Raw genomic sequence first — 138,045 nt, forward strand, 5'->3', positions numbered from 1 at the left:
TTTTTCTAATATCTAATCTGTATCTTCTCCCTTTCAGTTTCATCCCATTGCTTTCCGTGTGCAAATGAGAATAAGGCTGTGTGCCCATGATGCGTTTTTTAAGCGTTTCCACAGCGGCAAAAACGCTGCAGAAATGCTTAAACGCATGGTAGAAGGCCTGCCACGTTCCCCAATGATATCCGCATGTGCACATGCGGAAATTTCCACTGCGGATTATCATTGCGGAGAAATCCGCAGCACTACCAATTATTTTGCGGAAGCGCTGCTTTTTTGCCGCCATTGACTTGCATTGGAACGCATCTGTACATGCGGATTCCATGTGTTTCAATGTGCGGATGGTACCCGGGTCTGGAGGACAGGAGACTCTCCTCCAGACCCGGGTACCATAGAACCTGTAAAAAATAAATAAATAAAATAAAAAATAAATATTATACTTACAGTACAGACCAAAAGTTTGGACACACCTTCTCATTTAAATATTTTTCTGTATTTTCATGACTTTGAAAATTGTACATTCACACTGAAGGCATCAAAACTATGAATTAACACATGTAGAATTATATACTTAGCAAAAAAGTGTGAAACAACTGAAAATATGTCTTATATTCTAGGTTCTTCAAAGTAGCCACCTTTTGCTTTGATGACTGCTTTGCACACTCTTGGCATTCTCTTGATGAGCTTCAAGAGGTAGTCACCGGAAATGGTTTTCACTTCACAGGTGTGCCCTGTCAGGTTTAATAAGTGGGATTTCTTGCCTTATAAATGGGGTTGGGACCATCAGTTGTGTTGTGCAGAAGTCTGGTGGATACACAGCTGATAGTCCTACTGAATAGACTGTTAGAATTTGTATTATGGCAAGAAAAAGGCAGCTAAGTAAAGAAAAACGAGTGGCCATCATTACTTTAAGAAATTAAGGTCAGTCAGAAAAATTGGGCAAACTTTGAAAGTGTCCCCAAGTGCAGTTGCAAAAACCATCAAGCGCTACAAAGAAACTGGCTCACATGAGGACCACCCCAGGAAAGGAAGACCAAGAGTCAGCTCTGCTTCTGAGGATAAGTTTATCCGAATCACCAGCCTCAGAACTCGCAGGTTAACAGCAGCTCAGATTAGAGACCAGGTCAATGCCACACAGAGTTATAGCAGCAGACACATCTCTACAACAACTGTTAAGAGGAGACTTTGTGCAGCAGGCCTTCATGGTAAAATAGCTGCTAGGAAACCACTGCTAAGGACAGGCAACAAGCAGAAGAGACTTGTTTGGGCTAAAGAACACAAGAAATGGACATTAGACCAGTGGAAATCTGTGCTTTGGTCTGATGAGTCCAAATTTGAGATCTTTGGTTCCCACCACCGTGTCTTTGTGCAACGCAGAAAAGGTGAACGGATGGACTCTACATGCCTGGTTCCCACCGTGAAGCATGGAGGAGGAGGTGTGATGGTGTGGGGGTGCTTTGCTGGTGACACTGTTGGGGATTTATTCAAAATTGAAGGCATACTGAACCAGCATGGCTACCACAGCATCTTGCAGCGGCATGCTATTCCATCCGGTTTGCGTTTTGTTGGACCATCATTTATTTTTCAACAGGACAATGACCCCAAACACACCTCCAGGCTGTGTAAGGGCTATTTGACCAAGAACGAGAGTGATGGGGTGCTCTGCCAGATGACCTGGCCTCCACAGTCACCAGACCTGAACCCAATCGAGATGGTTTGGGGTGAGCTGGACCGCAGAGTGAAGGCAAAAGGGCCAACAAGTGCTAAGCATCTCTGGGAACTCCTTCAAGATTGTTGGAAGACCATTTCCGGTGACTACCTCTTGAAGCTCATCAAGAGAATGCCAAGAGTGTGCAAAGCAGTCATCAAAGCAAAAGGTTGCTACTTTGAAGAACCTAGAATATAAGACATATTTTCAGTTGTTTCACACTTTTTTTGTTAAGTATATAATTCCACATGTGTTAATTCATAGTTTTGATGCCTTCAGTGTGAATGTACAATTTTCAAAGTCATGAAAATACAGAAAAATCTTTAAATGAGAAGGTGTGTCCAAACTTTTGGTCTGTACTGTACCTTCTGATGGCCCCCGCTGCGCTTGTCCTCACTTGCCGGCAGCTCGTGGTGGACTGAAGGACCTGCGCTGACGTCATTTAGTCATGTGACGGCAGGTCCTTCAGTGTACCGCGAGCTGCCGGCAAGCCAGGACGGAGCGAATAAAGACTCCGGGGGCCATCAGAAGGTAAGTATAGATTTATTTTTTACCGTTCTTTACGGTCACACTATATAAATCCATGCCGTTTGCATGGATTTATATAGTGTGACCAAGTTGTCAAGCACTTTCTAAGTGATGCTAAAATCGCCTGGAAAGCGCTTGTCAACCCAAATGCGGAAATGCAAGTGAAGAACGCTTCACATCCGCATGTCCCTGGCAGGAAAAACACATGTACAATCCGCATGTACAATCCGCATGCGGTTTTTCTGCCAGGGAGATGCAGAAATGCTCAGGAAAAATTCCGGAGCATTTCTGCATCGTGGGCACATAGCCTAAGGATGATCACTCTACACTGTGACAGCTAGTGATAAGCGAGTATGTTCTGTTAACCCTTTCGGCGAGTATGCTCGGGCCGAGCACCGAGTAGTTACAGCTGCTTGGTGATGTGTTTGAATTGCTCCCGTGTGCATGATTTGTGACTGTTTGACAGCTTTATTACATGGGAGGAATGTCTATTTCTTACACATTCCTCACATGTATTAAAGTTGTCAAACAGTCGCAAATCATGCACACAGGAGCGATTCAAACACATCACCAAGCAGCTGTAACTACTCCGCTGCTCGGTCCGAGCATACTCTCCGAAAGGGTTAACAGAACATACTCGCTCATCACTAGTGACAGCCCTTCAGATATTTATAGACCGCTATTAAGTCTCCTCTCAGTCTTCTCTTTTGCAAGATAAACAATCCTCTAACCATTCCTCGTAGGACAAAATTTGCAGACCTGTCACCATCCTGGTAGCTCTTGTCTGAACTTCCTCCAGTTTTTTTATGTCTTTTTTTAAAATGTGGCGCCCAGAACTGGACACAGTATTCCAGATGAGGTCTGACCAAGGAGGAGTAGAGGGGGATAATGACTTCACGTGATCTAGACTGTATGCTTCTGTTAATACATCCCAGAACTGTGTTTGCCTTTTTTGCTGCTGCATCACACTGTTGACTCAGGTGCAGTCTGTGATCTATTAGTATACCCAAGTCTTTTTCAAACGTGCTGTTGCTTAGTTCTATTCCTCCCATTCTGTAGATGTCATTTTTCTTGCCCAGATGTACAATCTTGATGTACAATCTTGCATTTTTCCCTGTTAAATACCATTCTATTAGTCGCTGCCCATTGTTTAAGCTTATCTAGATCCTTCTGAATCCTTTCCGTCTTTTCTAGTGTTAGCTATCCCTTCTAGCTTTGCATAGTCTGCAAATTTGCTTAGTTTACCTTCAGTTCCCTTATTAGATAATTTATAAAAATTTTGAACAACACTGGGGCCAGGACAACCTTGTGGTACCCCACTTGAAACAATCTTCCAACGGAATGTCAAACCATTTATTGCCACTCTTTGAGAATGATCACTGAGCCAGTTATGAATCCACTTTACTGTAGCCTTGTCAATCACATACTTGGTCATTTTTTCAATAAGGATGGTGTGAGATACTTTATCAAATGCTTTGCTGAAGTCGAGATGTACTTTATCTATCGCATTTCCCTGATCCACCCAGTCAGTGATTCCATCATAAAAGGAAATTAGATTAGTCTGGCATGACTTGTTTGCTGCAAACCCGTGCTGGCTCTGGTTAATTTCTATATTCTTATTCAAGTACTTACATACATGTTGTTTAATAATTTGTTCAAAGATCTTTTCTGGTATAGAAGTAAGGCTCACTGGCCTGTAATTTCCTTGATCCATCTTCTTTCCTTTTTTGAAGATAGGGACAACATCTGCCCTTCTCCAATCTTCTGGTACTTCTCCTGTTCACCAGAATGAAGACGTATCGTCATGTCTGCTGCAGACAAGTTTTTACCCCATGTCAAGTTTTTACTTATCCCTGCAACTGAGCAGATGATATTCGGGGCTATGACCTGTACCACCCCTTGATTCTAAGAAGGATACATAATTAGATTCCCCATAGATAATTTGTTATGGAGTTCCCCTTTTAACGCTTTAATGTTAGGGATGCAATTGATACGGTCTTGATACACTTTCCGTTACATAATGAAATGATCTCATCACTCAACGTGTGACACCCCCCCCCCCCCACCGAGGGGCGGATGTCTGACTTCTGTGGCCTAGGAACTTGGTAAACATTGTGCACAGGGAATGCGGCAAGATAGGTTTTTGGGTGGGATTCTTGCATTTCTTGTGTTTTGGTACGTGACAATGTATCTTTTCTCCTATCGGGTGTCAGCAGATGCAGGGGAAGTTGCAGACAATATTAGGGTCTTATTAGGACAACGATAACCAGTGGCCCCCTGCATGGGACTAAAGGGGTGCAAGGTATTGATAGGCCACAATTACAATCGTTACGCTACCAGTCTTGCGCTATATCAGCGGAATGGGAGATGCAACCCTGCAAAAATTGACCACTGCGGATCTTTGTAAAGTTGGGTGGGATTTATTATGGTGGCCATATTGGTAGTCTATAAAAGATGATGCACAGTCAAACTCTGCAGCCTGATTGGTTGCCAGGAAGAACTGACAGAAGGAAGGTAAGAGAAGAGTAATTACAGGGAGAAATAGACTTGACTGGAGGTCATGGGTTAATTCTAGGGGGAAATGGTAAAAACCTCAGCTTCAGGCTCCTGTACATTCCTTGTAGACGGCTTTTTAGGCCATTTCCATACTGGACTATTTCTAGAAAGTTGCACAGGCTTCTTCAGACGGTCGGGGGCTGTTGGCAAAAATAGTGAACACTTCCCCTTTAAGACCAATGGTTTGTATCTGGCGTACATATTAATTAATTAATATTAGTACATTTCTGAAAACGTTGGCTCGTGTTGGCATTTTCTGAACCCCGTAATATTTTTTTTTCTTCACACTATTTACAGTAAGGGGTGAAATAATTTTATATTTCGATAGATTGGATGCAGCGTTAAGAATTTTTTTTTCTTTATTTGGGGGTTGGAAAAAAAAAGTGGGATGCAAAACTTTTTGATTTATTTACTTTTTTTAGATTAATTTTCACTTTTTTTTTTTAAAGACCCTTTAGGGATCTTGAACCTGCGACCGTTTCCAACTTTAGTTTTGGAGCAAGTAATACAAATCGCAGACTCGAATGTAGCCAGACCTGTCGCTGGGATTCATAGGAGTATCAAGATGGTGTCGATTGGGGTCTTCAATAGGGCATGTATAGGGTGGGCTCGACTCCTGATCCCGCTCCCTAGTACGTGCTGCTTTTCTAGGATATCAAAGTGTACGTGGCAAATACAATTTTGGAAGAAAGCAGCCATGTTGTTTTTTTCTTGTTTCCAAACCCCTTTAACACTTACATTTCATCCCTACAGAAAAAAAAGTGAAATGTCACAGACATCTCACACTAATACTCATCCCTCTGGAGTGCCAGTAATTTTTACAGTATTTTATAGCCTTGATTAGTCCCAGTATATCTGTTTAGATCCATTCGTCGGTGACAGAACGTCAAATCCGCTGCTTCTCTTCCATACAAAAAAAAAAAGTTATACATTCAGTCTGCCACCAGAGGGAGCTCACTGCACATGAAGTTTCTATTGAACTCAATACAGTACACAGAGCTCCCTCTAGTGGCCGCTGGACTTTAACAACATTTTATCATTACGGAAAGCAAAAGATTTAGAAGCTCTGACCCTATTAGACGAGGAATCCTTCACTGTATGAACCAAAAAAGAGCCGAGCTGATAACGTCAAAGGTGTTCGTGTATTTTTTTTCCACAAACGATAACATATAATCTGCTCAGAGAATTAATTTTGCTCAAGAGAAATACGACATTTCCTGCATCAACAGAACTGAAAGAGAAAAGAAATATTAATTATAACTAAATACTTAAGAAAGCAGGGGGGAATAATTCATCCCAAAGCCTCGATGTCTGGAAATGTACAACAGAAAACTTATGATGTCTGCCCAGAGTCTTCCTCCTCCTCGTCTTCGTACATGGTGAGATCCAGAGTCAGCACATGGCTGGATAATTCTTCATGCTGGGAAAAAAAAAATGCTAAAGGAAAATCTACAGTATATTGTGAGCTTCTGCAGCAGCTGGGACAAAGCCTCAAAAAAAGAAGCAAAATATTCAGAATAAATATTCCCTTCCCGGCCTTTTCTTACCACGGTGCACACTCCGATCAATGCTTCCGCCTTGGAATAAAACTCCTCTTTTAGGGAAATCACCACCATCTGGAACTGCTCCCTGGACTGCTCCCTGATGTAGTGTGTAACCTGCAGCCAGATATAGCAGAGTCAACGTTTATTCTCACAGGTACAATAAATGTCGGGAGGATTCCCCCCGTTGATGAAACTTATCTGGAATTGCAGATCAGTGACATTCACTCAGCTGCAGTACAAGGCACAACCACTACTAAAGGGATGGCGCTGTGTCCGATAAAGAATAAGGGGGTGCAGCTCATGGCCGGCCTGACCGATGTGTGCAGATGCAGACTGACCATGCCTCTGATGTCCGGTCACGCACCTTCCCGATGTTGGTGTTGTCCAAAGCCGCATCCACCTCATCCAAAACGAAGAATGGTGCAGGGCGGAAGCTGAAGGAGGAAAGGAGAATATCAGCGTTTTTTTGGATCCAGTTTTGTTTTAAAAGAGAAACTCTGAGGTTTAATGTCTCATGTGTTGTCACGCAAGGTGTAGGAAAGACTAAGTACAACATGAAGGGAAGGGGGAAAAGGGGGCCCAGACTCTAGGGAAAGGGGGTAGTGAAGACCTCCTAGGCTGTCCTTATATCACACTGTCTCCCCTAATATCCCTGTATTGGTTCTGCACCAATCGCCGCACAGGAACATCGCCCTGTCTTTCCCTGGCGTTTGGAGGGGATGAGCGCTAGTCGATCCCCACTGACAACTAAAGACAACAAGGGGGGAACAAACAAGGGAAGATAGCTTAGCTTTAGTCGAGTTCAGAGAGATGAACACAAGTCCTCTTAGCTCCAAAGAGAAAGAAGTAATGTTCTTGCTCAAGCCTTCACAAAGGGTCATGAGAATATTGCCAGCACCTCCCTCTAGCAAACAGCAGGTATTTATACACCCAGGCCAGGTGTTAGAACTCTCCTGTTTGTTTTTTCCATCTTGTGTTTTGCGGTCACGTGACCATCTGCCTTTATATTCCAGCTCCCCCCTTTTGGCTGTGCTGGACTTCAGTGTTTGACTGTTTCTCTAGCCAGGTGCTTCTGTGCCTTTCTCTGTCAGTTCACTTGGTCCTTCTGAGACCTCTAGTACTTTTTTGTCAGTTTGTCTTTTTGTGTTCTGCAACTACCTTTCTGTTTAGGAAGTGTCCCATTTTTGTCCCAGTCCTTAGTTCTTTTAGGGACCCCTTCCGTTATGCTATAGGTCTTCGTTCAGACTAGCCGAGGACTAAGGTGGGTCTGTTCGCTAGGAACAGGCAGCCCGTTACATCGTAGGGATTCAGCTTAGTCTTACTATAGGGACAGCTTTCCCCTATCTTTCCTTAGTTCATGTTGCAGATCATAACACCAGGGTGTTAATTAGCAAGAGGGTGGTAGCCGCTGGGTCCTAGAGACAGCCTCTAAGAAGGTCTCTGTAATGGCAAACGTAGAGATCTCCTGCAACCAACTGCAGGGCGACTGTCTGTCACTTCTGACACGCTCATGACATGTGTTTGTTTTTTTCCAAAAATATGTAGAGCAGTCTCATACAGGGTTCCAAATCCTCTGCATTTAAAAAAGATGTAATACACAGCACAACCCCCAGGGCGGTGCCATCACACTGGGGGATTGAGGTCCTAATCTGGGGTCAGAATAATTTTAGGGGTCTAGTTTGGGATTTGATTCATTGTAAAAGGTCTGGTTGGGGTCTGATTAGTTTATGTGGTCTGGTGTGTGATTCATTTTAGAGGGCCTGGTTTGGGGATATGATTCATTTAAGGGGCTTTTGTTTGGGAGGTCTGATTCATTTTAGGGGTCTAGTTTGGGATTCAGATTAATTTTAGAGTACAGCTATTTGGATGGAAAAATTAAAAAAAAAAGTTATGGCTCTGGGAAGAAAGGGATCAAAAAACAGATCTCTGCTGATGGGTTCCTTACATCCCCTGCCCGTTACTGGGCCGATTCATCTGCCCATATTACCTGTGAATAGCGAACACCAGGGCGAGAGCGGCCACCGCTTTCTCCCCTCCGGACAAGTTGTCCATCGGCATGAAGCGCTTTCCTGGGGCCACACAGTTGTACCCAATGCCGTCCAGGTACGGTTCTTCTGGATTTTCAGGACTCAGAAAGGCCTAAATGTATAAAAGGGAGAACGTTAAGACTCAGCAATCAGTAGCACTCGGGGGGCGTCCGTCCCACGTGCCGTACGATTCCCATCACTATTAGCTCCGCCATACTAGTAACCCACAGCTACGTCACGTATGATTTACAAAGGTGTAATGATATCAGATCAGTGGGGGTCCGACTCTCGGGACCCCTACAGATCAGTTGTTGAACGGATCACATCTTAGGAGATACAGCGCCATATATTTCCTAGTGGCCGTGCCTGGTATTACACAGCCACAGGGGTCCGATCCGCACTGATTTGATATCGACGGCCTGTCGTAAGGATGCGACAAAGTCTTCAATGCCTTCAATGCCAAAGTCCTGGAAAGCCCCTTTAACAGCTAACATGGCTTCACGTGTATAAGGGCCATGATTCTAACCAGATATGAAAGATGGATGCGGGGGTCACTTTGGTCAGGTCATATCAACGCTTTATGACTGGTGGGACCCCCAGAAATGCAAAGGGACACAGCGCTGGCCCCTTTCTTGGTTTTCCCCTTTCTAAGAGATGCAGCCAGCCCCATTCACTTTATAGGTGGTTGACCTATATCATCAATATCAGCTCGGTGGGGGTCCAACATCCAGACCAAGGACCCCTACTAACCAGCTGTTTTCAGATGTACAGAGCTCCATATACCGCCTAGTGGTTGCTCTCGGTACTGCAGATCAGCTCCTATTGAAGTGAATGTTATAGTAGATGCAGCACCAGGAACGGCCACTATATAGTACGGCGCTGTGCTACATCCTGTGAGCCTGACACCTGCAGACAGCTGATCGGCGGAGGTGCTGCTGGGCGTCGGACCCCCGCCAGTCTGATATCCTAGGAATAGATCATCAATATTTAAGTGCTGAAAAAACCCATTAATGTACCCAAAAACTACATTATTGATGCACCTGCTAATTCTCAGGGTCCTAAAAGTCAGACCCCCAACAGTAAGAGTACCCCTTTAATGGAAAGCATATATCTATAATACATGTAAATGATCAGATTTGATGGGGGTTTACTCTTAGCATTGAATACAACGTCATTCTATTCTGAAAATATAATATAACGTCATCACAGTTCTTACTGTCAGCAGGACGCAGATGGATGTTATCGTTATACAGTGGCTTGCGAAAGTATTCACACCCTTGGCTTTTTACCTATTTTGCTACATTACAAGCTGTGTATAAATATTTTTGTTATCCGATTTGTGTGTGATGCATCAGCACTAAATAGTTTAAGTTGGTGAAGTGAGAATAATATAGGCAGAAATTAAATTTATGGGATAAAATAACTAAATATTGTCATGTGCATATGTATTCACCCCATTTTGCTATGAAGCCCCTAAAAATTTATGGTGCAAGTAATTACCTTCATAAGTCAAATGCTTAGTGACAGGACATCCCCCTGTGTGCAATCTAAGTGTCACATGTCTGTCACTATATACACTTTACCTCTTCTGAAAGGCCACAGAGGCTGCAACACCATTAACAAGAGGCACCACTAACCAAACACCACCATGAAGACCAAGGAGATCTCCAAACAACACCATGAAGACCAAGGAGATCTCCAGACAACACCATGAAGACCAAGGAGATCTCCAAACAACACCATGAAGACCAAGGAGATCTCCAAACAACACCATGAAGACCAAGGAGATCTTCAAACAACACCATGAAGACCAAGGAGATCTCCAAACAACAACAGGAAGACAAAGGAGATCTCCAAACAACACCACGAAGACCAAGGAGATCTCCAAACAACACCATGAAGACCAAGGAGATCTCCAAACAACACCATGAAGACCAAGGAGATCTTCAAACAACACCATGAAGACCAAGGAGATCTCCAAACAACAACAGGAAGACAAAGGAGATCTCCAAACAACAACAGGAAGACAAAGGAGATCTCCAAACACCACCATGAAGACCAAGGAGATCTCCAAACAACACCATGAAGACCAAGGAGATCTCCAGACAACACCATGAAGACCAAGGAGATCTCCAAACAACACCATGAAGACCAAGGAGATCTCCAAACAACACCATGAAGACCAAGGAGATCTTCAAACAACACCATGAAGACCAAGGAGATCTCCAAACAACAACAGGAAGACAAAGGAGATCTCCAAACAACACCACGAAGACCAAGGAGATCTCCAAACAACACCATTGAAGACCAAGGAGATCTCCAAACAACACCACAAAGACCAAGGAGATCTCCAAAAAACACCACGAAGACCAAGGAAATCTCCAAACAACACCACGAAGACCAAGGAGATCTCCAAACAACACCATGAAGACCAAGGAGATCTCCAAACAACACCATGAAGACCAAGGAGATCTCCAAACAACACCATTGAAGACCAAGGAGATCTCCAAACACCACCACAAAGACCAAGGAGATCTCCAAACAACACCATGAAGACCAAGGAGATCTCCAAACAACACCAAGAAGACCAAGGAGATCTTCAAACAACACCATGAAGAGCAAGGAGATCTCCAAACAACAACAGGAAGACAAAGGAGATCTCCAAACAACACCACGAAGACCAAGGAGATCTCCAAACAACACCATGAAGACCAAGAAGATCTCCAAACAACACCATAAAGACCAAGGAGATCTCCAAACAACACCATGAAGACCAAGGAGATCTCCAAACAAGTCAGGGACAAAGTTGTTGAGAAGTACAAGTCAGGGTTGGGTTATAAAAAAAATATTCCAATCTCTGATGATTCCCCGGAGCACCATCAAATACATTATCACCAAATGGAAAAAACATGGTACCACAACAAACCTACCAAGAGAGGGCGCCCACCAAAACTCTCAGCCCAGGCAAGGAGGGCATTAATCAGAGAGGCAGCACAGAGACCAAAGGTAACACTGAAGGAGCTGCAGAGTTCCCAAGCAGTGACTGCAGTATCTGTCCATACAACCACAATAACCTGTACACTCCATAGAGGTGGCCTTTATGGAAGAGTGGGCAGAAAAAAACCTTTACTTACACACAAAAATTGTAAGGATCGTTTTGAGTTTGGCAAAAGACATGTGGGAGACTCCCCAAATTTTTGAAGGAAAGTGTTGTGGCCAGAGGAGACCAAAATTGAACTTTTTGGCCGCCAAGGTAAACGCTATGTCTGGCGCCAAACTACCACAGCTCATCAACCCAAGAATGCCAACCCCACAGTGAAACATGGTGGTGGCAGCATCATGCTGTGGGGATGTTTTTCGGCAGCAAAGACAGGGAAAATGGTCAGGGTCGAGGGGAAGATGGATGGTGTGAAATACAGGGATATTCTTGAGCAAAACCTGTTTCAGTCTGTGAGTGAATTGAGACTGGAAGGAAGGTTCACCTTCCAACAAGGCAATGACTCAAAGCATACTGTGAAAGCAACACTCGAGTGGTTTTAGGGGAAATGTTTTGGAGTGGCCTAGTCAAAGCCCAGACCTTAATCCAATTGAGAATCTGTGGTCAGACTTGAAGATTGCTGTTCACAAGAGGAAACCATCTAACTTGAAGGAACTGGAGTAGTTTTGCCTTGAGGAATGGGCAAAAATCCCAGTGGCAAGATAAGAGACTTACAGTTGAAACCTGAAGTTTACATACACTATATAAAAAGACACAAATGAATGTTTTTTTCGATATCTGACATGAAATCAGAATAAACCTTTCCCGTTTTAGGTCAATTAGGATTACCATCATTTTTAATATTTACCAAAATGCCAGAATAATGAGAGAGAGAGAGAGAATGTTTTAAGGCATTTTTTTTACTTACTGCAAAGTCAAAAGTTTCCATACATTTCATTAGTATTTGGTACCATTGCCCTTAAACTGAATGACTTGGGTGAAACGTTTGAGATCTCCTTCCACAAGCTTCTCACAATAGTTGGTTGGAATTTGGGCCGATTTCTCCTGACAAAACTGGTGTAACTGATCCAGGTTTGTAGGTCGTCTTGCTCGCAGCCTTTTCAGCTTTGCTCATAAATTTTCAATAGGGTTGAGATCACGGCTTTGTGATGGCCACTCCAAAACATTGACTTTGTTATCCTTAAGCCACTTTGTTACCATTTTGGCAGTATGCTTCGGGTCATTGTCTATTTGGTATTTTTAGGCTTTCAAGCTTCTCCCTTTTTCCTCCAAACGTAACGATGATCATTATGTCCAAAGTTCAATTTTAGTTTTATCAGACTACAGGACATGTCTCCAAAAATTAAGGTCTTTGTTCCTGTGTGCATTTGTAAACATTAATCTGGCTTTTTTATGTTTCTTTTGGAGTAATGGCTTCTTCCTGGCAGAGTGGCCTTTCAGCCCATGTTGATACAGTACTCGTGGATATTGAAACAATCACTGTGGATATTGACACAATCTTACCAGCTTCCGCCATCATCTTCACAAGGTCTTTTGCTTTAGTCCTTGGGTTGATATGCACATGTCGGAGCAAAGCACGTTCATCTCTGGGACACAGAATCCGTCTCCTTCCTGAGCGGTATGATGGCTCGAAATTCCCATCTTGTTTGTACTTGCGTATAATTGTTTATACAGATGAACGAGGCACTTTCAGGTATCTTGAAATTGTACCCAAGGATGAGCCAGACTTGTGCAAGTCCACAATTCTCTTCCTGATATCTTGGCTGATTTCTTTAGACTTCCCCTTGATGCTACACAAAGAAGTGTGTTTCAGGGGTGCATTAAAATACATCCACAGGTGTGTCTCTAATTAACTCAGATGTCGCCAAAAAACAGAAGCTTTCAAACACATGAAATCATCATATTGGCAGTCCAGAATTGTTTAAAGGCATAGTAATCTTAGTGTATGTAAACTTTTGACTTTGCAGTAAGTAATAAAATGCCGTAAAATATTCTCTCTCTCTCATTATTCTGCCATTTGGAAAATAATAAAAATGATGGTAATCCTAATTGACCTAAAACGGGAAAAGTTTATTCTGATTTCATGTCAGATATTGAAAAAAACATGCAGATGTGTATTTTTATATAATGTATGTAAACTTCTGGTTTCAACTGTATCCAAAGTGACTTGCAGCTGTAATTGCAGCAAAAGGAGGCTCTACAAAGTATTGACTTTAGGGGAGTGAATAGTTTTGCACACTGAAGTTTTCAGTTATTTTGTCCTATTTGTTGTTTGCTTCACAATAAAAAGAAAACCAAAAGCTCACAGTTGTAGGCATGTTCTTTACATGCAAACCCTCAAAAAAACTGTGAAATTCCAGGTTGTGAGGCAGCATAATATGAAAAATGAATACTTTCGCAAGCCACTGTGTCACCGCCATTGGGTGCAGTACGTGGCGTCCGTGCGTCCTGCTGACCACGCCAGCACTCATGTCCCCCGAGGCCTCCCTCCGTGGCTGGCTGTGGGGTACAGCAGTCTGCACTCTGCCAGATGTTGGGATCCTCGGGGGAATGTGAGCGCTCAGTGAGGCAGATTTTACGCTTAGTTATTATACTCTATGAGAAACTGAATGCGGTAAATGACGCAAACCTGAGCGCTGGCATTTCTGCAGAGCTTCTTGTAGATCTCATCGATAGCTACAGAAACATGCTCAAAACACTGGCTAAATAGCTCATATCTCCTCTGCTTCACCTGCTCATACTGCTTCCTACACAGAATGGCTTTCCTCCTGCTGGCCTCAAAAGCTACGGGAGAGATAAACAGACGGAGGGTCACACCACGAGAGGAAGCGTCTGACCGCCACCAGGACCACATCGCACAATCAACACTGTTCTGCTCTTTATTTAACACGTTTCTAGCTTAAAAGGGATGGAGGGGTCCCATACTTTAATTACTGGACCCCCAGCAATCACTAGAACAAGAGCACCTTCCCACCCACGTTACTCCTTTCTCAGGTCAGGTTTGTCTCCATCTGTCCCATAGATAACAGGGACCCCTGTTCTAGTGATCAGTGAGACTCCCAGCTATACTGTAGATAGGAGATAAGTGAGGTTCCAGAAAAAGAAAAAAAAAAACTTAAAAAGACAAATTATATATGTACACATACACAATATAATATACCATAGATGTCATAAATTAGTTATGTGTAATAATGAGAAATGACACAGGGAAAAAGTATTGAACACGCTTACAGAAATTTAATTAATACTTTGTACAAAAGCCTTTATTGGTGATGAAGCCCCAATACTCCTCCTCTATGGAGAAACTAGTCGCAGGCATTGCTCCGGTGTGATTTTGGCCCATTCTTCCACACACTCTTCACATCCTGAAGGTCCCGTGGTCTCCTTCTATGATCTCTGAGCTTTAGCTCCTTCCATACATTTTCTATTAGATTCAGGTCCGGTGATCGGCTCGGCCATTCTAGCAGCTTTATTTTCTTTCTCTGAAACCAATTGAGAGTTTCCTTGGCCGTGTGTTTGGGATCATTGTCTTGCTCAAATGTCCACCCTCGTTTCATCTTCATCATCTTGGTAGATGACAGCAGATCATATGAAGTTTGCCGATGCCGTATGCTGAAAAACAGCCCCACGCCGTGATGATCCCACCTCCAAACTTCACTGTTGGTATGGTGTTTTTTGGTGATATGCAGTGCCTTTAGGCCTCCAAAACATGGTGAATATTATGACATCCAAAGAGTTCATCTGACCAGACTATATTCTCCCAGTATTTCACAGGCTTGTCTAAATGTTGTAGAACAAACTTTAAACTCACTTGAACATGCTTTTTGTTCAGCAGAAGAAACTTGCATGGTGAGAGTGCAGTCAGGCCAAACTTATTTTTCTTTGAAACAATTGTACCAGGTCTTTCTGTAGCTCCCCACAAGTGGTCCTTGGCTCTTGGAAATCTCTTCTGATAATTCTTTTCACTCCTATGACTAAAATCTTGTGGGGACCATCTGATCGAGGCCAGTTTATGAAGAAATGATGTTCTTTCGAGTTTCCACCTCCTTATTATGGCCCCATCAGAGCTCACTGAAACCTTCAGTGGTTTAGAAATCCTTCTGCAACTAATACCATCTGTATGTTTTGCAACAATAAGGTTGCGAAGGTCTTGAGACAGCTCACTGGTTTAACCCATCATGAGAGATTTCTTGTGTGGCACCTTAGTAATGAGACACCTTTTTATAGGCCATCAGGTGAACCAGCTGATATTATTTATCACTCAGTGGCAGGATTACTTTTTAATTACTGATGAATTTCAGCTGATGTCATGGCTTTCCATGGCTTTTTGCCCCTTTCTTTCTTCATGTGTTCAATACTTTTTCTCTGTATCATTTCTCATTATTACACAAAACTTAATTTATGGATGTCTATGGTGATTTCTTTGCCTGTGTGGATTGGATGGGTTGTTACTGACATCTGATGAGAATTCCATGTCAATAGCACCTTTAGAAATATATTTACTTAGAAAATTGGTCATGTGTTCAATACTTCTTTCACTTGCTGTATATACAGTATATATATATATATTTTTTTTAAGACACCATAACTATTTGATGGGATTTTTTTTTCGTTTTTTTTTTTAATAAGACAAGCCTTTTTATTGTTTTTTTTAATTCAGTCCCATAAGGGGACTTTTAACTTTTTTTTTGTCAAACCACAGACTACATTACTGTCAGTGAGCGGTGCATGACATCCTTGAAATATGGGGGCTTTATTAGACCCAGGAAAGTCAAAATCTCCTCCGAAACGTTACCAGGGCTGCCAGAAGAAGCCCCCCATTTCTTTGCCTGTGCAGCAATCAGTGCTTAAATGGGTTAGAAAAGATTCCCAAAAGTTAGTAATGGGAAATCATGCTGATAAACAAATATGAGAGGTCATACTTTGCTGGACAGGAAAGAATGACGTTCCGACCACTACCAGTCATCTGACCCTGCAGCCAATCAGTGGTTGCAGCGGTCGGCCTGCCGTAGGTCCAGACGTCATTACTTCAAAACAGGTGAAGACCACTGGAGCAAAGTAATGCTTCTTTTATTTTTTTTTTTGCCTTAACTTTTCAATAAGGAACAGAAAATCCCTTTAAATGTCCGGGATCAGAGTTTTCTCCAATCCTGACCGTTAAAGGGTTTGTCAGCTATAACCCCTACCCTTCTTAATAGCTCCAGTCTAGAACTGAAAATAAAAACTCCCGGATCGGCATCGCTCCCAAACTGTAATGCCAAGTGACCACTGCTGCCAATCAGCAGCCGGTGATTGGCTGACGCTTCTTTATTCCGTTGTGACAGAATAGAGAAGGTTTGTTGGCCGCCGATTGGAGTCAGTGGTCACGTGACAATGTCGTGTGATTGCCTGGCGGCATCACAGTGAGATCGGAGGATTATTTTGCGCAGCAGACGCACTGCAAGTTTTTACCATCTGAGGTTTCTTGAAACTTGCTGCTGACGCTCTGAAGTTTTTCTATGGCCTTGAAGTTTGGGGCGGATGTTTTCAGGAATCTGTTCTCTTGGGCGATATATTCCTGACGCAACTTCATTAGTTCAGCGGAGATTGCGTTTTCTGTCGTTAGTTCCTGAATCGTGAAAAATCAGAAAGATACCAGCACAGACAGGTGAAATTACAGGTGAAAATACCATGAATTTTGGGCTAAAAATGTTTGCAATTGGGTTTCATTAAAAATTTTGCACATTTTGGCTTTTTTTTTCCATGCCAATTGAGGGCTGCAGAATGAGTTAACTGAGAGTTAACAGTGAGTTTGTAGCTCTCATCAAATTTCAGCTTAACAAGCTCACTGACAGGTTCTCAGTTCACTTGTTCTGCAGCCAAAATGCATTCATTTTTGTAAAAAAAATAAAGTCCCCGAATATGGTCAAACCATGTAAAAGAAGTTGTCCACTACTAAAAAATCCAAAACCAAGAGTGGGTGATAAATGCAGAATTGGTGACTTGTTTCTATTATACCTTTTCTCTGATTGTTCCTTTTACTATTTATGTCTTTAAAAAAAAATTAAAATTAATTAAAAAAAAAAAACGCGAACATGCAATAAAAGCTGTTCATTACCAATATAGATAATAAGTAAAAAAAATATACTATACAAAAGGGTTATGAAAAAATAAAAGAAATAAAAAAAAAATACAAGTTATTAAACATAAATAAAATGAAAGCAAATAGGGGTTATAAAAAAAAATGAAAAAATACAGGTTATTAAAAAAATAAATCAATAAATAAAATAAGAAAAAAAACCAACATTTTAATAATTTAAAAAATAAATAAAATTAGAACATACAGACTTTTATAAAAAATGCAAACAAAAATCCGGGTAACTAGAAAAAATAAAATCCAAACAGCACCAGCAAACACACAACCCTCAAGCGGGTGCACATCCTCCTGGCATAGACCAAACCAATAGATAGACATCAAAAAAATTGAAGACCGCACTCCCATGGCAATTCAAGTGATTTATTAGCTCAAAGGCGACGTTTCGGCTCTGCGTTTGAGCCTTTCTCAAGCAATGTGACATGTGCACAAGAGGAATATTTAACCATATACAATTATCTATTATACCAATAAAGTGCAATAGTGCCGTGAAAAATGCATAAAAGTGATATCAATAGACATAATTCAATACAGTAATCAATGTGATTTACAATACACCTCATAGGAGTTACATACATAATCCATATCGTAGCAATAGCATATATCTCAGTTAATTGCAATCTGCACACGAATCATCTTTCCATGAAGCGTTACAAGTGGACATCACTTTGATCACATGGCTGTAAAGCTTTCCCGATTGTTCCTTGGTCTCCTGCTCATGGTTTCTCCTCTGGTGTCTGGTTGTTCCTCCTATGTTGGATTTACCTACCTCAGCAAATGGGGGGTGTTATCCTACTTTTTGCTACTATTCCCCCAATGTATGCCTCAAATACTAAATTTGTTTAAACTCTCCACATTCTAATAGTTAGAGTTGATTATTGGCTGATCCTCATTTCTCTAATATAATTGCTGGCCTGAGGTGTGGGCATTATGCCCTTAAGGAAAAGGGCGCCGCTGGGTGTGACGTCCCCGGAGCGAGCGCATTGGAGAAATGATTTTTTTACATACAAGATGGCGATGTGGATGTGACGTCGGCGGCGCATGCACAATAGTTTGCAAAAGATTTCTATATTTCTGTTTTTTTCCGTCAAGATGGGGTGCAGAGTGGACTTTAATGAGAAAAAACATGAACTTTTTAGAATTTACCAAATGGCTGCAATGAAACAAAGAGTGAAAAATGTAAAGGGGTCTGAGTACTATCCGTATCCACTGTATGTAATACACATATTATAAGATGGCGGCCGTTAGCGGCTCATCTGCCAGACGGAGGTCAACGGCAATGCAGCGGGGAGATGAGCGGCGTTAGCAGCACAACTACCCCGACTGGCGCCGCTGACCTCCATGCGGCTAACGTCGGAAGATCAGCGGCTTGGCCCGCTGATCTCCCGACAGCGAGTGTGAACGGAAGACTGGGGAGCGGCGCCACCGGTCGGGATGCTTCTGCTGCGAGCAGCCGCTCATCTCCCGGCTTCTCGCAGCAGAAGGAGCCGCACAGGCAGCGCCGCTCCCCGGTCCTCGCTAATATGGAGCCGCACAAGCAGCGCCGCTCCCGGGCCCACACTAATACGACACTGATTGGTCGCGGTGGCCGGCCACGACCAATCAGCGAGATGGACAGCAAATTTAAACGCCGCTCTGCTGATTGGTCGCAGCCGGCCACCGCGACCAATCAGCGAGATGGGCGGCAAATTTAAATAGTGTCCGCGACCAATCACCGATCTTGGCTCCACATTTAAACACCGCTGTGCTGATTGGTCGCCGACGCTGGGCGCGACCAATCATCGATTTTGGCGCCACATTTAAATAGCGTCCGCGACCAATCAGTACAGCGGTGTTTAAATGTGGAGCCAAGATCGGTGATTGGTCGAGGCCGATATTTAAATTGGCGCCCAAATCGGTGATTGGTCGTGGGCAGCGTCCGCGACCAATCAGCACAGTCACAGTAGTGTTTAACTTTTGCGGCAAGATCAGTGATTGGTCGCGGGCCAAGACCGCGACCAATCACCGATTTGTGCGGCACATTTAAATAGCGGCCGCGACCAATTGGATGTCAGCGCCGCTCCCCAGTCCTCCCTTCACATTCTTGCCACATGGATGTCAGCGGCGCTGCCTGTGCGTATACTTCCGCTGCGAGAACCCGGGACATGAGCGGGCGCTGGCAGCAGAAGTATCCCGACCCGCAGCGCCGCTCCCCGGTCCTCCCTTCACACCCTAGCCGCTGATGTCCCCACAGTATCCGCATGGTATTTCAAAGTGCGGACATTTGTGTTAAAAATGGCTGATTGGTCGCCGACGCTATTTAAATGTGGCGCCAAAATCGATGATTGGTCGCGCCCAGCGTCGGCGACCAATCAGCACAGTGGTGTTTAAATGTGGAGCCAAGATCGGTGATTGGTCGCGGCCGATATTTAAATTTGGCGCCCAAATCGGTGATTGGTCGCGGGCAGCGCCAGTGACCAATCAGCGATTTTTAACACAAATGTCCGGACCTTAGTAACACCATGCGGATACTGTGGGGACATCAGCGGCTAGGGTGTCGAGGGAGGACCGGGGAGCGGCGCTGCAGGTCGGGATACTTCTGCTGCGAGCAGTCGCTCATCTCCCGGCTTCTCGCAGCGGAAGTAGCCGCACAGACAGCGGCGCTCCCCGGTCCTCACTAATACGATTCCGCTCCCCTGTCCTCACCAATACGATTCGCTGATCGGCCGCGCTCTCCGCACGCGACCAATCAGTGATCTTGGCGCTAAAGTTAAACACCGCCCTGCTGATGGGTCGCGTTCGCTGGCTGTGACCAATCAGCATTATTGGCGCCAAACTGAAACCCCGCTCTGCTGATTAGTCGCGGTTACCAGTCGCAAATAATCAGCATTATTGGCGCCAAATTTAAACACCGCTCTGCTGATTGGTCCCGGCCGTGACCAATCACCATTATTGGCGCCAAATTTAAATAACGCTCTGCTGATTGGTCGCGACCGCCGGCCGTGACCAATCTGCGATATAGCTGCCAAATTTTAACACCGCTTTGGTGATTGGTCACTTTTGCCGGCCTCGACCAATCAGCGATTTTGGCGCCAAATTTAAACCCCGCTCTGCTGATGGGTCGCGTTCGCTGGCTGTGACCAATCAGCATTATTGGCGCCAAACTGAAACCCCGCTCTGCTGATTAGTCGCAGTTACCAGTCGCAAATAATCAGCATTATTGGCGCCAAATTTAAACACCGCTCTGCTGATTGGTCCCGGCCGTGACCAATCACCATTATTGGCGCCAAATTTAAATAACGCTCTGCTGATTGGTCGCGACCGCCGGCCGTGACCAATCTGCGATATAGCCGCCAAATTTTAACACCGCTTTGGTGATTGGTCACTTTTGCCGGCCTCGACCAATCAGCGATTTTGGCGCCAAATTTAAACACCGCTCTGCTGATTGCGCCCTGTCGGCCGCATACATATTCTAGAATACCCGATGCATTAGAATCGGGCCACCATCTAGTGTATATATATATATATATATATATATATATATATATATATATATATATATATATATATATATATATACATACATATAAATGGAGATTTTCGTGTACTCACCGTAAAATCTCTTTCTCTTAGCCTCTAATTGGGGGACACAGGACCATGGGTGTTATGCTGCTGTCCACTAGAAGGCGACACTATGCATAATCTGAAAGATTAACCGTGGCTCCTCCCCTGCAGTATACACCCCTGGCTGGCGTCAGCCTTCTCCAGTTTTGTGCAAAAGCAATAGGAGGAACATAACATGGATAACATACCATGTCTATAAGAAGGCAACTATGTACGAGCTCAAGAAAAAAACAATATGAGAACTCAACATAACGGCCCAGAACGGGCAACTGGGTGGGAGCTGTGTCCCCCAATTAGAGGCTAAGAGAAAGAGATTTTACGGTGAGTACAGAAAAATCTCCTTTACTCTGTCACCTCATTGGGGGACACAGGACCATGGGACGTCCCAAAGCAGTCCCTGGGTGGGAAGCAATGGACGAATATTGTGTAGATAGGCCCCTATAATTGGGGCACCGCCACCTGCAGAACACGTCTGCCCAGGCTCGCGTCTGCTGAGGACTGGGTATGAACGTTGTAGTGTTTTGTAAACGTGTGTAGGCTAGTCCAGGTGGCTGCCTTACACACTTGTTGTGCCGAGGCCTGTTGCCGAATGGCCCAGGAGGCCCCTACCGCACGTGTAGAGTGTGAAGTAATACCTATTGGAAGAGGAGAATTTTTGAGGCGGTAGGCCTCTTGTATGGTGGATATGATCCACCTGGCAAGGGTAGCTTTGGAAGCCGGAAGACCCTTGCGGCCTCCTTCCAGAAGAAGGAAAAGAGAATCAGACTTCTGGAAGGGCGCAGTCCTAGACACATAGATACGCAATGCCCTGACAAGGTCAAGCGTATGCAAAGCCTTCTCCACTCTATGAACCGGGACCGGACAGAGGGATAGAGGGATGGCAGTGAAATTTCCTCATTGAGGTGGAAGTTGGACACAACCTTTGGAAGGAAGGATGGGACCGTACGGAGAACTACCTTGTCCTGGTAAAAAGCCAGGAAGGGTTGTCTGCAGGAGAGTGCTGTGAGTTCAGACACCCTGCGTAGCGAGGTGATTGCCACTAGGAAAACCACTTTCTGGGATAGAAGACGAGTGGGAATTCCCTAAGGGGTTCAAAAAGTGTTTCTTGCAATGCTGTCAGCACCAGGTTGAGATTCCACGTTTCTAGTGGTCGTCTGTAGAGGGGAACCAATCGGGAAACCCCCTGAAGAAATGTCCTTACTTACGGCTTGTTAGCAATGCACCTCTGAAAAAGCACTGAGAGAGCTGACACCGGGCTCTTAAGGGAGGCCAGGGACAGCCTGGCCTCCAGACCCGATTGGAGAAACCCAAGCACCCCGGGGAGGGAATAAGGGAATGGGGTCTGGTGACGAGATTCGCACCAGGTAAAGAAGGCTTTCCAGGTATGGTAATAAATTTTTGCAGAAGTTGGCTTCCGTGCCCTGATCATGGTTCCAATGACGTCAGGCAAGAACCCTGACTGGGTTAAAACCCAGGTCTCAATGGCCACGCCGTCAAATTGAGGGCCCCTGAGTTCTGGTGGTAGAAAGGGCCTTGTGACAGAAGATCCGGGCGGTCGGGGAGACGCCAGGGGACGTCTGCTGTGAGCTGTACGATGTCGGCATACCATGTACGTCTGGGCCAGTCTGGTGCGATTAGGATGGTTGGAACTCCCTCTTGCTTGATCATCCTCACTACTCTGGATATCAGGGGGAGAGGTGGAAAAATGTACAGGTGCTGGAACTGGGTCCAATCCTGAACCAGGGCGTCCGCTCCTAGCGCCCGCGGGTCGTGTGTTCTGGCCATGAAGTGGGATGCCATTAGGTCCACGTCCGGAGTCCCTCAGCGATGGCAGATCTGGCGAAAAACTTCGGGATGGAGAGACCACTCTCCAGAGTCCATTCCTTGCCGGCTGAGGAAGTCTGCTTCCCAGTTGTCCTCACCCGGAATGTGGACCGCAGAGAGAACCGAACCTGTGTCTTCCGCCCAGTGGAGAATGTGTGTCATTTCTCGCATCGCCTGGGCACTGCGGGTCCCCCCTTGGTGATTCACATATGCCACAGCCGTGGCATTTTCCGACTGTATTCTGATGTGAGAGGCTGCCAGTAAGTGATGGAAGGCTCTCAACGCCAGGAGGATGGCACGAATTTCCAAGATGTTGATGGGCATGGTCGCTTCTGCTGGGGAGCACTTGCCCTGTGCTCTGTGGTGTAGGTGTACTGCACCCCAACCCGTCAGGCTCACGTCGGTGGTCAGAACCTTCCATTAACCCATGAGAAAGGATTTTCCCTTTGTTAGTGAGGTTGGCTTGAGCCACCAGTGCAGGGACATCCTGGTTGACGACGTCAGCTGGAACTACCTGTCGAGAGAAAAAGGGTTCCTGTCCCATGACTTGAGGGTGGCTAGTTGGAGAGGCCTGAAGTGAAGCTGGGCAAATGGGACCGCTTCTATTGCCGCCACCATCCTGCCAAGGACTCTCATGGCAAACCGGAGAGATCGAGGGGGTTTGCTTAGGAGGGTGCGAACTCTTTAACAGAGAGGCAGTGCCTTGTCCTTGGGAAGGAGCACTAGACCCCTGAAGGTGTTGAATAACATTCCCAGGAAGATCAGAGACTGGCTCGGGGTTGGTGATGACTTTTGTAGGTTGACTAACCAGCCCAGGCGACTCAGAATGTCGATTGTGATTGAGACGCTGAGCTCGCAGTCCTTGAAAATGTTAGCCTTGATAAGGAGATCGTCCAGGTATGGAACGACTACTATGCCTCTGGAGTGCAGGACGTCCATGGTGGCTGCCATGACTTTGCTAAACACTCTGGGAGCCGTGGCGAGTCCGAAAGGGAGAGCCACGAACTGATAGTGGTCCTGGTCGATTGCAAACCTGAGAAATTTCTGATGGGTGGGCGCAATTGGTATATGCAGGTATGCGTCTTGTATGTCTATGGAGGCGAGAAATTCTCCCTTCTCCATGGACGCAATGATGGACCGAAGGGACTCCATGCGGAAGTGACATACCAGTACATATTTGTTGAGCTGTTTTAGGTCCAGTTTGGGCCGTACGCCGCCTCCTTTCTTGGGGACTACGAATAAATTTGAGTAGAACCCTTGGAAGCGCTCGGCCACGGGGACCGGTACTATGACTCCTGCTTGAAGAAGCGAGGAGACGGCTTGGTGCAAGGCACGAGCCTTGGCTGGCGGTTTTGGGGGAACAGACAGAAAGAGTCTGTTTGGTAGGTTGGAAGTGAACTCTATCTTGTATCCCGAAGACACTAATTCCCTGACCCACCTGTCTTTTGTAATAGGCAGCCAAACTTGATGAAAGAGCGAAAGACGGCCGCCTACAGGTGGGGTGTCTTCCGGAGTCCGTGAGTCATTATGAGGAGGAAATCTGAGATTTTCCTCATTTGAACTTTGACTGGCCTGCTCTTGACTGCCAGGTCTTGTCCAACTTTTGTGTCAACCGCGAGTTGTCCCTGCGTGGGGCGCAGTTGCTATTTTGTGCTGGTCGCGAGACGGACCAACCCGAGTTCGGTTACGCTTCTTGTAAGTGTGTTTGGGCTTCAGTTGGGGGAGAGAGGTACTCTTACCCCCGGTGGCGTTGCATATCATCGTATCCAACTGTTCACCGAAAAGTCGACCACTGAGGTACGGGAGGTGCGTGAGGGACTACTTTGAGGCTGCATCTGCTTTCCATTCCCGCAGCCAGAGGATATGCCGAATCGTGATGGCGTTTGATGCTATCCCCGCTGCACCCCTTGCAGAATCCAGTGCTGCATGAAGCATGTAATCTGCTACAACTGCTATTTGGGCCGCTTGGTCAGACAGCTCAGGAGCAGATACTTGTAGGCTAGCTTGTAAATTTTGGGCCCAAGCCAGGATGGCCTTGGCAGCCCAAGCTGAGGCGAACGCGGGAGCCAGGGAGGCCCCTGCGGCCTCGAAAATTGAACGAGCCATGCGTTCTACCTGCCGGTCTGCTGTGTCCCTGAGGGTTGAGCTATCTGGCAGTGAAAGGAGTGACTGTGCTGCTAGCCTAGAGACTGGGGGATCCACTTCAGGTGGATCTGTCCATTGTTTGGTGACCTCCTGTGGGAAGGGGTACCGCGCCTCCAGATATTTGCGATTGGTAAACTTCTTCTCGGGCTGTGAGAACTGCTTTTTAAGGATCGCCATAAACTCTGGGTGGTCAAAGAAGACCTTAGGCGGTTTCAGAACTCCTTCAAAGGAAATCTTATGTCCTCGTGCCTCCGGGGGCGGATCAGAGATGTCCAGCACCTGATGGATGGATGGATGGATGAGAATAGATCATCAACTAGCGCTGTATTGCTAGGGGGGATTGAGATTAGGGACCGTTCGGTTTCCTTGTCTGAGTCGGAATCACAGATGTCTTCCGAATCCTGTGTATCGCTAAGGCGTCTCCTGCTGGATGAACCGGAGCGGAGGCCTTCTCTGGTCAAGGATGGCTATGGAGATCTGCATTGTCTGTCCCTGGTAGGGGACGGTCTAGACGAGCTGGGACTACGGTGTCTTTCCCTAGAAGGGGATGACCGTGTGGTATGGGATGACGCAGATGAACGTGACCTGTGGGTCCGCTTGCGTCCTGACCTAGACGTGGATGTGCCCGTGCCGTCATGTCCCTGAGTGGAACTCTCCCTTTGCTGAGTAGTGTTCATAGCCGAGGCATGACGCATGACTCTGCAGAGCCTGAAGCAATGTGCACATTTACCAACTGCGCTTACACCCTTCTCAGCTACATTTACCAAGAAGCCGTGGTAAATGTGCACATTTACCAACTGGGCTTGGTTAAAGTCAGATGTTCCATCTTCACACCTGATATTTCTGACTTCTACCACGCTCGACGGTTAACATTTACCAAGACTTCACAGGTAAAAGTCCAATTTTACTTTTCATTTTTTCATTTTGAGCTTTTACCGACGGCCTCAGTAAATGTCCAGATTGACCGGTAAATCCTAGGTTTTACCGGCCTTCTGACTTTTACAGCAACACACATATATATATATATATATATATATATATATATATATATATATATATATATATATATATATATATATATATATATATATACACAGTACAGACCAAAAGTTTGGACACACCTTCTCATTTAAAGATTTTTCTGTATTTTCATGACTTTGAAAATTGTACATTCACACTGAAGGCATCAAAGCTATGAATTAACACATGTGGAATTATATACTTAACAAAAAAGTGTGAAACAACTGAAAATATGTCTTATATTCTAGGTTCTTCAAAGTAGCCACCTTTTGCTTTGATGACTGCTTTGCACACTCTTGGCATTCTCTTGATGAGCTTCAAGAGGTAGTCACTGGAAATGGTCTTCCAACAATCTTGAAGGAGTTCCCAGAGATGCTTAGCACTTGTTGGCCCTTTTGCCTTCACTCTGCGGTCCAGCTCACCCCAAACCATCTCGATTGGGTTCAGGTCTGGTGACTGTGGAGACAAGGTCATCTGGCGTAGCACCCCATCACTCTACGTCTTGATCAAATAGCCCTTACACAGCCTGGAGGTGTGTTTGGGGTCATTGTCCTGTTGAAAAATAAATGATGCTCCAACTAAACGCAAACCGGATGGAATCAATCCCCAACAGTGTCACCAGCAAAGCACCCCCACACTATCACACCTCCTCCTCCATGCTTCACGGTGGGAACCAGGCATGTAGAGTCCATCCGTTCACCTTTTCTGCGTCGCACAAAGACACGGTGGTTGGAACCAAAGATCTCAAATTTGGGCTCATCAGACCAAAGCACAGATTTCCACTGGTCTAATGTCCATTCCTTGTTTTCTTTAGCCCAAACAAGTCTCTTCTGCTTGTTGCCTGTCCTTAGCAGTGGTTTCCTAGCAGCTATTTTACCATGAAGGCCTGCTGCACAAAGTCTCCTCTTAACAGTTGTTGTAGAAATGTGTCTGCTGCTAGAACTCTGTTTGGCATTGACCTGGTCTCTAATCTGAGCTGCTGTTAACCTGTGATTTCTGAGGCTGGTGACTCAGATAAACTTATCCTCAGAAGCAGAGGTGACTCTTGGTCTTCCTTTCCTGGGGTGGTCCTCATGTGAGCCAGTTTCTTTGTAGCGCTTGATGGTTTTTGCAACTGCACTTAGGGACACTTTCAAAGTTTGCCCAATTTTTCGGACTGACTGACCTTCACTCGTTTTTCTTTACTTAGCTGCTTTTTTCTTGCCGTAATACAAATTCTAACAGTCTAATCAGTAGGACTATCAACTGTGTAACCACCTGACTTCTGCACAACACAACTAATGGTCCTAACCCCATTTATAAGGCAAGAAATCCCACTTAGAAAGCTGGGTCTCCCTCAGAGGTCATGGGTCTTCCAGCAGGACAATGACCCAAAACACACTTCCAAAAGCACTATAAAATGGTTTGAGAGAAAGCACTGGAGACTTGTAAGGTGACCAGCAATGAGTCCAGACCTGAATCCCATAGAACACCTGTGGAGAGATCTCAAAATGGCAGTTTGGAGAAGGCACCCTTCAAATATCAGGAACCTGGAGCAGTTTGCCAAAGAAGAATGGTCTACAATTCCAGCAGAGCATTGTAAGAAACTCATTGATGGTTACCCGAAGCGGTTGTTCGCAGTTATTTTGGCTAAAGGTTGTGCAACCAAGTATTAGGCTGAGGGTGCCAATACTTTTGTCCAGCCCTTTTTTGGAGTTTTGTGTGAAATGATCAATGATTTGATTTTTGCTTCATTCTCTTTTGTGTTTTTTCCTTGCAAGCAAATTAAATGAAGATAATACCAAAGAATTTGTGATTGCAATCATTTTCAGGAAGAAACAGAGTATTATCTGACAGAATTGCAGGGGTGCCAGTACTTTTGGCCAGCACTGTATATATATATATATATATATATATATATATATATATATATATATATATATATATATATATATATATATATATATATATATATATATATATATATATATATATATATATATATATATATATACATATACACACACATACATATACACACTGCTCAAAAACATAAAGGGAACACTTATATAACTCCAAGTGAATCAAACTTCTGTGAAATCAAACTGTCCACTTAGGAAGCAACACTGATTGACAATCACTTTCACATGCTGTTGTGCAAATGGAATAGACAATAGATGGAAATTATTGGCAATTATCAAGACACCCTCAATAAAGGAGTGGTTCTGCAGGTGGGGACCACAGACCACATCTCAGTACCAATGCTTTCTGGCTGATGTTTTGGTCTCTTTTGAATGTTGGTTGTGCTTTCACACTCGTGGTAGCATGAGACGGACTCTACAACCCACAGAAGTTGCTCAGGTAATGCAGCTCATCCAGGATGGCACATCAATGCGAGCTGTGGCAAGAAGGTTTGCTGTGTCTGTCAGCGTAGTGTCCAGAGGCTGGAGACGCTACCAGGAGACAGGCCAGTACACCAGGAGACGTGGAGGGGGCCGTAGGAGGGCAACAACCCAGCAGCAGGACCACTACCTCCGCCTTTGTGCAAGGAGGAACAGGAGGAGCGCTGCCAGAGCCCTGCAAAATTACCTCCAGCAAGCCACAAATGGGCATGTGTCTGCACAAACGGTTAGAAACCGACTCCATGAGGGTGGTATGAGGGCCCGATGTCCACAGATTAGGGTTGTGCTCACAGCCCAACACCGTGCAGGACGCTTGGCATTTGCCACAGAACACCAGGATTGGCAAAGTTGCCACTTTCGCCCTGTGCTCTTCACAGAGTAAAGCAGGTTCACACTGAGCACATGTGACAAACGTGACAGAGTCTGGAGACTCCGTGGAGAGCGATCTGCTGCCTGCAACATCCTTCAGCATGACCGGTTTGGCAGTGGGTCAGAAATGGTGTGGGGTGGCATTTCTTTGGAGGGCCGCACAGCCCTCCATGTGCTCGCCAGAGGTAGCCTGACTGCCATTAGGTACCGAGATGAGATCCTCAGACCCCTTGTGAGACCATATGCTGGTGCGGTTGGCCCTGGGTTCCTCCTAATGCAGGACAATGCCAGACCTCATGTGGCTGGAGTGTGTCAGCAGTTCCTGCAAGATGAAGGCATTGAAGCTATGGACTTTTCCACTTTAATTTTGGGGGTGACTCCAAATCCTGGCCTCCATTGGTTAATAAATGTGATTTCCATTGATGATTTTTGTGTGATTTTGTTGTCAGCACATTCAACTTTGTACAGAACAAAGTATTCAATGAGAATATTTCATTCATTCAGATCTAGGATGTGTTATTTGAGTGTTCCCTTTAATTTTTTGAGCAGTGTACATATATATATATTTTAAAGAGAGAGATAATGAACAGAGAAAAATAAATGAATAAAAAAAAATCATTTTTTAATAAAAAAAAATTAATTACAATAAAATAAAAACAAATACAGGTAATTATAAAATAAATAAATAAGATGAACAAATAAAATTACAGGTTATAAAAAAAATAATAAAATGAGAAAAAAAAACATTTTTATAATAATGTAACATTATTTAATATATCAGTTATTATAATAAATAATAATAAAAAAGACGCTTATACCCTTAACTCGTCAGGCAGGTCACTATAGTCGATGTGAATATTCCTCTCTCTTTCAAAGATGTCCGCGGTGGCCGGTGTGCTGCCACTCTCCGTCTCCAGCTATAAGACACGGACGCGTCCATTTCATTTTTAACAGATTAAAAAATGACAATACAAATAAGTTAGAAAGAGAAGTGAACTTTTCAGCTGCGCACAATAATGGTCAAATCCGTTATTACATTTTATTACCTCCACTTCTGTGATATCGTCAAAGGAGCCGGCCAGGAGATTAATTTGCAAATCCTGCACCTTGCAATCCAGGAGTAAGTTGTGTCTTTCTAATTTCCTCAGTTCCATCTGACTTTCTACCGCCACTGTTTCTTTCTGTTTCTTGCCCAATTCCCTACAAGATAAACCCACATACACAGCCCCGATTATAAAGCTGTGGTCAGATGAGCACTGCGGTCAGAGGGGTGCCAGCTCAGAGACCCCCCAGTAATAATGCAGACATCTGCGGGGTGCAGTACACATCATCACTACCTGTTCACACTCAACAGCTTCTTTCGTACTTCTTCAACCAACTTCTGGGCGTCCCCAGCTTCTGACTTTTTTAGTAGCAGTTGGTTCTTCAGCTGCTGTTGCTGAGATAAAACGTCTTCCACTGCGAGGCGGATTCTCTGCTCCTCCTAAAATGAGAAGAAGACATTTAATGTAGGGGTGAAATGGTTAAAAAAAAAAAAAATGCAGTTCCTCCATTTTTCTATATGGCGGGGAAAGAAGAGATTATTATTTTTACATTTATTGTACAAAAATAATGACCTGGTGCCATCATTCTCCAGGTCACTACCGTTACTGCGATACAGAACTTTGTATTAAAAAAAATATATATTAACTTGTGGCGCCATTTTCAGAGACTTTTTGTATTATTTTTCTGTTATTTTTCTTATTTAATTTTTTTTTAAAGGAGGTTTTAGTTAGGGTATCTGAGAGCAGCATGATGTATGGGCAGAGAGCCTGATTCCAGTGATATATCACTTACTAGGGTGCAGTATTGATAAAATCTCTGTTTTCTCTGCTGTAGATGTAGCAGCGCTCAGAATGCTGGGCCTTGTATAACCCCGCCCACACACCTGATTGGCTGCATCATGTATATATTGTAGTGTTGGTGGGGGCGGAGTTACACAGATTAGCTGGACTGTCTGGCACAAGACACCTAGTCCTACAGAAATAATCTCCTGCTGATAAAACCCTGATTGTACTGAAACTACAGCAAGCTCCTGAGCAAGTGACACATCCCTGGAATCAGGCTCTCGGCCCCTACATTATGCTGCTCTCAGATTCCCTTTAAAATTACTTTTTTTAGTTTTTAGTTCCCCTAGTGGTCTTGAACCGGTGACGGTATGAACAATTGTAATATATAAAGATGGTGGCAGTGGGGACCTTTAATAGACCCCAGCTGCCAGTGGTACCCCACAATTGTGTCTTGGGGTAGGGATTGATGGGGGACATTAATGTCTGTCACTGATAGTGGCATTTTAGTGGTTAAACAGCTCTGATCGCTACTGTTAAAAAAAAAATGTATAATACAGCCGGCACTTTTTGATTGGTGTGGGACCCCATACCAACCCTAAGAATGAAAATGGAAATATCCCTTTAACTTGCACGTTTGGCTTTTCAGTATTTCTGTATAGCAGATGTCTTACGCGTCAGTGAACAGAGGCTTCTTTCAGACATTTTCTTTTTTTTTAATATATTGACAAAGCGCCTGCTAAGTCCAGGCTGACGGAAACGGGAATTTATATTTCCATTCCCTTTTTCAGTGCCGTTTATGTGATTTCCAGAGCAAGAAGGGCGAGTCAGATGCTATAAATGTGGCAAAAACTAATATTAAAATAGCTTAAAAAGGGGAGTTGTCCACCTAAGGGGGACAATTTTTATTTTTTTCATTGTCTGTATGTAATAATTATTTTTGCAATTGTTTTTTATTAAAAAATTGTGCACTTTTTGCTTTCTGAAACCTCTGCCGTAATGTCTATTGTTGGCTGCAGAATGGGTGGACTGAGAATCCGACAGGGAGCTCGTTTTGACGGTCCAATGGGACTTCTTCAGTGTTTCATCCCTTCCCAAAATGGAGGTGGGAGAACCAGACAACCCCTTTTAGGCTAGGGCTAAATGGAGACACTGAAATCGCAGCGTTGAATGTAATGATTTTTTATGGTGTTGTGACCAATTTTACTCTAAAATAGACTTTTCGGAGATTGCTGTCACGCGTTTAGCCCCGGCCGAAAGCAAGAACTATAATGTCATGTATTGTAAGAGGTTTCCTCACGCGGACACTTGTTCTACCTTCTTCATCTTCTTTATTTCTTCTTCTTCCTGATGTAAAGTTTCCTGAAGCTTCGTCACCTTCTCCGTCTCTTTCCTCACTTGTCCTCGATTGTATTCCAGTTGAATCTCTAATCGTGTTTTTTGATTTTCAAATTCCAGCCTTAAAAAAAAAAAAAAATAGGAATATTAGAAAGTAGAATTAGTCTTTTTTTTGTTTTTAGGAACCCTCCACTACAGTACCACAGGAGATTGGCTCCACGTCTTAACAGGGGCAGGAAACACAAAGCATAAATATCCTCTCCCAACCTCTAACCCAAAATATCCTGACCTGCGTGGATGTTCACAATTTTTTTTTATCTATATCAATCATACAAAAATAAGGAGGAAAAGTCATGCTGTTGATAGAAGCTGAATTACCAGTAAAACGAATTCTAATTTTCCACTCAACCTCCATGACCGCACCCACAGAAGAAACGTCAGATAATGACAAAATTCAATAGGGACAATATCCTGGAGGACTTTCCTCCCAAACTACAGATCTTTAGAAGATATGGACTGAAGACCATATGGCAGCTCTGCAGATCTCCTTGATGGAAGAACTCATCTTCTCGGCTCCAGAGAAAGACACAGTTCTGTTGGGATAAGTTTCTTGGAAGAACATAGTCTTTGCATCTGAAATGTTTCAGAGGTGGTCTTTTTTTTTCCAGCGATCCAAGTGTCTCGGGAGACTTTTGAAATCTTTTCCCCCTTTTTTGTTTTTTAAAATTGCAAATGGAAGAGATATTGGTCTTCTAAATATTGGAGACTTGTTCTGAGGACATCAAAAGGAATTCCTCTTCTTTCTTGTTGGATGGATTCAGCCAAAAAGGTAAAATGACTTCGGGTGACGTGGACTTCTGAAATTATTTTTTTGTAGTAAAGTAGGATCTATGCATAAGATGATTCTGTCATCTTGAACTCGTACGCAATGTTCTCCAGATGAGCGCCTGATTTTCTCCCACTCTTCTTCCAGTGGTTATGGCTAAAAGAAAAGCAGTTTTCTGGGACAATCAAGGTGTCACGAACTGGATGGTGGAACTACTGCATCGTGATCCAAGGAGAGCCCGGAGGGGCATGACTAGGGACCTCATCAAGATCGATCTCGGATGCATGGCAGCTTGACGATACCATGATCCGTGGAGGGACGAAGGAGGCGGGACCAGGTGCTACTCCAGACCTGACCTCGGAAGGATGGCAGCTGTCCCCCAAGGGACAAGAGTCGAGAATGGCCAGGAATGGTAGTTGGGCTGACACCACTTGTAAAGCGACAGGTACACCAGCCACACGGACGGCAGGTACAGAAAAGGCACAACTGGAGTATAGGCAGGCTTCTGCAGGTGGACACTGCGGATGGACAGGCAGATGGGCACGGCTGATGGGACAGGCAGGCATACAGGATAAGAGCACTGGGACCTGAGAACTAGCAAGCATGTTAATAACAAACAAAAGACCTCCATTTTGGAAGAGGTGCCTTAAATACTAAGTGTCCTCCAGCAATTGGCTGGGGACACTTTAGGGTGGCGTGCGCGGCCAATTAAAGAGAAGGGCAGCGTGTGCCCTAAGCTCAGTGCCCAGGGATCTGCACGCCGTGCACATACCCCGGGCGACATCATAGCCAGAAGAGGGAGGAGCGGGACACTCCGAGGTCCGCGGCGGTGAGAGAGTCGGCGTCTGTGCCGCAGAAGGGAGGGGGGGGGGGGAGGCAGAAGGCAGAGATGCTGGCGTTACACAAGGTAAGTAGCGGAAAGAGATTCAATTGTGCTAGAAGGTCTATCCTTACAACCCAACATTTAGCGGAAAAGTTTTAAGACACATAACGATTGGCAAAAAGATGGCCAGATCTTGATTGAAGTATGAATACAAGGCTGAAACCTGAACTTTTCATTGATAAAGCTAAAATCCTTTTTCAAGGACCTCTTGAAGGAAATCCAAGACCTTCAAGATGTTAGGATGAAAGAGATGTAGAGGTATGCTCCACACAAAGCAGAGAAGGTCTTCCAAATGTTCTTGAAATGGAGTTGGTACCTTTCTTTTTGTTTTTCTGAAAGGTTAGGGGCCCATACTTAATAAACAGCTGTCCTATCCAACATCTATCTCTCCCTACTCCTCCATAAACAGGAACACTCACTCTGCCAAGAGGTTAAGTGTTCTCTACAAAAGTGTGGCTGTTAGGCTCCTAGTCTGGTGGATCATCTTGCAGAGAAAAAAAATTACCCTTATCCGACAGATGATGTTGGTGGAGAGTCATACAAAGTGGAATGTTGGCGGAGGCAGCCAATATCGACGTTAGTCTAATTAATTTAATCCTACAGATGTCACACTGCCAGGGATGATGAATAATGCAACCTGGAAAGAGGAGATTCTTGTAGATTGGAAGTATGAAGGACTCCTCCACCTTTAGGCTGTTCAGAAGACTGAACCATCCCCTCTTCGGCCAAAGAGAAGCAATGAGAATCACCTTGACACCCTCCAACTCTTACCCTGTGTAGTATCTTTGGAAGAAGCCAAAAAGGAGAAAAGGTATAAGCCAGATTGAAAGCCCATTTGTGAAGCTAGGGTGTCTAACCCAAAATGAAGGTGTCTCTTTAATTTAGGGAGTAGAAGAACGTAAACTTGGTATTTCCTTCTGTTTCAAAGACACCACCCCTGGGATATTAACTGGAATTCAATGTCTAAGCTCCATTCAACTAGATCGAAATCTTTTCGCCTAAATCCACTTGAACGTTGTCTGAGCCCGATTGATAAAGGGCCGATAAAGGACAGATGTGTTTTGCCCAGGAAAATATTATGGATGGCAGCACGAGAATCCTTTTCTGTTTTGTGCCTTCTAGATGAATTAAAAAGACAACAGTCCTCATGTTATCTGAACATATTGGGAATCAAAGCTCCTGCAGCTCTGAAAGTTTCCCAAACTACTCTCAATAGTTTGAAGAAAACACTTATTTGAGGCCGGGTCCCCTAGAAGGATCTGTGAGCCACCACAGTGCCCAATCTGTAGATCGTGATGTTACAGAAAACGGATGCCAACTTACTTCTTTCTTTAGGTTCTGTGATTTTAGTCGCGAAAGAAAGGATATTCTTGTGTGGCTGGTCAAAGAAATTTTCTTCTCTAGAGAATGGGAGATTTGTCTCTTTCGGAGAGAATAGGTGATTGGGAAAGGCCTTGTGTGAAGCTGTCAATGATCCTGGAATAGGCACGGCGGTCCTCGAAAAGACGTGTTGCTGTTTCTGAAATTAAGATATTTTTGAAAAAGAAGTACATTCTTCTTTCCCTGAGAATAAAGGACTTGTGGGTGGTGGAAAACTTTCGGGTTGAGATTTTTGAAACTTGATGATCCAGCCGAGATTTTTAATTATTAATCATGTTATTTCTCGATGATCTTTAAGAACTGTGGTTGACAAGAGCCATAGCAAGAAAGATAAGTGAGGTAAGGGACGGTGCTTATGTTTTGTTTCCTGAGGAAAGCAACCACCTGTGTCTTGATCTTTGTGAATATTCGAGGAGCTGAGGGAATTTCTAATCCACTCTGAAAATGATGGACTTGTTGATCTTGAGTTAGGGCAAATCTTAGAAATTTTCAGATGGGGTAATACACCTTGTTGCCATAAAAAACTCCTGTCCTATTCATAGAATAGTTGTTTTTATTGATTCCTCATCGGCAAACCAAAAACGAATTCTTCTCTTTTTTGGGTAGAGGCCCTGGAGATGGCAACGTGGATATCTGAGAGACTGAGGCTAAAGAGGATTGAATCTCATGTATTAAAACTTTGATTTCTTCTATTAACGAGGGTTGTTCTTCTCCAAACATGCAGCAGTTTTTCTTTTTGTTACATATGACATAATTGCACAGGGGTTTTATCCCTAATTTTAGGGGTCCTTATGACGGTGAAGGATAAAATGAATAAGAGAGTTGCACTTACTGAGCTGAGGGTTTGAGCTGAAGTCTGCAGATCAGACTTCAGGGATGACGTACCCTCAAGGTTTAGGCGCAATGAAGCTCAGTCCTACCTTTGAAGGGTTTCTTCAGTTAAGGAGGCTCTATAGACAGCCTCCGGGACTTAGCGTGCATGCATCCAATCAGTGATTATGAGTCTCCTCCTTCTCAAACCAGACGTCCAGGTAATAAGCAGGTCAGAAAAAATAAACAAGAGCCGGGTAGGAGCGCTGTTACTGTCAACAGAGCTCAAACACTAGAAACGCAACCCTCCCTCCTCACAATCAAAAACTGCATCATCCTGCCGCGCTCCAACGCGATTTTGACCCAGGGAGTCACTTGACCGCAGCGTCTCAAGTGATTCAGAAGTGCGGAACAGTCTTGAGTCCAGGTTGCGCCACACCAATCGCTCAGGGAAAAGGAGGTGGCTCTGACTGGGCGATCTTGGTGGTCCGAAGCCGAAAGATAAATACTAATGGAAAGATGGCAGGTCGTAAATCCAGAGGAGACAGGGGCAGCATGATGAGGAGGAAGGCTGGGAGATCTGCTGCCTCGTGAGCATAAGAGATCAATACTAACGCTCGGTCACCGGCCCGGAGCTTAGCTAGCTTACCTTTCCATGCCCCATAGGTACAGGCAAAACAGAGCTGGAGGTGGTGAGGGCGGACTATTTAACCTCTTCAACTTTCCAGTCCCTCAACCTCCCAAAGTGCTGTCATGGAGGGAGACTGAAGAAAAATAAAACACATTTTTGGCACAGATGGCAGAGATTTGTTTTGCCTTGCATCAATTGCAACTAAGGGTAGCCATACATCTTAGTTGTTGGCGAAATGTTCGTCTGACACCAATACTCCCCATGGACATGAACTCTGTATGTAAAAGGATCAGGCATACTGAAATCCAACATGACAAGATCCTTCTTTCCTCCTATAAAGAAAAAGGTAAGAGCAGAGACACCTTCATATATTAGATGGTCAGCTAATCGTGCCAAAATCAGTGGGGTGTGGATGACTTTCTTTCAATGTGCATGACCACTTATTTGTGACTATGATATTAATCACTTATCCTTGAGATTGGTGGGTGGTCTGACCCCCAGTATCCCACACAGTCAACAGCAGCATGTACACAATGTACAGAGTAGTGGTCATTCTTGAGTACTACAGCTCAGCTTCTATTGAAATGAACATGAGCATCAAAGACTAGAGACTGGCACCTATACAATGAACAGCGTACGTACATCCACCAGCCGCGGGGACACCTAAAACAGCTGATCGGTGGGTGTTCCAGGTGTCGAGACCTGACCTAATGTTAGGTGATCAATATCCAAGTCCTACATAAACCCTTTAAGGTTGAAACCTTTTAGAAAAAAACATACCTCTTTTTATCAGTTTCTTGATGCTGCTTCAAATATTCCTCCTCATAATCCCGAATGTTAGACACACCAATCTCTTTGCAGAAAGTTCTGAACACTTTATCCTCCACCTTTAAAAAGAAAAAGTTCAAAAAGGAACATACAACATTCACATCTATTATGAAAATGTACGATTTTCCACTTTAGCTTGTACATACACATTTGATCCAAACTGTTCCCTTCAGTGCTCCCCTCTGTATAGAGATAAAGCCAAGCGTGTCCTCATACAGATGCTTATATAAACATTGCACGCCACGACACATAGACTACCTTATTCATTTGTTCTTGAAGTTCCTCTATTTCGATTCTTCTCCTTTCGAGCTCCTCTTTTACCATTGTGATCTGAGATGCCATGTTGGAGAACTCGCTTTCTAGCTTGGATCTTTCCTGCATAGGAAGAATGTTAGTACGTGAGGAAAAATAATAATATTTCTCCTTTATTTTTTTAAAACTGGCACCACAAAGGTATGACAAGCTTCATGAAATTAAAGAGATTTTACATCTCTACATGTCTGCTGTAAGATCGACTGAGGGAGTATATCTCACCAATGGTTTTTAGACTAGGACTTCAGGGACGCCGAAGAAAAGAATATGAAGATTGTGTACAATATATATGGTGAGTATAGCACCATGCTAATTCCCTGGGTCCTCTGCCTTCACATTCCTGCCCCATCCTCTTCCTTCCTTGGGAATTCTTCTGCAGAGTTGTTTCTCTTCCAACACTATGGAGGCCTTCCACAAGTCTCTTCTCTTGACAAACTTCCTTCGCAGGTAGTCCGAGTCCTCCGTTCTGATGTTTGGATTCCCTCCATCGATTGATCACCTGAAAAATATCCTTATTTTCCTGATTGGGACCACTCCTCGTGACCCTGGATTTTGGCTTTCCTGACCCCTCTTTTCGACAGTATTTTGCAGCTTTTTCCAACTTTGGGATTGGGCCTTTCCCATCAGGATAATAATATGTGTTGATCATTTTTAAGTTTTTGTGGTATAGTAATCACTTCTGGAAAACAAAGCAACTTTCTTCCTCTCTGGAGAACAATGATGCCAGAACCCAATAAGCCAGATCCATCAGCTTCCTTGCAGTTCAATACTGCTATTATCCATTCATGGCTCTTTCCTTCAGCCTGGAGACTGCTCCTCATGTCCTCTATGTCATGACATATCGCCAAAGGGATGTTCACCCTATTGTTGTTACTATACTTGGCCAACTTGATGGTTCTTTCTCATTTTGAAAGTCTTTTCAACCTTCTAATCATCTGAAGTCTTTTACTTCTTTTCTACCCAAATAACCTTTCTGGGCATGGTATCCTCTGCCATGCCAGGCCAGGTCCTTCTTCCCAAGAACAGCATATCCCCTGCTCTAAGTTTTTCATACCTGCCCTGTTCTGCAGGTAATTCTAACCCATTGAGATCTATCTCCAGCTTCACTGTATCATCCTATCCTTTCAGCTATACATCATGCACTCCAATGAAGACTTTCTAAATCCTTGTTCCGCTCTGCTTTTATACTCTTGTAAAAAGGAGTAGGTTGTACTTCCAAACAATATTCTGGACCGATGGACAAATTCTTTGTCTCCACATATGAGAGCGACATCCTATCTGGAGCCAGTCGGCCAAGGGTGTCATGAATCATCAAAGTTGGGACCCACAGTTCAGCATTTATGTGTCAACCAGATAAGTCTCTTTCCATAGTGGTGCTCTTCCCGGGAGTCAACATCTTGATAGATCCCTCGGGAGAAACCATCAGGTTCCAAGAGAGGGTTTCCTTAATTTACCAGTCATGTGTCCGGTCGGGAAACTAGACTTTGTCTGGATTGCATTTCAATCTCAAACTTTCCCAGCTTGAGGACAAGATATGGGATCATTTGGTTCTGCAAATGGATGTTTGCTAGAATTACCTCGGTCTTCCACCAGCATTTTGAATTGCCCATTTTCAAGTAGAAAAATTCAGTCTCTTCATTGGGATCCTTAATTTCCTCATGGCATAAGGAATGACCTTTACAAGTTTTCTTTTAGTAACCTTCATTCTACAAACCTAACAAGACACCGTTTTCTCCCATGCAGAGCCACTCTACAAGGAGCCATGTATTTGCCTCTTAACAGCGGCGCATTCCTGGAAGGTTGTCATTTTAGTTGCCATCTCACAACATTCAGGGTCGCAGTTGGCTTTTTTTCCCTGCCATTCTCCATGTAGATTTTTCATTCTTTCTTCACCTCCTTCACATCCAAGGAAATGCCTTTTTCTGAATCTGGACGCATGAAACATCCTGACTCTCTTTTCGTCATGTGTCGGCGTCTAAAACATTCAACAGATCAGGATTTGTAAGGCCATCTTTGCAAAAGCAAGTCCTTGCACATTTTCTATGGACGATGATGTAGCATAAGTCTCTGCTCCTCAGGTATGAGACGCTTTAGGGGGGCATCTTTTATTCAGGACACACATTAGAGCTTTGGATGCTTCTTCTAGACTGGTTGGCTTATATGTCCCTGGACACTGCTTTAATTCATCCCTTAGTCTCCCGTGTCCCCCAAGGACACGAGAGGAAACAGGTTTTCTTCCTATTTTGTTATCTGCATCTACTTTTTTTTACTACATGGCTTCTTTTTTCCAGTTCCAACCATTAACAATTGTTCAGTTTAGTGGTTACTGTCTCTTGGCATCGCCTACTTCTTGTGAACACACTTACGAGGCTGTAGGAGGAGGGTTAAAGCCTGTAGAGAAGGAGCTAACACTTGTCCGTCGTCTCATGGTAGCAATAGGCAACCGTGGTTCTCTGCCCACCCCCCAAGAAAAAAATACTTTATCATTATTATACACAAAAGAAGATGAAACGTGTAATAGTGTTTTATTACTGCAAAGCAGTTCCCGAGTTGCTTCTTCGTAATGACTTCAAGCTCGCTTTGGGAATACTTGAGACGAGTCTGCGTTCCTTGTAACTGCGCCTGAAGCTGTTTTAACTCACTCTCCTTCCTCTTTATCTTCATGAGTTCCTAAGATAAAAAAAAACAAAAAGCAATAAATACAGAAATAATAAAAGTAAAAAGTCAGTCCCATATTGCACTTACCTTCAGCTCACTCATCAGACAATCTTTCTTCTCTTTTAACTCATTTATCTCTTTTTCGTCCCAGCATTTCGCTTTGAATCGCAAATCGCTTGAACCTCCGGAAATAACCCCGGATTTCATGAATAAAGTTCCATCCAAAGAAACGGTCTGGAAAGACAAACACCACATACACGATGCTGCGGTTAAAGCGTTCTTTACTCTTTTGATTTTTGGGCCAATGTACTGTACATACATTCACACTGAAGGCATCAAAACTATGAATTAACACATGTGGAATTATATACTTAACAAAAAAGTGTGAAACAACTGAAAATATGTCTTATATTCTAGGATCTTCAAAGTAGCCACCTTTTGCTTTGATGACTGCTTTGCACACTCTTGGCATTCTCTTGATGAGCTTCAAGAGGTAGTCACCGGAAATGGTCTTCCAACAATCTTGAAGGAGTTCCCAGAGATGCTTAACACTTGTTGGCCCTTTTGCCTTCACTCTGCGGTCCAGCTCACCCCAAACCATCTCGATTGGGTTCAGGTCTGGTGACTGTGGAGGCCAGGTCATCTGGCGTAGCACCCCATCACTCTCCTTCTTGGTCAATTAGCCCTTACACAGCCTGGAGGTGTGTTTGGGGTCATTGTCCTGTTGAAAAATAAATGATGGTCCAACTAAACGCAAACCGGATGGCATAGCATGCCGCTGCAAGATGCTGTGGTAGCCATGCTGGTTCAGTATGCCTTCAATTTTTAATAAATCCCCAACAGTGTCACCAGCAAAGCACCCCCACACCATCATACCTCCTCCTCCATGCTTCACGGTGGGAACCAGGCATGTAGAGTCCATCCGTTCACCTTTTCTGCGTCGCACAAAGACACGGTGGTTGGAACCAAAGATCTCAAATTTGGACTCATCAGACCAAAGCACAGATTTCCACTGGTCTAATGTCCATTCCTTGTGTTCTTTAGCCCAAGTCTCTTCTGCTTGTTGCCTGTCCTTAGCAGTGGTTTCCTAGCAGCTATTTTACCATGAAGGCCTGCTGCACAAAGTCTCCTCTTAACAGTTGTTGTAGAGATGTGTCTGCTGCTAGAACTCTGTGTGGCATTGACCTGGTCTCTAATCTGAGCTGCTGTTAACCTGCGATTTCTGAGGCTGGTGACTCGGATAAACTTATCCTCAGAAGCAGAGGTGACTCTTGGTCTTCCTTTCCTGGGGCGGTCCTCATGTGAGCCAGTTCCTTTGTAGCGCTTGATGGTTTTTATTACTGCACTTGGGGACACTTTCAAAGTTAGCCCAATTTTTTGCACTGACTGACCTTCATTTCTTAAAGTAATGATGGCCACTCGTTTTTCTTTACTTAGCTGCTTTTTTCTTGCCATAATACAAATTCTAACAGTCTATTCAGTAGGACTATCAGCTGTGTATCCACCAGACTTCAGCACAACACAACTGATGGTCCCAACCCCATTTATAAGTCAAGAAATCCCACTTATTAAACCTGACAGGGCACACCTGTGAAGGGAAAACCATTTCCGGTGACTACCTCTTGAAGCTCATCAAGAGAATGCCAAGAGTGTGCAAAGCAGTCATCAAAGCAAAAGGTGGCTACTTTGAAGAACCTAGAATATAAGACATATTTTCAGTTGTTTCACACTTTTTTGTTAAGTATATAATTCCACATGTGTTAATTCGTAGTTTTGATGTCTTCAGTGTGAATGTACAATATTCATAGTCATGAAAATACAGAAAAATCTTTAAATGAGAAGGTGTGTCCAAACTTTTGGTCTGTACTGTACATTGTTTCATATCAATACACGACAAAGGAAAAAACAAGCTTATTGAGAAAACAGGGCGCCTTGGTCACTAGTTCGGCAAATGAAGATGATCAAGGTACATAAAATGTCTTGAAAAGTTCTTAATAAATCTTTATTTTTTAGAGCATGGGAGTTGACGAGAAAAAAGTCTATTTTACCCTATACATATACATACATATTTTTTATGAAATTTTTTTAATGCCATTCACGATGTGGGAAATCTAAAGCAGCAATAGCCAAAACTATATTAAAAAAAAAAAAAAACATTTTTAAAATATTTCTACTTTTAAATGGTATTACAATGTGAAAGTTTACTTTTAAATATTTGGGATTTTTTTTTTAAAAGGACTTTATTTACCCTTTTTCACAATTTTTCACCCCACTACAGAACTTGGGACATGCTATTGTCCGAGCACCATATGTGTCGCATGCATTTACGGTGCATGTAATTACCTACGTAGAGCCATCTGCTGAACATTTCCGCTGCTGAAACTCAAAAGTTAAATACTTGGGATTAAAGGGATTGTCTAGGCAAAATCTCCTCTATGATATGACACTGGATGTGGAGAGACGACAGCGCGCGGTGAGCGTCCACCACCCTGCGTCTCTCCAAGCCCGGATCAGGTCAGACAGGATGGCTGGATATCCCTTTTAAATATATATTTTCACTTATCGATAACTTACTTTGAGCCTTTGAGGTCCATCAAACGCAATGTGTTTTGCCTCTTTCACCGTCTCACATACCAGTCCGTTGCCGCATACAAACTGAATCACTTTCTTTAACGAGGCGCTGGAGCACTGCACCACGTCGATCATCATTTTTGCACCTTTTATTTCTCTTAGCTTTTGATTAATCGGCTTTATCTGTAGATAAAGGACATCGGTTCTATCGCTGCTAGTATAATACCTGTTACCGGGTTATGTTATGCAAAATTAAAACTTACTTCCAGGTAGTCCAAGGAAAGGAAGGTCTCTGGCTCTGCCCTCTCCTCTTTAAGGAACCGGATGCAGTCTCTCGCCACCTTCTCGGCAGACACGACAATGGCATTCATATGTTTGCCAAACACTTTGGTAATGGCCAGTTGATATTTTTTGTGGATTGGGTGACACAGCTCGAATAATCTGCCGTACTGCAAAATAAAAATTTACAATTAAAACTGTGACACCGATACACAACTGGGTTGTTTTTGGAAAGAAGGCAGCCATGCTTTTCCTGAACCAAAGTTATAAGTGAGCGTTTTACCACGGCATCAGGATACATTCTTTTCATGCTCTCGAGGATTTCTGTTCTCCTCTTCTGACGGCTTGATTCGTGGAAATCTATTCGGGCGTTCTGCAGTTCGATGACCGTGCTGTTCAGTTCTTCGTTGACTTCAGACATTCTTTGCTTTCCGGACTCGATTTCATGCACGAGTTGCTCCTCTTGGCTCTTGTGCTCATCCAGAGCTTTGCTGTAAAACATGTTCCAGTCGTTTTACTAACCAGGATCGATAACGGTAAGAAAAAAGGATCGCGAGGACAATGATTGCAGCTTTATTGCTCTGATCGAGGTACGATACGGTGCTTAATAATGTAATACGTACATGCACGTGTTAATGTAATCTTGTAATTTCCCCCTGCGCCTGTGGTATTCTTCTACCTGATCCTCCACACACTTCACATTCCCCTGTAAGACAAGGAATGTTCACACCCTTTTAATATGACAGGAAATGGCAGATCTCAACTTGGACTGAACTTCACAAGGTATTTACTTCGATCTCCTTCTGCCTCCTCTCAGCTATCGTCAGCCTCTCTTGGTTCGCTTTTTGTTCCCAATGCAGTTTTTCCAAATTCTGCTGCAAAACGGCGCTTTTCTTCCTTGCGGCGTCCTTCAATGACTTGTACTCTTCTAGCTGCAAATGTATGAAACCCATCAACCAACGTATTCAATAAAAAAGGTAGAACGAGGCTGCAACAAACCATCTGACAAATCATCTCACTCTAAAGTCTTCTATTACCTGACTCTGCTCCAGCTCCACATCCACCTGTCGTCTCGAATGATCCTCTTCCACCTTCCTCTCGAATTCCCTCCGCGCCTCCTGGATGGTGCTGATTTCCGCCTCCAGTTGCGCCATCTCCTGCTCCAGTTTGTGGCAGCGTTTCTCATTATTCTTCACGCCAGATTTAGTGGACTCAAATTTCTTCAGAAGGTGGGCGGTATTTTCTTTCGCTTTGATGTACTGGGGTCTTAGGTTATTTAATAATATTTCTTGACTTCTAAAAAGAAGAAAAAAAAAGTAGAAAGCTTCACCATCTGCTGCGTATAAAAACAACTAAAAAAACATAAAACGTGCCACACACTTCGAAGGTCAAAAAAGACCTACGCAAGCTGTAGTTTGATATAGATTAGTACTACAACTGATAGTAAATTATGATACGTGTGTCAGGCTTTGTAAGGCCCCGCCACCTTCTGCAAAGCTCCCCCCCAGGAAGTTCCGACCGCCCCAAAAAGGTGGAAGTATGTCTTTGGTCTTATAGCCTTTCACAAATAGCCGACCTGATCCATTTGGAAACCGTTGCCTCGGAGGTTGACCAGACCTTGCGTGGTCCATCAGGAATCACAAAAAAAAGGCTTTCATTGCCAAAAAATAGCGCCTTGGCGAGATCAAGACATTGAAAAGAATGATTCCAGGGATGAATGGAGGGGAGGATGATGTCATCATTGATGTGAAGAGCTAAGAAACGATGGCACGGGATATAAGACCAACATCTTGCCCTGTTGGAGGACAAGGAAGGGAGCCCTCCAGGAAAAAGCAGTGAGATGAAGGTTACGACCACCAGAAATACCATCTTCTACAATAGGAACTCCAGGGAGATACTGGGACAAGGTCAATGTTTTCTGCTGCCAGAGTCCATCTCTGCCCCAAACAACTGGATCTCTCTCCCCTCACCTATATAACAGACAGGAGGCCTCTATACATATTACGATTCTCGCAGAAGTTGGACAACTTATCCAATGTGTACATATTGGAAAAATCTGTGGTGGGACATGCTTACAGCTACCACTCACATGACTGAAAGCCGGCGGCTTTCAGTACACCGGTCGGATTTTCTCCCGGGGAGCCACGCTTTCAGTACATGGGCTGTATTTTCTCCTGGGGAGTCACGATTTCAGTACATGGGCTGTATTTTCTCCTGGGGAGCCACGCTTTCAGTACATGGGCTGTATTTTCTCCCGGGGATCCACGCTTTCAGTACACCGGCTGTATTTTCTCCCAGGGAGCCACGCTTTCAGTACAGGGGCTGTGCTTTCTCCCGGGGAGCCACGATTTCAGTACAGGGGCTGTATTTTCTCCCGGGGAGCCACGCTTTCAGTACAGGGGCAGTATTTTCTCCCGGGGAGCCACGCTTTCAGTACAGGGGCAGTATTTTCTCCCGGGGAGCCACGCTTTCAGTACAGGGGCAGTATTTTCTCCCGGGGAGCCACGCTTTCAGTACATGGGCTGTATTTTCTCCCGGGGAGCCACGCTTTCAGTACATGGGCTGTATTTTCTCCCGGGGAGCCACGCTTTCAGTACATGGGCTGTATTTTCTCCCGGGGAGCCACGCTTTCAGTACATGGGCTGTATTTTCTCCCGGGGAGCCACGCTTTCAGTACATGGGCTGTATTTTCTCCCGGGGAGCCACGCTTTCAGTACATGGGCTGTATTTTCTCCCGGGGAGCCACGCTTTCAGTACATGGGCTGTATTTTCTCCCGGGGAGCCACGCTTTCAGTACATGGGCTGTATTTTCTCCCGGGGAGACACGCTTTCAGTACAGGGGCTGTATTTTCTCCCGGGGAGACACGCTTTCAGTACAGGGGCTGTATTTTCTCCCGGGGAGCCACGCTTTCAGTACAGGGGCAGTATTTTCTCCCGGGGAGCCACGCTTTCAGTACAGGGGCAGTATTTTCTCCCGAGGAGCCACGCTTTCAGGACATGGGCTGTACTTTCTCCCGGGGAGCCACGCTTTCAGTACATGGGCTGTATTTTCTCCCGGGGAGCCACGCTTTCAGTACATGGGCTGTATTTTCTCCCGGGGAGCCACGCTTTCAGTACATGGGCTGTATTTTCTCCCGGGGAGACACGCTTTCAGTACAGGGGAGGATTTTCTCCCGGGGAGCCACGCTTTCAGTACACCGGTCGGATTTTCTCCCGGGGAGCCGCGCTTTCAGTACAGGGGCGGATTTTCTCCCGGGGAGCCACGCTTTCAGTACAGCGGCCGTATTTTCTCCCGGGGAGCCACGCTTTCAGTACAGGGGCAGTATTTTCTCCCGGGGAGCCACGCTTTCAGTACAGGGGCTGTATTTTCTCCCGGGGAGACACGCTTTCAGTACAGGGGCGGATTTTCTCCCGGGGAGACACGCCTTCAGTACATGGGCTGTACTTTCTCCCGGGGAGCCACGCTTTCAGTATATGGGCTGTATTTTCTCCCGGGGAGTCACGCTTTCAGTACATGGGCTGTATTTTCTCCTAGGGAGCCACGCTTTCAGTACATGGGCTGTATTTTCTCCTGGGGAGTCACGCTTTCAGTACATGGGCTGTATTTTCTCCTGGGGAGCCACGCTTTCAGTACATGGGCTGTATTTTCTCCCGGGGAGCCACGCTTTCAGTACATGAGCTGTATTTTCTCCTGGGGAGCCACGCTTTCAGTACATGGGCTGTATTTTCTCCTGGGGAGTCACGCTTTCAGTACATGGGTTGTATTTTATCCCGGGGAGCCACGCTTTCAGTACATGGGCTGTATTTTCTCCTGGGGAGCCACGCTTTCAGTACAGGGGCAGTATTTTATCCCGGGGAGCCACGCTTTCAGTACATGGGCAGTATTTTCTCCCGGGGAGCCACGCTTTCAGTACATGGGCAGTATTTTCTCCCGGGGAGCCACGCTTTCAGTACATGAGCTGTATTTTCTCCCGGGGAGCCACGCTTTCAGTACATGGGCTGTATTTTCTCCCGGGGAGCCACGCTTTCAGTACATGAGCTGTATTTTCTCCCGGGGAGCCACACTTTCAGTACAGCGACCAGGCACCTTCATGACGCTATTAACCCTATTTCTACAGGCTAACAGAGTTATCCCACCTGATAGATTCCCTTTAAACAGTTCAAGACCAGACCATATTCCCCAATTCCTGATGAGGCACATATTCAGCTTTTTTTTTCCGCAAATACGGTTTAAAGAGCTGTAAAATATTTTCATAATATTTTTCATGATATGTGGGGTCTAATTTAACTGCTATTTTCATACTCTGCTTTTAAATTTTTTATCGATATCATTAGGAAAATAAAGGACAGTCGTGTATGTTTTTCACTATTTTTTTATGAACAGAAAGCACCACTAAAGTAAATTTTCTTATACATCAGACATGTTTTTTCCAAAGTGGGGGAGGGCTAGTAACCAGGGCTGTGGAGTCGGTAAGCCAAACCTCCGACTCCTCAATTTCCATGACACCGACTCCACGACTACCTCATACACGGCTCATGTTTAAGTGATATATTTACTGTAGCACAGATTCATCTCAGCTAAAAGTCTAGACCCTTAGATCAGGAATAGGACAGACATTTTTTATTCTTTATTTTTTTATTCAATTTGGACCAAAAGACCTTTGTTGGCATTTCAAAATTTACATACTTTTTTTGGCCAATTTCCTCTGTAACTATGGCTGGTATGTTACACCCCAGTTACAGAGGAAATTCAACCTCCTGGCTCCACAGCAGAAGTAATCTGGGTCTGTTATGACCCAGCAGCTCCTGTTCCCTCCATACTCCCAGCGATTACATCGTCCGGAGGAGGAAGCGCTATCTGCGCTTCCCATATTGTATGAAGTGATAGGGAAGGCAGAGAAGGTAATAAACCCTCTCTGCCTTATCTATGGGGAGTGCGGCTGTCAGACACATCTTGTGCATCTGCTCCACTATGCAGTGACGTTTTAGAACAATGCAGACCGCCCGGATCTTTGAAGTCAATGGGGGGTCCGGGAAGAAGTTATTCATTGTTGTAACCTACCTAAGGCTGTCACCTTTTGTTATCCAATTCCATCCAAATTCAAGGGGTCAGTACATAGTAAATTCAATTCCCTTACATCATATTACCAGGGTGACATCATTTCGACTCATCGGGACTTACTTAACTTCTTTCTCAATCTGTTGCAGTTCTCTGTTCATCTTCCCAGAGTCCCTCTTGGCTGTTCTCAGCTCCGTCTCGCAATGTGCGAGCAGCTCTCTCTGGATGTTCGTCTCAGCCTGTTTTTCTTCCAAGGACCTCCATAATGAGTCCAGTTTATACTCGTTGTAGAAAAGTTGGAAGAGCTGCAGCTTCGCTTTGCCGTCACGGACTTGTTGCTGTAGGTCCTTGTACAGGTCTACCTGTAGACAGCCCAAAATATTGTGTGACCCATTTAGGAAAATAAAAGTAATATACATAATGTGAGAAGCCTCATGCTTCCCTAATGTATGGCAGATGCCATCTGTCAATCCAATCCCTATGTACTACTGGTCTGACAACTGTAAAATTTAGAGAAACCCACCATTGTCAAACTTCCTGAACCTTTCCTTAAAGAGGTATTACAAAGTGATGATTTATTGCCAGGATATGCCGACCCTTCTAAGAATAAGGCTGGCAATACACAGGACTCTGGGAAAGACACATTGCGAGGTCAATGATCACGCAGCGTAATGTAAGTTCATGGGGCTCGCTGGAATGGCTACAATTACAACATGCAGAGAGACCCCATTCACATACATTATACTGCCCAATCTAAGGGGTCGGCACTGGGTCTTCTTCACTTTTGGGGCTAGAGATCTAAGGGGTCAGCACTAGGTCTTCTTCACTTTTGGGGCTGGAGAAAAGGACACATTAATAAAAACTCTCTCACCGCCCTCTAAAGACAATGTCTGACCTTTTCACATGACTGGGAGCATAAGTGAAGCCTGACACCTATCTGCCGCTCTTATCAAGCTTTTTATTAAGGGGTCAGACAATGATTTATGGAGTAGCCACCTCCAATACTTGTCACTAAGGATGATCATCTTCTTTCCATCTATGACATTCACTCTCCAGACTATATGGCGTAGTCTTCGGAAACCCACCTCATCCTTTTCTAACTTGGCTTGCTTTCTCTCCACGGCTGCGTTCTTCTTCTTGTTGTAGCTGAACTGTGTGTCTTCTTCTGCCTGCAACATCAGCTTTTTCTTCTGCTCGTACTGATCGGCAAACTCTAAGGAATTGCTGATTTGTTCGAAGAGGTGCGTCCTCTCTTTAGGCTTCTTCATCGCGATAGACTCCACTTCTCCCTGGCGTAGTTTTAAAATAAAGACTAAGAGGTGTCCGTACATGATAAATAGCTCCCTTTAAACTCAGCTCACTATATATACCTTTACCTGAAACACTAGACAATTTCTGGCCTTTACAATTATCCCAATTTTTTCCAGCTCCGAAACATACGCGGCACGTCCCACTGGTTGACTGTTCAGACAATAGTCTGATGAGTTCCCTGGAAACAAAAAATATGATCAATTCTTAAAGGGTGTCGAAAACGGAAGGAACCCAGTCTTGACTTCCTTAACCCCTTCCCCGACATATGACGTACAGTTATATATGTATAGTACAAGCGATCTGGGACTATTAAATATAGAAAAAAAAATGTCTTTAAAAATAGGAAAAAAATTATATAAAAAATCCAAACCACCCCCTTTGGCCCATTAAAAATAAAGCAGTTAAAAAAAATACACATTTAGTATCGATGCGTTCGTAAAAGTCTGAAGTATCAAATGCATTAATCTGATCGGTAAACGGCATAACGAGAAAAAAAAATTGAAACCGCCAGGATTAAAGCGATCAAAACATTGTATCTACCCCCAAAATTTTATTAGTAAAAACATCAGCTCAAAGCGCAAACAAATAAACCGTGACCCAGCCCCAGATCCCGAAAAATTTAAGTATTATGGGTCTTGGAAAATGACGACAAAAGCAAAAATATATTTATTTTTACAAATTATCGAATTTTTTGTCATTGCTTAAATAAAAAAAAAAAAAAAACGACACGTTTGGTATCTACATACTTGTACTGACCTGGGGAATCATATTGCCAGGTCAGTTTTACCGTATAGTGAACATGGTAAAGAAAAACAATTGTGGAATTGCACTTTTTTTTTTGCAATTTCACCGCACTTGGAATTTTTTTCCTGCTTTCCAGTACACGACATGGTAAAACCAAATGGGGTCATTCAAAAGTACAATTCGTCCTGCAAAAAAACAAGCCCTGATACGGCTATATTGATGGAAAACTAAAAAAGTTATGGCTCTGGGAAAAAGGCGAGCAAAAAACGAAAGCCCAAAAAAGGAAAATGACCCAGGGGTGAAAGAATTAAACATAGAAAAAAAAAAAGGTTTTAAAAATATGAATAACATATGAAAATAAAAAGGAAAAAGTTCACATCTCCCGTTTTGCCGTATTAAAAATAAAGTAGTTACACCCCCCAATTAAAACACCAGAATTATGGGATCTTTGAGCAGTAAAAAGAGATCAAAACATTGTATGTACACTAAAATTCTATAATAAAAAAGTCAGCTCGGGGCACAAAAAATAAGCTCTCAAACGGCTATGGGGATGGAAAAATAAAATACAAATATGACTCTTGTTAGAAGAGGAGGAAAAAAAAAAGAAAATCTCGCGGTCAGGGGTTAAAATAGATGCCCTGTCCTTAGAATAGGCATAAACATTAGATGAGCGGATGGATAGTTTTGCCCTAAGCGGTTGTTTTCGCTTCCGCTCTCCATGTCCCCTCCGTACCTGCAATGATCCTGGAGAAGGTCTTCTCCTTGCCATCGTCCTCGCAGTACACCAGGTGCACGCTGGCCGTGGAGGACACGGGTCGCCCCATGTTGGCCCCGTGGATCAGCTCTCGGGCGCTCCTCACCCTCAGGTTGGCCGTTCTTTCTCCAATCACAAAACTGATGGCGTCCATTAAATTGGATTTTCCTGAATTGACCAAATACAGTTTATTACTTCAGGCCAAGATTCAACATGGTGGAGGTGACAGCACGGGCGGCACAAGAAAGTTCCCGACGCGGAGTCCAAGAATATATCGTTTTCTATGGTTTCATCCAGTATCATTCACACTTACGTCTGAAAATATGGATCAATATATGAATATATATGAATATATTATATATATATATATATATATATATATATATACATACATACAGTTATATGAAAAAGTTTGGGCACCCCTATTAATCTTAAGCTTAATGTTTTCTTAAAATTGGTGTTTTTGCAACAGCTATTTCAGATTGATATATGTAATAACTGTTGGACACAGTAATGTTTCTGCCTTGAAATGAGGTTTATTGTACTAACAGAAAATGTGCAATCTGCATTCAAACAAAATTTGACAGGTGCATAAGTATGGGCACCCTTATTATTTTCTTGTTTTAAATACTCCTACCTACTTTTTACTGACTTACTAAAGCACTTTTTTTGGTTTTGTAACCTCATTGAGCTTTGAACTTCATAGCCAGGTGTATGCAATCATGAGAAAAGCTACTTAATGTAGCCACTTGCAAGTTGTTCTCCTGTTTGAATCTCCTCTGAAGAGTGGCATCATGGGCTCCTCAAAACAACTGTCAAATGATCTGAAAACAAAGATTATTCAACATAGTTGTTCAGGGGAAGGATACAAAAAGCTGTCTCAGAAATTTAACCTGTCAGTTTCCACTGTGAGGAACATAGTAAGGAAATGGAAGAACACAGGGACAGTTCTTGTTAAGGCCAGGAGTGGCAGGCAAAGAAAAACATCAGAAAGACAGAGAAGAAGAATGGTGAGATCAGTCAAGGACAATCCTCAGACCACTTCCAGAGAGCAGCAGCATCAACTTGCTGCAGATGGTGTCTCTGTGCATCGGTCAACTATACAATGCACTTTGCACAAGGAGAAGCTGTATGGGAGAGTGATGTGAAAGAAGCCGTTTCTGCAAGCATGCCACAAACAGAGTCGGCTGAGGTATGCAAAAGCACATTTGGAGAAGCCAATTTCTTTTTGGAAGAAGGTCTTGTGGACTGATGAAACCAAGATTGAGTTGTTTGGTCATACAAAAAGGCGTTATGCATGGCGTCAAAAAAAACACAGCATTCCAAGAAAAACACTTGCTACCCACAGTAAAATTTGGTGGAGGTTCCATCATGCTTTGGGGCTGTATGGCCAATGCCGGTACCGGGAATCTTGTTAAAGTTGAGGGACGCATGGATTCCACTCAGTATCAGCAGATTCTTGACAATAATGTTCAAGAGTCAGTGACAAAGTTGAAGTTACGCAGGGGATGGATCTTTCAGCAAGACAATGATCCAAAACACCGCTCCAAATCTACTCAGGCATTCATGCAGAGGAACAATTACAATGTTCTGGAATGGCCATCCCAGTCCCCAGACCTGAACATCATTGAACATCTGTGGGATCATTTGAAGAGGGCTGTCCATGCTCAGCGACCATCAAACTTAACTGAACTGGAATTGTTTTGTAAAGAGAAATGGTCAAAAATACCTTCATCCAGGATCCAGGAAATCATTAAAAGCTGCAGGAAGCGACTAGAGGCTGTTATTTTTGCAAAAGGAGGATCTACTAAATATTAATGTCACTTTTCTGGTGAGGTGCCCATACTTATGCACCGGTCAAATTTTGTTTGAATGCAGATTGCACATTTTCTGTTAGTACAAGAAACCTCATTTCAAGGCAGAAACATTACTGTGTCCAACAGTTATTACATATATCAAACTGAAATAGCTGTTGCAAAAACACCAATTTTTATAAAACATTAAGCTTAAGATTAATAGGGGTGCCCAAACTTTTTCATATAACTGTATATATATAATTATATTATATTATATTCTTTTTCATCCATAGTATCATATCCTCCCGAAAGAGATAGCGGTGGGAATCACCGACAGCAGTGCGAGGTGGCGGCGGTCCGATACAGATTTGTTCTTTCATTTAAGATCCCCATGAGCTTTTCTTTAAATATATGTAGTGGACGGCCCATAATCCCGCACCATCTGTGACAGCAGCATATAAACGGTGCTACTGCCTGACGCAATTGTTCCAGCACCTCCCCACAACGCCAATGGGCCTGATGAAGGACCCTGTCACTGCCACCTTGATCCTCCTATGAAGCCGAGTGTATGAGTAGGCTGGACTAATAGAGGGTCTCACTGAAAGTTATGGCTGGGAGACCCCCTGCCAGACCAGGTAACGTGGTCTGTATACAGACCGTGAAGTACCCATGTGCGAACCTGGTTTTATGGAGGAGTGGAAAAATAAAGTTAAGAAGAAGGCTTGAAAAAAATATTTTAAGAAAGTTTGAATTTTTTTATAATTATATACATCTTTTTAAAATATTTTTCAAAACTTTTTTTTTTATACTACGGTGTATATATATATATATATATATATATATATATGTGTTTATATGTAATTTATTTAAAAAGGTGTTTATATATATATATTTTTTTTTTTACTTTTCTAATTTTCTTATATTTTGTATCAAACCATTTCATGACTATGAAAATTGTACATTCACAATGAAGGCATCAAAACTATGAATTAACACATGTGGAATTATATACTTAACAAAAAAATCCCACTTATTAAACCTGACAGGGCACACGTGTGAAGTGAAAACCATTTCCGGTGTCTACCTCTTGAAACGCATCAAGAGAATGCCAAGAGTGTGCAAAGCAGTCATCAAAGCAAAAGGCGGCTACTTTGAAGAACCTAGAATATAAGACATATTTTCAGTTGTTTCACACTTTTTTGTTAAGTATATAATTCCACATGTGTTAATTCATAGTTTTGATGCCTTCAGTGTGAATGTACAATTTTCATAGTCATGAAAATACAGAAAAAAATTTAAGGTGTGTCCAAACTTTTGGTCTGTACTGTATTTTAGGAGCTGGAGTCGGTCCATTTTATACTGACTCCACCAAAATGGACTCTGACTCCACAGCCCTAATAGATATAAACACTGCTCAAAAAAATAAAGGGAACAACAGAGTATAACTCCAAGTAAATCAAACTTCTGTGAAATCAAACTGTCCACTTAGGAAGCAACACTGATTGACAATCAATTTCACATGCTGTTGTGCAAATGGAATAGACAAAAGATGGAAATTATTGGCAATTATCAAGACACCCTCAATAAAGGAGTGGGTCAGCAGGTGGGGACCACAGACCACATCTCAGTACCAATGCTTTCTGGCTGATGTTTTGGTCACTTTTGAATGTTGGTTGTGCTTTCACACTCGTGGTAGCATGAGACGGACTCTACAACCCACAGAAGTTGCTCAGGTAGTGCAGCTCATCCAGGATGGCACATCAATGCGAGCTATGGCAAGAAGGTTTGCTGTGTCTGTCAGCGTAGTGTCCAGAGGCTGGAGGCGCTACCAGGAGACAGGCCAGTACACCAGGAGACGTGGAGGGGGCCGTAGGAGGGCAACAACCCAGCAGCAAGACCGCTACCTCTGCCTTTGTGCAAGGGGGAACAGTAGGAGCACTGCCAGAGCCCAGCAAAATGACCTCCAGCAGGCCACAAATGTGCATGTGTCTGCACAAAAGGTTAGAAACCGACTCCATGAGGGTGGTATGAGGGCCCGACGTCCACAGATAGGGGTTGTGCTCACAGCCCAACACCGTGCAGGACACTTGGCATTTGCCACAAAATACCAGGATTGGCAAAGTCGCCACTGGCGCCCTGTGCTCTTCACAGATGAAAGCAGGTTCACACTGAGCACATGTGACAGACGTGACAGAGTCTGGAGATGCAGTGGAGAGCGATCTGCTGCCTGCAACATCCTTCAGCATGACCGGTTTGGCAGTCGGTCAGTAATGGTGTGGGGTGGCATTTCTTTGGAGGGCCGCACCGCCCTCCATGTGCTCACTAGAGGTAGCCTGACTGCCATTAGGTACCGAGATGAGATCCTCAGACCCCTTGTGAGACCATATGCTGGTGCGGTTGGCCCTGGGTTCCTCCTAATGCAGGACAATGCCAGACCTCATGTGGCTTGAGTGTGTCAGCAGTTCCTGCAAGATGAAGGCATTGAAGCTATGGACTGGCCCGCCCGTTCCCAGACCTGAATCTGATTGAGCACATCTGGGACATCATGTCTCGCTCCATCCACCAACGTCACGTTGCAGTACAGACTGTCCAGGAGTTGGCGGATGCTTTAGTCCAGGTCTGGGAGGAGATCCCACAGGAGACCATCCGCAACCTCATCAGGAGCATGCCCAGGCGTTGTAGGGAGGTCATACAGGCACGTGGAGGCCACACACAATACTGAGCCTCATCAGGAGCATGCCCAGGCGTTGTAGGGAGGTCATACAGGCACGTGGAGGCCACACACAATACTGAGACTCATTGTGACTTGTTTTAAGGACATTACATCAAAGTTGGATCAGCCTGTAGTGTGTTTTTCCACTTTAATTTTGGGGGTAACTCAAAATCCAGGCCTCCATTGGTTAATAAAATTGATTTCCATTGATGATTTTTGTGTGATTTTGTTGTCAGCACATTCAACTTTGTACAGAACAAAGTATTCAATGAGAAGATTTCATTCATTCAGATCTAGGATGTGTTATTTGAGTGTTCCCTTTATTTTTTTGAGCAGTGTATATACAGTGGGTACGGAAAGTATTCAGACCCCTTTAAATTTTTCACTCTTTGTTTCATTGCAGCCATTTGGTAAATTCTAAAAAGTTCATTTTTTTTTCTCATTAAAGTCCACTCTGTCCCCATCTTGACGGAAAAAAACAGAAATGTAGAAATTTTTGCAAATTTATTAAAAGAAAAACAAATATCACATGGTCATAAGTATTCAGACCCTTTGCTCAGTATTGAGTAGAAGCCCCCTTTTGAGCTAGTACAGCCATGAGTCTTCTTGGGAATGATGCAACAAGTTTTTCACACCTGGATTTAGGGATCCTCTGCCATTCTTCCTTGCAGATCCTCTCCAGTTCCGTCAGGTTGGATGGTGAACGTTGGTGGACAGCCATTTTCAGGTCTCTCCAGAGATGCTCAATCGGGTTTAGGTCAGGGCTCTGGCTGGGCCAGTCAAGAATGGTCACAGAGTTGTTCTGAAGCCACTCCTTTGTTATTTTAGCTGTGTGCTTAGGATCATTGTCTTGTTGGAAGGTGAACCTTCGGCCAAGTCTGAGGTCCAGAGCACTCTGGAAGAGGTTTTCATCCAGGATATCTCTGTACTAGGCCACATTCATGTTTCCTTCAATTGCAACCAGTCGCCCTGTCCCTGCAGCTGAAAAACAGCCCCACAGCATGATGCTGCCACCATGTTTCACTGTTGGGATTGTATTGGGCAGGTGATGAGCAGTGCCTGGTTTTCTCCACACATACCGCTTAGAATTATCACCAAAAAGTTCTATCTTCAACTCACCAGACCAGAGAATCTTATTTCTCATAGTCTGTGAGTCCTTCATGTCTTTTTGAGCAAACTCTATGCGGGCTTTCATATGTCTTGCACTGAGGAGAGGCTTCCGTTGGGCCACTCTGCCTTAAAGGCCCGACTGGTGGAGACCAGCAGTGATAGTTGACTTTGTGGAACTTTCTCCCATCTCCCTACTGCATCTCTGGAGCTCACCCACAGTGATCTTGGGGTTCCTTTTTACCTCTCTCACCAAGGCTCTTCTCCCACAATTGCTCAGTTTGGCTGGACGGCCAGGTCTAGGAAGACTTCTGGTGGTCCCAAACTTCTTCCATTTAAGTATTATTGGAGGCCACTGTGCTCTTAGGAACCTTGAGTAATGCAGACATTCTTTTGTAACCTTGGCCAGATCTGTGCCTTGCCACAATTCTGTCTCTGAGCTCCTTGGGCAGTTCCTTTGAGGTCATGATTCTCATTTGGTCTGACATGCACTGCGAGCTGTGAGGTCTTATATAGACAGGTGTGTGCCTTTCCAAATCAAGTCCTATTAGTTTAATTAAACACGGCTGGACTCCAATGAAGGAGTAGAACAATCTCAAGGAGGATCACAAGGAAATGGACAACATGTGACTTAAAGATGAGTGTCTGAGCAAAGGGTCTGAATACTTATGACCATGTGATATTTCAGTTTTTTCTTTTTTAATAAATTTGCAAAAATTTCTACATTTCTGTTTTTTTCCAGATACCCCAGCAGAATTTTTCCTTTCTTTGCCTTGTTTCAGAGAATATGAATGATAACAAAAAAACTTTTTCTCCACTCATGGTTATTCATTGGGTGAAGCCATTTATTGTCAAACTACTGTGTGTTCTCTTTTTAAATCTTAATGACAACCAAAAACATCCAAATGACCCTGATCAAAAGTTCACATACCCCAGTTCTTAATAACGTGTATTGCCCCCTCTAACATCAATGACAGCTTGAAGTCTTTTGTGGTAGTTGTGGATGAGGTTCTTTATTTTCTCAGATGGTAAAGCTGCCCATTCTTCTTGGCAAAAAGCCTCCAGTTCCTGTAAATTCCTGGGATGTCTAGCATGAACTGCGCGCTTGAGATCTCCCCAGAGTGGCTCAATGATATTGAGGTCAGGAGACTGAGATGGCCACTCCAGAACCTTCACTTTGTTCTACTATAGCCAATGACAGGTCCACTTGGCCTTGTCTTTTGGATCGTTGTCATGTTGGAACGTCCAAGTACGTCCCATTCGCAGCTTCCGGGCTTATGAGTGCAAATTTGCCTCCAGTATTTGCTGATAACGTGCTGCATTCATCTTTCTTTCAACTTTTACCAAGTTTCCTGTGCCTTTGTACCTCACACATCCCCAAAACATCAGCGATCCACCTCCGTGCTTTACTATAGGAATGGTGTTCCTTTCATCAAAGGCCTTGTTGACCTCTTTCCAAATGTGACGTTTATGGTTGTGGCCAAAAAGTTCAATTTTCGTCTCATCACTCCAAATTACATTGTTCTAGAAGTTTTGAGGCTTGTCTGTGCTGTTTGGCGTATTGTAGGTGAGATACTTTGTGGCATTTGCGCAGTAATTGCTTTCTTCTGGCGACTCGACCATGCAGCTCATTTTTCTTCAAGTGCCTCCTTATTGTGCATCTTGAAACAGCCACACCGCTAGTTTTCAGGATCCTGAATTTCAGCTGATGTTATTTGTGGGTTTTTCTTTGCATCCCGAACAATTTTCCTGGCAGTTGTGGCTGAAATTTTTGTTGGCCTACCTGACCGTGGTTTGGTTTTTACAGAGCCCCTGATTTTCCATTTGTTAATCAGAGTTTGAACGCTGCTGACTGGCATTATCAATTCCTTGGATATTTTTTTGCATCCCTTTCCTGTGTTATACAGTTCAACTACCTTTTCCGTAGATCCGTTGACAATTCTTTTACTTTCCTCATGACTCACAATCCAGAAACATCAGTGGCTGGATGAAAGATGCAAGAATATGTCTGGATCCCAGAAACTCACTCAGCTTTTATGCACACACACTGGTTACAAGCAAACAGGTCACAGGTGAGGATGTTACCTTTAGTAGTCATTCAAACCCATTTGTGTCAAATTCTGTGCATGTTATCAGGCCAAAATCACCAGGGCATGTGAACTTTTGATCAGGGTCATTTGGATGTTTTTAGTTGTCATTAAGATTTAAAAAGAGAAAACACAGTAGTTTGACAATAAATGGCTTCACCCAACCAATAACCATGAGTGGAGAAAAAGGGTTTTTTGTTATCATTCATATTCTCAGAAACAAGGCCAAGAAAGGAAAAATTCTGCCGGGGTATGTAAACTTTTGGGCACAACTCTATATTAGCTGTTTGAAAATGAAAATACTAAAATAAATCTATAAAATGGTTTGAAAAAAATAAGTCTTAAAAAGATGTACCGTACATATATATATTAGCAAGAAAAATATAAAAAGGTTTGAAAGGAAATCGGTCACGTCCTAACTACTATCTACACTGCCCCTATTGCGTTGTTAGTGATGCATTGTGCATCACTAACAAGCTTTTTTCATTAAAATTGGAGCAGCTATAATGAATCTATAACATTTTATTACTTATATCCTAACTGCTCGTTTTCAGTCATAGGGGTGTGATACAGACACTGCTGGCGCTGCCCACGTATCAGAATTTTGCTCCTGGTAAGCGCATGTATTAGTGGGGCGCATGAGCAATTTTACATGTCCCCGCGCAGTGAGGCTGTGTAGTTCACACGTACGGGGAGCTGCAGGTCATAGCGTATGTGTGGGGGTACGTGTAGAAATGTGCATACGCCCCACTATAAGGCTATGTGCCCACGATGCAGATTTGAAGCAAAAATTTCCTGAGCATTTCTGCATCCCCTTGGCAGAAAAAACGCATGTAAAATCCGTTTTTACATGCGCTTTTTTTCAAGCATCACTTGGAAAAGTGCTTGACAAGTTGGTCACACAATAAAAAGCCATGTAACCGGCATGGATTTATATTGTGTGACCAACTTATGAGGACATTTCTACTATCAAATGCAACATCTAAAGTAAAAAAAAAAATAATTCAAAAAGTAAAAGGAAATAAAAAAAACTCATATTCACCTCTCCGGCAGCCCCCAGTCTCCTCCGGGCCGTGTCCTCTCTCCTCGACGGCCCCCGGTGTACTGGCAGGACTTCATATAGTCATGTGATGGTCACACGACCATCACCTGACCACTGACGTCAGAAGTCGTGTGACAATCAGCTGACTAAATGAGGTCCTGCCAGTACACAGCGGGCCGTCGAGGAGAGAGGACGCGGCCGGAAGGAGACCGGGGGCCACCAGAGAGGTGTGTATGAATAATTTTTTTTTATTTTTTACTTGCAGGTACCATGGTACACAGGTCAGGAGGACAGTCTCCTCTTCTCCAGACCCGGGTACCATCCGCACATTGAATTGCATAACATCCGAATGTGTACATGCATCACTAACAACGCAATGGGGGCAGTGTAGATAGTAGATACATGACAGGTTCCCTTTAAAAAAAAAAATATTACATCTAAAAATATATATATATATATATACAGTACAGACCAAAAGTTTGGACACACCTTCTCATTTAAAGATTTTTCTGTATTTTCATGACTTTGAAAATTGTACATTCACACTGAAGGCATCAAAACTATGAATTAACACATGTGGAATTATATACTTAACAAAAAAGTGTGAAACAACTGAAAATATGTCTTATATTCTAGGTTCTTCAAAGTAGCCACCTTTTGCTTTGATGACTGCTTTGCACACTCTTGATGAGCTTCAAGAGGTAGTCACCGGAAATGGTTTTCACTTCACAGGTGTGCCCTGTCAGGTTTAATAAGTGGGATTTCTTGCCTTATAAATGGGGTTGGGACCATCAGTTGTGTTGTGCAGAAGTCTGGTGGATACACAGCTGATAGTCCTACTGAATAGACTGTTAGAATTTGTATTATGGCAAGAAAAAAACAGCTAAGTAAAGAAAAACGAGTGGCCATCATTACTTTAAGAAATGAAGGTCAGTCAGTCCGAATAATTGGACAAACTTTGAAAGTGTCCCCAAGTGCAGTTGCAAAAGCCATCAAGCGCTACAAAGAAACTGGCTCACATGAGGACCGCCCCAGGAAAGGAAGACCAAGAGTCACCTCTGCTTCTGAGGATAAGTTTATCCGAGTCACCAGCCTCAGAAATCACAGGTTAACAGCAGCTCAGATTAGAGACCAGGTCAATGCCTCACAGAGTTCTAGCAGCAGACACATCTCTACAACAACTGTTAAGAGGAGACTTTGTGCAGCAGGCCTTCATGGTAAAATAGCTGCTAGGAAACCACTGCTAAGGACAGGCAACAAGCAGAAGAGACTTTTTTGGGCTAAAGAACACAAGGAATGGACATTAGACCAGTGGAAATCTGTGCTTTGGTCTGATGAGTCCAAATTTGAGATCTTTGATTCCAACCACCGTGTTTTTGTGCGACGCAGAAAAGGTGAACGGATGGACTCTACATGCCTGGTTCCCACCGTGAAGCATGGAGGAGGAGGTGTGATGGTGTGGGGGTGCTTTGCTGGTGACACTGTTGGGGATTTATTCAAAATTGAAGGCATACTGAACCAGCATGGCTACCACAGCATCTTGCAGCGGCATGCTATTCCATCCGGTTTGCGTTTAGTTGGACCATCATTTATTTTTCAACAGGACAATGACCCCAAACACACTTCCAGGCTGTGTAAGGGCTGTTTGACCAAGAAGGAGAGTGATGGGGGGCTACGCCAGATGACCTGTCCTCCACAGTCACCAGACCTGAACCCAATCGAGATGGTTTGGGGGGAGCTGGACCGCAGAGTGAAGGCAAAAGGGCCAACAAGTGCTAAGCATCTCTGGGAACTCCTTCAAGATTGTTGGAAAACCATTTCCGGTGACTACCTCTTGAAGCTCATCAAGAGAATGCCAAGAGTGTGCAAAGCAGTCATCAAAGCAAAAGGTGGCTACTTTGAAGAACCTAGAATATAAGACATATTTTCAGTTGTCTCACACTTTTTTGTTAAGTACATAATTCCACATGTGTTAATTCATAGTTTTGATGCCTTCAGTGTGAATGTACAATTTTCAAAGTCATGAAAATACAGAAAAATCTTTAAATGAGAAGGTGTGTCCAAACTTTTGGTCTGTACTGTATATATATATTTATTATGAAAAAAATAAAAACATATATTTTCAAACTTATTTTTTTATAAACTTTATTAAAATATTTTTTCCAAACATGTACATATGGTTTGAAAAAAATATTTTACTAAAGTTGGGACCAATTTTTTTCTTTTTAAAAAAAAAAAAAAAAAAAAAAAAGCTTGAGAAAAATATAAAAAAGAAAACTTTGAAAAATATATAAAAAAAGGTTTGAAAAAAATATATAATAGGCAAAAAAAAAATATATAAATCTTTTCACAGAATAACAGTAAGTGAAAACTAAATAATAATAGACATAATTGTTATCGTCGCGTTCGATCTACGGGACAGAAAATGAATTGATCCCTTCAGAAGACGCTCCTCCTCCTCTACCCCAAAATATACAAAACGTCACGTACTCCTCATAACGGTAACACAAAGAATACACCACACCCCTCACTGGTTCCATTGATGGAAAAATAAAAAAGTCGACAAAAACTTTTTTTTCCCGCAAAATTTCAGAACTTTTTTTCCCATCAAAATAAAACTAATACTCCGAACCACTCCTCCTACTTAAAGGGGAGCTCCATCAGAAGTTACACTATGTAACTACGTCACTGACTGGAATACAAGATGGCGCCCAGAGACAGAATGTAAGGCTGCGGCGCCGCCACCAGAGGGCGCCAGAGGGGGGAGACCGTTACCTGAACCGTTAGGGCCGATTATACAATTGAACCGTTTGAAGGGCCCTATGATTCGCCGGCCCCGCCATGACTTAAAGTCCTCCAGTACGAGGAGGTGGAGGAAGCCCATAATGGCTGCGGCCGGCGGCGCTGACAGTCACAGCCAGACAGTGTCAGCTATTCTCGCCAAAGCGCCTCTGACAACGGTGACGTCACGCGTCTTCTTCACCCACAGCGCGCATGCGTCACCAGCTACCGGAAGTCCCCAACTCCTAGCAACCGAGTCCTGGTTTCCAAGGAGACGTGATGCTGCTGAGTGAGAAGGGAAGGGGCGATATGTACAAGCAGGAGCGGGCCGAAGCCGCCGTGCTGCAGAGGAGGAGGCATGCCGAGCAGCAGAGGCAGAGCCGGGTGTTTGACGCCAGAGTCAGGACCATTGGGGTGAGGAAGAGCCCCCATAATCCGTACAGCTTTATTTACTGCAGTGCTGCAAAATCAATCAGGATCCTGGGAAAGATGTGTGGCTGCGGTTATATGGACTTCAGCAGCAAAGGTCGTAGGCCCCCTCCTTCATTCAGATCCCATACAGACCCCCTCCTTCATTCAGATCCCATACCAGACCCCCTCCTTCATACAGACCCCATACCAGACCCCCTCCTTCATACAGTCCCCATACCAGACCCCCTCCTTCATACAGACCCCATACCAGACCCCCTCCTTCATACAGTCCCCATACCAGACCCCCTCCTTCATACAGTCCCCATACCAGACCCCCTCCTTCATACAGATCCCATACCAGACCCCCTCCTTCATACAGTCCCCATACCAGACCCCCTCCTTCATACAGTCCCCATACCAGACCCCCTCCTTCATACAGACCCCATACCAGACCCCCTCCTTCATACAGACCCCATACCAGACCCCCTCCTTCATACAGACCCCATACCAGACCCCCTCCTTCATACAGTCCCCATACCAGACCCCCTCCTTCATACAGATCCCATACCAGACCCCCTCCTTCATACAGTCCCCATACCAGACCCCCTCCTTCATACAGTCCCCATACCAGACCCCCTCCTTCATACAGATCCCATACCATACCCCTCCTTCATACAGACCCCATACCAGACCCCCTCCTTCATACAGTCCCCATACCAGACCCCCTCCTTCATACAGTCCCCATACCAGACCCCCTCCTTCATACAGTCCCCATACCAGACCCCCTCCTTCATACAGTCCCCATACCATACCCCTCCTTCATACAGATCCCATACCAGACCCCCTCCTTCATACAGATCCCATACCAGACCCCCTCCTTCATACAGACCCCATACCAGACCCCCTCCTTCATACAGTCCCCATACCATACCCCTCCTTCATACAGACCCCATACCAGACCCCCTCCTTCATACAGTCCCCATACCAGACCCCCTCCTTCATACAGTCCCCATACCATACCCCTCCTTCATACAGATCCCATACCATACCCCTCCTTCATACAGACCCCATACCAGACCCCCTCCTTCATACAGTCCCCATACCAGACCCCCTCCTTCATACAGATCCCATACCATACCCCTCCTTCATACAGACCCCATACCAGACCCCCTCCTTCATACAGTCCCCATACCATACCCCTCCTTCATACAGACCCCATACCAGACCCCCTCCTTCATACAGACCCCATACCAGACCCCCTCCTTCATACAGTCCCCATACCAGACCCCCTCCTTCATACAGATCCCATACCATACCCCTCCTTCATACAGATCCCATACCATACCCCTCCTTCATACAGACCCCATACCAGACCCCCTCCTTCATACAGTCCCCATACCACACCCCTCCTTCATACAGATCCCATACCATACCCCTCCTTCATACAGACCCCATACCAGACCCCCTCCTTCATACAGATCCCATACCATACCCCTCCTTCATACAGATCCCATACCATACCCCTCCTTCATACAGTCCCCATACCATACCCCTCCTTCATACAGATCCCATACCATACCCCTCCTTCATACAGACCCCATACCAGACCCCCTCCTTCATACAGATCCCATACCATACCCCTCCTTCATACAGATCCCATACCATACCCCTCCTTCATACAGATCCCATACCAGACCCCCTCCTTCATACAGATCCCATACCATACCCCTCCTTCATACAGATCCCATACCATACCCCTCCTTCATACAGACCCCATACCATACCCCCTCCTTCATACAGATCCCATACCAGACCCCCTGCTTCATACAGTCCCCATACCATACCCCTCCTTCATACAGATCCCATACCATACCCCTCCTTCATACAGACCCCCTCCTTCATACAGACCCCATACCAGACCCCCTCCTTCATACAGATCCCATACCATACCCCTCCTTCATACAGATCCCATACCATACCCCTCCTTCATACAGACCCCATACCAGACCCCCTCCTTCATACAGATCCCATACCAGACCCCCTGCTTCATACAGTCCCCATACCATACCCCTCCTTCATACAGATCCCATACCATACCCCTCCTTCATACAGACCCCCTCCTTCATACAGACCCCATACCAGACCCCCTCCTTCATACAGATCCCATACCATACCCCTCCTTCATACAGACCCCATACCAGACTCCCTCCTTCATACAGACCCCATACCAGACCCCCTCCTTCATACAGTCCCCATACCAGACCCCCTCCTTCATACAGTCCCCATACCATACCCCTCCTTCATACAGACCCCCTCCTTCATACAGTCCCCATACCATACCCCTCCTTCATACAGTCCCCATACCAGACCCCCTCCTTCATACAGTCCCCATACCATACCCCTCCTTCATACAGATCCCATACCATACCCCTCCTTCATACAGACCCCCTTCTTCATACAGACCCCATACCAGCCCCCTCCTTTATACATATCCCATACCAGCCCCCTTCTTCATACAGACCCCATACCAGATCCCCTCCTTCATACAGACCCCATACCAGCCCCCTCCTTTATACATATCCCATACCAGCCCCTCCTTCAAACAGACACCATACCAGACCCTTCATTCACACACACCCCATACCAGACCCCCACCTTCATACAGACCCCCTCCTTCATACAGACCCCATACCAGACCCCCTTCTTCATACAGACCCCATACCAGCCCCCTCCTTTATACATATCCCATACCAGCCCCCTTCTTCATGCAGACCCCATACCAGACCTCCTCCTTCATACAGACCCCATACCAGACCCCTCCTTCATGCAGACCCCGTTCGTCATACAGACTCCAGGCCATTCCCCCACCCCTACTTACAGACTTCAGACCGGGCATTCAGCTATTACTCCCCTCTCCCCATCCCTGCTCCTCTCTTCCTCCCCAGATGCGCACAGATCACATCCTGGCGTCGCTCTGGAGATTTTTGAGGGGTCTTATGTTGGCAGCTGCAGCTGAGTTTCATAGGTTCAGGCAGAGACATTATAACTGCCCCCGGAGACCCTGAGGTCCCCCGGCAGGTGGAAAGCAGCCTGGTCTAATATCACCGCTGTGGGGTCTTCTGAGTGACACTGCGACCACAATTCTCAGACGGCTGCATTACATCAGTTGTTTTTAACCCTCGGCTCTCTAGTTGCGAAACTACAATTCCCAATCCAGCTATTAGGGCATGCTGAGAGTTGTAGTTCCCTAAAAGCTTGAGAGCTGCAGGCAGCTTTATTTTGTCATGAGCAGCAGAGGGCGCCAGAAATCTGTATGTTTACTATATGATGTGGATCCACACGACGTCACATTTTTCACTTTTTGGGCTCTAAGTCTCCCACGTCTGTGCTGCCGTTATAGAAATCCTGACGTAAGGTGTCATTTTCATGATATATCTCTGCTTTTATTTTCCCAGGTGGATACGGAGGCCTTGGATTCTCAAGTGCACGACAAAAAGATCCAGAAAGAGATTGAAAATAAGCGGCTGGAGGCCTTTGGTACGTGAAACGGGGACCACCTAAATCAACACACTGATGATTCACCGGATCTGATCCCTGAGAATCCACCACCTACCTGATGGCATCTGTGGCTCTTCTTTTGATTAGCCGGCCTAGCAGTGACATCATCTCTGTGGTGGTATGCCCATGTGACAACATCTCTGTGGCGGGATGCCCATCTGACGTCATCGCTGTGGCGGGATGCCCATGTGACGTCATCGCTGTGGCGGGATGCCCATGTGACGTCATCGCTGTCGCGTGATTCCCATGTGACGTCATCACTGTCGCGTGATTCCCATGTGATGTCATCGCTGTGGCGTGATGCCCGTGTGACGTCATTGCTGCGGCTTGATGCCCATGTGACGTCATTGCTGTGGCGTGATGCCCATGTGACGTCATCGCTGTGGCGTGATGCACGTGTGATGTCATCGCTGTGGCTTGATTCCCGTGTGACGTCATCACTGCGGCGTGATACCCATGTGACGTCATCGCTGTGGCGTGATGCACGTGTGATGTCATCGCTGTGGCTTGATGCCCATGTGACGTCATTGCTGTGGCGTGATGCCCATGTGACGTCATCGCTGTGGCGTGATGCACGTGTGATGTCATCCTGTGGCTTGATTCCCGTGTGACGTCATCACTGCGGCGTGATACCCATGTGACGTCATCGCTGTGGTGTGATGCACGTGTGACGTCATCACTGCGGCGTGATACCCATGTGATGTCATCGTTGTGGCGTGATTTCATAAGGTACAATATGAGGGGGTTAATGAAAGGGAAGTGAGGGGAACAGCCATAAGTATGGGGGGATGGACAGCGATTATGGGGTGCAGTGACGACCCAGCCTCCTCAGCTCTGACCCCCGTGGCCCAGTGGTGGTAGAAGATGGGAGCACTTGGTGTTCACGTCCTTTCATTTCCAGACGCTCAGATGGTGCAAACCGACCACATTCTCTGCTCACTGGACCAGCGGCAGAAGGACGACATCAGGGACCTGAACGCGGCCGTCAACGAGTTCAGACTCCAGTACCAGAAGAAGGAGGACCGGCGAGAATACGACCTGTACGACCCGCTGGCCTTACAGAAAGATCTCCCCCCGCGAGTGTCTGATGACGACCCCCGCTGCGGTGTATCCGGGGTCCAGCGGATGATGGGAGAGGACCTAACGGAGAGGAACCGGAAAAAGGAACAACAGAAGCAGCTCCGGGAATGGTCCCTGCAGCAGCAGCACGTGTGGGCCAAAGCCCTGGAGGAGCAGAGGAGCGCAGGTGAGGAGAAGACAGGCGGGGGGCTGCAGAGCTGGGCTTGGGGTGTACAGTTTCCATGGGTGGGATGTGTTTGGATGTCCCCCTCTGCGTTGCACCCCTTCTATTCTCACCTTCCCCCATAGAAAGCCTCTACAACAAAATGAGACTCGAACTTGACAAGAAGGCGACGGAGTTACAGAAGATGGAAGAACAAGCGAAGCGAGAGACCTGTATCTTCACCAAAGAGTTCAACAGAGCTCAGGTAACACCCCGACGGGGTCACACAGGGGGCGCACAGGGGCTAGTGATTATGGGGCGGAGACTGTGACTGATACTGGGGGCGTACAGGGGCTAGTGATTATGGGGCGGAGACTGTGACTGCTACTGGGGTCGCACAGGGGCTAGTGATTATGGGGCGGAGACTGTGACTGATACTGGGGGCGTACAGGGGCTAGTGATTATAGCATGGAGGCTGTAACTGACACTGGGGGCGTACAGGGGCTAGTGATTATGGGGCGGAGACTGTGACTGATACTGGGGGCGTACAGGGGCTAGTGATTATGGGGCGGAGACTGTGACTGATACTGGGGGCGTACAGGGGCTAGTGATTATGGGGCGGAGACTGTGACTGATACTGGGGGCGTACAGGGGCTAGTGATTATGGGGCGGAGACTGTGACTAATACTGGGGGCGTACAGGGGCTAGTGATTATGGGGCGGAGACTGTGACTGCTACTGGGGGCGCACAGGGGCTAGTGATTATGGGGCGGAGAGTGTGACTGATACTGGGGGCGTACAGGGGCTAGTGATTATAGCATGGAAGCTGTGACTGATACTGGGGGCGTACAGGGGCTAATGATTATGGGGCGGAGACTGTGACTGATACTGCGGGCGTACAGGGGCTAGTGATTATGGGGCGGAGACTGTGACTGATACTGGGGGCGTACAGGGGCTAGTGATTATGGGGCGGAGACTGTGACTGATACTGGGGGCGTACAGGGGCTAGTGATTATGGGGCGGAGACTGTGACTGCTACTGGGGGCGCACAGGGGCTAGTGATTATGGGGCGGAGACTGTGACTGATACTGGGGGCGTACAGGGGCTAGTGATTATAGCATGGATGCTGTGACTGATACTGGGGGCGTACAGGGGCTAGTGATTATGGGGCGGAGACTGTGACTGATACTGGGGGCGTACAGGGGCTAGTGATTATGGGGCGGAGACTGTGACTGACACTGAGGATATACAGGGGCTAGTGATTATGGGGCGGAGACTGTGACTGATACTGGGGGCGTACAGGGACTAGTGATTATAGCATGGAGGCTGTGACTGACACTGGGGGCGTACAGGGGCTAGTGATTATGGGCCGGAGACTGTAACTGACACTGGGGGCGTACAGGGGCTAGTGATTATGGGGCAGAGACTGTGACTGATACTGGGGGCGTACAGGGGCTAGTGATTATGGGGCAGAGACTGTGACTGATACTGGGGGCGTACATGGGCTAGTGATTATGGGGCGGAGACTGTGACTGGCACTGGGGGCGTACAGGGGCTAGTGATTATGGGGCGGAGACTGACTGATACTGGGGGCGTACAGGGGCTAGTGATTATGGGGCAGAGACTGTGACTGATACTGGGGGCGTACAGGGGCTAGTGATTATGGGGCGGAGACTGTGACTGCTACTGGGGGCATACAGGGGCTAGTGATTATGGGGCGGAGACTGTGACTGATACTGGGGGCGTACAGGGGCTAGTGATTATGGGGCGGAGACTGTGACTGATACTGGGGGCATACAGGGGCTAGTGATTATGGGGCGGAGGCTGTGACTGACACTGGGGGCGTACAGGGGCTAGTGATTATGGGGCGGAGACTGTGACTGATACTGGGGGCGTACAAGGGCTAGTGATTATGGGGCGGAGACTGTGACTGATACTGGGGGCGTACAAGGGCTAGTGATTATGGGGCGGAGACTGTGACTGATACTGGGGGCATACAGGGGCTAGTGATTATGGGGTCGAGACTGTGACTGATACTGGGGGCGTACAGGGGCTAGTGATTATGGGGTGGAGACTGTGACTGCTACTGGGGGCGTACAGGGGCTAGTGATTATGGGGCGGAGACTGTAACTGCTACTGGGGGCGTACAGGGGCTAGTGATTATGGGGCGGAGACTGTGACTGATACTGGGGGCATACAGGGGCTAGTGATAGCATGGAGGCTGTGACTGACACTGGGGGCGTACAGGGGCTAGTGATTATGGGGTGGAGACTGTGACTGCTACTGGGGGCGTACAGGGGCTAGTGATTATGGGGCGGAGACTGTGACTGATACTGGGGGCGTACAGGGGCTAGCGATTATGGGACGGAGACTGTGACTGATACTGGGGGCGTACAGGGGCTAGTGATTATGAGGCGGAGACTGTGACTGATACTGGGGGCGTACAGGGGCTAGTGATTATAGGACGGAGACTGTGACTGACACTGGGGGCAAACGGGCTAGTGATTATGGGGCAGAGACTGACATTGGGGGTATACAGGGGCTAGTGATTATGGGGCGGAGACTGTGACTGGCACTGGGGGCATATAGGGGCTAGTGATTATTGGGCGGAGACTGTGACTGACACTGAGGGTATACAGGGGCTAGTGATTATGGGGCGGAGACTGTGACTGATACTGGGGGCATACAGGGGCTAGTGATTATGGGGCGGAGACTGTGACTGACACTGGGGGCATATAGGGGCTAGTGATTATGGGGCGGAGACTGTGACTGACACTGAGGGTATACAGGGGCTAGTGATTATGGGGCGGAGACTATGACTGATACTGGGGGCATACAGGGGCTAGTGATTATGGGGCGGAGACTGTGACTGGCACTGGGGGCATATAGGGGCTAGTGATTATGGGGCAGAGACTGTGACTGACACTGAGGGTATACAGGGGCTAGTGATTATGGGGCGGAGACTGTGACTGATACTGGGGGCATACAGGGGCTAGTGATTATGGGGCGGAGACTGTGACTGACACTGAGGGTATACACGGGCTAGTGATTATGGGGCAGAGACTGACATTGGGGGCATATAGGGTCTAGTGATTATGGGGCTTAGACTGTGACTGACACTGGGGGCATACAGAGGCTAGTGATTATGGGGTGGAGACTGTGACTGACACTGAGGGTATACACGGGCTAGTGATTATGGGGCAGAGACTGACTGACATTGGGGGCATACAGGGGCTAGTGATTATGGGGCAGAGACTGACTGACATTGGGGGCATAAAGGGGCTAGTGATTATGGGGCAGAGACTGACATTGGGGGCATACAGGGGCTAGTGATTATGGGGCGGAGACTGACTGACACTGAGGGTATGCAGGGGCTAGTGATTATGGGGCGGAGACTGTGACTGACACTGAGGGTATACAGGGGCTAGTGATTATGGGGCGGAGACTGTGACTGACACTGATGGTATACAGGGGCTAGTGATTATGGGGCGGAGACTGTGACTGACACTGAGGGTATACAGGGGCTAGTGATTATGGGGCGGAGACTGTGACTGACACTGAGGGTATACAGGGGCTAGTGATTATGGGGCGGAGACTGTGACTGACATTGAGGGTATAAAGGGGCTAGTGATTATGGGGCAGAGACTGTGACTGATACTGAGGGTATACAGGGGCTAGTGATTATGGGACGGAGACTGTGACTGACACTGAGGGTATACAGGGGCTAGTGATTATGGGACGGAGACTGTGACTGACACTGAGGGTATACAGGGGCTAGTGATTATGGGGTGGAGACTGTGACTGCTACTGGGGGCGTACAGGGGCTAGTGATTATGGGGCGGAGACTGTGACTGATACTGGGGGCGTACAGGGGCTAGTGATTATGGGGCAGAGACTGTGACTGATACTGGGGGCGTACAGGGGCTAGTGATTATGGGGTGGAGACTGTGACTGCTACTGGGGGCGTACAGGGGCTAGTGATTATGGGGCGGAGACTGTGACTGATACTGGGGGCGTACAGGGGCTAGTGATTATGGGGCGGAGACTGTGACTGATACTGGGGGCGTACAGGGGCTAGTGATTATGGGGCGGAGACTGTGACTGATACTGGGGGCGTACAGGGGCTAGTGATTATGGGGCGGAGACTGTGACTGATACTGGGGGCGTACAGGGGCTAGTGATTATGGGGCGGAGACTGTGACTGATACTGGGGGCATACAGGGACTAGTGATTATAGCATGGAGGCTGTGACTGACACTGGGGGCGTACAGGGGCTAGTGATTATGGGGCGGAGACTGTGACTGATACTGGGGGCGTACAGGGGCTAGTGATTATAGGACGGAGACTGATTGACACTGAGGATATACAGGGGCTAGTGATTATGGGGCGGAGACTGTGACTGACACTGGGGGCAAAGGGCTAGTGATTATGGGGCAGAGACTGACATTGGGGGCATACAGGGGCTAGTGATTATGGAGCAGAGACTGTGACTGATGCTGGGGGCATACAGGGGCTAGTGATTATGGGGCGGAGACTGTGACTGGCACTGGGGGCATATAGGGGCTAGTGATTATGGGGCGGAGACTGTGACTGATACTGAGGGTATACAGGGGCTATTGATTATGGGGCGGAGACTGTGACTGATACTGGGGGCATACAGGGGCTAGTGATTATGGGGCAGAGACTGACTGACATTGGGGGCATAAAGGGGCTAGTGATTATGGGGCAGAGACTGACATTGGGGGCATATAGGGTCTAGTGATTATGGGGCTTAGACTGTGACTGACATTGGGGGCATACAGGGGCTAGTGATTATGGGGCGGAGACTGACTGACACTGAGGGTATACAGGAGCTAGTGATTATGGGGCAGAGACTGACATTGGGGGCATACAGGGGCTAGTGATTATGGGGCAGAGACTGTGACTGACACTGATGGTATACAAGGGCTAGTGATTATGGGACGGAGACTGTGACTGACACTGAGGGTATACAGGGGCTAGTGATTATGGGTCAGAGACTGACATTGGGGGCATATAGGGTCTAGTGATTATGGGGCTTAGACTGTGACTGACACTGGGGGCATACAGAGGCTAGTGATTATGGGGTGGAGACTGTGACTGACACTGAGGGTATACACGGGCTAGTGATTATGGGGCAGAGACTGACTGACATTGTGGGCATACAGGGGCTAGTGATTATGGGGCAGAGACTGACTGACATTGGGGGCATAAAGGGGCTAGTGATTATGGGGCAGAGACTGACATTGGGGGCATACAGGGGCTAGTGATTATGGGGCGGAGACTGACTGACACTGAGGGTATACAGGGGCTAGTGATTATGGGGCAGAGACTGACATGGAGGGCATACAGGGGCTAGTGATTATGGGGCAGAGACTGTGACTGACACTGAGGGTATACAAGGGCTAGTGATTATGGGGCAGAGACTGTGACTGACACTGAGGGTATACAAGGGCTAGTGATTATGGGGCAGAGACTGTGACTGACACTGATGGTATACAGGGGCTAGTGATTATGGGGCGGAGACTGTGACTGACACTGAGGGTATACAAGGGCTAGTGATTATGGGGCAGAGACTGTGACTGACACTGAGGGTATACAAGGGCTAGTGATTATGGGGCAGAGACTGTGACTGACACTGAGGGTATACAAGGGCTAGTGATTATGGGGCAGAGACTGTGACTGACACTGATGGTATACAGGGGCTAGTGATTATGGGGCGGAGGCTGTGACTGACACTGGGGGCGTACAGGGGCTAGTGATTATAGCATGCAGGCTGTGACTGATACTGGGGGCGTACAGGGGCTAGTGATTATGGGGCGGAGACTGTGACTGATACTGGGGGCGTACAAGGGCTAGTGATTATGGGGCGGAGACTGTGACTGATACTGGGGGCATACAGGGGCTAGTGATTATGGGGTCGAGACTGTGACTGATACTGGGGGCGTACAGGGGCTAGTGATTATGGGGTGGAGACTGTGACTGCTACTGGGGGCGTACAGGGGCTAGTGATTATGGGGCGGAGACTGTGACTGCTACTGGGGGCGTACAGGGGCTAGTGATTATGGGGCGGAGACTGTGACTGATACTGGGGGCGTACAGGGGCTAGTGATTATGGGGCGGAGACTGTGACTGATACTGGGGGCATACAGGGGCTAGTGATAGCATGGAGGCTGTGACTGACACTGGGGGCGTACAGGGGCTAGTGATTATGGGGTGGAGACTGTGACTGCTACTGGGGGCGTACATTGGCTAGTGATTATGGGGCGGAGACTGTGACTGATACTGGGGGCGTACAGGGGCTAGTGATTATGGGGCGGAGACTGTGACTGATACTGGGGGCGTACAGGGGCTAGCGATTATGGGACGGAGACTGACTGATACTGGGGGCGTACAGGGGCTAGTGATTATGAGGCGGAGACTGTGACTGATACTGGGGGCGTACAGGGGCTAGTGATTATAGGACGGAGACTGTGACTGACACTGGGGGCAAACGGGCTAGTGATTATGGGGCAGAGACTGACATTGGGGGTATACAGGGGCTAGTGATTATGGGGCGGAGACTGTGACTGGCACTGGGGGCATATAGGGGCTAGTGATTATGGGGCGGAGACTGTGACTGACACTGAGGGTATACAGGGGCTAGTGATTATGGGGCGGAGACTGTGACTGATACTGGGGGCATACAGGGGCTAGTGATTATGGGGCGGAGACTGTGACTGACACTGAGGGTATACACGGGCTAGTGATTATGGGGCAGAGACTGACTGATACTGGGGGCATACAGGGGCTAGTGATTATGGGGCAGAGACTGACATTGGGGGCATATAGGGTCTAGTGATTATGGGGCTTAGACTGTGACTGACACTGGGGGCATACAGAGGCTAGTGATTATGGGGTGGAGACTGTGACTGACACTGAGGGTATACACGGGCTAGTGATTATGGGGCAGAGACTGACTGACATTGGGGGCATACAGGGGCTAGTGATTATGGGGCAGAGACTGACTGACATTGGGGGCATACAGGGGCTAGTGATTATGGGGCGGAGACTGACTGACACTGAGGGTATGCAGGGGCTAGTGATTATGGGGCGGAGACTGTGACTGACACTGAGGGTATACAGGGGCTAGTGATTATGGGGCGGAGACTGTGACTGACACTGATGGTATACAGGGGCTAGTGATTATGGGGCGGAGACTGTGACTGACACTGAGGGTATACAGGGGCTAGTGATTATGGGTCAGAGACTGACATTGGGGGCATATAGGGTCTAGTGATTATGGGGCTTAGACTGTGACTGACACTGGGGGCATACAGAGGCTAGTGATTATGGGGTGGAGACTGTGACTGACACTGAGGGTATTCACGGGCTAGTGATTATGGGGCAGAGACTGACTGACATTGTGGGCATACAGGGGCTAGTGATTATGGGGCAGAGACTGACTGACATTGGGGGCATAAAGGGGCTAGTGATTATGGGGCAGAGACTGACATTGGGGGCATACAGGGGCTAGTGATTATGGGGCGGAGACTGACTGACACTGAGGGTATACAGGGGCTAGTGATTATGGGGCAGAGACTGACATGGGGGGCATACAGGGGCTAGTGATTATGGGGCAGAGACTGTGACTGACACTGAGGGTATACAAGGGCTAGTGATTATGGGGCAGAGACTGTGACTGACACTGATGGTATACAGGGGCTAGTGATTATGGGGCGGAGGCTGTGACTGACACTGGGGGCGTACAGGGGCTAGTGATTATAGCATGCAGGCTGTGACTGATACTGGGGGCGTACAGGGGCTAGTGATTATGGGGCGGAGACTGTGACTGATACTGGGGGCGTACAAGGGCTAGTGATTATGGGGCGGAGACTGTGACTGATACTGGGGGCATACAGGGGCTAGTGATTATGGGGTCGAGACTGTGACTGATACTGGGGGCGTACAGGGGCTAGTGATTATGGGGTGGAGACTGTGACTGCTACTGGGGGCGTACAGGGGCTAGTGATTATGGGGCGGAGACTGTGACTGCTACTGGGGGCGTACAGGGGCTAGTGATTATGGGGCGGAGACTGTGACTGATACTGGGGGCGTACAGGGGCTAGTGATTATGGGGCGGAGACTGTGACTGATACTGGGGGCATACAGGGGCTAGTGATAGCATGGAGGCTGTGACTGACACTGGGGGCGTACAGGGGCTAGTGATTATGGGGTGGAGACTGTGACTGCTACTGGGGGCGTACAGGGGCTAGTGATTATGGGGCGGAGACTGTGACTGATACTGGGGGCGTACAGGGGCTAGTGATTATGGGGCGGAGACTGTGACTGATACTGGGGGCGTACAGGGGCTAGCGATTATGGGACGGAGACTGTGACTGATACTGGGGGCGTACAGGGGCTAGTGATTTTGAGGCGGAGACTGTGACTGATACTGGGGGCGTACAGGGGCTAGTGATTATAGGACGGAGACTGTGACTGACACTGGGGGCAAACGGGCTAGTGATTATGGGGCAGAGACTGACATTGGGGGTATACAGGGGCTAGTGATTATGGGGCGGAGACTGTGACTGACACTGGGGGCATATAGGGGCTAGTGATTATGGGGCGGAGACTGTGACTGACACTTAGGGTATACAGGGGCTAGTGATTATGGGGCGGAGACTGTGACTGATACTGGGGGCATACAGGGGCTAGTGATTATGGGGCGGAGACTGTGACTGACACTGAGGGTATACACGGGCTAGTGATTATGGGGCAGAGACTGACTGATACTGGGGGCATACAGGGGCTAGTGATTATGGGGCAGAGACTGACATTGGGGGCATATAGGGTCTAGTGATTATGGGGCTTAGACTGTGACTGACACTGGGGGCATACAGAGGCTAGTGTTTATGGGGTGGAGACTGTGACTGACACTGAGGGTATACACGGGCTAGTGATTATCGGGCAGAGACTGACTGACATTGGGGGCATACAGGGGCTAGTGATTATGGGGCAGAGACTGACTGACATTGGGGGCATAAAGGGGCTAGTGATTATGGGGCAGAGACTGACATTGGGGGCATACAGGGGCTAGTGATTATGGGGCGGAGACTGACTGACACTGATGGTATACAGGGGCTAGTGATTATGGGGCGGAGACTGTGACTGACACTGATGGTATACAGGGGCTAGTGATTATGGGGCGGAGACTGTGACTGACACTGAGGGTATACAGGGGCTAGTGATTATGGGGCGGAGACTGTGACTGACACTGATGGTATACAGGGGCTAGTGATTATGGGGCGGAGACTGTGACTGACACTGAGGGTATACAGGGGCTAGTGATTATGGGGCGGAGACTGTGACTGACATTGAGGGTATACAGGGGCTAGTGATTATGGGGCAGAGACTGTGCCTGATACTGAGGGTATACAGGGGCTAGTGATTATGGGATGGAGACTGTGACTGACACTGAGGGTATACAGGGGCTAGTGATTATGGGACGGAGACTGTGACTGACACTGAGGGTATACAGGGGCTAGTGATTATGGGGTGGAGACTGTGACTGCTACTGGGGGCGTACAGGGGCTAGTGATTATGGGGCGGAGACTGTGACTGATACTGGGGGCGTACAGGGGCTAGTGATTATGGGGCAGAGACTGTGACTGATACTGGGGGCGTACAGGGGCTAGTGATTATGGGGTGGAGACTGTGACTGCTACTGGGGGCGTACAGGGGCTAGTGATTATGGGGCGGAGACTGTGACTGATACTGGGGGCGTACAGGGGCTAGTGATTATGGGGCGGAGACTGTGACTGATACTGGGGGCGTACAGGGGCTAGTGATTATGGGGCGGAGACTGTGACTGATACTGGGGGCGTACAGGGGCTAGTGATTATGGGGCGGAGACTGTGACTGATACTGGGGGCATACAGGGACTAGTGATTATAGCATGGAGGCTGTGACTGACACTGGGGGCGTACAGGGGCTAGTGATTATGGGGCGGAGACTGTGACTGATACTGGGGTCGTACAGGGGCTAGTGATTATAGGACGGAGACTGATTGACACTGAGGATATACAGGGGCTAGTGATTATGGGGCGGAGACTGTGACTGACACTGGGGGCAAAGGGCTAGTGATTATGGGGCAGAGACTGACATTGGGGGCATACAGGGGCTAGTGATTATGGAGCAGAGACTGTGACTGATGCTGGGGGCATACAGGGGCTAGTGATTATGGGGCGGAGACTGTGACTGGCACTGGGGGCATATAGGGGCTAGTGATTATGGGGCGGAGACTGTGACTGATACTGAGGGTATACAGGGGCTATTGATTATGGGGCGGAGACTGTGACTGATACTGGGGGCATACAGGGGCTAGTGATTATGGGGCGGAGACTGTGACTGACACTGAGGGTATACAGGGGCTATTGATTATGGGGCAGAGACTGACTGACATTGGGGGCATAAAGGGGCTAGTGATTATGGGGCAGAGACTGACATTGGGGGCATATAGGGTCTAGTGATTATGGGGCTTAGACTGTGACTGACATTGGGGGCATACAGGGGCTAGTGATTATGGGGCGGAGACTGACTGACACTGAGGGTATACAGGAGCTAGTGATTATGGGGCAGAGACTGACATTGGGGGCATACAGGGGCTAGTGATTATGGGGCAGAGACTGTGACTGACACTGATGGTATACAAGGGCTAGTGATTATGGGACGGAGACTGTGACTGACACTGAGGGTATACAGGGGCTAGTGATTATGGGTCAGAGACTGACATTGGGGGCATATAGGGTCTAGTGATTATGGGGCTTAGACTGTGACTGACACTGGGGGCATACAGAGGCTAGTGATTATGGGGTGGAGACTGTGACTGACACTGAGGGTATTCACGGGCTAGTGATTATGGGGCAGAGACTGACTGACATTGTGGGCATACAGGGGCTAGTGATTATGGGGCAGAGACTGACTGACATTGGGGGCATAAAGGGGCTAGTGATTATGGGGCAGAGACTGACATTGGGGGCATACAGGGGCTAGTGATTATGGGGCGGAGACTGACTGACACTGAGGGTATACAGGGGCTAGTGATTATGGGGCAGAGACTGACATGGGGGGCATACAGGGGCTAGTGATTATGGGGCAGAGACTGTGACTGACACTGAGGGTATACAAGGGCTAGTGATTATGGGGCAGAGACTGTGACTGACACTGAGGGTATACAAGGGCTAGTGATTATGGGGCAGAGACTGTGACTGACACTGATGGTATACAGGGGCTAGTGATTATGGGGCGGAGACTGTGACTGACACTGAGGGTATACAGGGGCTAGTGATTATGGGGTGGAGACTGTGACTGCTACTGGGGCCGTACAGGGGCTAGTGATTATGGGGCGGAGACTGTGACTGATACTGGGGGCGTACAGGGGCTAGTGATTATGGGGCGGAGACTGTGACTGATACTGGGGGCGTACAGGGGCTAGTGATTATGGGGTGGAGACTGACTGCTACTGGGGGCATACAGGGGCTAGTGATTATGGGGCGGAGACTGTGACTGATACTGGGGGCGTACAGGGACTAGTGATTATAGCATGGAGGCGGTGACTGACACTGGGGGCGTACAGGGGCTAGTGATTATGAGGCGGAGACTGTGACTGATACTAGGGGCGTACAGGGGCTAGTGATTATAGGACGGAGACTGATTGACACTGAGGATATACAGGGGCTAGTGATTATGGGGCGGAGACTGTGACTGACACTGGGGGCAAACGGGCTAGTGATTATGGGGCAGAGACTGACATTGGGGGCATACAGGGGCTAGTGATTATGGAGCAGAGACTGTGACTGATACTGGGGGCATACAGGGGCTAGTGATTATGGGGCAGAGACTGTGACTGGCACTGGGGGCATATAGGTGCTAGTGATTATGGGGCGGAGACTGTGACTGACACTGAGGGTATACAGGGGCTAGTGATTATGGGGCGGAGACTGTGACTAATACTGGGGGCATACAGGGGCTAGTGATTATGGGGCGGAGACTGTGACTGACACTGAGGGCATATAGGGGCTAGTGATTATGGGGCGGAGACTGTGACTGACACTGAGGGTATACAGGGGCTAGTGATTATGGGGCGGAGACTGTGACTGATACTGGGGGCATACAGGGGCTAGTGATTATGGGGCGGAGACTGTGACTGACACTGAGGGTATACACGGGCTAGTGATTATGGGGCAGAGACTGTGACTGATACTGGGGGCATACAGGGGCTAGTGATTATGGGGCGGAGACTGTGACTGACACTGAGGGTATACAGGGGCTAGTGATTATGGGGCAGAGACTGACTGACATTGGGGGCATAAAGGATCTAGTGATTATGGGGCAGAGACTGTGACTGACACTGGGGGCAAACGGGCTAGTGATTATGGGGCAGAGACTGACATTGGGGGCATACAGGGGCTAGTGATTATGGAGCAGAGACTGTGACTGATACTGGGGGCATACAGGGGCTAGTGATTATGGGGCGGAGACTGTGACTGGCACTGGGGGCATATAGGGGCTAGTGATTATGGGGCGGAGACTGTGACTGACACTGAGGGTATACAGGGGCTAGTGATTATGGGGCGGAGACTGACTGATACTGGGGGCATACAGGGGCTAGTGATTATGGGGCGGAGACTGTGACTGACACTGAGGGTATACACGGGCTAGTGATTATGGGGCAGAGACTGTGACTGATACTGGGGGCATACAGGGGCTAGTGATTATGTGACGGAGACTTGTGACTGACACTGAGGGTATACAGGGGCTAGTGATTATGGGGCAGAGACTGACATTGGGGGCATAAAGGGGCTAGTGATTATGGGGCAGAGACTGACATTGGGGGCATATAGGATCTAGTGATTATGGGGCTTAGACTGTGACTGACACTGGGGGCATACAGAGGCTAGTGATTATGGGGTGGAGACTGTGACTGACACTGAGGGTATACACGGGCTAGTGATTATGGGGCAGAGACTGACTGACATTGGGGGCATAAAGGGGCTAGTGATTATGGGGCAGAGACTGACTGACATTGGGTGCATAAAGGGGCTAGTGATTATGGGGCAGAGACTGACATTGGGGGCATACAGGGGTTAGTGATTATGGGGCGGAGACTGTGACTGATACTGGGGGCGTACAGGGGCTAGTGATTATGGGGCAGAGACTGTGACTGACACTGATGGTATACAGGGGCTAGTGATTATGGGGCGGAGACTGTGACTGACATTGAGGGTATACAGGGGCTAGTGATTATGGGGCGGAGACTGTGACTGACACTGAGGGTATACAGGGGCTAGTGATTATGGGGCAGAGACTGACATTGGGGGCATACAGGGGCTAGTGATTATGGGGTGGAGACTGTGACTGCTACTGGGGGCGTACAGGGGCTAGTGATTATGGGGCGGAGACTGTGACTGATACTGGGGGCGTACAGGGGCTAGTGATTATGGGGCGGAGACTGTGACTGATACTGGGGGCGTACAGGGGCTATTGATTATGGGTTGGAGACTGTGACTGCTACTGGGGGCGTACAGGGGCTAGTGATTATGGGGCGGACTGTGACTGCTACTGGGGGCGTACAGGGGCTAGTGATTATGGGGCGGACTGTGACTGATCCTGGGGGCGTACAGGGGCTAGTGATTATGGGGCGGAGACTGTGACTGATACTGGGGGCGTACAGGGGCTAGTGATTATGGGGCGGAGACTGTGACTGACATTGAGGGTATACAGGGGCTAGTGATTATGGGGCGGAGACTGTGACTGACACTGAGGGTATACAGGGGCTAGTGATTATGGGGCGGAGACTGTGACTGACACTGAGGGTATACAGGGGCTAGTGATTATGGGGCGGAGACTGTGACTGACACTGAGGGTATACAGGGGCTAGTGATTATGGGACGGAGACTGTGACTGACACTGAGGGTATACAGGGGCTAGTGATTATGGGGTGGAGACTGTGACTGCTACTGGGGGCGTACAGGGGCTAGTGATTATGGGGCGGAGACTGTGACTGATACTGGGGGCGTACAGGGGCTAGTGATTATGGGGCGGAGTCTGTGACTGATACTGGGGGCGTACAGGGGCTATTGATTATGGGTTGGAGACTGTGACTGCTACTGGGGGCGTACAGGGGCTAGTGATTATGGGGCGGACTGTGACTGATACTGGGGGCGTACAGGGGCTAGTGATTATGGGGCGGAGACTGTGACTGATACTGGGGGCGTACAGGGGCTAGTGATTATGGGGCGGAGACTGTGACTGATACTGGGGGCGTACAGGGACTAGTGATTATAGCAAGGAGGCTGTGACTGACACTGGGGGCGTACAGGGGCTAGTGATTATGAGGCGGAGACTGTGACTGATACTGGGGGCGTACAGGGGCTAGTGATTATAGGACGGAGACTGATTGACACTGAGGATATACAGGGGCTAGTGATTATGGAGCAGAGACTGTGACTGATACTGGGGGCATACAGGGGCTAGTGATTATAGGGCGGAGACTGTGACTGGCACTGGGGGCATATAGTGGCTAGTGATTATGGGGCGGAGACTGTGACTGACACTGAGGGTATACAGGGGCTAGTGATTATGGGGCGGAGACTGTGACTAATACTGGGGGCATACAGGGGCTAGTGTTTATGGGGCGCAGACTGTGACTGACACTGAGGGTATACACGGGCTAGTGATTATGGGGCAGAGACTGTGACTGATACTGGGGGCATACAGGGGCTAGTGATTATGGGGCGGAGACTGTGACTGACACTGAGGGTATACAGGGGCTAGTGATTATGGGGCAGAGACTGACTGACATTGGGGGCATAAAGGGGCTAGTGATTATGGGGCAGAGACTGACATTGGGGGCATATAGGGTCTAGTGATTATGGGGCTTAGACTGTGACTGACACTGGGGGCATACAGAGGCTAGTGATTATGGGGTGGAGACTGTGACTGACACTGAGGGTATACACGGGCTAGTGATTATGGGGCAGAGACTGACTGACATTGGGGGCATATAGGGTCTAGTGATTATGGGGCTTAGACTGTGACTGACACTGGGGGCATACAGAGGCTAGTGATTATGGGGTGGAGACTGTGACTGACACTGAGGGTATACACGGGCTAGTGATTATGGGGCAGAGACTGACTGACATTGGGGGCATACAGGGGCTAGTGATTATGGGGCAGAGACTGACATTGGGGGCATACAGGTGCTAGTGATTATGGGGCGGAGACTGTGACTGACACTGTGGGTATACAGGGGCTAGTGATTATGGGGCAGAGACTGACATTGGGGGCATACAGGGGCTAGTGATTATGGGGCAGAGACTGTGACTGACTTTGAGAGTATACAGGGGCTAGTGATTATGGGGCGGAGACTGTGACTGACATTGAGGGTATACAGGGGCTAGTGATTATGGGGCGGAGACTGTGACTGACACTGAGGGTATACAGGGGCTAGTGATTATGGGGCGGAGGCTGTGACTGACACTGAGGGTATACAGGGGCTAGTGATTATGGGGCGGAGGCTGTGACTGACACTGAGGGTATACAGGGGCTAGTGATTATGGGACGGAGACTGTGACTGACACTGAGGGCACGGGGCTGTCATTGGTTTAGGGACGCATTGGATGGTACACATACAAGCCTCTCCATGAAGCGTCTTCTCCTGGGTCCACATTGGTTAATGTTTCCCAGCATGCAGTGCGCCCACCCTCTATAATCAGCGCCTCCAGCTCATCATAAACCCTAAGTGTTTCCGCATGCTCATTACTGACTCGCAGAGCTGGAACCCAAGATCCAAGACTTTAATGGAAACATTCCCGGCCAATTACCGGCCCTTCATCCTCCCCGCTAACGAGCGGAGAGCTCCACTTATGGCCGCAGAGGTGACTCCATTGTTGGGTCAAAAAATCGATGTCTCGTTGACAGAAGCAAATCACCTGATGACTACGAGAGAGAGACTCATCTCCAACGCATCTAAAGCACAAAAGTACTTCACAAGTAGCACAATTGCATAGATCACACCGTATAGTGTACACAGGCTCTCTGCAGGGCTATGATCAGACTACAAGTAATGCCTCGGTCATCTGATCGCGCCATCGTTACCTGTTCCGTCCATCTTTGGCTTCCTGGTGACTGGTGTCACGTTAAAAATCTCTTACCATTTTGTGTATACAGGTGATATGCAGAATTTGGTGTTTCCATTTTTACAGACAACCCTAGATAGATAGATAGCAGCTCCCTGGTCCAGCTGCCGAGTCAGTAGTCCGTGGCCGATGGAGGGAAGCCCTGATGGCCTTCTCCTACTGTATGTGTGTTTGTGTGTAAATACAGTGGCATGTAAAAGTTTGGGACAAAGTTAATGTTATTATTTCAGAGCTTAATTAGCCTGTTAGGGTTATGACTTATTCACTATCATCGTTAGGAAAGGCCAGGTGATGCACATTTCCCAGCTTTATAAAAACCCAGCCTCCTCTAACCTTGTGCCAAAAAACAGCAGCCATGGGTTCTTCTAAGCAGCTGCCTAGCACTCTGAAAATGAAAATAGTGGAGGCCCACAAAGTAGGAGAAGGCTATAAGAAGATAGCAAAGCTTTTTCAAGTTGCCCTTTCCTCAGTTCGAAATGTAATTAAGGAACAGTGGAGGTCAAGATAAGGTCTAGAAGACCAAGCAAAATTTCAGAGAGAGCTGCTCATAGGATTGCTAGAGAGGCAAATCAGAACCCCCGCTTGACTGCAAAACACCTTCAGAAAGATTCAGCAGACTCTGCAGTTCTGGTACATTGTTCTACTGTTCAGAGATACCTACACACAAATATGGCCTTCCTGGAAGAGTCATCAGAAGAAAACCTCTCCTGCGTCCTCAACATAAAATTCAGTGTCGGAAGTATGCAAAAGACCATCTAAACAAGCCTCATGCTTTTCAGAAACAAGTCCTGTGGACTGATGAGGTTAAAATGGAACTCTTTGTCCACAATGCTCAAAGGTATGTGTAGAGAAAAAAAGGCACAGAATTTCAGGAAAAGAACATCTCGCCAACCATTAAGCATGGGGGAGGATCAATTATGTTTTGGGGTTGTGTTGAAGCCAATGGCATGGGGAACATTTCACAGGTAGAGGGAAGAATTGATTCATTGAAATTTCAACAAATTCTTGATGCAAACATAACACCTTCTGTAAAAAAGCTGAAGCTGAAAAGAGGATGGTTTCTACAAATTGATAATTATCCTAAACACATAATCCACAATAGACAACCTTAAAAGGCGCAAGATGAAGATTTTACAATGGCCCTCACAGTCCCCTGATCTGAACATCTGTGGCTAGACCTCCGAAGAGCAGAGGAGGCAAGACGAACCTGGAATCTCACAGAACTGGAAGAATTCTCCAAGGAAGAATGGATGGAAATCCCTCGACAAGAATTAAAGACTCTTGTCTGGCTAAAAAAAGCATTTACAAGCTGTGATACTGCAAAAGGGGTGCTACTAGGTACTAACCATGCAGGGTGCCCAGACTTTTGCATCGACCTATTTTCCTTTTTGAAATTTTTAAAATGTAAAAGATGAAAATCTTTATTTTTTTGCCTAAAATACAAAGGAAATGTGTCATCTTTAACTGTACACCTTTACAGATCATTTCACCTTCAACTTACTTAACTGTTCACAATAGCAGTAATTTTGACCAGGGGTGCCCAAACTTTTACATGCCACTGTACTGTATATATACTTATATGTAGGCAATGTTGCGATATACATTCGTGCAGTAGATAAATCCTTATTAATAATGGATGCCAATACATTATATTCAGGCTGAAGAGTCTTTAGAAAGAAAAAGGTTACAGAAAGAACTAGAAGAAGAAGAGAACTCGGTGGAGATCTCCAACAATACTGACGGGGACCTTCTCTCAGAGAACCCAGCACAGGCCACCAGTGCCTTTGGCCCTCACCGCGTGGCTACTGATCGCTGGAAGGGAATGGGCCCCGAGCAGCTGAGGGAAGTGATCGGTGTCCAGCAGCTGCAGATACAGGAGAAGATGGTACGTAGGTGTACGGGGGGTTCGCTGGGGGAAATCAGGGGATGCGGGGGGTATGCTGGGACAATCAGGGGTACGCTGGAGGCAATCGGGGAGTACGCAGGTGTGCAATTGGGGGCTATGGAGGTGTGAAGGGGTTACGCTGGGGCAATTGGGATGTACGGGGGGTACGCTGGGGAAAATGAGGGGTACGGAGGTCTGCGAGGGGTATGTTGGGCAATCGGGGTGGTACAGAAGTGTACGGGGTTATGCTGGGGCAATCGGGGAGTATGCAAGTGTGCAATTGGGTGTGGAGGTGTGCAGGGGGTATGTTGGGGCAATTAGGATGTACGGGGTACACTAGGGAACTGGAGGGAGTATGGAGGTCTGTGGGGGGTACACTAGGTCAATCGGGGGGTATGTTGGGGCAATTAGGATGTACGGGGTACACTAGGGAACTGGAGGGAGTATGGAGGTCTGTGGGGGGTACACTAGGTCAATCGGGGGGTATGAAGGGATGCGGGGGGTACGCTGGTGCAATCAGGGTGTATGGAGGTGTGCGGGGAGTAGGCTAGGGTCAATGGGGGAAAAAAAACCTACAAAAGACAAAAAATATATCTCATACCCTACCATCATTATATATAAATGTAAAGCAAAGTTGCATATGAAATATAGGGTACTTAGTGAACTATTTTTGATCAAAAAAAGTATACAAGCCGTCCCACCAGCGACAAGGTGACCCTAAATTGGGACGGTACCTACACTGTCTATATTAAAAAATTATATATAATGATGGTAGGGTATGAGATATATTTTTTGTCTTTTGTAGGTTTTGCTTCTTTTTGCTAGTGTGAACATGCTCTTATTTCTTGCATGTGTACCATCTTAGACCTCAGTTCACATTGTTTGGTTTTTTGTCTTGTTTGCATTCTGTGCAAATTAAGGGTGTGGCATCCCCTTTGTTGAGCTGATTAGTATATATGTAGCTTACCACGGGCTTAGGTGGTCTGGAGTTGGGACCCGGTCCTATTTGTCTACCCTTTTATATGCATTACTTCAACTTTGATATACAGTAAGGTTTTTAATATAGACAGTGTAGGTACTGTCCCAATTTAGGGTCACCTTGTCACTGGTGGGACGGCTTGTATACTTTTTTTGATCAAAAATAGTTCACTAAGTACCCTATATTTAATATGCAACTTTGCTTTACATTTATATATAATGATGGTAGGGTATGAGATATATTTTTTGTCTTTTGTAGGTTTTGCTTCTTTTTCCTAGTGTGAACATGCTCCTATTTCTTGCATGTCTACCATCTTAGACCTCAGTTCACATTGTTTGGTTTTTTGTCTTGTTTGCATTCTGTGCAAATTAAGGGTGTGGCATCCCCTTTGTTGAGCTGATTAGTATATATGTAGCTTACCACGGGCTTAGGTGGTCTGGAGTTGGGACCCGGTCCTATTTGTCTACCCTTTTATATGCATTACTTCAACTTTGATATACAGTAAGGTTTTTAATATAGACAGTGTAGGTACTGTCCCAATTTAGGGTCACCTTGTCACTGGTGGGACGGCTTGTATACTTTTTTTGATCAAAAATAGTTCACTAAGTACCCTATATTTAATATGCAACTTTGCTTTACATTTATATATAATGATGGTAGGGTATGAGATATATTTTTTGTCTTTTGTAGGTTTTGCTTCTTTTTGCTAGTGTGAACATGTTCCTATTTCCTGCATGTGTACCATCTTAGACCTCAGTTCACATTGCTTGGTTTTAGGGTCAATGGGGGGTACGGAGGTCTGCTAGGAGTACGCTAGGGACAATCGGGAAGTATGGAGGTGTGCGGGGGGGTACGCTGGGGCAATCGGGGGGGTATGGAGGTGTGCGGGGGGTATGCTGGAGGCAGTTGGGGGGGTCTGAGCGGCACATCCTGATAATGGAATCCCTCCACAGAGACAAAAGGAGGAAGAGCGACAGAGAGAAGCGGAGTGGGACAGGAGGAGGGTGCAGGAGGCCCGGGCCATGGTCATCCTGGAACGGCAGCAAAAACGGCAAGAACGGGAACTTCGCAAGGAGCAGGATCACATCAACCTGCAGCTCGTCCAGGCACACAAAGCCCAGTGAGTAACACTGCTTTATTTCCCCCAGAAATAGCTCCACCCTTGTCCATAGGTTGTATCTAATATTGCAGGTTAGTCACGTGAATAGAGATGAGCTGCAGTACCAGACACAGCCCATAGAGAGACATGACACAAATGCTTTTGTTTTTTTTTTAATTATTAACAACCCCTTTAAATTTCAAGGGGAGGTTAAACCAGTCCCGCTCTTATAACCGCACTTAGTCCTATTTGGCCTAGATGAAGCATTCAAATGAAACATTCTCCTACATTTTGTGTATACAGCCCTCGTGCAGACCTATGTGTTTCCATAGTGACACATTTCAAACAAACTCTACCAGGATCTTTGGTAATTACTACAAATGGGTTGATTTGCAGTCTGTAACCATGGGGACCCAAAAATCTGCACAGGAGCTGTATTACACAAAACGGTAGAGTGAACGATGGGGTTTCCGGGACTTTAGGATATCAGATCAGTGGGGGCGTCTCCCCGATCATCAGATTGTATTTAGCACCATACAGTTTGTAGTGGTTGTGCCTAGTACTGCAGCTCTGCCCCATTCAAGTGAGCTGCAATACCAGCTACGGCCACTACAAGCTGTACGGCGCTGTGTCTGGTGAACAGCAAAGTGAACGCGACGCTCTTTGGATCGCTGTGATCAAATCGATCATTAGGTCCCCACCGCTGTACCAAATGATCAAATATTCTAAATTATCAAAAGGGGGTTAAAATATTGACTCCGTAGGTGGCCTGCTAATTATTAAATCACTGAGGGTCCAACTTGAAAAACTCCATGCGATCGGCTGCAACCACCAGAAAAGCTCTGGATTTCCTGCAGCGGCCTCTACAGGGCCAATGCGGTATTACATAATCAGAGTAAAGAGCTGGATGGGTCGCACCTCTTCTACTACTATTACTTTAGGTCAACCCCTTTAATTATTATATTTTGATCATGATCGCTTATGACCCTCATGTGTCTCTCATTTCCAGGAAGAACTACCTCGACCAAGAAGTTTTTTCCAACACTCCGACAGATGAATATTTTGATCAATTCAACACCACCAGCCGATGAAAATAGAGATTAAAAGCTGCGTAACATTGATAGTACCTCTTCCTTACGAGAACCTCGTCCTGGCCGATGCGTGTACTGCAGCTCTCCTGCAAAACTAGTGTTTTCCTCATCTTTCTCTTACAGATGTAAAAAACTGCTGACAACCTTTCTCCCCCATGTGGCTGTCACATTATTCCATCTTATGGGGCGGGGTGCGAAGTTGAAATCCGACATTTGCGTAATTTTTCATGTTCCTTTAGGGTTTATGTTGTAGTGAATGTGAATTATTAAAATACTGTTCATGATACTCTTGTTTTTCTCAATTTTTTAAGGGATTTTTGCCGAAAAAAAGTGTTGGCACCCTTGAAATTGTTCCAGAAAATGAAGTATTTCTCTTAAAACATTATTGCAATTACACATGTTTATTTCCTTTGTGTGTATTGGAACAACACAAAAAAACAAGGAGTAAGGCAAATTGGACATAATTTCACACAAAACCCCAAAATTGGGCCGCACAAAATTGTTCACTTCTTTCCAAAATTGTGGGTAAACAACTTTTGTTTCAAGCATGTGATGTTCGTTCAAACTCACCTGTGGCAAGTAATAGGTGTGGACAATATGAAAATCACACCTGAAACCAGATAAAAAAGGGAGATGTTGACTCAATCTTTGCATTGTGTGTCTGTGTGTGCCACACTAAGCATGGAGAACAGAAAGAGGCGAAGAGAACTGTCTGAGGACTTGAGAACCAAAATTGTTGAACAATCTCAAGGTTACAAGTCCATCTCCAGAGACCTTTATGTTCCTTTGTCCACAATGCGCAACATGGCACTGTAGATAATCTCCTTGGACGTGGACGGCCGAGAATTTGATGAAAGTTCGCAACGCAGGATAGTCTGGATGGTGAATAAGCTGCCCCAATCAAGTTCCAAAGAAATTCAAGCTGTCCTGCAGACTCAGGGTGCATCAGTGTCGGCACAAACTATCCATCGACGATTGAATGAAATTAAACACTATGGAAGGAGAACCCCACTGCTGACACAGACATAAAATAGCTAGACTGCAGTGTGCCAAGATGTACGTGAGTAAGCCAAAATCCTTCTGGGAAAGTATCTTGTGGACAGATGAGACCAAGATAGAGCTTTTTAATGAATCACATCATTCTACTGTTTACCAAAAACGGAATGAGGCCTACAAAGAAAAGAACATAGCACCTACAATCAAATATGGTGGAGGTTCAAAGATGTTTTGGAGTTGTTTTGCTGCCTCTGGCACTGGGTGCCTTGACTGTGTGCAAGGCGTCATGAAATCTGAAGATTACCAAAGCATTTTGGGTGACAATGTGGTGCCCACTGTCAGAAAGCTGGGTTTGCGTCCTAGGTCATGGGTCTTCCAGCAGGACAATGACCCCAAACATACTTCAAGAAGCCCCCAGAAATGGATGGAAACAAAGCGCTGGAGAATTCTGAAGTGGCAGCAACGAGTCCGGATCTAAATCCCATTGATCACCTGCGGAGAGATCTTGTAATTGCTGTTGGGAGAAGACGCCTTCACATATGAGAGACCTGGAGCAGTTTACAAAACAAGAGCCCAAGATTCCAGCTGAGAAGTGTAAGAAGTTGTTGATGGTTACAGAAAGCGATTGATGCAGTTATTTATTCCAAAGGGTGTGCAACCAAATATTAAGTTGAGGGCGCCAACAATTTTATCCGGCCCATTTTTGGGGTTTAATATTAATTCAAAATCCCACCATTTTAAACCATTTTCTAACATATATTAGTAAAAAAAAAAAAAAACATGGAGATTGATGAATGGTAATATGGCTGCAGGATCAGACTACACAGGGTTTGTTTTGTAGTCTGTTACTATGGAAACGTATAGGTCTGCCTGGGAGCTGTGGACACAAATCAATAGGAGGTTTTAATTGGGACTATGAAAAACTGTACTTTTTTTTTTTTTTTTTGTATTTTATTCTAAATAACGATACCTTGATTTGCAGTGTGTGGGGGGGGGGTCTCGTGAGGGGTCCAACTTGGCACTGCATCGTGGTTTTTGTTTGGGATTCTTAAAGGTGTTGTCTTAAAAGTATTAAATTGCAAAACATGACGCGTTACAACTATTTAATTTTTTAATTCTATAGTTGCTTGTTGCCTAGGTTACAGGCCACCTCTGCAGTCTATCTGCGGTGACTAGTCACCTAGGCAAAGAGCACACAGTTGAAGCTGGAGCACTCTGTTAGCTCCCAATTCCTTGCAGCTTCAGTCGTCCCCCTGTGCTCCTTGCAGCGCTGGAGTGCACTCGTTTCGTGCCATCGGCGTCAACCGATCAGGAGCGCCCCTCCTCCCCTGACAATGTGTTTTTACTCAGGACTCTCATTTATTTTGAGTCTTATGCCCTGGAGACCGCCTTGCACATCAATGTAATAGCCACTGATTTCATTGGCCATGTAATACTTTAAATCTCCTGCGGGAGTGCTGTAGGGAAATCAAATCCTTTTTTTTGTTCAATCTGTAAAATTGTAATAAAAGTATATAATATATAAAAATATATATTGTATGATGGAGAATATAAAAATGTGTCTTTGGTAACCGCTCCCAAGTCTAACACCCCCACTTTAAAACTGTTTGTTTCCCCCCACCGAGCTCCACGGTTTGGGTTGTTTTCTGTCTTCGGATTGCGGTTTCTCATCAGGATCCCACTGACTTTCTATAAGTCATATCCGGGTCTGTGGCCAGCTACCAGCGGGGTCTCATCGGGGCGACGTCGGAGTTCTACTAAGACAGCTTTGATCCTTTTACATGCCGAACGGGATCACAAACATATTTTTTCTGTCGGAAACTAGGTCACTCGGCTCGTAAGTAAATATCTTTATCCTGTTAAGACGTCAACAGACTTCTTTTAACTCTATCTACTAAGGTTTATTAAAGGAACACTCCGAATAAAACTGTATGGTCCTGTTATTCAGTGCAGGGCCTGAGGGGGCGGAGCATGTCACAAGGATTCTCTCATTGGTGTTCCATGCCCCGCCCCTTCAGGCCCTGCACTGATTATAGCACATTGTAATTGGTGTTCTCTGCTTTCCTGTTCTTCATTATACAGAGACACATTGGTCGGCAGGTGAGCTGTATACACAAAATGGTAGGGGATTGTTCATTATACAGAGACACATTGGTCGACAGGTGAGCTGTATACACAAAACGGTAGGGGATTGTTCATTATACAGAGACACATTGGTCGACAGGTGAGCTGTATACACAAAACGGTAGGGGATTGTTCATTATACAGAGACACATTGGTCGGCAGGTGAGCTGTACACACAAAACATTATAGGATTTTTCATTACACAGAAACTGCTTTGGAGCTGTGTACACAAAACGAGGATTTTTCATTTTACGGAGATATATAGTCTGTATCGGAGTTGTATATACAGTACAACGGGATTTTATATATTCCGAAGACACAGGTCTGCATTGGAGCTGTATATACAAAACGGTTGGGGATTTTTCATGTTGCGGAGACATATTGGTTTGTATTGGAGCTGTATACACCAAACGGTAGGGAAATTTTCACTTTGCTCAAACACATTGGTCTGCATTGGAGCTGTATACACAAAACGGTAGGGGATTTTTAATTTTATGGAGACACATTGGTCTGTATCACAGCAGTATCCACAAAATGGTAGCGGATTTTTCATTATACAGGGTCTCCTAAGTCTGCGTTGGAGCTGCATACACAAAACGGTAGGGGCTTTTTCATTTCGTGGAGACACATTGGTCTGTATTGGAGCTGTATACACAAAACAGTAGGGGATTTTTCATTTCACAGAGACATATTGCTTTTTATTGGAGCTATATACACCAAACGGTAGGGACATTTTCAATTTGCTCAAACACATTGGTCTGCATTGGAGCTGTATACATAAAACGGTGGGGAATTTATTTTCTGAGCTGCAGTGACATCTGCCATTCATTTTCCTAGATCCCCTAGTAAAACCCAAAAACTCATAAAATACCAAGACATCCACATCAGGACAAAAGTTACGATATTCCAGGAAAGATAAAATCATAGAAACGAAGCAACTAAACCTATAAACTGCTCGGTCGGAAAATTGGCTTTTTAACCTTTTTTTTTTCAAAAATTTTGGAAATTGATGATTTTTACTCCTATAAATGGAGATACCATAACTGGGGCCGTGACGTCGGTCCATCCCCGGCCCAGAAAAGTGTTCTCATTCTTGGCAAAGTGTAGAAGTTACAAGCTTTCCGAATGTCACAGACGTAGATGAAGCGCCAGATCCTCACAATGGCTCATCAATCAATCTGCTTTACAATGTGCTGGAAGAGAGCGGATGAAGAGAAGCAGAAGCACGGGATCGGGGATTACGAGCTAGAAAGAAAATATAAAGTTGCCTTTAAGCAGGTCCGGTCACTTGCCATAAATGTGTAATTGTTTAACCTGGTGTAAAAGCCCTGGTTCTCTTGAATCCGGCGATGTCTTTCTTTTCTTTCTGCGCCTCTCCGTTCCTGAGATATGGCCCCTTTTGTCACATATATAAATCGAGCCTTTTTAGTCAAGTGGGCTTTATCCCTCAAACTGTTCTTTGTGGGTGTGTTCTTTAGAACCATGCCCTGTTGGATAACAAGACAAGATTTCTATAAAGAGAAGAGAAGACGATATCTCAGGGATGGAGAGGCGCAGGAAGAAAAGAAAAACATCGCCGGATTCAGGAGAACAGCGGCATTTTCACGAGGTAAAAAAAAAATGACATTTTTATGACAAGTGACAGATCCTCTAAACTTGACTTAAAGGGAATGGATGACCTTAAAGTATATATTGACACACTTTTATTTTCTCTACATGATAAAATGACATGTCAGTAAGCAACCTCTCTTGGGAGAGTGTAAGAAGCATGCTCTGTGACAGTGTAGGTAGCATGCTCTGTGACAGTGTAGTGAGCATGCTCTGTGACAGTATAGGGAGCATGCTCTGTGACAATGAAAGGAACATGCTCTGTGACAGTGTAGTGAACATGCTCTGTGACAGTGTAGTGAGCATGCTCTGTGACAGTATAGTGAACATGCTCTGTGACAGTGTAGTGAGCATGCTCTGTGACAGTGTAGGGAGCATGCTCTGTGACAGTGTTAGGAGCATGCTCTGTGACAGTGTAGGGAGCAGGCTCTGTGACTGTAGGGAGCAGGCTCTGTGACAGTGTAGAGAGAATGCTCTGTGACAGTGTAGTGAGAATGCTCTGTGACAGTGTAGTGAACATGCTCTGTGACAGTGTAGGGAGCAGGCTCTGTGACAATGAAAGGAACATGCTCTGTGACAGTGTAGTGAACATGCTCTGTGACAGTGTAGTGAACATGCTCTGTGACAATGAAAGGAACATGCTCTGTGACAGTGTAGTGAACATGCTCTGTGACGGTGTAGTGAACATGCTCTGTGACAGTGTTAGGAGCATGCTCTGTGACAGTGTAGTGAGCATGCTCTGTGACACTGTTGTGAGCATGCTCTGTGACAGTGTAGTGAGCATGCTCTGTGACGGCGTAGGGAGCATGCTCTGTAACAGTGTTGGGAGCATGCTCTGTGATGGCGTAATGAGCATGCTCTGTGACAGTGTAGTGAGCATGCTCTATGACGGTGTAGTGAACATGCTCTGTGACAGTGTAGTGAACATGCTCTGTGACAGTGTAGTGAGCATGCTCTATGACGGTGTAGTGAACATGCTCTGTGACAGTGTAGTGAGCATGCTCTGTGACAGTGTAGGGAGCATGCTCTGTGACGGCGTAGTGAGCATGCTCTGTGACGGCGTAGTGAGCATGCTCTGTGACGGCGTAGTGAGCATGCTCTGTGACGGCGTAGTGAGCATGCTCTGTGACGGCGTAGTGAGCATGCTCTGTGACGGCGTAGTGAGCATGCTCTGTGACGGCGTAGTGAGCATGCTCTGTGACAGTGTAGTGAGCATGCTCTGTGACAGTGTAGTGAGCATGCTCTGTGACGGCGTAGGGAGCATGCTCTGTGACGGCGTAATGAGCATGCTCTGTGACGGCGTAATGAGCATGCTCTGTGACAGTGTAGGGAGCATGCTCTGTGACAGTGTAGTGAGCATGCTCTGTGAAGGCGTAGTGAGCATGCTCTATGACGGCGTAGTGAGCATGCTCTGTGACAGTGTAGTGAGCATGCTCTGTGACAGTGTAGTGAGCATGCTCTGTGACGGCGTAGGGAGCATGCTCTGTGACAGTGTTAGGAGCATGCTCTTTGACAGTGCTGTGAGCATGCTCTGTGACAGTGTAGTGAGCATGCTCTGTGACAGTGTAGTGAACGTGCTCTGTTACAGTGTAGTGAGCATGCTCTGTGACGGTGCAGTGAGCATGCTCTGTGACAGAGTAGGGAGCATGTTCTTTGACAGTGTAGTGAGCATGCTCTGTGAAGGCGTAGTGAGCATGCTCTGTGAAGGCGTAGTGAGCATGCTCTGTGACGGCGTAGTGAGCATGCTCTGTGACAGTGTAGTGAGCATGCTCTGTGACAGTGTAGTGAGCATGCTCTGTGATGGCGTAGGGAGCATGCTCTGTGACAGTGTTAGGAGCATGCTCTTTGACAGTGCTGTGAGCATGCTCTGTGACAGTGTAGTGAGCATGCTCTGTGAAGGCGTAGTGAGCATGCTCTGTGACGGCGTAGTGAGCATGCTCTGTGACAGTGTTAGGAGCATGCTCTTTGACAGTGCTGTGAGCATGCTCTGTGACAGTGTAGTGAGCGTGCTGTGTGACAGTGCAGTGAGCGTGCTCTGTGACAGTGTAGTGAGCATGCTCTGTGACGGTGTAGTGAGCATGCTCTGTGACAGAGTAGGGAGCATGGTCTGTGACAGTGTAGTGAGCATGCTCTTTGACAGTGTAGTGAACATGCTCTGTGACAATGAAAGGAACATGCTCTGTGACAGTGTAGTGAGCATGCTCTGTGACAGTATAGTGAACATGCTCTGTGACAGTGTAGTGAACATGCTCTGTGACAGTGTAGTGAGCATGCTCTGTGACAGTGTAGTGAGCATGCTCTGTGACAGTATAGTGAACATGCTCTGTGACAGTGTAGTGAGCATGCTCTGTGACAGTGTAGTGAGCATGCTCTGTGACAGTGTTAGGAGCATGCTCTGTGACAGTGTAGGGAGCAGGCTCTGTGACTGTAGGGAGCAGGCTCTGTGACAGTGTAGAGAGAATGCTCTGTGACAGTGTAGTGAGAATGCTCTGTGACAGTGTAGTGAACATGCTCTGTGACAGTGTAGGGAGCAGGCTCTGTGACAATGAAAGGAACATGCTCTGTGACAGTGTAGTGAACATGCTCTGTGACAGTGTAGTGAACATGCTCTGTGACAATGAAAGGAACATGCTCTGTGACAGTGTAGTGAACATGCTCTGTGACGGTGTAGTGAACATGCTCTGTGACAGTGTTAGGAGCATGCTCTGTGACAGTGTAGTGAGCATGCTCTGTGACACTGTTGTGAGCATGCTCTGTGACAGTGTAGTGAGCATGCTCTGTGACGGCGTAGGGAGCATGCTCTGTAACAGTGTTGGGAGCATGCTCTGTGATGGCGTAATGAGCATGCTCTGTGACAGTGTAGTGAGCATGCTCTATGACGGTGTAGTGAACATGCTCTGTGACAGTGTAGTGAGCATGCTCTATGACGGTGTAGTGAACATGCTCTGTGACAGTGTAGTGAGCATGCTCTGTGACAGTGTAGGGAGCATGCTCTGTGACGGCGTAGTGAGCATGCTCTGTGACGGCGTAGTGAGCATGCTCTGTGACGGCGTAGTGAGCATGCTCTGTGACGGCGTAGTGAGCATGCTCTGTGACAGTGTAGTGAGCATGCTCTGTGACAGTGTAGTGAGCATGCTCTGTGACGGCGTAGGGAGCATGCTCTGTGACGGCGTAGTGAGCATGCTCTATGACGGCGTAATGAGCATGCTCTGTGACAGTGTAGGGAGCATGCTCTGTGACAGTGTAGTGAGCATGCTCTGTGAAGGCGTAGTGAGCATGCTCTATGATGGCGTAGTGAGCATGCTCTGTGACAGTGTAGTGAGCATGCTCTGTGACAGTGTAGTGAGCATGCTCTGTGACGGCGTAGGGAGCATGCTCTGTGACAGTGTTAGGAGCATGCTCTTTGACAGTGCTGTGAGCATGCTCTGTGACAGTGTAGTGAGCATGCTCTGTGACAGTGTAGTGAACGTGCTCTGTTACAGTGTAGTGAGCATGCTCTGTGACGGTGCAGTGAGCATGCTCTGTGACAGAGTAGGGAGCATGTTCTTTGACAGTGTAGTGAGCATGCTCTGTGAAGGCGTAGTGAGCATGCTCTGTGAAGGCGTAGTGAGCATGCTCTGTGACGGCGTAGTGAGCATGCTCTGTGACAGTGTAGTGAGCATGCTCTGTGACAGTGTAGTGAGCATGCTCTGTGATGGCGTAGGGAGCATGCTCTGTGACAGTGTTAGGAGCATGCTCTTTGACAGTGCTGTGAGCATGCTCTGTGACAGTGTAGTGAGCATGCTCTGTGACAGTGTAGTGAGCGTGCTCTGTGACAGTGTAGTGAGCGTGCTCTGTGACAGTGTAGTGAGCATGCTCTGTGACGGTGTAGTGAGCATACTCTGTGACAGAGTAGGGAGCATGCTCTGTGACAGTGTAGTGAGCATGCTCTGTGAAGGCGTAGTGAGCATGCTCTGTGACGGCGTAGTGAGCATGCTCTGTGACAGTGTTAGGAGCATGCTCTTTGACAGTGCTGTGAGCATGCTCTGTGACAGTGTAGTGAGCATGCTCTGTGACAGTGTAGTGAGCGTGCTGTGTGACAGTGCAGTGAGCGTGCTCTGTGTCAGTGTAGTGAGCATGCTCTGTGACGGTGTAGTGAGCATGCTCTGTGACAGAGTAGGGAGCATGCTCTGTGACAGTGTAGTGAGCATGCTCTGTGACAGTGTAGTGAACATGCTCTGTGACAATGAAAGGAACATGCTCTGTGACAGTGTAGTGAGCATGCTCTGTGACAGTATAGTGAACATGCTCTGTGACAGTGTAGTGAACATGCTCTGTGACAGTGTAGTGAGCATGCTCTGTGACAGTGTAGTGAGCATGCTCTGTGACAGTATAGTGAACATGCTCTGTGACAGTGTAGTGAGCATGCTCTGTGACAGTGTAGTGAGCATGCTCTGTGACAGTGTTAGGAGCATGCTCTGTGACAGTGTAGGGAGCAGGCTCTGTGACAGTGTAGGGAGCAGGCTCTGTGACAGTGTAGTGAGAATGCTCTGTGACAGTGTAGTGAGAATGCTCTGTGACAGTGAAGTGAACATGCTCTGTGACAGTGTAGGGAGCAGGCTCTGTGACAATGAAAGGAACATGCTCTGTGACAGTGTAGTGAACATGCTCTGTGACAGTGTAGTGAACATGCTCTGTGACAATGAAAGGAACATGCTCTGTGACAGTGTAGTGAACATGCTCTGTGACGGAGTAGTGAACATGCTCTGTGACAGTGTTAGGAGCATGCTCTGTGACAGTGTAGTGAGCATGCTCTGTGACACTGTTGTGAGCATGCTCTTTGACAGTGTAGTGAGTGTGCTCTGTGACAGTGTAGTGAGCATGCTCTGTGACAGTATAGTGAGCATGCTCTGTGACGGCGTAGGGAGCATGCTCTGTAACAGTGTTGGGAGCATGATCTGTGATGGCGTAATGAGCATGCTCTGTGACAGTGTTGTGAGCATGCTCTATGACGGTGTAGTGAACATGCTCTGTGACAGTGCAGTGAGCATGCTCTGTGACAGTGTAGGGAGCCGGCTCTGTGACAGTGTAGGGAGCATGCTTTGTGACGGCGTAATGAGCATGCTCTGTGACAGTGTAGGGAGCATGCTCTGTGACAGTGTAGTGAGCATGCTCTGTGACGGCGTAGGGAGCATGCTCTGTGACGGCGTAATGAGCATGCTCTGTGACAGTGTAGGGAGCATGTTCTGTGACAGTGTAGTGAGCATGCTCTGTGAAGGCGTAGTGAGCATGCTCTGTGACGGCGTAGTGAGCATGCTCTGTGACAGTGTAGTGAGCATGCTCTGTGACAGTGTAGTGAGCATGCTCTGTGACGGCGTAGGGAGCATGCTCTGTGACAGTGTTAGGAGCATGCTCTTTGACAGTGCTGTGAGCATGCTCTGTGACAGTGTAGTGAGCATGCTCTGTGACAGTGTAGTGAGCGTGCTCTGTGACAGTGTAGTGAGCATGCTCTGTGACGGTGTAGTGAGCATGCTCTGTGACAGAGTAGGGAGCATGCTCTGTGACAGTGTAGTGAGCATGCTCTGTGAAGGCGTAGTGAGCATGCTCTGTGACGGCGTAGTGAGCATGCTCTGTGACGGTGTAGTGAGCATGCTCTGTGACTGTGTAGTGAGCATGCTCTGTGACGGCGTAGGGAGCATGCTCTGTGACAGTGTTAGGAGCATGCTCTTTGACAGTGCTGTGAGCATGCTCTGTGACAGTGTAGTGAGCATGCTCTGTGACAGTGTAGTGAGCGTGCTCTGTGACAGTGTAGTGAGCATGCTCTGTGACGGCGAAGGGAGCATGCTCTGTGACAGTGTTAGGAGCATGCTCTTTGACAGTGCTGTGAGCATGCTCTGTGACAGTGTAGTGAGCATGCTCTGTGACAGTGTAGTGAGCATGCTCTGTGACAGTGTAGTGAGCGTGCTCTGTGACAGTGAAGTGAGCATGCTCTGTGACGGTGTAGTGAGCATGCTCTGTGACAGAGTAGGGAGCATGCTCTGTGACAGTGTAGTGAGCATGCTCTGTGAAGGCGTAGTGAGCATGCTCTGTGACGGCGTAGTGAGCATGCTCTGTGACAGTGTAGTGAGCATGCTCTGTGACAGTGTAGTGAGCATGCTCTGTGACGGGGTAGGGAGCATGCTCTGTGACAGTGTTAGGAGCATGCTCTTTGACAGTGCTGTGAGTATGCTCTGTGACAGTGTAGTGAGCATGCTCTGTGACAGTGTAGTGAGCGTGCTCTGTGACAGTGTAGTGAGCGTGCTCTGTGACAGTGTAGTGAGCACGCTCTGTGACGGTGTAGTGAGCATGCTCTGTGACAGAGTAGGGAGCATGCTCTGTGACAGTGTAGTGAGCATGCTCTGTGACAGTGTAGTGAACATGCTCTGTGACAATGAAAGGAACATGCTCTGTGACAGTGTAGTGAGCATGCTCTGTGACAGTATAGTGAACATGCTCTGTGACAGTGTAGTGAACATGCTCTGTGACAGTGTAGTGAGCATGCTCTGTGACAGTGTTAGGAGCATGCTCTGTGACAGTGTAGGGAGCAGGCTCTGTGACAGTGTAGGGAGCAGGCTCTGTGACAGTGTAGTGAGAATGCTCTTTGACAGTGTAGTGAGCATGCTCTGTGACAATGAAAGGAACATGCTCTGTGACAGTGTAGTGAACACGCTCTGTGACAGTGTAGTGAACATGCTCTGTGACAATGAAAGGAACATGCTCTGTGACAAAGAAAGGAACATGCTCTGTGACAGTGTAGTGAACATGCTCTGTGACGGTGTGGTGAACATGCTTTGTGACAGTGTTAGGAGCATGCTCTGTGACAGTGTAGTGAGCATGCTCTGTGACACTGTTGTGAGCATGCTCTGTGACGGTGTTGTGAGCATGCTCTGTGACAGAGTAGGGAGCATGCTCTGTGACAGTGTAGTGAGCATGCTCTGTGACAGTGTAGTGAGCATGCTCTGTTACAGTGCTGTGAGCATGCTCTATGATGGTGTAGACAGCATGCTCTGTGATGGCGTAGTGAGCATTATTGAGTTCAATGTGTCACAAGTATACAATAAGCTTATTAGCTCCCTCTAGTGGTAGATTCAGGAAGTGGATTTTTTTTCTTTTATGTTGATATGATTTTTTGTATTGAGCTACTACTGCCATAAAGATGTATGACACTATCTTATGTAGGGTAATTCTTTACTGTACTGACCCACTACAATGTTTAGTGCTGATTCCAACCTGGCATCTTGGGGACCTTGTTGTCCTCTCATTGCCTGCCTCGATCTGTCGTGCTGTGGGTCATTATGACCTGGCAGCCATACCGGTCCTGTCTCCAAATTCTCAGCTTGCAAGTTTTTTTCTCCCTTGCCAACTTCAACAACATCTTGTCTGGTTGCACAAGTCATTTTGTTATGTAACCGCAGATCATTAATAAAACACTTAAGAATTAAGAAACTTCTTCTGGTTTCTTGACTTAACCCTTCTCGAATTTCTGGATCCTGCGCAAACGTGAAATTCATTGTTGTCTCAGTTTTACGGCCAGACAGAATGACCATGAAACTGTCTCCCCAGAGAAGAGTCACTCCGCTCTCCGGAGGTAAATATTCGGCATGGGGTGAGAGTCGCCCCGCAGAGTTACGAGAGGCTTGCTAGCACCGAAGGTCAGAATGTCTATGATTATTTATTACATCCCTTTTTCTTAGAACTTGCTAATGCCAGAGGAGGACATTACTCAGGATTTTATCCTTTCTCAGAACTAATACTCTACGCTCCTTCCCTTAAATGGTTACTGTTGTCTTAACAAACTCTGCATGAATCAGTAGTGCAAGCGAACTTAAGAAACTTTATAATATATCTTAGAAATCTACTTCTTTCTCCACTTATGAGCCACTTCTTATTTCTGAACTAAAATCTGTCCTCAAAACAAGACAGTCTGCCATCTCACTGAGGTATCAGATTACAGCTGCTTATTAAAGTCTATGGAAAAGTGAGGAGTGGAATGAGATAGACAGGTGATGCTGCTGCTTTTTTAGAAAAGGTTTATCGCATCCCAGAGCTGGATTCACAGGTACACTGCTCAGTGCTGCTGTAGAATGTTCTCCACGCTGCTGCAACGTTTTAGAAAGTGTTTATCTCATCCCAGAGCTGGATTTACATCTACACTGCCAGTGCTAAATTATAATGTCCTCCATGCTGCTGCTTTTCAGAAAAGGTTTATCTAATCCCAGATCTGGATTCACAGCTACACTGCTCAGTCCTGCTGTATAATGTCCTCCATGCTGCAACTTTTTACAAAGTGTTTTTATCATCCCAGAGCTGGATTCACAGGTACACTGCTCAGTGCTGCCGTTTAATGTTCTCCATGCTGCTGCTGCTTTTTAGAAAGTGTTTATCTCATCCCACAGCTGGATTCACAGCTATGCTGCTTAGTGCTGCTGTATAATGACCTCAATGCTGTTGCAGCTTTTAAAAATGGTGTATCTCATCCCAGATCTGGATTCACAGCTACCCTGCTCAGTGCTGCGGTATAGTGTCCTACATGTTACTTCTGCTTTTTAGAAAGGGTTTATCTCAGTCCAGAGCTGGATTCACAGCTACACTGCTCAGTGCTTCTGTATAATGTATAATCTGACCTACCATAAGTAATATATCCCATCTGCAATAAAAAGGACATCTAGGGGCAGAGCTTAATCCTTTTGTCTTACTGTATACAGAGAAGAGGGGAGAGGCTGCTGCTGCAGCCAGTTGTCTACCAGGGAGTAGACATGACTGATCTACTGAGACAGTAATCTGATCTACCCAAAGTAATATATCCTATGGGCATTAAAATGAATATCTAGAGACAGGGCTTAATCCTTGTGTCTTACTGTAGACAGAGAAGTGGAGCGAGGCTGTTGCTTTAGCCAGTTGTCTAACAGCCAGAAGCAGTACAATACGGAGAAGGAGGGAGGGTACATGGCTGAGCCCCAGACCGTAATCTGATCTACTCAAAGTAATATATTCCCCTGCATTTAAAGAGATATCTTGGGGCAGACCTTAATCCTTGTGACCTACTGTAGACAGAGAAGTGGGGTGAGGCTGCTGCTGCAGCCAGTTGTCTAACAGCCAGACGCAGTACAATGAGAAGGAGGGAGGGTACATGGCTGAGCCCGAGACCGTAATCTGATCTACCCAAAGTAATATATTCCCCTGCATTAAAAGAGATATCTTGGGGCAGACCTTAATCCATGTGTCCTTCTGTAGAGAGAAGAGGGGGGAGGCCGCTGCTGCAGCCAGTTGTCTAACAGGCAGATGCAGGCCAATAAGAAGGGGGAGGAGACATGGCTGATCTATTGAGACAGTCATCTGATCTACCATAAGTAATATAGTCCCCCTGCATTAAAAGGGTTATCTAAATGGAAAAAAAGTTGTTTATGGTGCTTAAATGCAAAATTCCTGACACTTACTAACATACTGTAATTAAAAAAGCAACTTTGATCTCAAAATTTGAGCAGCAGCACTTCCAGCTTCTTTTCAACACAGTATAGCTTCCTCCCCCTCACTGTGAGTTGTAAGAAGAGGCTGGGTGAGTGGTTGATTTTATTAGCTAAGCCAGCCCCCTTCTTTGTGTATGCAGTGAAGGAGAAGGGGGCTGGCTTAGCTATTGACATGAACAAAAAAATGCTATCCTGTGACGGGCACAAGGCGAGGGTGAAGCTGCCGTTGGGTAGATGATTATTTTTAATGTCGTGGAAAAACCCTACAGGGGTAATTTTTTTGAAGCCGGACAACCCCTTTAACTGGAACTATGTATCTGGAGAGCCTGTATAAGGCTGTTCTCATTGAAACCACTGACAATGTTTTTGGTGTTTTTTCGACATCTTATCTGTTCCTCCCAATACAACAGTTTCTGGTTGTGTAATTTCATTGAGTGTTTCAAGCTGGGATTATGTATTACACAATTTTTGGAAGTGACTCTTCCATCTGATTAGCCTTTGGCTCACGAGGGATGTAAACAGAGGCTAGACTGGATTCTTCTGAGCCAAGGAAAGTTCTTGAAGAATAAAAAAAATTAATAATTCACGGATGGATCCAAATTACCGGCAGATACAAATGAGCTGTTCAAAACTTCCTTTTCACACCACAGCCGGAGCAGGGAACATAGTTTGTCAAAATGAAAGACATCTGCTTATTGGAACATCTTCATCTTTAAGGTGGAGCTGAATGAACAAAACGTAATCCCCCTCCTCCCGTTTTTCTAATTTCTCTGTTATTCCAATTGAAAATATATGAATAAATTGACAACTGGGTGTTACCATTCTCCTTGTGAAAAGGGTGTGTCTCTATAGGATGCCCTGATTGGACAGTGCACACAGCTCCGTCCAATCCATCACTATGGGGGTGCAGCAATGTCTGTTTATATTCCTATATTTATTGCAAAATAAATGACTCTCTTTAACATCAGAATTAGTTGTCCTATGTCGTAAGGTCCTCATGGGTGTTTTGTGCCAGGGCCTGACTATTTAAATCCTACACCACACCTGTCAACTCTGAGGCAACACCTTTTGGGAGATGACAAAAAATTTTTCACCGTGGCCACACTTTTTTCAGACTACATTTCTATAAACCTCTTCCATGCCCCTCTAACCCTTTTCCATGCCTCTTTCACACCGCCTCTGAGCTTCTTTCATGCCCCCGCTGAGCCTCTTCCATGCCCCCTTTGAGACTCTGTCATGCCTTTTATGAGCCTCTTCCATGCTCTCACTGAGTTTCTTCCAAGCCCCCACTAAGCATCTTCCATGCCTCCAGTAAGCATCTCCCATGCCCCCACTGAGCCTATTCCTCTCTGAGCTTTTCCTATGTCCCTCTGAGTGTCTTTCACGGCCCCTCTGAGTATTTTCCATGCCCCCTCTGAGTCTCTTCCTTGCCTCCTCGGAGTTTCTTCCACGCCCCCACTAAGTATCTTCCATGCCCCCACTAAGTATCTTCCATGCCCCCACTGAACCTATTCCACGCCCTCTCTGAGCTTTTTCTATGCCCCTCTGAGCGTCTTTCACCCCCTCTGAGTCTTTTCCATGCCCCCTCTGAGTCTCTTCCTCGCCCCCTCGAAGTTTCTTCCATGCCCCCACTAAGCATCTTCCATGCTCCCACTGAGCCTATTCCACGCCCTCTCTGAGCTTTTTCTATGCCCCTCTGAGCGTCTTTCACCCCCTCTGAGTCTTTTCCATACCCCCTCTGAGTCTCTTCCTCACCCCCTCAGAGTTTCTTCCACACCCCCACTAAGCAACTTCCATGCCCCCCATGAACAGGCTTAGTGCAACCTATTCTGTTTTTCCAGAGCCCATGGGTTGTCCTAGTCTTCACCCTTTAACCCCTGTACAGGGATCTGGACTTACACAATGGTCCCTGGGCAAGGGCCACAGAGTCAGCTGCTGTTCGGTGGAGCAAGCTGGCAAGAAGGATAGTCCGGTCGCCAGGTGAGATCCAGGAGGTCACGTCAGGAACAGAATCGTAAGACAATAGGATGGTCAAAATACTCCTCGACGTCAGAAAACAGGAGGAATCAAGAAAACAACAGAAGCAGCATCACAAGTCCCAGAAATAAAACAGGACTGGTGCTGTCACGCATCATCCGTAACAAAGGCACGACACAAAGCACAGGCAAAAGGGACAGGAGCCGGCACAGATGTTACACTTTGATGCTTTCACTGTGCACTACCACACCACCATTGTGCCTATTCCATGCTCCCTCTGAGTTTCTTCCACGCCACCTGAGTCTCTTCCACGCCTTATTTGAGTTTCTTCCATACCCCCACTGAGCCTCTTCACGCCCCTGACGAGTCTCTTCCAAGGCCCCACTTAGCCTATTTCACGCCGTCTCTTTCACACCCTCTCTGAGCCACTTTCATGCCTCCTCTGAGGCTCTTACTCTTTCTTGCCCCTTATTAGCCTCTCCCATGGTCCCTCTGAGTCTCTTCCATGGCCCCACTGAGCATATTCCACGCCCTCTCTGAACCTCTTCCACACCCCCACTGAGGTTCTTCCATGCCTCCTATGAGCCTTTTTCACTTCCCCACTGAGCCTCTTTCATGCCCCATCTGGGCCTCTTTCATGCCTCCTTTGAACCTCTTACACTTTCTTGCCCCTTATTAGCCTCTTCCATGCTAACTCTGAGCCTATTTCACGCTCCTTCTGAGATCTCACACACTACCTCTGAGATCCTCCGTACCCCCACTCAGCCTCTTCCATGCCCCACTGAATCACTTCCACACCCCATCTGAATCTCTTCAACGCCCCCACTGAGCCTATTCCACTCCCCCTCTGACCTTCTTCCATGCCCCGTCTGAGCTTTTCCATGACCCCTCTTACCTTTTTCCATGCTCCCTCTGAGCCTCTTCCACAGGAGAAACCATTTGAATGTCCTGCTTTCCATGAGTCTTTGAGAAGAAAGTCCTGCTTTCCATGAGTCTTTGAGAAGATCCAGCATGCACCAAAATTTGCAAACTCAGGAGTCAGGGATTTTTCTCTCTCTTTTTCCTGGAGCCTCTCAAAAATCCTGGAAGAGTTGGCAAGTATGCCCTTGGTCCATCCCCTAGTCCTCCTGTGGGTCAATACAACCCTGAAGCCCATCAAAAATTAACTCTGTTGCTGGAGTCGGTGGTGTGCTCTGGGAAATTATTGACACCGACATTTACAGTGGATTGAAAAAGTCTACACACTCCTGCTGTCATGTAAAAAAAATCATAAGAAAAGTAATTTAAGAACCGTTTCCATCTTTAATGTCACCCATAATCTGTACAAATCAATTGAGAAACAAACAAATCATTTTGAGTGGGAAAATAAAAGTAACAAAACTAAAATAATGTGGTTGCGTAAGTGTGAACACCCTCTTATAATTGGGGATGTGGTTGTGCTCAGAATTAGCCAATCACATTTAACCCCATGTTACACAGTAGTCAGTACACAGTTGTCATCATTTATCGTGATTATGATTAACCCCATATAAAGATTTGCTGTTCTAGGAGGATTTTCCTGACATTTTCTTAGCTGCATTTTACAGCAAAAGCCATGATCCGTAAACAGCTTACAACACAGCAAAGGGATCTCACTGTTGAAAGTTATCAGATAGGGGAAGGGTACAGAAAAATTTCCAGGGCATTAGATATACTATGAAACACTGAAGACGGTCATCGAGAAGTGGCTTCAATTTGGCACAACAGTGATATTACTTAGAACTGAACGTCCCTCAAAAATTCATGAAAAGACAAGAAAATAGGTGGTCTGGGTGGCTGCAAAGAGCCCAACAGCAACATCAAGTGAGCTGCAGGAATTTCTGGCAAGTCTTGGTTGTGTACTGCATGTAACAACAATCTCCCATATTCTACGTTTGTCTGGCCTGTGGGGTAAGGTGGCAAGACAGAAGCCTCTACTTATAAAGCTATGTTTCGCCAAAACCTACATCAACTCTGTCAATAGCATGTGGAGAAACATGTTATGGTCTGTTGAGACCAAGGTTGAACATTTTGGCTTTATGCCATACATACCTTTTGGAATTACAGCCAACACTGAGCATCACCAAAAGAACACAATACCCACAGTGAAGCATGGTGGAGGCAGCATTATGCTTTGGAGCTGTTTTTCGGCATCTGAAACTGGAGCTTTAGTCAAGGTGGAGGGAATTCAGAACAATTTCAAATATCAGTCAATCTTGCAACAAAACCTTCAGACCTCTGCTAAAAATCTGAATAAAAATTTCACCTTTCAGCACTACAATGACCTCCAAAATCAACAAAAGAATGGATTCAACAGAAGAAGATCAAAGTTTTGGAATGGCCCAGCCCAAGCCCAGACCTGGATGCAATTGAAAATCCATGGGTGACCAGAAGAGGGTGCTGTACACAGGAGATGCCCTCGCAATCTGACAGATGGGGATCTACTGCGAGATAAAGTAGGCAATGATTGCCAATTAGATGTGCCATGCGGATAAATTCAAAGGGAACTTCCACAAAGTAGTAGTCTGGAAGTAATTCTTCTTGACTTTATGACTTGACAAAAAGCCTGGGTAGACTTTTTTATCTCCACAATTCCTTCCAGATAAAATCCATGAAATGTCCTGAAATCCTGTGAGAAAAGTCAAGACGGCTAAGAAAAGTCAGTAACTGCCTGACTAACAATAAGTGGCCTCACAGTCTGGTTTCGTCATTTAAGTGTTACCAGACGGCCGCCTCGTATCTGCGGATCAAGCGGCTGCCAGATTGTGCAATGTGGAGAGTGCGGTGAAGGCTGTCATAGACCCTGGCATTTCCCCACATTGTATATCTGTATTCGCTTTCATGCCTGCGTTCAATTCATTGACTGTGGTGTAAGCAATAAGAAGAAGAATTTCATTAAACAAATGCAAAAAAAAAAGAAAAATGTAACATTTTGCCAAAATTTTACAGTATCAAGCATCAAGTGTATATGGTAAATACTTGAAAAATTTCTGGGACACATGGATGGAGTTTTCGTCATTGGACAACATTTTTAGGAATTTTTCCATTTCTTAATTTCCAAGGCAAATAGTGTCCTGGTATAATGTTTAGTACTGTACAGGTTTTATGAAGTGTCGGTGTGCGTGACTTAGAGACTTGGCAGCCAAGTCACCACTTGTGAGCTCTGTCGTGTCACCTAAGGCAGAAGGAATCAGGTCTGGGGGGTGTCGCGCAGGGGATGTGCCATAAACTTTCAGATAATCCTAACATAACTTTACCGGCCCTTACACTGTGTCCATATGATGGATTATAGCCAGGAGGGCGCTAACGAGTCACTTTGCCCTGGCCATGACAATGGAAGCAAACTCATGTGTTGTCCCATGTAGACGAAAGCCTGGAACTGGTTAAAGTACAACTCTAAACAACTATACAAATACAGTAATAATAGAAGGGATACTTAAAACATCCTTCTCCTTTCACAAAAAAAACCTGTTGAAAGCCTGGTCTTACTGCCCTCGCCTCCGTCAACAAGATACAACTGCTATTATTGCCCATACCATATCTAACTGTCCTGATTCTCCCGCTATGTAACTTGCCATCCATTCTTTGTCAGTGGGCTGTTCTTTTTTATCAGTGTCCTGTCAGTACTATAGGAGCTAGAATGTCCTTTCTGTCGCCTCCCAGCATACATTGCTCCTGCCATTGCTTAATATCTTGCCTTGAGCTAAACTCAAATCCCACCTCTCTGTTATATATGCTAGCGATTTCACATACTGGAGAGCAGAGAGACAAAGTTCCAGCCCTACTTCCAATGGAAAGACAAAGACCCGCCTGCACTTCCTGTAGAAAGACAAATATGCTCCCCACTTCCTGTAGATAAAGACCCGTCCCACTTCCTGTAGAGAGACAAAGACCGCCCCCACTTCCTGTAGAGAGACAAAGACCGCCCCCACTTCCTGTAGAGAGATAAAGACCAGCCCACACTTCCTGTAGAGAAACAAAGACCCGCCCCCACTTCCTGTAGAGAGATAAAGACTCGTCCTCACTTCCTGTAAAGAGATAAAGACCCTCCCCCACTTCCTTTAGGGATTGATCCGTCCCCATTTACTATAGGGAGACAAAAACTCACCTCACGTCCTGTAGAGACAAAAAGACCCTTCCCCAGTTCCTTTAGGGATTGATCCGTCTCCATTTACTATAGGGAGACAAAAACTCACCTCACTTCCTGTAGAGACAAAAAGACCTGCCCCACTTCCTGTAGAGAGATAAAGACCCTCCCCACTTCCTATAGAGAGACAATGACCTATCCTCACTTCCTGTAGAGAGATAAAGACCCACCCCCACTTCCTATAGAGAGACAAAGACCTGTCCTCTCTTCCTATAGATAAAGACCCACCCAAAGACCCTCTCCCACTACCTGTAGCGAGACAAAGATCCCCCTCCACTTCCTGTAGCGAGACAAAGACCCATGCATTTTTGCTGTGTTTTTTTTTCTTGAATCTTTGGGGAATTTTAATTCTTCTTACTGTGGCTTTGCTTTTTGTGTTTAGTGTAGGGACTCGTAAGCATGAGGACCCTTGACGCGGGTTACGAACTTGCGTATTTTGGCCAAAATATCGACCAATACTTCATATATTACATATGTATTTTTGCACTTTTTTATTCCAGGGTGCAGCCAGGCCCATCAGTGCTGGCATTGTAAACTGGGGTGTCTGTTCTCATGGGGTGCACTTGGATAGTACTGGGCAGCCCGCCTAATCTAATAGTATGGGCGTAACTAATAGGCTGTGAGCCGGATACTGTGCACTGCGCAGGTGTGGACAGCACCCTATACAAGCCACTTTGTGCGCAATTCTAATACTAAGCAGTCACCCCCTCCATGAAATGGTAGGTCGTGAGTGATTGCCTCATCAGTATTTTGCACCTGTATAGCCGCCATCTTTGTTATATGGGTTTGCTGCATCCTGGTAGTGCATTAGGTCTGAAGAACTGAGCAGGTAAATGCTACTGCTTTTTTTTTGCGGTGTTTTTTTTTTTTTTTAAAGACAAAGACCCATCCTCACTTCCTGTAGAGAGACAAAGATCCGTCCCCACTTCCTATAGAGAGACAAAGACCTGCCCCCACTTCCTGTATATAAATACCCGCCCCCACTTCCTGTAGCGAGACAAAGATCCGCCTTCACCTGTCCTCACTTCCTGTAGATAAAGACCCGCCTTCACTTCCTGTAGATAAAGCTGAGTTGCAGCTCCTGCTGACAGTGCCTGCTACTAAAGAGATTGCATATTCACGCTTCTCCACGCCCATAATCCTGGCGTGGAGAGGAGTGAATATGCCGGCAGCAGCAGCTCACCTCAGGATCTGAAAATTCGCGTTGCTCAGATGCCGACATGAGCTGCAGCAGACAGGACACAGCGCTGGAGGAGAGGTGAAGAAGGAAGGTGAGTATTAGTGTTTATTTTTTGTGTGTGTGCAGTGATTGGGGGATGAGGGGGCCATATACAGTCATGGCCAAAAGTATTGAGAATGAGACAAATAGTAATTTTTTCAAAGTTTACTGCTTCATTTTTTGTAATGGCAATTTGCATATACTCCTGAATGTCAAAGAGTGATCAGCTTAACAGCAATTACTGTACTTGCAAAGTCAATATTTGCCCAGAAAATGAACTTTAACCCCCAAAACACATTTCAACATCATTGCAGTCCTGCCTTAAAAGGAGCAGCTAACATCGTTTTAGTGATTGATCCATTAACACAGGTGTGGGTGTTGATGAGGACAGGGCTGGCGATCAATCAGTCATGATTAAGTAAGAATGACATCACTGGACACTTTAAAAGGAGGCTGGTTCTTGGTATCATTGTTTCTCTTCAGTTAACCATGGTTATCTCTAAAGAAACACGTGCAGCCATCATTGCACTGCACAAAAATGGCCTAACAGGGAAGACTATCGCAGCTACAAAGATTGCACCTCAGTCAACAATCTATCGCTTCATCAAGAACTTCAAGGAGAGAGCTTCCATTGTTGTCAAAAAGGCTCCAGGGCGCCCAAGAAAGACCAGCAAGCGCCAGGACCATATCTTAAAACTGATTCAGCTGCGGGATCGGACTACCAGCAGTGCCGAGCTTGCTCAGGAATGGCAGCAGGCTGGTGTGAGTGCTTCTGCACGCACTGTGAGGCGGAGACTCTTTGAGCAAGGGCTGGTTTCAAGGAGGGCAGCAAAGAAGCCACTTCTCTCCAGAAAAAACATCAGGGACCGACTGATATTCTGCAAAAGGTACAGGGAGTGGACTGCTGAGGACTGGGGCAAAGTCATTTTCTCTGATGAATCCCCTTTTCGATTGTTTGGGACATCTGGAAAACAGCTTATTCGGAGAAGAAGAGGTGAGCGCTACAACCAGTCTTGTCTCATGCCAACTGTAAAGCATCCTGAAACCATTCATGTGTGGGGTTGCTTCTCAGCCAAGGGAATCGGCTCACTCACAGTCTTGCCTAAAAACACAGCCATGAATAAAGAATGGTACCAGAATGTCCTCCAAGAGCAACTTCTCCCAACCGTCCAAGAGCAGTTTGGCGCCCAACAATGCCTTTTCCAGCATGATGGAGCACCTTGCCATAAAGCAAAGGTGATAACTAAATGGCTCATGGAACAAAACATAGAGATTTTGGGTCCATGGCCTGGAAACTCCCCAGATCTTAATCCCATTGAGAACTTGTGGTCAATCATCAAGAGACGGGTGGACAAACAAAAACCAACAAATTCTGGCAAAATGCAAGCATTGATTATGCAAGAATGGACTGCTATCAGTCAGGATTTGGTCCAAAAGTTAATTGAGAGCATGCCAGGGAGAATTACAGAGGTCTTGAAGAAGAAGGGGCAACACTGCAAATATTGACTTGCTGCATTAACTCATTCTGTCAATATAACCTATTGGTGCTCATAATATGATTGCAATTATATTTCTGTATGTGATATAAACATCAGACAAACACTGATAAAAACCAGAGGCCAGCAGATCATATGAAAATAAAATTTTGGTGTCATTCTCAAAACTTTTTACCATGACTGTATACCAGGATTGGGGTTTTGGGGGGGCCACACATATAAAGATTTGGGAATTGAGGGGGCCACGCATACCAGGATTGGAGGATGAGGAGGCCACGCATACCAGGATTGGGGGATTGAGGAAGCCACACATACCTGTATTGGGGGATTGAGGAGGCCACACATACCAGGATTGGGGGATTGAGGAGGCCACACATACCAGGATTGAGGGATTGAAGAGGCCACACATACCAGGATTGAGGGATTGAGGAGTCCACACATGCCAGGATTGGGGGATTGAGGAGGCCACACATACCAGGATTGGGGGATTGAGGAGGCCACACATACCAGGATTGGGGGATTGAGGAGACCACACATACCAGGATTGAGGAGGCCACACAAACCAGGATTGGGGGATTGAGGAGGCCACACATACCTGGATTGAGGGATTGAGGAGGCCACACATACCAGTATTGAGGGATTGAGGAGGCCACACATACCAGGATTGGGGGATTGAGGAGGCCACACATACCAGGATTGGGGGATTGAGGAGGCCACACATACCAGGATTGGGGGATTGAGGAGACCACAGATACCAGGATTGGGGGATGAGGGGTGCCATACGTACCAGGATTGGGGGATGAGGGGTGCCATACGTACCAGGATTGGGAAATTTAATATTAGCTGCTGCATTTCCCACCCTAGGCTTACACTCGAGTCAATACATTTTTCCAGTTTCTTTGTAGTAAAATATGGGGCCTCGGCTTATACTCGGGTCGGCTTATTTAAATATACGGTATTTTAAAAATCAGTGAGTACGTGGTGCCCATAATACTGCAGGACTGTGGGGTGCATTATACTATATGGGGGCTGCATTTTACCCTATGGGGTGTGTAATATACTGTATTGAGGACTGTGGGGAGTGAATTATATTCTATGGAGGACCATGGGAAGTTCATTATACTATATGGAGGATTATGGGGGGCGCATTATACTATATGGAGGATTATGGGGGCGCATTATACTATATGGAGGATTATCAGTGGCGTATTATATTATATGGAAGGCTATGTGGGGCCATTATAATATTTTGAGGGCTATGTGGGGGTCCATTATACTGTTTGGAGGGCTAGTGCAAGCCATTATACTGTATGTAAGCTCATTATACTGTTTGGAGGGCTGTGTGGGGGTCACAGTTGGGGGATCATACTGTGTTGGTGTCACCATACTTTGCCTTGGGAGCTGAAGTGGGGTACTGTAGGGTCATCATCCTGTGCATGTGGAGGAATGCACCATGGGGGGTATCATACTGTGTTTGGGGGGCACTTTTGTTGGCATCATACTTTATGGGGAAATGAAAGAGGGATCTAGGACTTCAGCAGGAGCTTCTGCTATGGGGCCCCATGATTTCTATGTACGCCCCTGCCCATTTTATATATCAGATGGTATTACTTAGCTGCTCCATCCCGGTGTTTTCTCCAGACTTTACCTACGGTGTCACATTTCACAGAAATTTAGAATAGAAGTGTGACTTTTCCAAGCCACAAAGCCTTAGGAGACTCCAAGTGGAGGCACAAGGTCTCATATCTGGAAAACCATAAGGAAGGTCAAAATCGTATGAAAAGAAGGATCCAAGAGCCTGTATTATGGATCTGTGGGGTCCCTGTGTGTGGGCACCGTTTTCTCATTACTTCTGGGTGCAACCTTCTCCTGTGCTCCTTGTCGCCCCCTGCTGAGTGATACACCATGAAGCTGTGATGTCGGTGGAGTGACAACTGTTGTGAGCACATTCCTGATTTACATACGTTGTCACTCTTCCAATTCTGGGCTGACAAGCAGTTGAATACCTTCACCAGCATTAGAGTTTTACAAGACTGGAAGGGTATTATACATTTGGAACATTTTAATATATACTTATCCTTAAAGGGGTTGGTCATCTTTAGAAATATTTTTTTTCCTTGCTGTATTTTTGGCTAAAAATCATTTTTTGCAATTGGGTTTCATTAAAAATGTTGCACCGTTTGCCTTTTACAGGCTCATTGTTTCACTTTCCATTCTGCAAACAGTGCAATATGAAAGATATAAAAAGAAAACGGTGCAAAATTTTTAATGACATCCAATTGCAATAATGATTTCTAGTTCCAAATACATGTATTTAAGTGTAAAAAAAAAAAACATGGTCCCAGTGATGGACAATCCCTTTAAAAAAGTTTAGCTCCATGATAGTGTAGCAGGAGGTCTCCTTGGTCCCCAAGGTAGGAAAGTCCTCAAGCTTCTAGTGCCCCCCACATGACAAAGAGACTTAGTAGTATTTAAAGATTTACCAGGATGTCCAGGATACCATGATGATACCTGTCAATCAAACTGTGGTCCCAGAGTGAGCTGCTCAACATTGGGGGAAGTAAACAAAAAAAGTAAAATCTGTTGTGTTCCTGAAGGAGCCCCTTTAATATGAATGTGTGCTAGGTATAATAGCATTACTTCTGAGTTTGCAAAGAGTTAAAGTCCTTTCTGCATATCTATGAGTAAATCTGTTGGCTAATCGCTTGCAGATGACTCTGTCTCCCTTCATACCTATAAGCATTGCTGATTCATTCTGGGACTGAGCCAATAAATCCCTCCAGCCTGGCTTTTGTCTGAGCAGCTACGTGTGAGGCATCGTCCTGTATCCCATACAGTGTACAATAAATTTGTACTGCCCTGTGTGCTTCCTAATATAAGAAAAAAAAAAGCATACTTCCCTCCCGAAATGACAGAACTGTAACCACTGCAGCCCATCAGTAACCCCTGATAGGCTGCAGGGCTCTCATGACGTAGACAATGTCAAGAGATCAACGAAAGACCAAGGCCTCCAGGCAGAAGAGGTTCTGGAGGTAAGTAGGCTCTTCTTATTATTTTATTATAAAGGGTTTTTCCAGTAGTAGACAACCCCTTTAAAAGTTTTTTTGATCATCTTGTTATGTTGTCAATCACTGCTCAGTTACAGAAGAAATTCAGCTGTGTAAAAGAGTCTTAAGGCTCTTTACACGGTCCAATATAAGCAAGACATTGATCAACTAATCATGGGGTAATCACATTATTTGGGGAATTGGATGTTTCGCCCCCAGCAGTTCGCCCCCAGCAATTCGCCCCCGGGTACTTTTCGCCCCCGCACATTTCGTCCCCAGCATTTGGCCCCCAGGATGTTTTGGCTCCGCACATCTCACCCCCGCACATATCGCCCCCAGTTCGCGGGGGCGAAATGTGCGGGGGCGAATCTTCCTGGGGGCGAAATTTGCGGGGGCGAAATGTACCTGGGGGCAAATTGCTGGGGGCGAACTGCTGGGGGCGAAACTTCCTATAACCCATTATTTGTGTGGCCTAAAAAATCATCATTGTCAGCTGTACATCTTTCTGTTTATCCAGAGGATGTGCTGCTGAAAATATGTAAATTATCGGAGAACCAAACAATCATATTAATGATCATTCATCCCCATACAGTTTCCACTGATAATGAATAAAAGGGCCTTTAAGGAGGACCTGTCACTTGTCATAAATATGTCATTTTTCTACCTGGTGTTAATGCTGCTGTTCTCCTGAATCCGGCGATGTTTTTCTTTTGTTCCTACACCTCTCCATTCCTGAGATATTGCCCTATCTTCCCTGTATACAAATCTAGTCATTTTAGCTAAATGGGTGTGGCCATCAACTCTTCTTTATGGGTGTGTTCTTGAAGACCACACCCAGTTTTCTAAAAACATTACATTTATACACAAGGCAAAAGGGGCCATATCTCAGGAATGGAGAGGAGGAGGAACAAAAGAAAAACATCGCCGGATTCAGGAGAACAGGTGCTTTTAATCTAGGCCCTTTTACACAGTCTGAAGATAGCAGTAAGAGTGTTGGTAATAATTATTGTTCACGATAATTTGGCCAATGTAAACATGGCAGCAATGAGAAGATGATGGGCTAATCTCATCATTTGTGCATTCTAAAAAAATAATGTTCTCATCCTCACAACTCTTTATGTAAACAAAGGGGGTGTTGCCAAAAATAGGTAAACATTATTCGGGCCGAACGTTTGTGTAAAAGCATGAGGACGAAAAATTGTGTAAAAGTATGGAGACTGAACGATCATGTAAAAGTATGGAGACTGAAGGATCATGTAAGTGTTAGAACCTTGTTCTTAGTTTTTTTCCTTTGCTGGTCACATGACCTTGTTGGCCTATTTAATCCTGCTCCGCCCTTCTGGCTTTGCTGGACTTCATTGTATATCTACTTTCTAGCTAGCCTGTGCTCTGTATCTAACTCTGTTAGTTTGCTTGGTCTACGGACCTCTATGTTCTATATATTTTGTTTGTTCGTCTGTCTGCTACTATTTCTGTTAGGAGGTGTCCCATTTTCCTCCCAGTCCTTAGTACTTGTAGGGATTCCTTCCCCACATCTATAGGTCTCCGTACAGACTAGCTTAGGACTTTAGCAGGTCTGATCGCAGGATCAGGTCCCCTGTTACATCGTAGGGATAAAGCTGAGTTCTATCGTAGGGACAGATCTCCTCTCTTTCCTTAGCTCTGGTAGCAGAACATAACAGTAAGTCCAGCCCAGCAAATGGTCTAAGGAAAGATTTTTTTTTTCTGTTCCATCATGGTGTCGGTTCAGGATTTGGCTAAACACCTGCAGGGACTCTCTTTGGAGGTGACTGAGCTCCGTCAGCACGTGAGTAACTGTCCTGGAGCACATTTCTTGGAGCCTAAGGTACGTTTGCCGGATTTATTTTTTGGTGAACACCGAGAATTTTTTTCATTTAAAAATGCTTGCTTATTGTATTTTCGTTTGAGACCCAAGTCCTCTGGGGATGATTCCCAGCGCATAGGGTTTATAATGTCACTTTTGCGCAAAGAGCCTCAGGAGTGGGCCTTTTCTTTGCAACCTAGTGATACATGCTTCAGATCAGTGGATAGTTTTTTTTCTGCTTTGGGACTATTATATGATGATCCTGACCGTGTCGCATCAGCTGAGACTGAGTTAAGACGTTTGAGACAGGGATCAGGTAATGTGGAAAAATATTGTACTCATTTCCGTCGATGGTCTACTCAAACAGGGTGGAACGATTCTGCTCTGAAAAGTCTATTTCTTGCTGGGCTCAGTGAAAGGGTTAAAGACCTGCTAATTGCTTATCCTACACCTGAAGATTTGCAACAGGCTATGCAATTAGCTATACGGGTGGATAGGAGACTGCGTGCAAGGGTTAATGAGAGCAAATCCTCTGCTATGTCAGTTTCTGGTTATGAGAATGTGTGTACTAACAGTGGTGAATCGATGGAGATTGGAGCGATGGCACCTCGCTCTCAAGAAAAAGATCGCAGATTTTCTGAAGGCTTGTGTTTCTATTGCGGAAAATCTGGTCATTTGATTAAAGACTGTGAGCTTCGTATCAAGAAAGAAAAAAAAATGGTCAGTCATGCCCGTATTGCCTGTTTAAATTCCAAGGGTGTATTTTTAGCTGCTTCCACGATTGCTCAGGAAAAATTAATGGAATTTCGGGTGTTTGTTGATTGCGGGTCTACTCTGAATGTAATTGATGGGGGATTCTTGGAAAGACTCAATTTAAAACCCGAACCTTTATCATCCCCCATTGCTGTGGTCTCTGTGGATGGTTCCCCTTTGAAGAATATTACTCTCAAGGTCTGTGAATTTCCTCTCACTATTAATGGTGTTCACCATGAGAAATTGGATTTGGTAGTTTTGAATAACTTGCCTTCTCCAGTAATATTGGGATTGCCCTGGTTAAAATTTCACAATCCTGTACTGGATTGGTCTACCAGTGAAATTAAATCCTGGAGCCATAAATGTTATGACAAGTGTTGTAACGGGCGTATTGCAGCTTTGGATAGGGGAGAATTGCCTGTTCCTATTCAGGATTTTTGGAGAGTTTTTTCTGAGAAGGAATCGCAGGTTTTGCCTCCCCATAGAGACTATGATTGTTCTATTGAATTTGTCCCTGGAGCGACTCTTCCTAAAAGTCGTTTATTTAACCTTACTATTCCTGAGAGGAAGGCTTTGGAGGAATACATACAGACAAGTTTGGCCGCCGGTCACATTAGGCCCTCTAAGTCTCCTGTGGCGGTTGGATTTTTTTTTGTAAAAAAAAAGGACGGCGGTTTACGTCCTTGTCTGGATTTTCGTGAGATTAACAAAATTACTGTACGCAATCCTTACCCACTGCCATTGATTCCTGATCTGTTTAACCAGTTAATGGGGGCCAAGTGGTTCTCTAAAATTGACCTTAAGGGGGCATACAATCTGTTGCGCATGAAGGAGGGTGACGAATGGAAGACTGCTTTTAACACTCCTGTGGGTCATTTTGAGAATCTGGTTATGCCTTTTGGTCTTACTAATGCTCCTGCATTTTTTCAGAATCTTATTAATGACATCCTTAGACCTTTGATCGGCAAAAATGTGGTTGTGTATTTGGATGACATTTTGATTTATTCGCCGGATCTGGAGTCTCATTGGCGGAGCGTACGTGAGGTATTACAGTTGTTAATGGACAATTCGCTTTTTGCTAAGCTGGAGAAATGTGAGTTCGCTGTACAGAGAATTAGTTTTTTGGGCTACATTATCTCCAGCGAAGGTTTTGAGATGGACCCGGTTAAAGTTCAAGCTGTACAGGAATGGCCTAGGCCTATTGGTTTGAAATCGATACAGAGGTTTTTGGGTTTCGCCAATTATTACAGAAAATTCATAAAGAATTTTTCTAGTATTGTCAAACCTCAGACCGATCTCACCAGGAAAGGTGCTGATGCGGTTCAGTGGTCTTCTGAGGCCATTGAAGCTTTTGTGTATCTCAAGGAGAGGTTCACCTCTGCTCCCATCCTTATGCAGCCTGATGTGACTAAGCCGTTTTTGGTTGAGGTTGATGCTTCCTCTGTGGGGGTTGGCGCAGTATTGTCTCAGGATAACGGGGATGGATTACATCCCTGTGCCTTTTTTTCAAAAAATTTTTCGGAGACTGAACTGAATTACGATATTGGTAATCGGGAATTATTGGCTATTAAACTCGCATTTGAACACTGGCGCCACTTCTTGGAAGGTGCGGAATTTCCCGTTCAGGTTCTTACGGATCATAAAAATCTGATATATCTTGATGCTGCCAAGCGCCTGAATGCCCGTCAGGCTAGGTGGGCACTGTTTTTCTCGCGGTTTAATTTCTCCGTTACTTACATCCCTGGTACTAAGAATGTTAAGGCGGATGCCTTGTCTCGCAGTTTTTCTCCCATAGTCGGTGCTGAGAAAGAGGAGAACATTTTACAAGAAGGTGTTGTGATAGCTGCTTTGGACTCCGTTTTGGAAGATGAGATTCTTAAAGCACAGGAGAATGCCCCATCTAACACTCCTCATGGGAGGTTGTTTGTGCCTGGGACCTTTAGGAGAGATTTGTTTGTTGAGTGTCACGAATCTCGGTTGGCAGGTCATCCCGGAATCTCTGAGACCAAGAGACTGGTGGGTCGCAGTTTTTGGTGGCCTGGATGGCAGAAGGAAGTCATTAAGTGGGTGCGCCAATGTACTATTTGTGCTAGATCTAAGTCCTCACATACTCCTGCTGCGGGGTTGCTTTGTCCTTTGGAGGTTCCCAGTGCTCCTTGGACACATTTGGCTATGGACTTTATAACTGACCTTCCCCCCTCTGAGGGTTTTACTGTCATCTGGGTGGTCGTGGACCGTTTTAGCAAGATGTGTCACTTGGTTCCCTTCGTCAAACTGCCCTGCGCTAAAACTCTCGCTAAGGCCTTTGTCAAGGAAATTGTCAGACTTCATGGCGTTCCTACTGACATTGTTTCTGATAGAGGTCCTCAGTTCGTGGCTCGTTTTTGGCGTGCCTTTTGTGACAGGTTGGGAGTTCATTTGTCGTTCTCGTCCGGATATCATCCTGAATCTAATGGCCAGACAGAAAGGAAAAACCAGGATGTTGAGCAGTTCTTGCGTTGTTTTGTGGCAGACAATCAAGAGGGGTGGTCTGAGCTTCTGCCACTTGCTGAATTTGCTCTGAACAATCATACATCTTCTTCTACTGGTTGTTCGCCTTTTTTTTGTTGTTCTGGGAGACATCCGTCGTTTGGGTCGTTCTCCAAGTTGGAATCTGCCGTGCCTGAGGAGGAGAATTTTTCCGGTGATTTGGAGAGAGTTTGGACGGATGTGCGTGGTAATCTTCAGGAGGCCAACAGAAAATCTAAAGACTACTTTGATAGGAAACGACAGGAGGTTTTGTTCGCTGTTGGTGACATGGTTTGGTTGTCCTCTAGAAATCTGCGGTTGAGGATTCCTTCTAAGAAATTGGGTCCCAAGTTTGTAGGGCCCTTTAAGGTGCTTCAGGTTGTCAACCAATCTGCTGTTAGGTTGGAGGTTCCTACCTCCTGGAGAATTAATCCGGTATTTCATGTCTCTCTGTTGAAAAAAGCTGTTGTATCGGATTGTGACGCCTCTGCCTCTGTTCCTCCGGTGGTGGAGGACGGGGAATATGAAATTTCTCGCATCCTTAACTCTAGACGGTATAGAGGTAGTTTGCAGTATCTTGTGGCCTGGAAAGGTTTCGGACCCGAGGATAACTCTTGGGTGAGGTCGGATGATGTTTCCGCGTCCAGACTTATCAGAGCATTTCACAGGAGATTTCCTGATAAGCCTGGTCCTAGGGGATCCGGAGGATCCTCTTAGAAGGGGGGGTACTGTTAGAACCTTGTTCTTAGTTTTTTTCCTTTGCTGGTCACATGACCTTGTTGGCCTATTTAATCCTGCTCCGCCCTTCTGGCTTTGCTGGACTTCATTGTTTAACTACTTTCTAGCTAGCCTGTGCCCTGTATCTAACTCTGTTAGTTTGCTTGGTCTATGGACCTCTATGTTCTATATATTTTGTTTGTTCGTCTGTCTGCTACTATTTCTGTTAGGAGGTGTCCCATTTTCCTCCCAGTACTTAGTACTTGTAGGGATTCCTTCCCCACATCTATAGGTCTCCGTACAGACTAGCTTAGGACTTTAGCAGGTCTGATCGCAGGATCAGGTCCCCTGTTACATCGTAGGGATTAAGCTGAGTTCTATCGTAGGGACAGATCTCCTCTCTTTCCTTAGCTCTGGTAGCAGAACATAACAGTAAGAGTATGGAGACTGAACGATCATGTAAGAGTATGGAGACTGAACGATCATGTAAGAGTATGGAGACTGAACGATCATGTAAGAGTATGGAGACTGAAGGATCATGTAAGAGTATGGTGACTGAATGATCATGTAAGAGTATGGAGACTGAAGGATCATGTAAGAGTATGGAGACTGAAGGATCATGTAAGAGTATGGAGACTGAACGATCATGTAAGAGTATGGAGACTGAACGATCATGTAAGAGTATGGAGACTGAATGATCATGTAAGAGTATGGAGACTGAATGATCATGTAAGAGTATGGAGACTGAACGATCATGTAAGAGTATGGAGACTGAACGATCATGTAAGAGTATGGAGACTGAACGATCTTGTAAGAGTATGGAGACTGAACGATCATGTAAGAGTATGGAGACTGAACGATCATGTAAGAGTATGGAGACTGAACGATCATGTAAGAGTATGGAGACTGAACGATCATGTAAGAGTATGGGGACTGAATGATCACGTAAGAGTATGGAGACTGAATGATCACGTAAGAGTATGGAGACTGAATGATCAGGTAAGAGTATGGGGACTGAATGATCACGTAAGAGTATGGGGACTGAAGGATCACGTAAGAGTATGGGGACTGAATGATCACGTAAGAGTATGGAGACTGAACGATCATGTAAGAGTATGGAGACTGAACGATCGTGTAAGAGTATGGAGACAGAAGGATCATGTAAGAGTATGGAGACTGAACGATCATGTAAGAGTATGGAGACTGAACGATCATGTAAGAGTATGGAGACTGAAGGATCATGTAAGAGTATGGAGACTGAACGATCATGTAAGAGTATGGAGACTGAACGATCATGTAAGAGTATGGAGACTGAAGGATTATGTAAGAGTATGGAGACTGAACGATCATGTAAGAGTATGGGGACTGAACGATCATGTAAGAGTATGGAGACTGAAGGATCATGTAAGAGTATGGAGACTGAAAGATTATGTAAGAGTATGGAGACTGAACGATCATGTAAGAGTATGGAGACTGAACGATCATGTAAGAGTATGGGGACTGAACGATCATGTAAGAGTATGGAGACTGAAGGATCATGTAAGAGTATGGAGACTGAAGGATCATGTAAGAGTATGGAGACTGAACGATCATGTAAGAGTATGGAGACAGAAGGATCATGTAAGAGTATGGAGACTGAAGGATCATGTAAGGGTATGGAGACTGAACGATAATGTAAGAGTATTGGGACTGAACGATCATGTAAGAGTATGGAGACTGAAGGATCATGTAAGAGTATGGAGACTGAACGATCATGTAAAAGTATGGAGACTGAAGGATCATATAAGAGTATGGAGACTGAACGATCATGTAAGAGTATGGAGACTGAACGATCATGTAAGAGTATGGAGACTGAAGGATCATGTAAGAGTATGAAGACTGAACGATCATGTAAGAGTATGGAGACTGAAGGATCATGTAAGAGTATGGGGACTGATGGATCATGTAAGAGTATGGAGACTGAACGATCATGTAAGAGTATGGGGACTGATGGATCATGTAAGAGTATGGAGACTGAAGGATCATGTAAGGGTATGGAGACTGAAGGATCATGTAAGAGTATGGAGACTGAAGGATCATGTAAGAGTATGGAGACTGAAGGATCATGTAAGAGTATGGAGACTGAACGATCATGTAAGAGTATGAGGACTGATGGATCATGTAAGAGTATGGAGACTGAAGGATCATGTAAGGGTATGGAGACTGAAGGATCATGTAAGAGTATGGAGACTGAAGGATCATGTAAGAGTATGGAGACTGAAGGATCATGTAAGAGTATGGGGACTGATGGATCATGTAAGAGTATGGAGACTGAAGGATCATGTAAGAGTATGGGGACTGATGGATCATGTAAGAGTATGGAGACTGAAGGATCATGTAAGAGTATGGGGACTGATGGATCATGTAAGAGTATGGAGACTGAAGGATCATGTAAGGGTATGGAGACTGAAGGATCATGTAAGAGTATGGAGACTGAAGGATCATGTAAGAGTATGGAGACTGAAGGATCATGTAAGAGTATGGAGACTGAACGATCATGTAAGAGTATGGGGACTGATGGATCATGTAAGAGTATGGAGACTGAACGATCATGTAAGAGTATGGAGACTGAAGGATCATGTAAGAGTATGGAGACTGAAGGATCATGTAAGAGTATGGAGACTGAACGATCATGTAAGAGTATGGAGACTGAACGATCATGTAAGAGTATGGAGACAGAAGGATCATGTAAGAGTATGGAGACTGAAGGATCATGTAAGGGTATGGAGACTGAACGATAATGTAAGAGTATGGGGACTGAACGATCATGTAAGAGTATGGAGACTGAAGGATCATGTAAGAGTATGGAGACTGAACGATCATGTAAAAGTATGGAGACTGAAGGATCATATAAGAGTATGGAGACTGAACGATCATGTAAGAGTATGGAGACTGAACGATCATGTAAGAGTATGGAGACTGAAGGATCATGTAAGAGTATGAAGACTGAACGATCATGTAAGAGTATGGAGACTGAAGGATCATGTAAGAGTATGGGGACTGATGGATCATGTAAGAGTATGGAGACTGAACGATCATGTAAGAGTATGGGGACTGATGGATCATGTAAGAGTATGGAGACTGAAGGATCATGTAAGGGTATGGAGACTGAAGGATCATGTAAGAGTATGGAGACTGAAGGATCATGTAAGAGTATGGAGACTGAAGGATCATGTAAGAGTATGGAGACTGAACGATCATGTAAGAGTATGAGGACTGATGGATCATGTAAGAGTATGGAGACTGAAGGATCATGTAAGGGTATGGAGACTGAAGGATCATGTAAGAGTATGGAGACTGAAGGATCATGTAAGAGTATGGAGACTGAAGGATCATGTAAGAGTATGGGGACTGATGGATCATGTAAGAGTATGGAGACTGAAGGATCATGTAAGAGTATGGGGACTGATGGATCATGTAAGAGTATGGAGACTGAAGGATCATGTAAGAGTATGGGGACTGATGGATCATGTAAGAGTATGGAGACTGAAGGATCATGTAAGGGTATGGAGACTGAAGGATCATGTAAGAGTATGGAGACTGAAGGATCATGTAAGAGTATGGAGACTGAAGGATCATGTAAGAGTATGGAGACTGAACGATCATGTAAGAGTATGGGGACTGATGGATCATGTAAGAGTATGGAGACTGAACGATCATGTAAGAGTATGGAGACTGAAGGATCATGTAAGAGTATGGAGACTGAAGGATCATGTAAGAGTATGGAGACTGAACGATCATGTAAGAGTATGGGGACTGAATGATCATGTAAGAGTATGGAGACTGAAGGATCATGTAAGAGTATGGAGACTGAAGGATCATGTAAGAGTATGGGGACTGAACGATCATGTAAGAGTATGGAGACTGAACGATCATGTAAGAGTATGGAGACTGAACGATCATGTAAGAGTATGGAGACTGAAGGATCATGTAATAGTATGGAGACTGAACGATCATGTAAGAGTATGGAGACTGAACGATCATGTAAGAGTATGGGGACTGAATGATCATGTAAGAGTATGGAGACTGATGGATCATGTAAGAGTATGGAGACTGAACGATCATGTAAGAGTATGGGGACTGAACGATCATGTAAGAGTATGGAGACTGAAGGATCATGTAAGAGTATGTGGACTGAACGATCATGTAAGAGTATGGAGACTGAAGGATCATGTAAGAGTATGGAGACTGAACGATCATGTAAGAGTATGGAGACTGAAGGATCATGTAAGAGTATGGGGACTGATTGATCATGTAAGAGTATGGAGACTGAACGATCATGTAAGAGTATGGGGACTGAACGATCATGTAAGAGTATGGAGACTGAACGATCATGTAAGAGTATGGGGACTGAAAGATCATGTAAAAGTATGGAGACTGAACGATCATGTAAACGTATGGAGACTGAACGATCATGTAAACGTATGGAGACTGAACGATCATGTAAGAGTATGGAGACTGATGGATCATGTAAGAGTATGGAGACTGAACGATCATGTAAGAGTATGGGGACTGAACGATCATGTAAGAGTATGGAGACTGAAGGATCATGTAATAGTATGGAGACTGAACGATCATGTAAGAGTATGGAGACTGAACGATCATGTAAGAGTATGGGGACTGAATGATCATGTAAGAGTATGGAGACTGATGGATCATGTAAGAGTATAGAGACTGAACGATCATGTAAGAGTATGGGGACTGAACGATCATGTAAGAGTATGGAGACTGAAGGATCATGTAAGAGTATGTGGACTGAACGATCATGTAAGAGTATGGAGACTGAAGGATCATGTAAGAGTATGGAGACTGAACGATCATGTAAGAGTATGAGGACTGAACGATCATGTAAGAGTATGGAGACTGATGGATCATGTAAGAGTATGGAGACTGAACGATCATGTAAGAGTATGGGGACTGAACGATCATGTAAGAGTATGGAGACTGAACGATCATGTAAGAGTATGGGGACTGAACGATCATGTAAACGTATGGAGACTGAACGATCATGTAAACGTATGGAGACTGAAGGATCATGTAAGAGTATGGAGACTGAAGGATCATGTAAGAGTATGGAGACTGAAGGATCATGTAAGAGTATGGGGACTGATGGATCATGTAAGAGTATGGAGACTGAACGATCATGTAAGAGTTTGGGGACTGAACGATCATGTAAGAGTATGGAGACTGAACGATCATGTAAGAGTATGGGGACTGAAAGATCATGTAAGAGTATGGGGACTGAAAGATCATGTAAAAGTATGGAGACTGAACGATCATGTAAACGTATGGAGACTGAACGATCATGTAAACGTATGGAGACTGAACGATCATGTAAGAGTATGGAGACTGAACGATCATGTAAGAGTATGAGTACTGAACGATCATGTAAGAGTATGAGGACTGAACGATCATGTAAGAGTATGGGGACTGATGGATCATGTAAGAGTATGGAGACTGAACGATCATGTAAGAGTATGGAGACTGAAGGATCATGTAAGAGTATGGAGACTGAAGGATCATGTAAGAGTATGGAGACTGAAAGATCATGTAAGAGTATGGGGACTGAACGATCATGTAAGAGTATGGAGACTGAAGGATCATGTAAGAGTATGGAGACTGAAGGATCATGTAAGAGTATGGAGACTGAAGGATCATGTAAGAGTATGGAGACTGAAGGATCATGTAAGAGTATGGAGACAGAAGGATCATGTAAGAGTATGGAGACTGAACGATCATGTAATAGTATGGAGACTGAACGATCATGTAAGAGTATGGAGACTGAAGGATCATGTAAGAGTATGGAGACTGAACGATCATGTAAGAGTATGGGGACTGAAGGATCACGTAAGAATATGGGGACTGAATGATCACGTAAGAGTATGGGGACTGAAGGATCATGTAAGAGTATGGAGACTGAACGATCATGTAAGAGTATGGAGACTGAACGATCGTGTAAGAGTATGGGGACTGAATGATCGTGTAAGAGTATGGGGACAGAAGGATCATGTAAGAGTATGGAGACTGAAGGATCATGTAAGAGTAAGGGGACTGAAGGATCATGTAAGAGTATGGAGACTGAACGATCATGTAAGAGTATGGAGACTGAAGGATCATGTAAGAGTATGGAGACTGAACGATCATGTAAGAGTATGGAGACTGAAGGATTATGTAAGAGTATGGAGACTGAACGATCATGTAAGAGTATGGGGACTGAACGATCATGTAAGAGTATGGAGACTGAAGGATCATGTAAGAGTATGGAGACTGAAGGATCATGTAAGAGTATGGAGACAGAAGGATCATGTAAGAGTATGGAGACTGAACGATCATGTAAGAGTATGGAGACTGAACGATCATGTAAGAGTATGGAGACTGAAGGATCATGTAAGAGTATGGAGACTGAACGATCATGTAAGAGTATGGAGACTGAAGGATCATGTAAGAGTACGGGGACTGATGGATCATGTAAGAGTATGGAGACTGAACGATCATGTAAGAGTATGGGGACTGAACGATCATGTAAGAGTACGGAGACTGAACGATCATGTAAGAGTATGGAGACTGAACGATCATGTAAACGTATGGAGACTGAACGATCATGTAAGAGTATGGAGACTGAACGATCATGTAAGAGTATGAGTACTGAACGATCATGTAAGAGTATGAGGACTGAACGATCATGTAAGAGTATGGGGACTGATGGATCATGTAAGAGTATGCAGACTGAACGATCATGTAAGAGTATGGAGACTGAAGGATCATGTAAGAGTATGGAGACTGAACGATCATGTAAGAGTATGGAGACTGAAAGATTATGTAAGAGTATGGAGACTGAACGATCATGTAAGAGTATGGGGACTGAACGATCATGTAAGAGTATGGAGACTGAACGATCATGTAAGAGTATGGGGACTGAAAGATCATGTAAGAGTATGGGGACTGAAAGATCATGTAAAAGTATGGAGACTGAACGATCATGTAAACGTATGGAGACTGAACGATCATGTAAACGTATGGAGACTGAACGATCATGTAAGAGTATGGAGACTGAACGATCATGTAAGAGTATGAGTACTGAACGATCATGTAAGAGTATGAGGACTGAACGATCATGTAAGAGTATGGGGACTGATGGATCATGTAAGAGTATGGAGACTGAACGATCATGTAAGAGTATGGAGACTGAAGGATCATGTAAGAGTATGGAGACTGAAGGATCATGTAAGAGTATGGAGACTGAAAGATCATGTAAGAGTATGGAGACTGAAAGATCATGTAAGAGTATGGGGACTGAACGATCATGTAAGAGTATGGAGACTGAAGGATCATGTAAGAGTATGGAGACTGAAGGATCATGTAAGAGTATGGAGACTGAAGGATCATGTAAGAGTATGGAGACTGAAGGATCATGTAAGAGTATGGAGACTGAACGATCATGTAAGAGTATGGGGACTGAAGGATCACGTAAGAATATGGGGACTGAATGATCACGTAAGAGTATGGGGACTGAAGGATCATGTAAGAGTATGGAGACTGAACGATCATGTAAGAGTATGGAGACTGAACGATCGTGTAAGAGTATGGGGACTGAATGATCGTGTAAGAGTATGGGGACTGAAGGATCATGTAAGAGTATGGAGACTGAAGGATCATGTAAGAGTAAGGGGGCTGAAGGATCATGTAAGAGTATGGAGACTGAACGATCATGTAAGAGTATGGAGACTGAAGGATCATGTAAGAGTATGGAGACTGAACGATCATGTAAGAGTATGGAGACTGAAGGATTATGTAAGAGTATGGAGACTGAACGATCATGTAAGAGTATGGTGACTGAACGATCATGTAAGAGTATGGAGACTGAAGGATCATGTAAGAGTATGGAGACTGAAGGATCATGTAAGAGTATGGAGACAGAAGGATCAGGTAAGAGTATGGAGAATGAAGGATCATGTAAGAGTATGGAGACTGAACGATCATGTAAGAGTATGGAGACTGAAGGATCATGTAAGAGTATGGAGACTGAACGATCATGTAAGAGTATGGAGACTGAAGGATCATGTAAGAGTACGGGGACTGATGGATCATGTAAGAGTATGGAGACTGAACGATCATGTAAGAGTATGGGGACTGAATGATCATGTAAGAGTATGGAGACTGAACGATCATGTAAGAGTATGGAAACTGAACGATCATGTAAACGTATGGAGACTGAACGATCATGTAAGAGTATGGAGACTGAACGATCATGTAAGAGTATGAGTACTGAACGATCATGTAAGAGTATGAGGACTGAACGATCATGTAAGAGTATGGGGACTGATGGATCATGTAAGAGTATGCAGACTGAACGATCATGTAAGAGTATGGAGACTGAAGGATCATGTAAGAGTATGGAGACTGAACGATCATGTAAGAGTATGGAGACTGAAAGATTATGTAAGAGTATGGAGACTGAACGATCATGTAAGAGTATGGGGACTGAACGATCATGTAAGAGTATGGAGACTGAAGGATCATGTAAGAGTATGGAGACTGAAGGATCATGTAAGAGTTTGGAGACTGAAGGATCATGTAAGAGTATGGAGACAGAAGGATCATGTAAGAGTATGGAGACTGAACGATCATGTAAGAGTATGGAGACTGAACGATCATGTAAGAGTATGGAGACTGAAGGATCATGTAAGAGTATGGAGACTGAACGATCATGTAAGAGTATGGAGACTGAAGGATCATGTAAGAGTATGGGGACTGATGGATCATGTAAGAGTATGGAGACTGAACGATCATGTAAGAGTATGGGGACTGATGGATCATGTAAGAGTATGGAGACTGAAGGATCATGTAAGGGTATGGAGACTGAACGATCATGTAAGAGTATGGAGACTGAAGGATCATGTAAGAGTATGAAGACTGAACGATCATGTAAGAGTATGGAGACTGAAGGATCATGTAAGAGTATGGAGACTGAACGATCATGTAAGAGTATGGAGACTGAACGATCATGTAAGAGTATGGGGACTGATGGATCATGTAAGAGTATGGAGACTGAAGGATCATATAAGGGTATGGAGACTGAAGGATCATGTAAGAGTATGGAGACTGAAGGATCATGTAAGAGTATGGAGACTGAAGGATCATGTAAGGGTATGGAGACAGAAGGATCATGTAAGAGTATGGAGACTGAACGATCATGTAAGAGTATGGAGACTGAACGATCATGTAAACGTATGGAGACTGAACGATCATGTAAGAGTATGGAGACTGAACGATCATGTAAGAGTATGAGTACTGAACGATCATGTAAGAGTATGAGGACTGAACGATCATGTAAGAGTATGGGGACTGATGGATCATGTAAGAGTATGCAGACTGAACGATCATGTAAGAGTATGGAGACTTAAGGGTCATGTAAGAGTATGGAGACTGAACGATCATGTAAGAGTATGGAGACTGAAAGATTATGTAAGAGTATGGAGACTGAACGATCATGTAAGGGTATGGGGACTGAACGATCATGTAAGAGTATGGAGACTGAAGGATCATGTAAGAGTATGGAGACTGAAGGATCATGTAAGAGTTTGGAGACTGAAGGATCATGTAAGAGTATGGAGACTGAACGATCATGTAAGAGTATGGAGACTGAACGATCATGTAAGAGTATGGAGACTGAACGATCATGTAAGAGTATGGAGACTGAAGGATCATGTAAGAGTATGGAGACTGAACGATCATGTAAGAGTATGGAGACTGAAGGATCATGTAAGAGTATGGGGACTGATGGATCATGTAAGAGTATGGAGACTGAACGATCATGTAAGAGTATGGGGACTGATGGATCATGTAAGAGTATGGAGACTGAAGGATCATGTAAGGGTATGGAGACTGAACGATCATGTAAGAGTATGATGACTGAAGGATCATGTAAGAGTATGAAGACTGAACGATCATGTAAGAGTATGGAGACTGAAGGATCATGTAAGAGTATGGGGACTGATGGATCATGTAAGAGTATGGAGACTGAACGATCATGTAAGAGTATGGGGACTGATGGATCATGTAAGAGTATGGAGACTGAAGGATCATATAAGGGTATGGAGACTGAAGGATCATGTAAGAGTATGGAGACTGAAGGATCATGTAAGAGTATGGAGACTGAAGGATCATGTAAGGGTATGGAGACTGAACGATCATGTAAGAGTATGAGGACTGATGGATCATGTAAGAGTATGGAGACTGAAGGATCATGTAAGGGTATGGAGACTGAAGGATCATGTAAGAGTATGGAGACTGAAGGATCATGTAAGAGTATGGAGACTGAAGGATCATGTAAGAGTATGGGGACTGATGGATCTTGTAAGAGTATGGAGACTGAAGGATCATGTAAGAGTATGGGGACTGATGGATCATGTAAGAGTATGGAGACTGAACGATCATGTAAGAGTATGGGGACTGATGGATCATGTAAGAGTATGGAGACTGAAGGATCATATAAGGGTATGGAGACTGAAGGATCATGTAAGAGTATAGAGACTGAAGGATCATGTAAGAGTATGGAGACTGAAGGATCATGTAAGGGTATGGAGACTGAACGATCATGTAAGAGTATGAGGACTGATGGATCATGTAAGAGTATGGAGACTGAAGGATCATGTAAGGGTATGGAGACTGAAGGATCATGTAAGAGTATGGAGACTGAAGGATCATGTAAGAGTATGGAGACTGAAGGATCATGTAAGAGTATGGGGACTGATGGATCATGTAAGAGTATGGAGACTGAAGGATCATGTAAGAGTATGGGGACTGATGGATCATGTAAGAGTATGGAGACTGAAGGATCATGTAAGAGTATGGGGACTGATGGATCATGTAAGAGTATGGAGACTGAAGGATGATGTAAGGGTATGGAGACTGAAGGATCATGTAAGAGTATGGAGACTGAAGGATCATGTAAGAGTATGGAGACTGAAGGATCATGTAAGAGTATGGAGACTGAACGATCATGTAAGAGTATGGGGACTGATGGATCATGTAAGAGTATGGAGACTGAACGATCATGTAAGAGTATGGAGACTGAAGGATCATGTAAGAGTATGGAGACTGAAGGATCATGTAAGAGTATGGAGACTGAACGATCATGTAAGAGTATGGGGACTGAATGATCATGTAAGAGTATGGAGAATGATCATGTAAGAGTATGGAGACTGAAGGATCATGTAAGAGTATGGAGACTGAAAGATCATGTAAGAGTATGGGGACTGAACGATCATGTAAGAGTATGGAGACTGAACGATCATGTAAGAGTATGAGGACTGAACGATCATGTAAGAGTATGGGGACTGATGGATCATGTAAGAGTATGGAGACTGAACAATCATGTAAGAGTATGGAGACTGAAGGATCATGTAAGAGTATGGAGACTGAAGGATCATGTAAGAGTATGGAGACTGAAAGATCATGTAAGAGTATGGAGACTGAAAGATCATGTAAGAGTATGGGGACTGAACGATCATGTAAGAGTATGGAGACTGAAGGATCATGTAAGAGTATGGAGACTGAAGGATCATGTAAGAGTATGGAGACTGAAGGATCATGTAAGAGTATGGAGACAGAAGGATCATGTAAGAGTATGGAGACTGAACGATCATGTAAGAGTATGGAGACTGAACGATCATGTAAGAGTATGGAGACTGAAGGATCATGTAAGAGTATGGAGACTGAACGATCATGTAAGAGTATGAGGACTGAAGGATCACGTAAGAGTATGGGGACTGAATGATCACGTAAGAGTATGGGGACTGAAGGATCATGTAAGAGTATGGAGACTGAACGATCATGTAAGAGTATGGAGACTGAACGATCGTGTAAGAGTATGGGGACTGAATGATCGTGTAAGAGTATGGGGACTGAAGGATCATGTAAGAGTATGGAGACTGAAGGATCATGTAAGAGTAAGGGGACTGAAGGATCATGTAAGAGTATGGAGACTGAAGGATCATGTAAGAGTATGGGGACTGATGGATTATGTAAGAGTATGGAGACTGAAGGATCATGTAAGAGTATGGGGACTGATGGATCATGTAAGAGTATGGAGACTGAAGGATCATGTAAGAGTATGGGGACTGATGGATCATGTAAGAGTATGGAGACTGAAGGATGATGTAAGGGTATGGAGACTGAAGGATCATGTAAGAGTATGGAGACTGAAGGATCATGTAAGAGTATGGAGACTGAAGGATCATGTAAGAGTATGGAGACTGAACGATCATGTAAGAGTATGGGGACTGATGGATCATGTAAGAGTATGGAGACTGAACGATCATGTAAGAGTATGGAGACTGAAGGATCATGTAAGAGTATGGAGACTGAAGGATCATGTAAGAGTATGGAGACTGAACGATCATGTAAGAGTATGGGGACTGAATGATCATGTAAGAGTATGGAGACTGAAGGATCATGTAAGAGTATGGAGACTGAAAGATGATGTAAGAGTATGTGGACTGAACGATCATGTAAGAGTATGGAGACTGAACGATCATGTAAGAGTATGGAGACTGAACGATCATGTAAGAGTATGGAGACTGAAGGATCATGTAATAGTATGGAGACTGAAAGATCATGTAAGAGTATGGAGACTGAACGATCATGTAAGAGTATGGGGACTGAATGATCATGTAAGAGTATGGAGACTGATGGATCATGTAAGAGTATGGAGACTGAACGATCATGTAAGAGTATGGGGACTGAACGATCATGTAAGAGTATGGAGACTGAAGGATCATGTAAGAGTATGTGGACTGAACGATCATGTAAGAGTATGGAGACTGAAGGATCATGTAAGAGTATGGAGACTGAACGATCATGTAAGAGTATGGAGACTGAACGATCATGTAAGAGTATGGGGACTGAACGATCATGTAAGAGTATGGAGACTGAACGATCATGTAAGAGTATGGGGACTGAAAGATCATGTAAAAGTATGGAGACTGAACGATCATGTAAACGTATGGAGACTGAACGATCATGTAAACGTATGGAGACTGAACGATCATGTAAGAGTATGGAGACTGAACGATCATGTAAGAGTATGAGTACTGAACGATCATGTAAGAGTATGAGGACTGAACGATCATGTAAGAGTATGGAGACTGATGGATCATGTAAGAGTATGGAGACTGAACGATCATGTAAGAGTATGGGGACTGAACGATCATGTAAGAGTATGGAGACTGAACGATCATGTAAGAGTATGGGGACTGAAAGATCATGTAAAAGTATGGAGACTGAACGATCATGTAAACGTATGGGGACTGAAGGATCATGTAAGAGTATGGAGACTGAACGATCATGTAAGAATATGGGGACTGAACGATCATGTAAGAGTATGGAGACTGAACGATCATGTAAGAGTATGGGGACTGAAAGATCATGTAAGAGTATGGGGACTGAAAGATCATGTAAAAGTATGGAGACTGAACGATCATGTAAACGTATGGAGACTGAACGATCATGTAAACGTATGGAGACTGAACGATCATGTAAGAGTATGGAGACTGAACGATCATGTAAGAGTATGAGTACTGAACGATCATGTAAGAGTATGAGGACTGAACGATCATGTAAGAGTATGGGGACTGATGGATCATGTAAGAGTATGGAGACTGAAGGATCATGTAAGAGTATGGAGACTGAAGGATCATGTAAGAGTATGGAGACTGAAGGATCATGTAAGAGTATGGAGACTGAAAGATCATGTAAGAGTATGGAGACTGAAAGATCATGTAAGAGTATGGGGACTGAACGATCATGTAAGAGTATGGAGACTGAAGGATCATGTAAGAGTATGGAGACTGAAGGATCATGTAAGAGTATGGAGACTGAAGGATCATGTAAGAGTATGGAGACAGAAGGATCATGTAAGAGTATGGAGACTGAACGATCATGTAAGAGTATGGAGACTGAACGATCATGTAAGAGTATGGAGACTGAAGGATCATGTAAGAGTATGGAGACTGAACGATCATGTAAGAGTATGGGGACTGAAGGATCACGTAAGAGTATGGGGACTGAATGATCACGTAAGAGTATGGGGACTGAAGGATCATGTAAGAGTATGGAGACTGAACGATCATGTAAGAGTATGGGGACTGAATGATCATGTAAGAGTATGGAGACTGAAGGATCATGTATGAGTATGGAGACTGAACGATCATGTAAGAGTATGGAGACTGAACGATCATGTAAGAGTATGGAGACTGAACGATCAGGTAAGAGTATGGAGAATGAAGGATCATGTAAGAGTATGGAGACTGAACGATCATGTAAGAGTATGGAGACTGAAGGATCATGTAAGAGTATGGAGACTGAACGATCATGTAAGAGTATGGAGACTGAACGATCATGTAAGAGTATGGGGACTGAATGATCATGTAAGAGTATGGAGACTGAAGGATTATGTAAGGGTATGGAGACTAAACGATCATGTAAGAGTATGGAGACTGAAGGATCATGTAAGAGTATGGAGACTAAACGATCATGTAAGAGTATGGAGACTGAAGGATCATGTAAGATTATGGAGACTGAATGACCATATAAGAGTATGGAGACTGAACGATCATGTAAGAGTATGGAGACTGAAGGATCATGTAAGAGTATGGAGACTGAACGATCATGTAAGAGTATGGAGACTGAACGATCATGTAAGAGTATGGAGACTGAACGATCATGTAAGAGTATGGAGACTGAAGGATCATGTAAGAGTATGGAGACTGAACGATCATATAAGAGTATGGAGACGGAAGGATCATGTAAGAGTATGGGGACTGAACGATCATGTAAGAGCATGGAGACTGAACGATCATGTAAGAGTATGGAGACTGAACGATCATGTAAGAGTATAGAGACTGAAGGATCATGTAAGAGTATGGAGACTGAACGATCATGTAAGAGTATGGAGACGGAAGGATCATGTAAGAGTATGGAGACTGAACGATCGTGTAAGAGTATGGAGACTGAACGATCATGTAAGAGTATGGAGACGGAAGGATCATGTAAGAGTCTGGAGACTGAACGATCATGTAAGAGTATGGAGACTGAACGATCATGTAAGAGTCTGGAGACGGAAGGATCATGTAAGTGTATGGAGACTGAACGATCGTGTAAGAGTATGGAGACTGAACGATCGTGTACATGTATGGGGACCAAACAATTGTGTATAAGTATAAACATTCATGTAAAAGGTCCTTTATACGAGCAGCGATCATCTTGTTATATCATCGCTCAGTCCTCGTAAAAGCTTCTTTACCTTTTCCACAGATTGAAAATATTTTCCGTAACATTTTTCTGGAATTTCTGTCATTATTTCCGGCCCTAACTCTACGTTTCGCTGCCATCGGCCAGCGTCTGTGGCACTAAACTACGAGGGGACCAGAAATGTCCCACACATGATTCAGCTCAGGGCAGTGGGTAGTAAATTCCAGGACGAGGGCAAAGCTGAAGTCACAAACTCCACACGGAAACAGCTTGAGTGAATTAATTCTTGCTCCAGAGCTCGGAGACTATTTGCACATTCAGTCCTAACAAAGAAGCCATGCCGACGCTCGCTTTCAGGTTCACTAACTATAAAGAGGGGGCTGCCGCCTATGGAGACACAAACAGCAGCTCGGGGTCTTATGGGGGGGTTTGGAATCACAAGCCGATGTCTTTTGTAAGTCATTTGAGACTCATGGACAACATGGAGGTGAGGAGGGACCATAGGAAATGGGTAATTGGACCCCTGCCTAGAGATGGTTGCCATTACCACCCCATGGGGCAGAAGGATGTGGGTCAGGTTGGCAGGTCGAGGGGATCACCACCCATTGGAATGAGGTATGAGGCCAACCTGGGCCCGGCTCACGAGGTGCCTCATACCAAATGCAACATGGGGAGCCCCTACGGCTCATACGGTCTTGGGGGTGGAATCAGTAAACCTCACCTCATAGGAAAGTAGACAGAAGTCGTCAGTCACGGACCCCCAGGGATGACAGGAATATTCCCATTAGGGACGTAATTCACAATGAGGTTTTTGGGGTGCAGGTAATAAGCTATGCGAATGCTATGTGTGGAAAAGTGCCGCCAAATAGAGAGCAGTGGAAGTACGGTCTCCATTCTCAACTAAAACAAGGAGGGATCCAAAGCGGGTGAAGAAGAACGAGTCTGAATATCCCTGGTGAAGTGGTCAAAACAGAAGAATTGATTAGATGTTTAGATAGAAAGAAAGAAAAATGGACATTGAACAATAGATAGATAATAGATAGATAATATATAATAGATAATAGATAGATAATAGATAGATGATAGATAATAGATAGATAATAGATAGATGATAGATAATAGATAATAGATAGATAATAGATAGATGATAGATAATAGATATATAATAGATAGATGATAGATAATATATAGATGATAGATAGATAATAGATAGATGATAGATAATATATAGATGATAGATAGATAATAGATAGATAATAGATGATAGATAGATAATAGATAGATCATAGATAGATAATAGATAGATAATAGATAGATAATAGATAGAAGATAGATAATAGATAGATAATAGATAGATGATAGATAATAGATAATATATAGATAATAGATAATAGATAGATGATAGATAATAGATAGATAATAGATAGATAATAGATAGATAATTAGATAGATGATAGATAATAGATAATATATAGATAATAGATAACAGATAGATGATAGATAATAGATAGACAATAGATAGATGATAGATAATATATAGATAATATATAATAGATAGATAATATATAATAGATAGATAATAGATAGATAATAGATAGATGATAGATAGATAATAGATAAGAGATAGATAATAGACAGATAATAGATAATAGATAATAGATAGATAGATGATAGATAATAGATAGATAATAGATAGATGATAGATAATAGATAGATAATAGATAGATAATAGATAATAGATAGATATACAGATACATAGATAATAGATAGATGATAGATAGATAGATAATAGATAGATTATAGATAGATGATAGATAATAGCTAG

The 138,045-nt window shown here is 45.3% G+C and overlaps 2 protein-coding genes across 4 annotated transcripts; one reads left to right on the top strand and one right to left on the bottom strand.

The window, feature by feature from the left end:
* Positions 1-5,951: 5,951 nt before the first annotated feature.
* On the bottom strand, positions 5,952-106,300 carry SMC1B (structural maintenance of chromosomes 1B). 3 transcript variants are annotated; one of them, XM_073650062.1, is made up of 25 exons: positions 106,095-106,300; positions 51,020-51,208; positions 49,608-49,720; positions 49,317-49,520; positions 48,355-48,593; positions 44,210-44,468; positions 43,964-44,104; positions 43,796-43,878; positions 43,456-43,663; positions 43,157-43,342; positions 42,897-43,076; positions 40,410-40,556; positions 40,197-40,334; positions 37,611-37,727; positions 37,305-37,411; positions 31,974-32,115; positions 30,168-30,313; positions 29,877-30,030; positions 29,649-29,747; positions 16,807-16,963; positions 13,985-14,139; positions 8,318-8,469; positions 6,695-6,764; positions 6,334-6,444; positions 5,952-6,206 (listed from the first exon to the last, which is right to left on the bottom strand). In XM_073650062.1, the coding sequence occupies exons 1-25, from the start codon at positions 106,210-106,212 to the stop codon at positions 6,120-6,122; spliced, it is 3,702 nt and encodes a 1,233-aa protein (XP_073506163.1). In that variant the 5' UTR covers positions 106,213-106,300; the 3' UTR covers positions 5,952-6,119. The 3 variants fall into 3 exon arrangements, with proteins under 3 accessions (XP_073506163.1, XP_073506164.1, XP_073506165.1); XM_073650063.1 differs by lacking the exon at positions 106,095-106,300 and adding an exon at positions 62,561-62,775; XM_073650064.1 differs by lacking the exons at positions 5,952-6,206; positions 6,334-6,444; positions 6,695-6,764; positions 13,985-14,139 and having other exon boundaries at positions 8,366-8,469; positions 106,095-106,297.
* On the top strand, positions 62,785-89,295 carry RIBC2 (RIB43A domain with coiled-coils 2). The gene is made up of 7 exons (XM_073650065.1): positions 62,785-62,980; positions 66,433-66,514; positions 67,437-67,781; positions 67,904-68,022; positions 85,613-85,840; positions 87,773-87,939; positions 88,928-89,295. Exons 1-7 carry the CDS (start codon positions 62,846-62,848, stop codon positions 89,007-89,009), a joined length of 1,158 nt encoding a protein of 385 aa, XP_073506166.1. The 5' UTR covers positions 62,785-62,845; the 3' UTR covers positions 89,010-89,295.
* Positions 106,301-138,045: the final 31,745 nt, after the last annotated feature.

This window comes from Phyllobates terribilis, unplaced genomic scaffold (genome assembly GCF_046119375.1).
Source record: "Phyllobates terribilis strain yellow unplaced genomic scaffold, ASM4611937v1 Scaffold_10__3_contigs__length_209671492, whole genome shotgun sequence".
NCBI classification, from domain to species: domain Eukaryota; kingdom Metazoa; phylum Chordata; class Amphibia; order Anura; family Dendrobatidae; genus Phyllobates; species Phyllobates terribilis.

What these genes read in the sequence shown, in the direction of transcription:
- SMC1B (XM_073650062.1), bottom strand. Translation starts at nt 106,212, where the DNA reads ATGCTGGATCTTCTCAAAGACTCATGGAAAGCAGGACTTTCTTCTCAA. An exon ending in CCAAGTTAGAAAAGGATGAG is followed by an intron (nt 48,594 to 49,316) that starts GTGGGTTTCCGA and finishes GGCTGTCTACAG; the next exon opens with GTAGACCTGTACAAGGACCT. An exon ending in GTCTGATGAGTGAGCTGAAG is followed by an intron (nt 40,335 to 40,409) that starts GTAAGTGCAATA and finishes TTTTTATCTTAG; the next exon opens with GAACTCATGAAGATAAAGAG.
- RIBC2 (XM_073650065.1), top strand. Translation starts at nt 62,846, where the DNA reads ATGCTGCTGAGTGAGAAGGGAAGGGGCGATATGTACAAGCAGGAGCGG. An exon ending in CCAGAGTCAGGACCATTGGG is followed by an intron (nt 62,981 to 66,432) that starts GTGAGGAAGAGC and finishes TTATTTTCCCAG; the next exon opens with GTGGATACGGAGGCCTTGGA. An exon ending in TAAGCGGCTGGAGGCCTTTG is followed by an intron (nt 66,515 to 67,436) that starts GTACGTGAAACG and finishes TTTCATTTCCAG; the next exon opens with ACGCTCAGATGGTGCAAACC.